Below are 144,179 nucleotides of genomic sequence, written 5' to 3'. Positions count from 1 at the left end.
ATTTCCATTGATCCACTTTGCCCATGTATAGTGCATGTCCTTGCCATTTGGCGCAGAGCTTTACTGCATTGTTGTTCAGCAAGTAAAACATGCATTGATCTACCATACAGCTTGGCCTCAAGCAGTGCAAATCATGGGTTTCATGAAAGAAATGAAAACTAATTATTGTTGATTGATTCTTTATTATTCACTCCTGTGTTTCACTGATATCAGAGCTAAGGACATCCAGCAAAGCCCTCCAGTCTAATTTGAATACAAATCTGCCATGTGAAAGCCAGAAGCTGTATTTTGATACACATGCAGTGGTCCGGGTCCTTGAAGAAAATGGTTTGTTTTTGTTTTACTTTATCACCTTTTGTATTATAATCTTTGTTTATTTTTACTTAGTAAATGATCTCTTTCCTTTGACAGGCTTCACGTCTCAGCAAGCTGAGGTGATTGTTAAGATCTTGGTGAGGACGACCAAGTCAAACATGGATGTCATTTACGGTGACATGGTAACCAAAATGCAACAGGTGAGTGAGTGTGCATTTATTTCAAAGCTTCTAAAGCTCTCTTATACATGCGAGGAAAATACTGTGGTGGTCTTATGCCAAAGACATTAAGTACTGGGAGGACAACTCAAAAACAATAAAAATGCTCAGTTTGTGTTTATGTGCTGCAACTCTCAGTGCGATAAAATGTGGATCATATGGAGTTCATGTGGATCATTTCTGGAGTTTTTAATATTATTATTATTATCACTGTTTCCATTGGGTTTGTTACTCAAGAGCCAAGGCACTTCTTTTTTCTTTTTTTCCACAGGCACGTTTTAATTTTTTAGTTTAATTTAACCTTTATTTCACCAGGTTAGTCCCATTGAGAGCGAGATCTCTTTTGCAAGGGATCTTGTACTTTGTGAGTACAGAGATTGGATGGCGGTGAGAAGGGACTCCTTCTCCATTCTCCCACAGTATCTCCCGGTGTACCCGATTATATGCCTTCTCCAAGTCCACAAAACACATGAAAATTCAGTAAGGTATATCTTATATATTATATTCCAATTCTAAGGTGGAACTATTCTAGTATATAAAGGTATATCTAAATATCTAAAAAGGAAGAGTAAAATAGGAGAGTAGAAAAGAGTAGAGTAGAGCCACTTAGGTGCCTGGTCTTGAGAACCAGCGATGGTAGACTGGATGGGCATACTCCCAGATCCTTGTGAGAGTAAAGAGCTGGTCAGTTATTCCACCGCCACGACAGAACCCGCATTGATCGTTATCAATCTGAGGTTCGACTATTGGCCGAACTCTCCTTTCCAGCACCCTGGAGTAGACTTTACCAGGGAGACTGAATAGTGTGATGCCCCTGTAATTGGCACACACTTTCTGGTCCCATTTTTTGAATATGGGGATCGCCACCCCAGTTTGTTACTCATGAGGCACTGTCCCAGTCCTCCACGCAAACCTCCACACAGTGTTGAAGAGACATCTCATCCAAGACAATCCCTCTATACCCAGAACCTTCAGCATTTCTGGACGGATCTCATCAACCCCCTGGGCCTTGCCACTGCGGAGCCGTTTTGACTACCTTAGTGACTTCTACCAGGAAAATTGATGATGAACCCCCATCAGCTTCCAACTCTGCCCCTACTATAGAGGGCGCTCTGGTCTGTTGCAAGAGTTCCTCAAGGTGTTCCTTCCAGGGTGTGATTACCTCGTCACTTGAGGTCAACAGAGTCCCTTTCTTTACTGTAGACAGCTTAGATGGTTCCCTATTTTTCTCTCCTGAGTTGCCTCACAGTCTGCCAGAAACACCTTGGTGCCAACCGAAAGTCCTCCATGGTTATTCCAAACTCCTTCCACACCCACTGCTTTGCCTCCCTCACAGCAGAGGCTGCTGCCCTTCCAGCGTGTCGGTGCCTTGCAACTGCCCCTGGAGTCCTCAGAGATAACAACCTGGAAGGACTTTTTCTGTCACCCTGGTGTTTGAGGGTTGCCACCCCTTGAGGCACCTAAGACCTTCAGGCCACAGCTCCCCACTGTGGCTTCAGCAGTGGAAGCTTTGAACATTGCCCATTCTGGTTCAATGCCCCCAACCTCCACAGGGATGCCAGAAACACTCCACTGGAGGTGTGAGTTGAAGATCTGTCAGAGAGTGGACTCCACCAAATGTTCCCAGTTCACCTGCACTATCTATTTGGGCTTGCTAAGTCTGTCCAAAGTCCTCCCCCACCCTCTGATCCAAATCACCACCAGATGGTGATCAGTTGACAGCTCTGCCCTCTCTTCACCTAAGTGTCCAGAACATGCGGCATCAGATCAGATGATACAATCACAAAATCGATCATTGACCTTTGGCCTAGGGTGCTCTGTTACCAGTGTTGCCACACCCCCTTTCCATCTAGATTCACCCCTGCTTTGGCGTTTGAGCAGGAAGAATCACTGTTTATTTATGTAGAAAACACGACCAAATTGACAGGTAAGAAAGTTCTATGAGCATTTCTTATGTCATGTCATCCTCAGAAAGAGAGTTTAGGCGCATTTGAGTCATAAAAGAGTGTTGTTCACGCATCGCGAATCAGCTGTTTTTAGCGAGAAGACACTCAGGGGGCTCATAGTTTTAAATAAAGGGGGGAAAAACGTAAAAATGTCTTTGTAAAGGTCAGTGCAGATATGCTGTCATCAACGTGCTTTGAGAGATGGCGACCGTTTTTCAACTCAGAACTGCTGCTGAAAACCGTGGAGGAAAAGCTCGCAGCTCGCTGACAGCGGGCAGTTTAGTCGAACCCTGTCCTGCTCATGAGCCAGTTTAATGCTGCGATCGACCCGCAGTGCAAAAATGATAGTAACGGACAGTGACTTGGAGAAGTAACTTTAATCTGATTACTGATTTGGAAAGATAAATGCGTTGGATTACTCGTTACTGAAAAAAGTGGTCAGATTATAGGCACACTGTCTGGTACCATGTGCACTGATGAGCATCCATATGTTTGAACACAGTGTTTATTATGGACAGTCCATGACTAGCACAGAAGTCCAACAACAAACGACTGCTCAGGTGTAGATCAGGGAGGCCCTTCCTCCCAATTATGCTCTCCAGGTGTCTCTGTCATTGCCCACATGTGCGATGAAGTCCCCCAGCAGAACAATGGAGTCCCCACTAGAGCCCTATACAGGACTCCATTCAGGGAGTCCAAGAAGGCTGAATACTCTGAACTGCTGTTTGCTGCATATGCACAAACAGTCAGAGCCCCCCCACCCGCCACACAAAGGCGCAGGGAGGCAACCTTCTCATCTATCAAGGTAAACTCCAATGTAGCGGTGCTCAGCCAGGGCCCTGTGAGTATGGCTGGTGTCTCCCTTAGAGATAGGGTGAGAAGCTCAGTTTGAAAGGAGCCAGCTGAGGTGATTTGGTTATCTGGTAAGGATACTCCCTGAGCGCCTCCCTAAGGAGGTGTTCCAGGCACGTCCACCTGGGAGGAGACCCCGGGGAAGACCCAGGACTAGGTAGAGAGATTATATCTCCACACTGGCCTGGGAACGCCTCAGGATCCCCCAGTCAGAGGTGGTCAATGGAAAGGGAAGTCTGGGGTCCCCTGCTGGAGCTGTTGCCCCTGCGACCTGATCCCGGATAAGTGGTTTAAGATGAGAGTGAGTGATGAGGAGCTCATTCTCAATAGCACAGCTATCCAGGTTGGAGTGATGCCACTTTGGATGTTATACAATCCACATCTATATTTTCCCCAAATAGAAAACAGAGAACTGACAACAGGCTCAACAGAAACAAAGTCAGTAAAGTGCCTGTCAAATTCTGACAAGATGCTCTGCACTTGATCATCATAATGTGCACTCTCACAGGCTTTGCCCCGAAGAAATCTGTTCAGTCTTCTTTTTTAAGTTATCTTGTCCATATGTATGTGCACGCACACCAGTGAAAACAATACCCTGCTTGCTACTTTGACGGGCAGACTAGTGATCAAGCCTCTGAGTGCTCTACTCACCATTGATAATTTTGTTTTCCACTTGATATGCATTTGCAGTGATTCACATCTTGGTTGTCTGGTTTGACAGGAGATCTGGTTGCAGACTGTGACTTCTCAAATATCAGCTCTAAAGAAGGACATGATTATCCTTGAGAAAAGTGAATTCTGTAATCTACTGGCAGAGAATGAGGTAAATGTTCATTTCAGTGTAGCGTTTGAAAGAGTAGCCTCTGCATTCACGCTCATTCTAGTTCCAGTGATATCTGTTGTCCCTTAATTCACACCCATAGATACAGAATGCTGTTAGCTCTTGTTGCATTTGGATAGACACTCAAAATTGGAAAAGTATAAAATAAATAAATAAATCATGACTTGCAGCAATCATGGGAAATTCCAGCGAGTGAAATCTGTGTTCTTTCTTTCATCTTTTGCCCATGTTTTGTGAGATGGGTGGGGATGTATGGTTGTGGTTGTCATTTATTGTTCTCACATTTTCAAAATGTTTATCTCTCCCCCCCCCCCCCCCCCCCCCCCCTGCCTCCAGAAACTCAAGATCCAGTTAGTGCAACTTGGGGTACAGCTAGCTGTAAGTGATTATTCTCACTGATTCAAATCATTTACACGTTGCAATCACATATACGACCATTCTGTGATGGTCACAAAAGGACCATAAGGAATATAGATATATTAAAGGATTAATAACCGAGTGAGAGGTCTGTAGAGGAAAATATTAGACTGAGGTGTTGACAGTAGGGACCTAGCCTTAGTGAAGTCTGATATCCCCGTACAGACTGAGGAAGCGAGGTTAATAATTTATTTTATGGCTATTATATACAAATATAGACTTTTGATGAGGTGTACCCGTGATTATGCAGACCTGGTCACCGAAATCAAAACTCTATAACTGTTTTATTATATGGTAAACAAGAAAATTGGCAGTTTGTCAAACATACTAAAACTGAAAAATCAATTTCAAGTTTCAACTCTTTATTATTACTGTCATACTGCACCAACATGACCAAAATACTTCATAAGCACAATCTCTAAAACCCCTTTCACACCGGGGCTGCTTTGAGCTTCCTGTGGTGTCATAACGACGCAGGAATGTCTGCGTCAGGTGCGCGCTGCAGACAGACTGTGCACTTTGATTTATCTTCTAGTTTACACGCTCTGAGTTCTGTTATAGTTTATCTTTCCTACTTTGACAGCGAGATGCGCGTGCGCACGAACGAACCGTCTGTGAGTAAATGCGGAGATGTCTGGAGTTATACTTGATGTGGACATGTCCTGTCTCTGGCAATCAGTCTGAGCAGGACTTTTATGGACTGTATTTAAACACATTTGTGAGAGAAGACTGAGGAGCTGCTGCAGCCAGCAGCGTTTTTATTTTTTTCTGTGCTCTTAGTTTTTACTGCATTGCGTACACAGCGTCATCATGACGACGCACAACGCAACTCGAAGCGGGCCCGTGGGAAAGGGGCTTAATAAGGAATAGTCTTTGTGAAATAATGCACAGGCATCATATAGAATCTTGTCAACAAACTGATAGCCAAAGTAGGCGTTATATCGCGTTATCTGATTGGTCGTTATCGATAGAAGGCGTCGCTTGATTGGCTAGCGCTACGCTGCACGCGAGGTGTACTCAGCTCCACCAGCAGTCAACTCGGCTCCACCAGCGGTCAACTCAGCATGTGGTACAGCTCAGAAAGTGGCAAATGGGCCAATCAGAAGTTGGCAAAATCACATACCATATAATAATATCTATAAACATGCAAACTTGCAGTATCGCTTGAATATGCTGCTGACGGTGTTGGGCTCGTTCGCTTTTTTCACCTTCACTAGCTTAACAGATGGTCCGGTCGTTAGCTGGTAAGCTTTCAATCTGTGTGTTTTTTCTGATGCTGTTTAGATATTTATGGAGTATGTTCATGTCCAACTTTGTTTTTCTAATCGTGTTTTTAGCTTCCTGGTTTGTAACAGAAATATGCGTTGCAGATTGATTGTCATGGTAATTGGTCCGATATGGGAAAATATCCCACTGGTAATCAGCCAGTCAGAGCAGCCTTATAATAAATACAATTATATAATGGCTGAGTGTATCCTTGTCATTTGATTGGAGCTTTGTGTGTCACGTGACATGGATTACTTGTCCCATTTGTGTTGCGTTGCATTTAGCATGCAAATTTGATTCCATTTACCATTTACCATCCAAATTTGTTTCCATACATTTTGTGCAATTGCATGCAGTGACTACTGCCCACTAGTGGGGGCGGCGTTTAGCGAAACATGGTGGAGTTTGTTTTGCTGACAGACAACAGTTTGAAGGAGCTAATTGACGGTGCTAATTCTTCTAACACACACAAAAAAAAATCCACTATGCCATAAGCTGTGTGGGGTTGTGAAGACCTCTTAGGATGAAAATCTGGACAAATTTCTGATGCGATTTTTCGCTGGAGTGAGGAAAGCAGATCTGTACACAAAGTCAGTGCACGGCATCATGGACTAGATTGTCGGAATTGTTTTTTGCAAGTACAGAACAATTTTGGACTCCTATTTAAAGTTCGTGTTTGACTGTTGACGTCAAAGCACCAGTGATGCACACCAAACTGTAAATCCCTGTTCTGTTGTTTATAAATTAATAACATTTTAAATGTCAGGGATCTATTTTTGCCATTATTTAAAACAAATAATGATTTTTTTTTTCATTCTTTCAATGGAATGAATATTTCATGAGGTGAAAGATGGAACGTATCATTCAACAAGGTGAAGCCGAGTCACACCAAGTTCACAGCGAGATATTAAAGATATTGTCATTGCCACCATTTTTAGCTGTGATATCTCAAGAATCACTTGACCAATTTCATTCATATTTAGCATAAGGATGTACTCGGATAATCCCTCAACACCAGTCAATTATGGTGATCTTGGGGTAAATTTCAAGGTCACAATGAGATGTTCAAGATGTTGTCATTGTCACTCTTGTTAGCATGATATCTCAAGAACCAGTTGCTCAGTTTCATTCTTACTCAGCATAAGGGTGTACTTGGGTGATCCCTGTCACCAGTCAGTTACTGTGACCTTGGGGTCAGTTTCAAGGTCACAGTGAGACATTCAAGATATTGTCATTGCCACCCTTGTTGGCGTGATATGTCAAGTACCACTTGACCATTTTCATTCTGACTGAGCATAAGGGTGTACTTGGGTGATCCTGTGACACCAGTCGATTACGGTGACTTTGGTCAATTTGTTTTGTGGGGACCAGGGGAATATGTCATGTCCTGATGACTCTTTTGTTTTCCCAAGTTGTCATTTTCTTTTGCTCATTTGCAGGATGTGATGAATAAAGTGCGTGCAGACACAATTTTGGACATGAGTGTGGAGAAAAGCCGTGTCAAAGAATTGGTAAGTGCTCCAAATTTCTTACTTTAATTTTTTTTAAATTGGCACTTACTGTTCTCTTGCTGTTGTATCAACACCATGAGGCAGGGGTGAGCAATGAGGGCCAAGACCAGAGCCATTCCTAACCTCTCTGGGGCCCAATGCAAAATTCTCTCTCTACCTTTCATTATTGTCTTCTCAAATGACCCTCTCTGGTATCACTCGGTGGTTTGTATGTGCGTGTAAAGATGGTATTCATCGTTTTGCTGAAGTCTCCTTTGTACTGCAAGCAAAACAATGGCTGAAACTGAAACAACTATTTTTACTTCCTTCCCTTATCTGCTTTGTGTAATTGTGTTTTATATTCTGTGCTGTATTAACTTAGCTTTTAATCTTTGGTTTAAATAGTAAAAGCCTACTCAGGGACAGGTATTAACCTTGGCTAGAAACCTGCATGCATGGTGTCTGTTTTATATTTTATATGAAATAATTTTTAATGCATTTGTCCCTGTTCAGTAAATGTCTAAATAAATAAGTATATTTGCTGTTATGCTGAAGTGGAATTCCTTACTTGTAAATCGCTTTGGATAAAAGTCGGCTAAATTCATGTCATGTAATGAAACATTTGCTATCTTTCACAGCTTTTAGGAATGGTGATCGTGCCAGTTTTGTAGACTAATATGTAAATGTGGTTGTTTGAGGTGAGGTAATAGCTATGAGTAAGCTCTCACTCTACTTGTTTTTTTTTTGTTTGTTTTTTCTCTCTCTCAGAGTGATGGAGTTGATAAATGATCATTGTGTGTCTCTCACATGAAAAATGTGTTTGTGTATTTTCAGAAAACAGAACATGAGAAGAAGCTTCTGAAAACAAGAGCTGAGATTATGGAAATGGTTTGTGCCATATCTTCTTGTATATACTGTACACACAGAATTTTTAGTGTAAAATTAAGAGCGTTAGTAGTAAGAATTGCTTTTACTGGTGAAGGAAATGTGTATTCTTTCCTGGAATGCGTTAGATTTTTCATAACTGTGCTTTGGCCAGTATATAATCTTTAATGTCTAATTATATTTTTGTTCTTTTAATTTTCCACTAAAGGCTGCAGAACAAGGTCGTCATTTGACGCGTGCCAACATGAAAATTGACACTGAAGTGGCGGGTTTGAAAACCATGTTAGAGTCACTTAAACTCGATACGATAAAATATCTTGCAGGTAGGAAATGTCACTGTTTCATTTTCAAAGAGTGTGACTAAAAATTGTGTTGAAACATTGTTTCTGAGCTTGAGAGGTCAAAAGGTCTAACTTTGGAGATAAATCTAGAAGTTCCCTTTGAAGAAGCTGGTTTTCTTGTTAGACTTTAAGAGGTTTCACTGATTTCTTCAGTTAAAAAAAAAACGGTTTAGCAACAAGTAAAACAATTGTACAGGGAGGAAATGTTTTGAAGACAGACTAATAAGAAGTCATGTTTCTATAGAGTAGCCATTACCAGTCATGATAATGCAGCCGCCCACTTTGAAATCTATGTTTTCTGCAGCCCACCCAAACCTTTAATCTCACTTTTTATCATCTCACAAGATTAAGCATTTTAATTCTAATATTTAATTCATAATCAGAATAATTGATTTTATTTTATGAACATGGGCATATGACTGAACTGTTTTAGCTCCCACCAATGATCAAATGTTCTGTCAGCTATGATTCCCCACTAATAAATACATGTTCTGATAATGTAACTGGTCACTTAATATGGTGTCACACATTAAACTAGAACAGATAAATGAAGAATACGATGTAATTTAAATCAAATGGCTTGGCTATACAATTCCAATGAAGTTGGGACGTGGTGTAAAATGTAAATAAAAACAGAATACAATGATTTGCAAATCTTCTTCAACCTATATTCAATTGAATACACCACAAAGACAAGATATTTAATGTTCAAACTGATAAACTTTATTGTTTTTGTGCAAATATTTGCTCATTTTGAAATGGATGCCTGCAACACATTTCAAAAAAGCTGGGACAGTGGTATGTTTACCAATGTGTTACATCACCTTTCTTTATAACAACACTCAGTAAGCGTTTGGGAACTGAGGACACTAATTGTTGAAGCTTTGTAGATGGAATTCTTTCCCATTCTTGCTTGATGTACGACTTCAGTTGATCAACAGTCCGGAGTCTCCGTTGATGTATTTTGCGCTTCATAATGCATCACACATTTTCAATGGGCGACAGGTCTGGACTGCAAGCAGGCCAGTCTAGTACCCGCACTCTTTTGCTACAAAGCCACGCTGTTGTAACATGTGCAGAATGTGGCTTGGCATTGTATTGCTGAAATAAGCAGGGACATCCCTGAAAAAGATGTTGCTTGGATGGCAGCATGTGTTGCTCCAAAACCTGGATGTACCTTTCAGCATTGATGGCGCTATCACAGATGTGCAAGTTGCCCATGCCATGGGCACTAATACACCCCCATACCCACAGATCACAGATGCTCATCAGACCACAGCACACTTTTCCACTTTGCGTCTGTCCATTTCAAATGAGCTCAGGCCCAGAGAAGGCGGCAGCATTTCTGGATGTTGTTGATGTATGGCTTTCGCTTTGCATGGTAGAGTTTTAACTTGCACTTGTAGATGTAGTGACGAACTGTGTTAACTGACAATGGTTTTCTGAAGTGTTCCTGACCCACGCGGTAAGATCCTTTACACATTGATGTCGGTTTTTAATGCAGTGGTGCCTGAGGGATCGAAGGTCATGGGCATTCAATGTTGGTTTTCAGCCTTGTCGCTTATGTGTAGAAAGTTCTCCAGATTCTCTGAATCTTCTGATTATATTTTGGACTGTAGATGATGGAATCCCTAAATTCCTTTCAATTGAACATTGAGAAACACTGTTCTTAAACTGTTGGGCTATTTTTTTCATGCAGTTGTTCACAAAGTGGTGATCCTTGCCCCATCTTTGCCTGTGAACAGCTGAGCCTTTTGGGGATGCTCCTTTTATACCCAATCATGACACTCACTGTTTCCAGTTTGGTGTTCTTTGAGCATTCATCAACTTCCCCAGTCTTTTGTTGCCCCATCCCAACTTTTTTGAAATGTGTTGCAGGCATCCATTTCAAAATGAGCAAATATTTGCACAAAACAACAAAGTCTATCAGTTTGAACATTAAATATCTTGTCTTTGTGGTGTATTTAGTTGAATATAGGTTGAAGAGGATTTGCAATTTGAACATTAAATATCTTGTCTTTGTGGTGTATTTAGTTGAATATAGGTTGAAGAGGATTTGCAAATCATTGTATTCTGTTTGATTTACATTTTACGCAATGTCCCAACTTCATTGGAATTGGGGTTGTATTTCAGATTACATTAAAAAAATAAAATATTTTAAGCTTTATTTCAAATTGAAAACCAAAGACATTTTTTAACTTTGTTTTTAAGGTCCTCTCGTGGCCTACCTGCAGTATCTTCATGGCCTACCACGGGGCCACAGCCCACACTTTGGAAATTGCACGACTACTATATACAGTGCATCCAGAAAATATTCACAGCGCTTCACTTTTTTTTTCCCCTCAAAACTCTACTCACAATATCCCATAATGGCAAAATGTAAAATTTTTTTTTTTTTTTTTTTTTTTTTTGAAAATTTACTAAAAACTAGACACATTCGTCACGAAATGCCCCATGCCCAGTACTATTTTCCATGTAAAGTGCAGTAATATGTACATGTGTGGGGTAGGTATTGGGTTGAACCCTCATGTTTGATGTAAACTGGGATACACAGTGGAAAATTGGAGATTGACATTATATTTATTTGGAAGATGTGGCCAACAGTGACCATAAAAAGTTGGTAGCCTTCAAACAAATGCAACTATTGGTAATTTTTTAAAAGTAGGTCAAGGTCGAGTACTTCGAACCCAATGCGAAGTACTCCTCCAAGGCATGTACCCACCAAATCTGAAGTTTTTGCAAGCAATAGGTGCCGAGGTACATTGCGGCGAACAAATTTCAGGCGAAGGATTTGACAGTTGTGACCATTGGTGACCTTGAAAAGGAGGTCAAGGCCACCGAACTTCGAACCCATGTGAAGCACTCCTCCAAGGCAAATACCCACCAAATATGAAGTTTCTGTGAGCAAAAGGTGCCGAGCTATGTTGCGGCAAAGGATATGACAGTTGTGACCATTGGTGACCTTCAAAAGTAGGTCAAGGTCACTGGCCTTCGAACCCATGCGAAGTACTCCTCCAAGGCATGTATTCACCAAATTTGAAGTTTCTGCGAGCAATAGGTGCGAAGCTACGTGAAACTTCATATGTAAAGAGCGTCACAACTGTCCAACTCAATACGATAAAATATCTTGCAGGTAGGAAATGTCACTGTTTCATTTTCAAAGAGTATGACCAAAGATTGTGTTGAAACATTGTTTCTGAGCTTGAGAGGTCAAAAGGTCTTTGACCTTGACCTACTTTTCAAGGTCACCAGTGGTCACAACTGTCAAATCCTTCACCTGAAATTTGTTTGCTGCAATGTACCTCGGCACCAATTGCTCGCAGAAACGTCATATTTGGTGGGTACATGCCTTGGAAGAGTACTTCGCATGGGTTTGAAGGGTGGTGACCTTGACCTACTTTTCAAGGTCACCAGTGGTCACAACTGTGAAATCATTCACCTGAAATTTACTCGCTGCCATGTACCTTGGCACCTATTGCTCACAGAAACTTCATATTTGGTGGGTACATGCCTTGGAGGAGTACAGTAGTGTTCTGAATAATAGTAGTGCTATGTGACTAAAAAGATTAATCCAGGTTTTGAGTATATTTCTTATTGTTACATAGAAACAAGGTACCAGTAGATTCTCACAAATCCAACAAGACCAAGCATTCACGATATTCACACTCTTAAGGCTATGAAATTGGGCTATTAGTAAAAAAGTAGAAAAGGGGGCATTCACAATAATAGTAGCATCTGCTGTTGACGTTACAAACTCAAAACTGTTATGTTCAAACTGCTTTTTTAGCAATCCTGTGAATCACTAAACTAGTATTTAGTTGTATAACCACAATCTGAGATCAAGAGTGCTCTGGAGGAGGTTTTCATCCATGATATCCCTGTACATTGCTGCATTCATCTTTCCCTCTGTTGGGGTTTTTCTGCCAGTCTGAACTCCACCTGGTAGGTTTACGTGGTGAACAAACTCAATAACTGACAGAAGACGGACTTTGAATAAACAGGTGTTATATTAAGAGATGCTTACACTGAGAAAAGAGTCAAATAAGGCAGCGCTGGGGTCTTCCATGAGCAAACGTAACATGCACCATTAGCAACAGAAGAGCCCTCATCTTAGGGCTGAGCTGTTCTTATTCCTGCATCCGACCACCCCCAGGTGGGTGGTCTTGCCCTGCCGTTGTATATCAGTGTGATTGACTGCAAACTGGTGCATCGGCGTGGTAAGCGGGTGATGTGATCGCGTTGTTTGTTCAAGCAGCATGTGTCATATCAAAACTTTGTGACAAACTTGTTTGTGTCAGCGTGATAAGCAATAATGGAACATTCCATCAGGCCATGTTTGTCCCAGACAGATATGAAGCACTTGTTTTTATCAGACTGCACACAAAGCAGTTAGGTTAAGTGATCTAAGGACATTTGGGTGTGCATCATGGAACATTCAGACACCTCAATCCTGACTAGTCTCCCAGTTCATGCTGCTGAAAAACATCTCCACAGCATGATGGTGCCACCACCATGCTTCACTGTAGGGATGGTGTCTGGTTTCCTCCAAACATGAGACATGTCATTCACACCAAAGAGTTCAATCTTTGTCTCATCAGATCAGAGAATTTTGTTTCTCATGGTCTGAGAATCCTCCAGGTGCCTTTTGGAAAACTTCAGGTGGGCTGCCATGCAGCTTTTACTAAGGAGTGGCTTCTGTCTGGCCACTCTAGCATACAGGCCCAATTGATGGATTGTTGGAGAGATGGTTGTCCTTCTGGAAGGTTCTTCACTCTCCACAGAGGAATGCTGGAGCTCTGACACAGTGACCATCGGGTTGTTGGTCACCTCCCTGTGTAAGGCCCATCCGAACTTCTTCCATTTACAGATGATGGAGGCCACTGTGCTCATTGGGATCTTCAAAGCAGCAGAAATTTTTCTGTACCCTTCCCCACATTTGTGCCTCGGGAGATCTACAGACAATTCCTTTGTCTTCATGCTTTGTTTGTGGCAGCACAGTGGCTTAGTGGTTAGCACTGTTGCCTCAAAGCAAGAAGGTATGGGATTGATTCCCACCTGTGGCATTTCTTTGTGGAGTTTGCATGTTCTCCCCATGTTTGCAGGGCTTCTCTCAGGGTGCTCCGGCTTCCTCCCACATCCAAAGACATGCAGGTTAGGTAGATTGGAAACTTTAAAAAAAAATTGTCCAGGTCTCCCTTGTTAAAGAGATCTCGAGCTCAATGGGACTAACCTGGTTAAATGAAGGTTAAGCTCAATTGTGCTCTGACATACACTATCAACTGTGGTACCTTGTATGTGTCTTTTCAAATCATGTCCAATCAACTGAATTTACCCCAGGTGGACTCCAAAGCTGGCGAAACATCTCAAGGATGATTAGTGGAAACTGGATGCACCTGAGCTCAATTCTGAGCTTCATGGCAAAGGCTGTGAATACTTATGTACATGTGGTTTCTTATTTTTTTTATTTTTAATAAATTTGTAAAAATCTCATAAAAATGCATTTTACCTTGTCATTATGGGGTATTGTGTGTAGAATTTTAAGGAAAAAAATGAACTTCATCCATTTCGGAATAAGGCTGTAACATAAAAAAAATATGGAAAAGGTGCAGCACTGTGAATACTTTCTGGATGCACTGCAGGAAACGTTTAGACAATGGACTATTATGTTTTGTGCTTGGAGTTGGAGCTACTTTATATTATGTTATATGTTATGTTATATATTATGTTATGTTCATAATTACACAAGCAAGTATAGCAACAAGGGCTGTAACTCACAATTATTTTGATTCAAAATGAATTGATTAACTTTTTTTTTTCCTCAATTAGTTTTTAGGGCCATAAAGTGTCAGCAAATCAATGTTTTACAGAGGCCCATGATGATGCCTTCAAATGTTTTGTTTTGTCCACCACAGAGAATCTGACATGTTTATATTGCATAAATGGAATCCACACAGTCCAACAGTGTGATTTGGCTGGCGTACATACATTTCTGTAAACAAATGTACAAAAGTTATCTTTTGACTACAGTTCCATCTGATTATGTTTTTTAAAAATTTACAGGCATTTGATGTGCTGTGTTGAAATATGAATGTTAATGCTCTGATGATGAAGAACCAAAAGGCTTTTATGATCAATTTTAAGAGAGGTGTTACAAAATTTTATTTTTTGACAATATTATTTTGACAGCGCCAAAGAAAGGAGTAAATAATAATCAGTATGATTTTTCTGAACCAGACTGATTGTGTTAATTATCGCTCCCCTCCTTTTAGGCTCAATTTTCACTTGCCTCACGGTGGTCTTGGGTTTCTATCGGATTTGGATGTGACGACAAGTTTGAACCTTTGATCTACACTCGGAATGTAAAAAATATATCAGATCACTGGTAAGAACATGGCTTATCAGTGTGCTGCTCTTCATAACTTGATATAAATGTTCTAAAACAATTGGTGCTTGTGTGTGAGAAAGAGAGAGAGACATTTTCTGTTTGAAAAAGGCAAGCTCGTCAAAGTTGCAAATACTCTTAATGTCATTTTCTTTATTTAAAAGAAACATTATGCCATTTTTAGTGATATGACTCGTCCAGGTCAGTCATTGTTACCTCCGCCAACTGAGTTGGAAATGGTTGTTTTATGGCCCCTGTTTGTCTATTTGTGAACAGCCTGGAACCCACAATTTTTCATAGATCATTAGGAAGTTTTTACTGTAGATTTATATCCTGATAGGCAAAAAGTGATTAAAATTTCAAGGTCAAAGTGCAAAATCAGAGCAAATCTTGGAAAAATCCCTATCTTTTAACATTGAACATATTTTAAAAAATTCATAACTGCCAAAAAAATATTAGATTTCTTTTATAGTTGAGAGCATTGGTGGTGGGCATCAGTGGTGGGCACAGTTCCGATAATCTGATAACCGATAATTATCGAAGATAAAGTTTTCATTATCGGATTATCTTTTCAGGTAACTTTGAAAACCATTATCGGACTAATTATCTTCCGATAAATTTTTGTCTGATAACTTTTAGACTGTTAACGTGGTAAACAAAAGTGAAGAGATGTGTAGTTCTCTGCAGACAGAGGAGAGCTGCTTCTAGAAGAAACTGCTCTATCCTCTGCAGGCAAAGGAGAATTGGAGAACTTTTTTTTTTCTTTTTTTTTACCCCATACTGATATGCGGCCAATATCACCCACATCATCCAGAGGCATACATTTTTAACTTATGGTTCAAATTTTAACCAAACTTATTTCAGACAAGTTATTTAAATTAACGTCACTTCTGAAGTTTTATAAAGTGAAAATATCAGATATATGTTTTAGTTTTAAAGTAATGTGCTAATTTTTAAGGTTTTCGTGTGGGGCATGCTGTGTCCAGGTGCATTATGGGTGATAGGGTAATCTCAGTACGTTCACGACAGGAGAAATGCATTTCAGACACTCTGATCAGGACAACAGCATTAAACTCTAGTGCCTAAAACTCACGTGAATGTATTCTCTGGGTTTATAGACGTTGTTATTGTGTTTGCTTTTATTAAATTCCATGCATCTTAAACGTAGCAAGTAGCAACACAGATTATCTGGAATTTTGTGTTTGCAAGTTTTCAAGGTCTCTACTGCCATCTACTGGCCAGTAGTGTTCATGGCAGTATTCAAACTGAAGCTGGGCTGATATTTTCAATCACTGTACTCATTGTACGCTCAAAAACCACACGTCAGACTCGTGTTTCCAGAAGCAAAACGTAAACAGTAGCTTTTTTCAAACTTAATGTACAAAATCTCTCGATGGGAGACATCAAAGTTAAAAAAAAAAACAAAACATTGCAAGACAGGTCTGCGGTGTTTGCACAGGCACAGTGCAAGAGGTTGGATGCGCTTCTGCAGCGTGATACCCTCACAATGGCCGACCAGAATATCAGACAGGTTTGATTTTCATTCGACCATACGATTGCCAATCAGGAAGTGGTTGTGACATGTTAAATGCAGCTCATTACTAAATGTATACTAAATGAGGCAGGGCGCACAATTAACCTGAAACTCTGTGCGATCCAAAAAAATTCTCGCACGAATGAAAAATCACCTGAAAAAGGGCCAAAACTCACACTGGCACCAGTAGATCATTCGCCCTATTGACGTTTCAAATCCCGCAAAACCTTGGAGAGGTCGCTGCGCTGTGAGATCTCAGTAACATTGAGAATATATTGATATGCTCTGATTGGGCTGCACTTTAACCGCTGCTCATGGACAACACCATTAACACCGCAACATAAAACAATTTTTATATTGTGCCTGAAACTCTCATGAATATATTCTCTGGGTTTATAGAAGTTGTTATTGCGTTTGTTTTATGTAAACATGGGAGAATCACAGGCTGTCTCTCCATTATTTTCAGTGGGAGCTGCTGTGAGCTATGCTCACTTCCTGATCATGTCGTTCTGGGGGGAAAGTGAAGTTTGCTCTTTAACGTCTTGATTAATGTTCTTTACAACACTGTTTGTCCTCTTTCTTCCAGACTAATATACAGTGAGGAAAATAAGTATTTGAACACCCTGCGTTTTGCAAGTTCTCCCACTTAGAAATCATGGAGGGGTCTGAAATTTTCATCTTAGGTGCATGTCCACTGTGAGAGACATAATCTAAAAAAAAAATCCGGAAATCACAATGTATGATTTTTTAATAATTTATTTGTATGTTACTGCTGCAAGTAAGTATTTAAGTATTTAAACCCCTACCAACCAGCAAGAATTCTGGCTCACACAGACCTGTTAATTTTTCTATAAGAAGCCCTCTTATTCTGCACTCTTTGCCTGTATTAATTGCACCTGTTTGAACTTGTTACATGTATAAAAGACACTTGTTCACACAATCAATCACACTCCAACCTGTCCACCATAGCCAAGACCAAAGAGCTGTCTAAGGACACCAGGGACAAAACTGTAGACCTGCACAAGGCTGGGATGGGCTACAGGACAACAGGCAAGCAGTTTGGTAGAAGACAACTGTTATGATTATTTATTAGAAAGTGGAAGAAACACAAGATGACTGTCAATCTCCCTCGGTCTGGGATTCCATGCAAGATCTCACTTTGTGGGGTAAGGATGATTCTGAGAAAGGTCAGAACTACACAGGAGGACCTGGTCAATGACCTGAAGAGAGCTGGGACCACAGTCACAAAGATTACATTAGTAACACATGATGCTGTCATGGTTTAAAATCCTGCAGAGCAGCAAGGTCCCCCTGCTCAAGCCAGCACATGTCCATGCCCATTTGAAGTTCACCAGTGACCATCTGGATGATCCAGAGGAGGCATGGGAGAAGGTCATGTGGTCAGATGAGATCAGAATAGAGCTTTTTGGAATCAGCTCCACTTACCATGTTTAGAGGATGAGAACAACCCCAAGAAAGCCATCCCAACCATGAAGCATGGGGGTGGAAACATCATACTCTGGAGCTGCTCTTCTGCAAAGGAGACAGGACGACTGCACCGTATTGAAGGGAGGATGGAAGGGGTCATGTGTTGCGAGATTTTGGCAAACAACCTCCTTCCCTCAGTAAGAGCATTGAAGATGGGTCATGGCTGGGTCTTCCAGCATGACAATGACCCCAAACACACAGCCAGGGCACCTAAGGAGGGGCTCCGTAAAAAGCATTTCAAGGTCCTGGAGTGGCCTGGCCAGTCTCCAGACCTGAACTCAATAGGAAATCTTTGGAGAGAGCTGAAACTCCAAACCTGAAAGATTTGGAGAAGATCTGTATGGAGGAGTGGACTAGAATCCCTGCTGCAGTGTGTGAAAACCTGGTCAAGAACTACAGGAAACGTTTGACCACTGTAATTGCAAACAAAGGCTACTGTACCAAATATTAACATTGATTTTCACAGGTGTTCAAATACTTATTTGCAGCAGTAAGATACAAATAAATTATTAAAAAAATAATACATTGTGATTTCCTGATTTTTTTTTTTTTTTTTTTTTTTAGATTATGTCTCTCACAGTGGACCTGCACCTAAGATGAAAATTTGAGACCCCTCCATGATTTCTAAGTGGGAGAACTTGTAAACTCGCAGGGTGTTCAAATACTTATTTTCCTCACTGTATATAAGATGTTTGAAATTCTGTTTGTGCTTATTAAATTCCACGCCGATTAAACGTAGCAGACACAGATTATTTGTTATAATTGTTTTAGCAAGTTTTCAGGGTATCATGCATGCAGTTTCTTATTAACTTGATGAAAAGCATAAAAAATACATTTTTGTAGTATAATAATTTGCAATTGTCATCATGTGCGCTCAAGGGATTACGGGATACATCAATAGGGCTAATGGCAGTGTTCTATTTATTTTGACACCGGTTATAACAGATGGTTATCTAATTACAACTTGGCTTTTTTTTTTTTTTTTTTTTTTTGGAAAAATGCCTTTTTTTTTTTTACACAAAAAAATGGCATATTTTACAAAAGGACATTTATCTGTAAACACCAGCACACGACACACCTCACATTAACGTGTTGGTTTACATAGAATGAATCATCCAATCAGTGTAAGCAGAGGCACATTTTACCCAGAATGCCATCTGTCTGTGTTTGTTACAAAACTTCAGAATTAGTGCATTATTCAACATTAAAAGATATATATGTTAACTTTGCACAGATGACAGAATTGACATTAATGGAGTTATTCTATCAGTATTCATTTTATTTATAAACCAAACCATAACTCAGCACTGTTTTATTTTCCAAGACCTCGGCCTGACGGCAGTGCTGTGATTGAGTAGAGAGTTGAGTTTTGCGGCTCCTCTCAGTTGCTTCTGTGCTGGAATCCATGTAGTAAACAGAAGCTTCCAGCAGGGGGAAGGACGCTCAAAGACAGACGTGCTGACTCATTGTTTGGGTCTGTTGTTGCTTTTGATGCTTCCAAAAGCGATCATTGTGTTAAAATTCAAAATCAGCTTGTTAGTAGTTGTAAGTGTACCGGAGACCATACTGGCATTTATCGGTTATCTGTAACTTCCGATACATTTTTGGGTGGTTTATTGTTTTAACTTTATCAAAGATAACTTTTCAGTTATCTGATTATCTGTTATCAAAGTTAATTTTTTGGTTATCTGTGCCCACCAGTGGATGGCATCCTTTATCAACTGACAAAGTTTGATCCAGTGTCGTCAACTGAAATCCCTCCTAAAAATTGGTCCGTCCTGCCGATTATCACCTCATTTCTGCTTAAACCTGCACTCCAGTCATCTGCCTCAGAGACAGATATCTGAAGCTTTCGTACAACAATCGTTTCCACATAAATTCAGCGTTATTTCATAATAAAGAATGGAGGAAGCGATCAGAGCGCCCCAGCTCAGACGAGTTGCTACTGTTGCGTACACTGCTCCTCCATCATTTCAAAGCCTCAGTAGCGACTCACCGATTATCGCCTCGTTTCTGCTTAAAACTGACTTTAGAATGATATAAGAGGTTTTACTTTGTCATTTGATGGTTAATAATCACATTATTCCCTTTGATCACGATGGGTGTCGAGCTACTGTGGTCCCAAATAACACATGCACAGTGAAGGCAGAGCAGACCAGTTTTTAAGAGGGGACTGTTCGGTCTGCAACACCAAAAACATTGAAAACCCCATTTAATGTATATTTTACATTATATCTTAATCAGACACAGTGTTACCAACTTGGCGACTTTCTCGCTAAATCTGGCAACTTTCCAAACCCTCTTGACGACTTATTTTCTTAAAAGTGACTAGCGACAAATCTGGCTACTTTTCCTGGCGTCACTGGTGACATTTCTGGTGTTTGGCGACTCAAAGCACATACTGATCTAGTCTCTATTCTCACCGAGCAGCAGCGGGTCGGCCCCTCCACTTAGTCCGCTGCTGCTGCTTGCAAAGCCACAGAGCCCAAAGCACTGAGCGGAAGGATATCTAGAATCCTCCGCATTCAAACATGCACGCACAATGCCTCCGCAGCTGTTCACTCGGACTCGTTCTGCCAACTTACCTCGTTTGCTGTGCTGTGACTAATTAGTTTCCAGACTTTGAGGATCCCTGGTCTCGAGAAGTTATGTTATTTTGAGAAGTGATAGCCAATTTTAATGGCAAAATAAACAAACAAACCAGCAATCAAGTTTATTTGTAGTTCTATTATGAAGGTGTTTTTGCTCACTTTTTTGTCTATCCAATGTTTTTTTTTGTTTTTTTTCAACAAAAACTATTTCAACAAATACATTAACAGCAAATGAACAAAGGAGGACAAGGCCACAATAACATTCACAGTGTTATCATTTCAAATAGAACGAGACAGAAAAAAAATGTACAATAACAAAAGTAGAGATTCTTTAACATTAATTCTCTTCAAAAACTTCCTTATAGAGTGGCAGTTTTATGACATACTGCTTATGTATTGTTCAAATTCAGCCAGAAGTCTGTGTAAATTCCTTTTCAATACTCTGCATTTATGAATATGGAATTTACCAAGCAACATTAAAAGGTTGATAATGTATTCAGTGATCTTTCCCACACATCGATTTCTATTACCCACAACATTTTTTTCCTACATCTGTTATGATGTCATAATATGCAAATTAGTCGATGACATCATTTAGTGACTTCTGGTGACTTTTAGGACAGCCAATAGCTACTTTTCTTACTGAGGAGTTGGCAACGCTAATCAAACGTGCCCCAATCACTCATATTTGAAAGTGGGGTGCAGACTGGCGCTCACTATCGCCTGACAAAGTTTGATCGCTATCTGGATTTTGTGGACATTTGAATTTAATATTGAAAAGCCCATTTGGTGTACATTTTGTATTATATCAAAATCAAAAGTGCCTCAATCACTCTCATTTGTGACAGTGAGGTGCAAACTGACACTCTCAATGAATAGACTAAACCCCCCGTTACACATAGCAAGAATGTGCAGGAACCAGGCCGAAGCGGCAGACACTGCCATAATCAGACGCAGTTGGGTGGGAAAGAGGCGTGGTCAGCAGGGTCAGAACGCAGCCAGACTACCTCATCCACACCTGCACGACGTCCATAAAAGGCGCTGAAGACTGCCCGATGTCCAAACGTCTGGATGGCAAACACAGAACTGGAGTAGGAGTGAGCGCTGTGTTCCTCAGTATGCACAGTCCCTGTCGGTACTGGACACCGGAGTACAGCCAATGTATGGACCAGACTCACGTGATCTGAAAGTTTGCAATGGTCACACCATTCGTCAGAAGCAGGCTTTTCAGCAAACTTTAATTTCTTTTTTTCTCACTTCAGCAGAAAAACACAACTCTGTGCACCATGATGTCTGTTGGATTATCACATGGGATTTATTTTTGCCGTGGTTATTTGCAGCACACAGCAGCCGGGTGAAAGGCTTTTCACCACAGGCTGTGGTTTCTGGATCCTGTGGGCTCTGCACTGTGATATGATCCTGGTTCTGTGCGGGAGGTGATTTTCATGTTTAATAATGTTGTCATGGCCTGGCAATACAGTTCCATGTCACACCTCCTTCAGAGTTTAGATGGTAATCAAGTAATAATATGTATACGAGGGCTGTCAATAAAGTAATGGTCCTTTTTATTTTTTTCAAAAACTATATGGATTTCATTCATATGTTTTTACGTCAGACATGCTTGAACCCTCGTGCGCATGCGTGAGTTTTTCCACGCCTGTCGGTGACGTCATTCGCCTGTGAGCACTCCTTGTGGGAGGAGTCATCCAGCCCCTCGTCGGAATTCCTTTGTCTGAGAAGTTGCTGAGAGACTGGCGCGTTGTTTGATCAAAATTTTTTCTAAACCTGTGAGACACATCGAAGTGGACACGGTTCGAAAAATTAAGCTGGTTTTCAGTGAAAATTTTAACGGCTGATGAGAAATTTTGAGGTGATTCTGTCACTTTAAGGACTTTTCACGGTGCGAGACATCACGCAGCGCTCTCAGGCGGCTTCATCAGCCTGTTCAAGCTGAAAACCTCCACATTTCAGGCTCTGTTGATCCAGGACATCGTGAGAGAACAGAGAAGTTTCAGAAGAATTCGGTTTCAGCATTTTATCCGGATATTCCACTGTTAAAGGAGATTTTTTTAATGAAAGACGTGCGGACGGATCCGCACGTCGGGACGCAGCCAACGCGGTACGGCGGCACAGGAAAAACACTTCCGTGTTGATAACCATTTGTAAAATCCAGGCGGCTTTTGATGGCTTTCAGTGGAGTGAGTATATGAGAAATTGTTTAACAGGCAGGACATGTTCCAACTTGTCCTTAAGGCTTTCAACAGAGGTGTTTTTCCTGTGGCGGAGCGTCGTGGCGGCTGCATCCCGACGCGCGGACCCGTCCGCACGTCTTTCATTAAAAAAATCTCCTTTAACAGTGGAATATCCGGATAAAATGCTGAAACCGACTTCTTCTGAAACTTCTGTTCTCTCACGACGTCCTGGATCAATAGAGCCTGAAATGTGGAGGTTTTCAGCTTGAACAGGCTGATGACGCCGCCTGAGAGCGCTGCGCGACGTCTCGCACCGTGAAAAGTCCTTAAAGCGACAGTCTCACCTCAAAATCTCTCATCAGCCGTTAAAATTTTCACTGAAAACCAGCTTAATTTTTCGAACAGTGTCCACTTCGATGTGTCTCACAGGTTTAGAAAAAATTTTGATCAAACAACGCGCCAGTCTCTCAGCAACTTCTCAGACAAAGGAATTCCGACGAGGGGCTGGACGACTCCTCCCACAAGGAGTGCTCACAGGCGAATGACGTCACCGACAGGCGTGGAAAAACTCATGCATGCGCACGAGGGTTCAAGCATGTCTGACGTAAAAACATATGAATGAAATCCATATAGTTTTTGAAAAAATAAAAGGACCGTTACTTTATTGACAGCCCTCGTATTACAGCGGTGAGATCTGTTCAGCTCTGATGCATGTGATGATACATTACTGCCCATGAAACCACGGAGAGGCGCAGCGGCACATGCTACTTTCGGTTTGGTTGCGCAGTGTTCACACCGACTGCATATGATGAATGCATGCCGCATTTCCTTTGCCCTCCCTGGCTGGGGTCCAGTGGAGGTGGACATACATGGCACAACATGCCAGCAGGCTTTGCTGTGACTGATCAATCTCAGAGCTCAATCAACAGCGATCAGATCATTTCAGATGCTGTTATAATGCTGTCAGAATATGTAGACTGCGATCAGATGACACAAAAACTGGACATAAACCGTCGTCAGATGTGCGTCCCATCTCGATGTTGCCAAGACTGTTTTGAACATGTGCAGCACACTCGGGACAGCCGAGTGAATGGAACCAAATATGTAGACTGCTCAGAGACTGCTGTACATTGGTCTTCAGACCGCACCTCAATACTTCCTGATTCTGGCCAGATGTGTCAATCTGACGCCATTCGGCATCAGTCGCTGTATTTGTGACAGGGGTATAAGTTTGATCCACAACTGGTCTGTATTGCGGATTTAGCGGATATTTAATTCTTAATAACATTGAAAAGCACTTTTGATCTGTATTTTGTATTATATTTTAGCTTATTAAAAACCACTTTGACCTTGTAAATATTTTCCAAGGTAAAAAATTTGTGGAATTGGAAACTAGAGTTGGCGGAGCTATACGCTCTACAAGCGCAGTGCTCTAGTTGCTATTTATAATTATCTTAGAGCTTTCTCCATGTCATTTTTTTCATGAACATCACTGTTAAAACATGTTTTCGAGACCAATTCTGAACCAGTACTGAAGTGACTTGAAGCTACAGTGTGTAGCATTTACGAGTGTTTCTTTGCAGAATTAGAATGTAGCATTCATAACTATCTGTTCATCTATATTATAATAGCCAAGTGACCTCTGTATGCATCCGTGTGTATATCTTAGATTATGCAGAAACCAGGGAGAGCCGACATTTGTTGTTTGGCATGCTTATGTATTTTGAGTCAAGGATGAACGCTGCGAAAATAGAAAGTTGACAGGACACACATTTTTGGAGAAATTAGAAATTTTAGCTAACCAGCAAACAATGGACGTTGTATTGCAATGCACCATGGGAGTTTGGGGTTTTAAATATTACTGTGGTTCATGTTAATTTAACAGTATTATTAGTGTTATGATTTATTCTGTTTTGCTAGTTCAGTTGGTTTAGTTAAGTCTCATGTTGCTGTTATCATGAGTGACTTAAGTTTCATGTTGCTATTACCACTACCATCTCTTTCTGCCCGTGTAAAAATAGAAGCAGCTGCTTGCAGCAGAATGCGGAAAAGAAAAAAAACTCTCCATGCGTGCGTGTAACTTCGATCACAGAGAAACTGAGGAGAGCTGACATTGCCATTTGGTATGCTTATGTATTTTGGGTCAAGGATGAACACCGCCAAAACGGAACGTTGATGGGACTAATACAGTAGTGTTCAGAATAATAGTAGTGCTATGTGACTAAAAAGATTAATCCAGGTTTTGAGTATATTTCTTATTGTTACATGGGAAACAAGGTACCAGTAGATTCAGTAGATTCTCACAAATCCAACAAGACCAAGCATTCATGATATACACACTCTTAAGGCTATGAAATTGGGCTATTAGTAAAAAAAAAAAAAAGTAGAAAAGGGAGTGTTCACAATAATAGTAGTGTGACATTAAGTCAGTGAGTTCGTCAATTTTGTGGAACAAACAGGTGTGAATCAGGTGTCCCCTATTTAAGGATGAAGCCAGCACCTGTTGAACATGATTTTCTCTTTGAAAGCCTGAGGAAAATGGGACGTTCAAGACATTGTTCAAAAGAACAGCGTAGTTTGATTAAAAAGTTGATTGGAGAGGGGGAAACTTATACGCAGGTGCAAAAAATTATAGGCTGTTCATCTACAATGATCTCCAATGCTTTAAAATGGACTAAAATACCAGAGATGCGTGGAAGAAAATGGAAAACAACCATCTAAATGGATAGAAGAATAGCCAGAATGGCAAAGGCTCACCCATTGATCAGCTCCAGGATGATCAAAGACAGTCTGGAGTTACCTGTAAGTGCTGTGACAGTTAGAAGACACCTGTGTGAAGCTAATTTATTTGCAACAATCCCCCGCAAAGTCCCTCTGTTAAATAAAAGACATGTGCAGAAGACGTTACAATTTGCCAAAGAACACATATGGAGGAATATTTTGTGGACTGATGAGAGTAAAATTGTTCTTTTTGGGTCCAAGGGCCGCAGACAGTTTGTGAGACAACCCCCAAACTCTGAATTCAAGCCACAGTTCACAGTGAAGACAGTGAAGCATGGTGGTGCAAGCATCATGATATGGGCATGTTTCTCCTACTATGGTGTTGGGACTATATATCGCATACCAGGTATCATGGATCAGTTTGGATATGTCAAAATACTTGAAGAGGTCATGTTGCCTTATGCTGAAGAGGACATGCCCTTGAAATGGGTGTTTCAACAAGACAGTGACCCCAAGCACACTAGTAAACGAGCAAAATCTTGGTTCCAAACCAACAAAATTAATGCCTCGCAGATGTGAAGAAATCATGAAAAACTGTGGTTATACAACTAAATACTAGTTTAGTGATTCACAGGATTGCTAAAAAAGCAGTTTGAACATAATAGTTTTGACTTTGTAGCATCAACAGCAGATGCTACTATTATTGTGAACACCCCCTTTTCTACTTTTTTTTACTAATAGCCCAATTTCATAACCTTAAGAGTGTGCATATCATGAATGCTTGGTCTTGTTGGATTTGTGAGAATCTACTGGTACTTTGTTTCCCATGTAACAATAAGAAATATACTCAAAACCTGGATTAATCTTTTTAGTCATATAGCACTACTATTATTCTGAACACTACTGTATTTTTGGAGAAGCTACAGATATTGGCTAACAACACGGAACAATGCATGTTGCTAACTACATTTTGGACTCACACGGCATTCCAGCAGGGGGCAGTAAATCTTTATATTAAAAGCTTGAGTGCATGCGTGTATGATTTTATTTAGTAAGTACAGTGTAAGTACATAATATAATTGTAAATATGTTAAAAATACATGGACAAATGACAAAATAGAAGTAATAATAATAATAGTGTATATATGATAACAAGTACCTAAACAATTTATAAATACATTAAAACAGCAAATTAACATTAAACAAATTACATAATTAACAGGAAATAAAAGGGTTGAGTTCTTCTCCTAACTGCTGCGTTCTAATGTTCTAAAAACATTCTGGACTCACACGCCATTCCAACTGATTATACAAGCTTTGCTTAATTTATTACCACCTTTGGAAAAAAATGGCAGGTACCAATTTTAGAAATGTGCTAGTTAGTCTATAAATTATCTGCAACAAAGAATGTGTTTTCATAACCTCAGAATGAGTCCTTCATATCTACATGGCCGCCTCTCATGGAGGCCACCATGTTAATATAGTAACCCAAAGGGCCAATACATTTTTTTACCATTCCCAAAGCTAATGAAAATGCAAATTGTTAAGAACAAAGAAGAGGCATCAGTGGTTGCTCGCCTATGTACTCTCTACTCAGAAGACAGTGCATAGGTGAGTGCAGTAGACTCTACTGTAACAAATATGACAACCTTCATTTTAGCAAAATGGAGAATCATTCATATTGTTTTCACAAAAGAAGACAAGCATGAATCCCCATTGCAAAAGAATCATAAACATGAAGGGAAACTAAGTAGTGACTTGACTCCATATTGTAATTTGCAGCCTTACCACTAGATGACACCAAATCCTACACACTGTAACTTTAGCTAGTACAATTAGAAAAGAAGTTCAAATGTGCATGTAATATATGTTTATATATAGCATCTTTTATTGGCAGACTAACTAGCAGGAACGTGACTGTTGTACTGAAGCACTTAACATTTGTAATTGAGCTTTGTCCTAATTTGATGATGATTCTCAGATGATATATTATTTAACATATATGTTCATAATGAATTTTAAATGAAGTTACAAATGTTGTATTAAATGTGGTATTGTCATTGTGAGTGTTGTTTTTATTCCATGTATGGACTATATCTACTAGTGGTGCTAACCAGTCATCATATTTTATCATTTTTAGTCTCCTGTTATCTTGTTTTTGCTATGCATTGAGCGTACTGATGGAGAGGTACAGAGATGGCCAGATGGTGTGTTTGTGAACTTTTTCATGCCTGTCGATTGCATCATTTTCTGTTAAGCAGCCTTTGTGTGAGGACATGTGTAGCGTGCTCGGCGGATTTTCATTTCAACGAAAAAAATGGAACGACTGGAGCAGCGCCGCATCAAATTTTGCCAGAAACTGGGCGACAGCCAGGTGGAAACCATTCGGATGATTCAGATGGCTTTCGGTGACTTTTCAGTCATGTGACTATCCAAGAAATTGTGGAAGAGGTGGGCATGTCACAGCATGTCCTGTGAGACTTCAACACGGAGGCGCTTTTGCACCGCCATCAGAAGCAGCATGAATTTCACCGCCACTCTTTTCACGGCCAAATCTTCTGTCACAGTGGAATGTACCAAAAAAGTGCTGATGTCCACCTCTTCCGCAATTTCTCGGCTAGTCACACGATGGTCCCGCATCACCACAGCATTCACTTTGGAATGATCTGGTCATTTCGGCAAGTTGATGGCCAACCGGAGCGTGGCTCGCTCTCTACCGTTGTGTGGATGTCTTTAAACCGGTTGTACCACTCCTTAATCTGTGTGATGCCCATAGCATCGTCACCGAAAGCCGTCTGAATCTTCCGAATGGTTTCCACCTGGCTGTCGCCCAGTTTCTGGCAAAATTTGATGCGGCGCTGCTCCAGTCGTTCCGTCTTTTTCCTTGAAATGAAAATCCGCCGAGAGACTACACCCGTCCTCACACAAAGGCTACTTACCAATAAATGACGCAATCGACAGGCGTGAAAAAATTCACGCATGCGCACAAGTTCACGGTTCAAGGTTTGCTCATGCAAGCACACGTGATTCAAATCCATCAGCTTTTTACAAAAAATAAAAAGGTCCGATACTTTTCTAACAGACCTCGTAAATATTAAATCAATATTATAAGTTATACTAATATTTTTAGGAGATATGTAAATGGGACAATACTGTAAGGCTGATATAGGTTTGATTTATCGTATGTTGATCAACTTATGCCCAATGTAAAATATAGTAATTTGTCAATACTGGTTCAAAATTCCACCAAGTATCCTCATCAGATAAAAAATTTTATGAATATAATATGATGGTGGTGAATCCCAGGTGACATGATGTATGGTATCTGTGATCTCTGTGGAAACTCTATAAAGTGTCTTTTATGAATGTGATGTTTTTTGCTATGAGATTACTATGTGTTATTTATGGTCTGTGTTTATGATTTGGACCCTGTACCTGACAAATAAAAGTGAAGTGAAAAACCTTGTTTGCATTTTCTGGTGTTATGGACACTAACAGAAACAACACACTAACAACTTTTTATACCCGTTTAAAACGAAATTGTAGCTGGTTTTGAACTGACTGCGGGTGTAAAATATTGCTACTTTTATTTTGAAATTCTCAGAACGTACAATGACGACAGCATTTTGTTGTGGAGCTTTTAGAAACGTTGAAACAAATGAACCTATTGGTTCGTTAAATTTACAACAATTTATGAAAGGAAAGAATTTGAACTTTTGAGTTTAAAGATTTATTTTTAAATGTAACACTGGCCCAAAACCCTCTAGAATCCAACACACGCATATCGCAGAGACTGTGCATCAGTTTTTCTTTAAATGACAAAGATAAAATGAGTAATAACTGAAAAAAGCAAATACTTAATCGAAAAGAAACGATAGGTTGCCCTCTAGCGTTACAAAATGAGAACTAATTCAAATGAGGCTTAAGGTTTAGGCATCACGTGACTCAGCCAACTTGACGGAATACAGGATTACTACACAAGGTATGAGTCGACGGCTGTTTTTTGTTTTTTTTGTAATTTGGTTGGGGATGCTAGCCTCCTGACCAACACTGCAGTCCAGTTGGTGGCGGTAATGCTCCATAGAAGCTGGTTGCCCACCGCCATTAAACACGAAGAAGAAGAAGCCAACTTGACGCGTCTCGAACACATTCGAAGTTTCAGTTGTCGGGTTTCAACGCTTGCTAGCTTGAGTTGACTGTTTACCATTAATATATATATATATAATAACGGCGAATATTAAACATCTGGAAACGAACTAGCAGCTACTCTAGAGAACAGAACCACGTAAGTGATGATAATTGTGTATGATGATGATGTAACTTAGCAAAGGCTAATGTTTAAGTGTTTCGAATCAATCGACCCGTTTCTTCTTGATGACTGGTCTCTGAATGCGTGGCTGATGAAAGCATTAAACGTAACATTTCGTTTTCGACGTAAATACCGAATTGGAAAAAGTGTTACTGACGCGAGTGATGCTGTAAAAAAATACCTCCCACGTGTTGGTAGCTATAGCAGTTGAAGTGACCAAACACTTGTGTAATGTCATGCGCCGTAGTACAGACGGTTGCCCAGTTCCGGATCACCTTTTTTAAAGTCCGGCTATACGGAGCCATAATGCAGTTGAATGTCCTTTAATTGTGTATTGTTGTATTGGGTATTTGGGTGTTATTTAGCTGAAAAAGTCTGGGTGGAGTAGCGCTTCTACTTGGTGTGAAGCCACATTATGTGTGGCGCAAACATTCGCCAGAAATGGATCACTTTGCCCGGTTCCGGATCACGACACTGTCACTTTGGGGTCATTCCTGGCATCTGGCTGGACCCCTTCTAATACAGAATGATACACACTGTGCCCGAGAATGTGTTTTAAACACAAAATGATAGAAATTATACTTATTAAATGAGAATTTACTTAGTTTCGAAAGGCGCTGTTATACGTTTTTACGAGCAAAAAAATGAAGTGTGGAGGTGAGATTTCTCCCAAATTAAAAAGTAAAAGCCCCCACATTCATGCCCATTCGTGATTTTGAGATGATCCTCAAAGTCCACATGACTCACAGCTACAGACAGGAGGCTGCTGCTTCATTGATCTGCATCCGGCAAATTTTCGCTTCGGAGATAAATGCGCGCAGCAATTAAACAGCAAGACATAACACACTGACGTTTTCTACCCAAGTAAGTATTTTCCCTCTCTAGAACCAAAAACACCGAATGGCTAACTCACCTTTGCAACGTTTTAGAGATCGTTACTTTAAAACTTGCAGGAATGAGTGAGTCAGAAAAGGCGCGCACACCGCAGACACCGGGATGTTTTGATTCCTCTGCTGATCACAAGGACGGCTGGATCCGGTCGAGCATGTGGTCGTTTGTAGACAAAACATCAACCTTTCCATTGATACCAAGTATTAGCTTATTCGTGCTGATTACGAGAAACGGCAGCGCAAAAACTACAGCAGTGATCCGGAACTGGGCAAATGACTGTACTACAACCCCTGGCAAAAATTATGGAATCACCGGCCTCGGAGGATGTTCATTCAGTTGTTTAGTTTCGTAGAAAAAAAGCAGATCACAGATATGACACAAAACTAAAGTCATTTCAAATGGCAACTTTCTGGCTTTAAGAAACACTATAAGAAATCAGGAAAAAAAATTGTGGCAGTCAGTAACGGTTACTTTTTTAGACCAAGCAGAGGGAAAAATATGGAATCACTCAATTCTGAGGAAAAAATTATGGAATCATGAAAAACAAAAGAATGCTCCAACACAGTACTTTGTTGCACCACCTCTGGCTTTTATAACAGCTTGCAGTCTCTGAGGCATGGACTTAATGAGTGACAAACAGTACTCTTCATCAATCTGGCTCCAACTTTCTGTGATTGCTGTTGCCAGATCAGCTTTGCAGGTTGGAGCCTTGTCATGGACCATTTTCTTCAACTTCCACCAAAGATTTTCAATTAGATTAAGATCAAGACTATTTGCAGGCCATGACATTGACCCTATGTGTCTTTTTGCAAGGAATGTTTTCACAATTTTTGCTCTATGGCAAGATGCATTATCATCTTGAAAAATGATTTCATCATCCCCAAACATCCTTTCAATTGATGGGATAAGAAAAGTGTCCAAAATATCAACGTAAACTTGTGCATTTATTGATGATGTAATAACAGCCATCTCCCCAGTGCCTTTAGCTGACATGCAGCCCCATATCATCAATGACTGTGGAAATTTACATGTTCTCTTCAGGCAGTCATCTTTATAAATCTCATTGGAACGGCACCAAACAAAAGTTCCAGCATCATCACCTTGCCCAATGCAGATTCGAGATTCATCACTGAATATAACTTTCATCCAGTCATCCACAGTCCACGGTTGCTTTTCCTTAGCCCATTGTAACCTTGTTTTTTTCTGTTTAGGTGTTAATGATGGCTTTCGTTTAGCTTCTCTGTATGTAAATCCCATTTCCTTTAGATGGTTTCTTACAGTTCGGTCACAGACGTTGACTCCAGTTTCCTCCCATTCATTCCTCATTTGTTTTGTTGTGCATTTTCGATTTTTGAGACATATTGCTTTAAGATTTTTGTCTTGGTGCTTTGATGTCTTCCTTGGTCTACCAGTATGTTTGCCTTTAACAACCTTCCCATGTTGTTTGTATTTGGTCCAGAGTTTAGACACAGCTGACTGTGAACAACCAACATCTTTTGCAACATTGCGTGATGATTTACCCTCTTTTAAGAGTTTGATAATCCTCTCCTTTGTTTCAATTGACATCTCTCATTTTGGAGCCATGATTCATGTCAGTCCACTTGGTGCAACAGCTCTCCAAGGTGTGATCACTCCTTTTTAGATGCAGACTAACGATCAGATCTGATTTGATGCAGGTGTTAGTTTGGGGGATGAAAATTTACAGGGTGATTCCATAATTTATTCCTCAGAATTGAGTGAGTCCATATTTTTTTTTTCCCCCTGCTTGATCTAAAAAAGTAACCGTTACTGACTGCCACAATTTTTTTTTCTTGATTTCTTATAGTGTTTCTTAAAGCCAGAAAGTTGCCATTTGAAATGACTTTAGTTTTGTGTCATGTCTGTGATCTGCTTTTTTTCTACAAAATAAAACAACTGAATGAACATCCTCCAAGGCCAGTGATTCCATTATTATTGCCAGGGGTTGTATAATTGTAGTTTCAGAAGTTTTTGTGTTGATTGTGTTTGAGGTTTGGCTTATGGAGGTTTTATTGTAGTTTATAAAAGAATAAATGTCCATCACAACGCCACAATCTCTAAGAATCAAAGGAGATATGAAATTGGAGTTGTAGACTTCACCGCTGCGGCATTACAATGATTTCATAATTCATTTATTTGGGAAGGGGAATCAAGATATGGTCCAGCCGCTTATTATAGTACTTTATGAAACTACAAAGGATACACACTGCAATGAAGGTGTTCTTGTGTCACGTATGGAGATTGCTCCCGTACCACATTTGTATATTTTCTATCTGTGCGTGCGGTGAAAAACGTTTGTTCTGTACCGAGTTTACCCTTTCTGTGTGCGGACCAAAATCTGGTTCACAGGCAGGATGTTATTTTTCACCATAAATGAGTCAGTTTCGAGTTTAAGCACCACAGGGGCTGCTGGGTAAGTTCAGAGGTCAAGTCATGCAAACCATGCATTCCCAGGTTCACAAAAACGAAGCAAACATATGAAAAATAAATAAAAAAAATAAAATACTGTCATCATCTTTATCAAAATGATAGACTTAAATGATACATATGTGTTTATTAAAGGTATTCATGAAAATAATGTGTTTCATGTCGCCGACATTAATGACCATGTCATTTAGGTCCTGTAGACTTTTTTTCAGTAAAATGGTTCTGGAGAGCATAAGCATAGCGAAAACCCTGCATCTTCAGCGATTGTAACTTTATTGCAAAATAAGTTAAATAAATTGGATTCAGAGAAATAAATTGTCAGGAAACCAAAACGAATGCATGAAAACTAAATAAATAAAGACTAAAATCTCAAACACAGTCATCATCTTTAACAAAAGCAGTAAATCACAGAATTAAGTCACAGTTTAGGGCCCCTTCACACATAACGCGACGTTGGGTGAAAGACACAGAAACCGTAAGAAAATACGTGAACCAAAAACGAAATGGGGAACCACAAAACATTCCACCTGCTGTCGGGAGGGACATGCGGTCGTACAGGCGTGCACGATACTGCGACGACGGTATCGTGCACGCTCGTGTTCGCGTGCAAGAATACAGTGCAAGCACGTGGAAAGTCGCGCACACAGTAGCGGAGAAAAATATTTTTTAAAAACACCACAATTTGTAATACTTAATACCTGTGATAAAGCGCGGACTTAGACTCCGCCTAGTCATACATCAGGAAGTAATGAAATGACATGGATTAATGTTCACCCTTTTATTTTTGACATGAATTACCTGATGCGCTCCCCTCATGAAGACATCAGCCTGGCTCCCGTCTCATGAGGAATTGGCTCCCGTGTCATGAATACATCAGCCAGCATTGCATGTTCAGCGCGCAGTGTTCCGCTGGTGACTGCGTTGCAAATGTGATATGTGTTTTAGTTATTACAATGTGGGAAAATCCTGCAGTGACACGTGCCTCGTGGTGATTTCCTCCATGGCACAATATTCACCAGCGTTGCAGTGCAGGTGTTCCCCAGCTGTGACTTGTGAGCACAGATATCTGAACAGCTGCATGTCGCAGGGACACGCCCACCTTTGTCTGCGGACCTCGTCAGGTCACAGAAAAAAGGCTCACTCTCTGTTGCTTTGTTCTGTGATTTTAATTTAATGTATGTATTATTATTTTCTGTCCATTATCTCTCTGATGTATGTGTCTGTAATGTAACACCTTGCATGCACAGTCAGGTCCACAGCAAAGTAATCAGACAGTGACATGAGCCTGTCCAGCTGGCTGTGCCGCGCGGTCAGACACTGGCCGGTCCTCATGAGGACGTGAGCGCCTGCACACACATGCATTGCGTGTTCATCAGCTGAGGTGCAGTGCACAGCGGTCAGCGCAGTGTGCTGGACAGCGACCAGTACATCAAAATACTTGAAGACGTCATGTTGTCTTATGCCAAAGAGAAAATCCCCTTGAAACAGGTGTTTCAACAAGATGACGACTCCAAACACACCAGCAAGTGAGCAGCATCTTGGTTCCAGACCAACAAGATTAACATTACACAGTGTCCAGCCCAATCCCCGGACCATAATCCATTATAAAACTTGGGAGGTGACATCAAAAATACTGTTTCTGAGGCAAAGCCAAGGCAGGCAGAGGAACTGTGGAATGTAGTCCACTCGTCCAGGACTGGAATTTCTGCTCACAGATGCCAGAAGTTGGTTGACTCCATGCAATACAGAAATGAAGCAGTTCTCAGAAACGGTGGTTATACAACTAAATATTAGTTCAGTGAATCAGTGAAAGTTCAATCTTGAAGCATTTTTCAGTTCATACAATAAATGTTTCAGTTTGTAAAACGTGCAGACTGTTATTCTTTTGAACAGCCTAATATTCCATTTTCTTCACTTTCTATGAAGTAATAACAAATTTGGTAAAATTTTCTTCATGTTTTGATTTGAAATAGAATGTGCAGCATTCCCAATGCATTTGTGTGTATGGAAATAAAAGCTATTATAAGGATTTTGAGCTTTACTGACTTTTTTAAACACATGGCTGTTACTTTTAACACAACTGTAGCCTCATAATCATGTGACCTATATTGGCCAATGAGAGAGATGCTATGTACATATAGATTTTCACAAAACAAATACAGCTACGTACAGATTGCCACTGCCTTTTCTGAACCACCTTGGTCCTATTGAGGACTTGGAGAAAGCATATTACTGGGTGCTGAGATCGGAGAAGTTGTATTAGTCCATGGACCGGAACCTCAAAATTTGGAATTTTTTACCATATATTTTCTGAAAGCTTAGGTCCTGTACCTTACTTTGATGTGTGATGGCAAGCTTACATGTTCAGCTTTTATGTTGAAATCACATGATAAAAATAAGTCATCACAAAGCTAAGCCAGAGTACTAAGGTTGACTGATTGACTGTGTGATGTTGTCGTGTTCATATGGACCAAAATCTATAAATAGACTGTGGCTCAGAAAGCACAGACTTCTATGAGGGACAGAGTCCATTTTGCGTCCCTTGTGCGACCAGAAAATCGAGGAGGATGTCACAGGACCCTGAAGGAATGCACAGCACATGCCAAGGTTGTACAAAGCACACTCAGTGGAAGCCCACAGGACGCCAAAGTTGACATGAAGTATGAAGCATGTTCCCAACAAGTATAGAAGGGGCAGCGAGGCTGGAGGATGCTGAAGGAATGCACAGATGACACCATGTTTGGCCAACAGATACTGAATGAACAGGGCTGTGTGCTGTGATTTTTATGAATAACGTTCATTTTGTGAAGCGCAAAATGACTTTCATGTCAGCTGATGTCCGCCAAGTTCGTCAGAAAGTTTTGTGCATGTTCAAGACTGAGCGGTGAGCAGGTGGAGAGCTTTGCCTTCTACTTTTGTTGTGGCTGTCCAGTGGTTTATTGTGGGCTTCTGAAAGCTGTATTGTCAATAATGCACAAGTGGACATGCAGCACAGCTCCATGTCTTGAAGAAAAGACATTATATATATATGTGTGTGTGTGTGTATATCTCAGGCCCATAATGGAAATGAGTGCGAGTTGCTTTATTGTGTTATCTGTTTATGTTATTGTGTCTATTTTATACAATGGAATTTTAATAATGAATAAATTGATCAAAAAATAAAACTCAGCGAGGAGGTACAGCAGAGTTGTTTGATGTCCTGGCATATGAACAGTGACGAAATATAACGTCATGCTTTTCGACCACAGCAAACATGACTCAAATCTGAGATACACAGTATGTCTATAAACTGGGAAAATCCTTCGCTTCAGTGCAGACCTCTGTGGAAATGTGACATAATCTGTAGAACCCCAGCACCACAGGAAATGACAATGCACAAAGGACACTGATGTACATCCACAGAAAGGTGTTTTTGCGGCTTTCCTGAATTATGGCAAATTTTTAGGACACACTACGGGTTCCCAAAGGATGCTGTTATGTGTAACTGTGTAACCTTAATAATGTAACGGTTCAGTTCTGTGTCAAGCTAAAACCCAAGCTTTTCCTGTTGTCCAATTATTTATTTTTTTTCTCTCTCTCTCTTTCTTTGGGTTTGTGACCTGCAAGTTAACTCATCTTTTACTTTTGCAGGCATTGTTCATCGTGTGCATGAGCACCACCATGGCTCATGCATTTAGCAGCAGCTCAGAGGCGGTTATTCAACGCGTGGTCCAAGTTCCAATGAAGACAAACTCTCCTTTAGAAGAACTGGAAAAATTATATCACATAGATGCCACCTGTGACTTCGTCACTCAGCATCAGTTTGAAAAGGCACAGAAATAACATTCACTCTGTCATGTCAACAGCTGAAGTCTTTTTGGTGATTAGCAAGTAAAATTCTGTAGCTAGTTGTTAAAATGTCAATGATAAACTGTTGAATAATTAGAGGGCGCTCCACCAAAGCCCTAAAGTGTTTCTGTTCTGTTTATCCCTTTTAACTGCATTGAAGTGCGTGTGGGAAGAGTTTCTTGAAAGTACAGGTAGCACAGAACTCTATAAAAGTCATTATTAAAATGTTAATAATCCTGGCTTCAATCATGCCTGAAAATGAGTTTCCCACTTCCTTGACTCGAGGCCTCTCTTTCTGCGTAACTGCGCTGACATCTGTCTTTTTGATATATCCTGCTTATAAATAAGCAAACACTGAATGTAAATTACAGCATAATGTCCTTATGACTAAGTGATGACCAGGATACACTTTGATTTGTTACCCATGTCTTTTTTTTTTTAATCCACAGGTTGCTCTGCAGTTTCCTGACGAATTGTTGGTGGATTCTATTGCAATAGCAGCAGAGCTCGAGAGCAAAACCAAAGCCAAAGTGTTTATATTGGGGGACACGTCATATGGCAGGTAATACACCCGGGGGGCGGCGAGAAATCCTGTGTGAATTTGGAGATTTTAGTTGGTTTAATATGACACTATTACAGTATTTATTCATATGTTTTGGGGTCTTCATCCAAAATAGTCTAAATTCTGTGAAGTGAAAATGTATTTATGTATGGCAGGTAAAGCAATTTTAATCTGAGAATATGTTATAATGTTTTATTCAGTAAGTTACTTTTTCATGTTTTGAAAAGGGGAATAGATTTTGGAGCCCCTTGATATTATTGTTCATCTCTGTTTCAGTAAGTGAGGAATCAGTTATAAACTTTAGCACATCTGATGTTTAACAAATTATTCATACAATAGCAAAATGTCAGGAATTTAGAAATTCAACAAACTATTTAAATAATTGCTCAAGTTCTTGCTTCTAAAATTAAAAATTTTATGAATTTAAGATGGTTTAATTATATTACTATTGTCTGATATTTTTTATTTTCATATAAATGATTCAGCAGTTGATTGTTTAAAAACTAAACATCAGTTACAACTCTAAACTACATTATAATGTGCTTTGGTGTCACATTAACTTGTGAAGTATAAAAAACTCAAATTGCAAGGTGCATAGTGTGGAAAAATGTGAGTTACTCAGAAATGGAAAAGCTAAAGTAAAGTGATGTGTTCATTATTTGTGTAATCCTACCATAGTCTAGCAAAGCTTGATCCTTTTTTTTTTTTTTTTTTTATCGCTTTTACTAATGAAAGGGTATGTAACATACAAAAAAAAAAAAAAAATCACACAAGCATATTAAAGAATACCCAAAGACTAGGATCACTCTGTTTCATCATCTCCATGCCACTATCTGCAGAGGCACTATCCCTCAAGACATGTTGGGGAAGACTAGTGTTCCAGTCGTCTTCCCCCAGCATGTCTTGGTCAACCAAGGATCTGGATCTTTGTAGGGTTTATTACAATTTTTATGGGTTTGGTTTGGGGGGGGGCTGAGGTTCACCCTGTATTAAAATATGATGGGAGAGGAAGGAGTGACAATGTAAAAGTGACCAATCACAACCCTTGCAGTCTCTGTCATTTATGTTGTGAGTAGAATTTTGAGGGGAAAAATTTAATTTATTCCATTTTGGGTTAAGGCTGTAACATAACATAAATGTAGAAAAAGTGAAGCTCCGTGAATACTTTGTGGATGTACTGTAGATGTCAGGTTTTGACATTTGATGCCCTGTATTGAAAACTCTCACTTTGAAATTCGATGGCAGCTGTTTATCGAGAGTTTTTAATATGCTACTGTCAGATGTTGGTAAGTAAAAATAATAATCCTATTAGTGCCCTGTCAGATCACTTCCTGAAAACAGTTATGCCACTTATGTTAATATGTGCGAGGGAAAGCCACAGTCAAAGCACTGCAGATGCACTAAAATGATTGTTCTCCAAATTAACGGATATTTATCACAATTTTTTGTCTGTGTTATTAAAAATATCTGACCTGGTGGGCTGCCAGGCCAATAATATTGTGAAAACACAGATGTTTGTTAAAGATCAGAATGCATGTTGCGTTTTATTAAAGCATAAGTTAAAGTGAGAGCGTGAGGTACAAGCTTTGTCTGCTTATTACGTTTTGGTTAACGTGTGTGTGTCTGTGTGTGTCTGTGTGTATGTATGTATATATATATATATATATGTATGTATATGTGTGTGTATATATATATATATATATATATATATATATATATATATATATATATATGTATATGTGTATATATATATATACTTTTTCATGGCAGCTGCTGTGTAGATGAGGTAGCTGCAGAACATGTCGGAGCTGACTGCATCGTGCACTACGGCAACGCTTGCCTCAGCCCATCCAAAAGGTTGCCTGTGATGTACGTTTTTGAGAGAAGAGCAGTGGACCTGGAGAAATGTTGCACCTCCTTCAGAACACTCTACCCTGACACACAACGTCACATCGTCATCCTCTGCAATGTCAACTACGTCCATGCTATTAGTAAGTTAGCTCATAAAGCCTCTTGTCTGAAATGGGATTAGGCCGGTATAGACTCCATTAATGCTTCGGCTGCTGTACTTGTTGGCAAAACAGATATGAGATCAGACTTGCCTGAGGTGTATAACCAAGAAATATGCCTCCTCAATAGTGTTGTATTTATGCAAAAATACCTTAAATAGTTTACCTTCAGGAGAAGTGTTTGGTTGGCTAATTATTCTACTTGCTGAAGTTGTCTCCCAGTTCTCCTGTTAAATTGTTCATTATTTCACTCATCTTTCTTGGTCTGATGGAAACCTGTGCTACAGAATGTCTTTCTTTTGGCCATGGTGATCGGTACGACCAAATGCTGAACATGAAACCACCATGTACCCTTTGAGCTAGGAGGTTGAAGATTGAGATTGATTTGCTAATCATCATTAGTTGCTCCCGGTGTGTAGTGAGTGCCTTGCATGAGCACCCTGACATCGGTGTGTGTGAATGGGTGAATGTGAAGCATAATTCTAAAGTGCTTTGAGCGTTTGATGCAGATGGAAAAGCACTATATGCAGTCCATTAACATTTTCCATCATGGACCAAAGCCAACCAGAGTAAATCTCACCAACCTAAATGGCTGATAAACAATAACACATTATTTCATGATGTCAAGTGCACGGGGTCTATACATTTATGAGGAAATGCTAGTTCAACCTTCCTGATTTACTGATGAATCAACTTAAAAATCATTATTTGTACAAGCTCAGTGACTATAGTTAGATAAAATAGCTTGTTTTCTACCAGATGTGTTGTGTTTGTGATGCCACACTACTATGGCTCACATGCATACTGGTGCATCTCAATTAGAATATCGTTGAAAAAGTTCAATATTTTATGTCAGCTGTTTCAGAAAGTGAAAATTTTATGGATTGTAGACTCATCGAATATAAACGAAAATGTTTTACGCATTTATTTTTGATAATTACGGCCTACAGCTTCAAAAAATAGAAGAAAAACTCTCAAAATATCTCAAAATATGAGACTATTTCATTTCAGTTTTGAGTAAGTCACTATATCAGAAGTGTTAATACTATGAATATCTGTCTGGTTCAGTACCACAATGTGAAAGACTGCTGACTTGACACTTGTCCATAAGACAATCATTGATGCCATTCACAAGGAGCATAATCCACAGAAGGTCATTGCTGAAGGTGCTGTTTGTTTGTCAAAGCATATTCATGGAAAGTTAACTGGAAGGGAAAAGTGCGGTCAGAAAAGATGCACAGGCAACAGGGATGACAATGCATCTTTTTCGACCTGTGATGTATGTCTTTGACAGAAGACCAGTAGACCTGGAGAAATGGTCCACCTCCTTCGGAACACTCTACCTTGACACACACCGTCAGGGTAGAGTGGACTCATCCTAGACCCGTCTGTGTCTGGTAGCTGTTGATGCACTGACTCCAGCCTCAGTCCATCAACAGCTACTAGGCACAGACAGGTCTAGGAAATGAGGTGCCATTTGGAATGAACGGCACCTCACACGGGCACCAATTTAATGTAGTGAAAGTATTGCTAAACTCCCAAATTGAATTAGATTGGCCTAGTCCTCATTTAAAGGGACACCAAAATAATTAACAATTGTAGGGTTTAATAATTATTATTTAATTAGGATAAATCTAATCCTTGGGGGCACCACCTATTTAAAGCATAGGTACTTTAATTTAAACATTCATTAATTTATCAGTCTCAATTTAATTAATCAGTCTCAGGTCTGAAAGTCTGAATTCTACGATACGATTGACCAAAGGTTTCCTTCTGAACACCAAATGAACCACATCAGAAATACTTACAATTTATTTACAATTGCACAAGAAATGAACAGTTTACTGGCATTTTTGTGGACAGTGATTAAATAAGTTCATTTATGGACACAATTTGCTTAACTCATGAGACGTGAAAGAAAGAGAGATGAAGCTTAAAGACTTTTAGTAAATAAATCTGATTAGATTTTAGTGATGAAATTTGAAGCCACTTAATTTTAAGAAAATTATTAAACATATGAATATGTTTAAAAAGAAGCCACTTTGCATCCATTGACAACAAAATCCTTTTTCTGGAACCTTTAACTGGGTCACTTAGCTGATCCGTTGAAGAGATGGTTGTCCGTCCGTCAGTGTGTTGATGCCCTTTGCAACGTGAGCTCACTTGGGTCAGGGATTAACTCAGTGGTCTCCCCGGGTGATCCCAAAGGCTTGTGTCGGCTGGTTTTACCAACAGGATGACTGCTTGCAGTCAGGTTGTAAGCTTGCTTGGACCCCAGAGGTGGAAGGCGTTTGTTGAAAATGGGTTCTGGTAGCTTTTAAAATGTTTGTTGGAGCCAGATTAAAAGTCTTAGTGAATTTAGGAAAAAAGTTCAAACTTTAAAAGCGTTGGAAAATTACAGAAAAGGACAGTCGCTTTTCTGTCAATTCGCTATTATTTTGAAGAGTTCAGATTGGAAGTTCTCTTAAAACTTTGAAAGAGTTGACGCAACTTAAGGTGTCAGGTTAAAATTCTCAAAACTGAAACAAGAATAAAGCAATGAATGAATGCCATGTGGTAGCTTTAGCTTAGCTTAGCATGGGGCCTTGTTGACCCAAAAATAATTAAGCGTTTCAAAGAAAGGAAGAGAGTTGCAGAGCGCTCCAAGAGAGTTACAAGACAGAGAAGAAACTCTGTTCTAACTTTTAAAGGGGGACTGACGTCACTAAACTCCACCCATTTAGGGTGTGTAATCTCACAGAAACTTCATGTGTTCAGAAGGGCAGACAAAAATGATTCAACTGTTTAAACACATGAACTGTTTTGGTATACTATTTGTTCTAACACATTTTGGGATGAATATAATGTTATTAAAGGCTTAAACACCTCCTACACACACCACTTGGTTAAAGAATATTCCACTATTAAAACATGAATGAGTCAGAAACATCACATTTGCCACACATCAGTTACAAGGAACGCATGTCAATTAAATGGAATACATGCAAAGCATTTGCTTGAATCAGCAACACAGACAACACTAGAAGTTTTATATATGAATAAGAGAATACTGATGCAATTCTTTTTATTTTAAGCAAAGGTCTTTTCCTTTACTTAGACCTGAAGATAAAAGCTGGTTGTCCAGACTCAAAGTTTATGGCCATGCCTTATCATGGAAGGGGTCTTCCTGCAGTCTTGAGGGGTTCTGGCCTTGGCGTGAGGCCATTAAGGTGGGTTCTTCGGGCCTGGGAAATTTCATATTCTGACGTGAAGCCATTATAATGTCATGTAATTCATAGTGACCGAAATTTAACTGATAAAAAGGCAAGGGCTCCCTTTGAAGAACTTTGAGTTACAGTTCTGTTTTTGCTGTGAAGCACAGTGTTGAGGCCCAAAGGGGGGTCTCCAAGAGCTTATCCACAGATCTCCAGATGGCACAGGAATTTCTCAGCTGGGAGTGAAAACACAGTCTCTGTCCTCAGTTCCAAACCTCAGGTTTTTGTTGAGACAGCATTAATGTATTTATTTAATTTGGGCGAATCGAGGCCATGCGCTACAGTGAACATACTTTTCCAGAGGTTTGACATTCCTGTATTTATTTTTATCTTATGAAATACTCTAATATTTTGAGATACAGTTAATCTATTTATTGAAGCAACAGGCTGTAATGATCAGCGTTAAAGAAAAAAATTCTTGAAACTTTTTAATTTATGTGTAATGAGTCTAGAATACATAAAATTTTCACTTTCTGAAAAAAAAACTGACAAAAAGTTTTACCTTTTCATAACATTCTTTTTTCTTTTCTTTTGGTTTTTGTTTTTTTTTGTTGTTTTTTTTTTTTTGATGCACCTGTCCATATATTTACACTGGCAACATTTACACAGCAGCACTACTACAGCCAGGCCAAACCTTCCACTCCCACTTCATCTTCAGTGGAGAAACTGCTTTTAGAAGCAACTTTATCTGGTGCTAATCAGCTTGGGTTTTTTTTTTTTTAACAGGCGCATGCTGCTGAGTTTACTCACAGTCTGCTGATAACTCCATGAAAGTACGTGAAGTTGAACATGTTATGTGATATAATTTTTAAAATATAAATAAATAAATATAGACTTATCATGTAAACTGGCACATTTTCATTTTTAAGATTATTTTTATAATTCAGATCCCATGGGTCATTGTGGTCTTTGTGAGTTTCATTGATACACATTTGGTAAAGTGCAGACCAGGACATTGACTTAGTATAAACAAAAAGCAGTTCATGTGAAACAATTGAGGAGTCAAGCATATTGTTTTTTAGATAAATTGGACACTGGATTTTATATACAAAGTTATTGAAAATGGATAGACACACTCAAAAGCTTGTATGGCCACCCCTAGCATTCACAAATTCATTAAAACAAAAATAGAGAAACCTGGTGAAGTTGTTTTTATTTATGTCACATGACATGTTAAGTCAGACCACCTTCAATATTTTGTACATTTTAAGTTTTGTTTTTTGTTTGTTTTTTTTGTGTGCAAATGACAGGATCTCATCTCATAAAAACTTCGCTCTGCAGATTTGAAATTATTGTACACAGTGGTGCTGTTCAGTGGCCATCTTGTGGCATTTTACACTAATTCAGATAAAATCTCAACTGTCATTAGTTGAGTATTGTGACACACCTACAATACAGTTTTTCCTCTGCAAAACTCTTACAATGAGCTGCACACACAATAATAAGAGGATTTACCACAATGATGTGAATGCAGCTGTATTACTCCATTAAGTCATATTGACCAAATATGATCTCTGTTAATATAATAATAAAGATAATATATTAATATAATAATAAATAATATAAAGAGATGAAATATTGCCACTTCAGATCTCAGTTTGACAGAGGTTTGTTAATGAAACTTACTTTTTTGATCTCCTCAGATGACCTGCTGGCACTTCTGTCTCCAGAGTATCCAAACCTTGTGGCCTCAGAAATTGTAGTGGAAGGAGAGCAGTGTTACAGTCATGGAGAGACGATAAAACAGCACACCCCCACCTGTTCGTCAGACCAAGACCTCAGCCAGGTTCTCTGCCTGTTTGGAAGACGATGCGCCTTGAAAAGTGGTTTAAGTATTACTCATTACAGCATCTTTTACATTGGCCAAGAGGGAGCAACACTGACAAACTTCATGATGACATGGAATCGCTGCTCCTTTTGTTCTTTTGACCCCATAACCATGGTCGGAAGGACAGAGTCTGCAAGTATCAACCGGGCACTGATGAAACGAAATTATGCTATAGAACGAGCCAAAGACGCCGATGTGGTGGGCATCCTGGTCGGCACACTGGGCGTAGCTGACTACCTCGCCATTATCCAGCAGTTGAAAGAGACCATCAGCAGAGCTGGAAAGAAGAGCTACCTGTTTGCCATGGGGAAACTGAATGTGGCCAAACTCGCCAACTTTCTTGAACTTGACATTTTTGTGTTAATTGCATGTCCTGAGAACTCCCTGTTGGACTCTAGTGAGTTCTACAGACCTATAGTAACGCCGTTTGAAATGGAGATTGCCTGCAACAAGAACAGGGAGTGGTCAGGGGACTACATCACAGACTTCCGTCATCTCCTGCCAGGTTAGACTGGACTGAAATTATTATTATTTTTTTTTTTTAATTAAAACATATATGCTGTTGGTCATTGTATAGCGTAAGCATTCCCTAATTTTCTAAATAGATGAAGAAAGGCCAAATGTTTTGTACATCTGTAAACCAAATATGATTTCCAGGTGGGCAAAGTCATGTTCCTTGGGCTGAGCTGGAGGACTTTGAAGAGACAGACGTGTCATTAATCACAGGAGCTCTGAGAAGCCATCACTTGGTGAACAGTGATGCTGAAGAGTCTTCACATAGTTCCTCACTGGTCCTTAGAAACCAGACGCTCACTGTGGCCACCGCCAACTCAGCCGGTACGTAAGAGTCAGTGTTAAAGTTCTGCTTTAGATAAGACATGGACGGGTTACCTCAGCTGGTAAAGTCAGTGATTAGCATCTTTTCAAGTCCAACATCCTGAAGAAATGGTGGAATCACCACATGGAGAGGATGTTCAACCAGCTTTCTTAATTTGAAGCAAACAAATTGCAGATATGACATGAAACAAATTTTGTTCAACAGCTGAACATTCTGTCTTCATGAAACATACCTCAAACAAAAATTGCCCCTTGTGGGATTAATAAAGTTGTTGATTGATTGACAAGAAAATAAGAGAAAGAATCACAATACCTGTACTCTTCAGGCTTTAATGACAGCCTGACTTCCTCAAGGTCTGCACTTCAGAAATGAAAAGCAATATTCTGCACAAATCTTGTTCCAACTTTCTCACATAGCTGGTTGTAGGATGGGGCTGTGTCATGGGTCAATTTCCTTAATTTTGGCCATTAAGATCCAGACTGTACTGGTGATGTTAGTTGATATTAATTTCCTGTGGAAAAGCTTTAACAGCTGTTGATCTTTGACAAGATGCATCATACTGTACACTTCTGCATTGATTGCTGAGGTAATAATTTTAATCTGTTCCTTTACCTGACATGTAACCTCACATCATAAATGAAGAAATTTGCCTGTTAACTTTATGCAGTCATCTTACTATGCATCATTAGAACAGCGCCAGACTAAAATTCCAGCATCATCTCCCTGGTCAGTGCAGATTCATAATTGTTCACTGAAAATCAATTTGATCCAATCGTCCACACTCCATGATTGTTTCTCTATAGCACGCTGTAACCATAGGCTGTGGGCTGGAACCTTCTTTTCTTCTGTAAGGTGTTTGTGCTGGTTTTGTTTGGTCTTGCTGCATGCAATTTGTTCTTTTTGTTTTTCTCTTCTACAGTTCTGTCAACAATATGGAATCCTGTTTCTCTCTGTTCTGTTTCGTCCTATTTGTTTTGTTGTGCATTGTCTGTTTTCACACCATATTGCATTGATTTTTCTGTCCTGACATTTTTTCGTCTTTCTTGGTCAACCCTTATATTTTCTGTTTATTATCATCCCACACTGTTTATACTTACATCATAGTTTTGATACAGCTGATTTTGCAATATTGTTTGCTCTGCTGTGTTGGATGTCTGTTGGTTCCATGCTTCCTTTCAATTAGTTAAGTGCAACAGCTTCTTAAGGTCTGTAAAACTTTGTTGTTTGTTTGACTGCAGACTAATTTAAATTTTTAGATCTGCAACAGGATTTGTTTTGGAAATGCAAGCTGATTTTATTTATTATTTTAGGATTGAGTGATTCAATTTTTTTTTGGGGGGGGGGGGTGTTGTCGTCATCCATTTATTGCGATATCTCAAAAACGTTTCTGATTTGGCATGGACGTAATATGGGTCATTGACTTTGTTCCTGTCTCAAAATCATATTTGTAGATTTGTTTTATATACAGCTCCTCCAAGTTGAGAGGGTCTATGTAGTTGGACAGACTTAAGTCTGGGAGCATACGCTGGTGTCACGCTTTGCTGCATCCACGACACCACACAATCCCCTTGGGTACTGGATGGCAACCACCCAGGCACACAGGGTCCATCACCACCTCTCAAAAGTAAACATCTTTCTGCCAGAGCCAGATGAAGCGTGGGCATCTTCTTGGCCTTCTCCACCCTCTGGGGTCATGCACAGAGAAACACACCACATGGACAAAATGTCCAAACTGACACTCCCTCACAGTGGAAGTGAAACTCCTCATCTTCAGGCTTGGTCATACGGCACTTAACAAAGGGCAATGAAGCCCAAATGAAACAAGAAATCTAGACTTTCATTGACTTTCGTTGGCATCATTTAACCTTCGCGCAGCTTCGTTCTTGCAGCTGGTGCTTTGTCAGGATTTTTAAACTGTCGCAAAATTTGAACGAATGCCGCTGAAAATCTCAATTCGTCTGTATTTTGTTTTGCTGTCATTCTTGACGGTTTCTTATCATTTGGGCAATTCCAGCAAAAAGGTAACATGACAGGTGAAATTTCAAAATGTAAATATCACATCAAATACCACTTTGTTATGTCCTTTGGGTACCCAAGTATGAGAAACACGAGGATCTACCAGTTCAGCCGACCTTAGGTTTTTGGCTGCACATCTCATTTTTGCCCCAACAAAACAATAAGTTTCAAGTCCAAAACAGTTTTTATTCCTCATTGTATTACACAAGTCCTGAGCTTAATGCAGAATTTATAACTATTTTCTGTTAGTATACTTCTTAGAGTATTGAGAACAACATATTAATTTCAAAAGTAAGCCTTGTGTTTTTTAGCCTGGGCGACGAAAATGAGGTAGTCCTTCTAGGTAACGTGAGTAACAAAAAATGAACTTTTCCCTAGTTTGACAGTGCTGGTAGATATGACAGCCATATTCCTACATTCATCTCTTCCACCCTGAATTACTATATTCATGAAACAAAATCAGAAAAATCCCTCATAGCCTTTGGGCAGACGTGCTTCAAAATCTGTAACGTGAGTAACGTGTAGTGTAACGTAACACTCTCTTCATCACTGAACCACTAAGTTACTCAGTCAGCCAACTAGTTATTGTTTTAACATATGGGTGGCAGCCAATAAGCTATTGTTTTAACTTTGAGACATAGGTGGCAGGTTGTTTTCCCACAATGCAATAGGTGATACATGTCATTTCCTGTATGGTGGGAGAAATTGAATCTGTGTCATGTCGTAACAAATTTCAATCCAGCGACATCAAACAAACAGGTAGGTAGGTTTTATTAAAAATGCATGTTTAAAGAAATGAAGTTCAAATGAATTGTCAGCATCTGATTATAATTTCACTGCTGTGCAGGAAATCAGGTTGGGGGCTCTGTCGGGGAGGTGGGGTTGTGGTGTGTTCAGGGCATGATCAGTGCAGTACTGTTGGTATGTTTTGATAAATCCTGATTTAAGGTAATGGGAATATGAATGGAAAGATAGATCCAGCTCCAGGAATACTACGCCATTTACTACAGCAAAGCATTTTACATCGGAAAGGCATTGGAGAAACGAGAATGGGGTACACTTCAAGTTCCTCCAGACAATTGGTGCATCTCAGTTTTGGTGGCCCAAAAAAAGTCACGATCTGACAGAGAACAAGAAACGATATTGGAGATGGAAAGGATTTTTCATGGTCCTGTCCATCTCACGGGACATGATCCCTTTTCGATTGATGAAGACGTTATGAAAGAGATACGAAGGGAGTATCAGGAACTCAGAAAGATACTTTATTGTACAGGACTATATACAATTATAGATTTTTGATGGCCAAGGCCTTGGTGAGCCCCATCCTGACCAGGTCCGCATAATCACGGGTACACCGAAATTAAAAGTCTATAACTGTTTTATTATATGGTAAACAAGAAAATTGGGAGTTTGTCAAACAACTAAAACTGAAAAATCAATCTCAAGTTTCAGCTCTTTATTATTACTGTCATACTGCACCAACAGGTCCAAAATACTTCATGAGCACAATCTCTAAAACCCCTTTCACACCGGGGCTGCCTCGAGCTTCCTGTGGTGTCATGACGGCGCAGGAATGTCAGAGTCACGTGCGCGCAGCAGGGGGCAGAGAGAAAGTGAGGACGCAGCCTGCAGGTTCTCTTCACAGAGGAATCAGAGTGCAGTTTGGCTGCAGACAGAATGTACACTCTGATTTATCTTCTAGTTTATATTTGTGCTGAGCTGCAGGTCTGCACTCTGAGTTCTGTTATAGTTTATCTTTCCTACTTTGACTGCGAGATGTGCGTGTGAGATGCGCGTGCAAACGAACCGTCTGTGAGTAAATGTGGAGATGTTTGGAGTTATACTTGATGTGGACATGTACTGTCTCTGGCAATCAGTCTGTGAGCGGGACTTTTATGGACTGTATTTAAACACATTTGTGAAAGAAGACCGAGAAGCTGCTGCAGCTAGCAGCGTTTTTTTTCTGTGGCCTTAGTTTTTACTGCCTTGTGTATACGGCGTCATCATGATGACACAACTCGAAGTGGGCCAAAGTAGACGTTGTATCGCGTTATCTGATTGGTCGTTATCGATAGAAGGCGTAGCTCGACTTGCTAGCACTACGCTGCATGCGAGGTGTACTTGGCTCTACCAGCGGTCAACTCGGCATGTGGTACAGCTCAGAAAGTGGCGAATGGGCCAATCAGAAGTTGGCAAAATCACATAGCATATAATAATTGACATTGTATTTCCATGGTTGATGGACAAGACTGATCAATGATCGTGGGGGGGGGCTAGTCAACAGTTTCCACACAGTTACTAATTGCTTACTCGGCAGTCTTCACTTCACTGCAGTGTTCTTGGTGAACATGTAACGTGAGTAACACGACTTTTATTCTTTTAATGTCTATAAAGACAAATGTTAGTTCATCTGTTCCAATTTGTTTGTTCTTTTGAAGAGGTTATTAATAAAGGTTTAAACTATAATAGCTCATTTTGCTCTGTCCTCTGTAGTTTAACAAGAAGGTGAAAGCAAACTTAAGTTTAAAAAAGCCATGTGATTTTTGCGTAATGTGAGTAACGGTGACAAAATGTGCCCAGCAAGGACAATGAAGAAACATTTTTCTCATGTTGTGCTATGTGGATGTAGAGACTGGTGTTTAGTATTCACCATGAAAAAATACAAATGTTCAGTCCAGTCATAAAAGAAGGAGACACCTTTATTCAAGCATCTGTTGTTTCAAATGTAATGTGAGTAACACTGGAATTGCTCATTTGCTTAGTTTTTGTAACGTTAGCGTTTAGTTCGACTTCGTTTGACCAGCTGAATGTTTTCAGTGCAGAAGCTGGTTTGTGAGCACTGCTGCTGCCACTGCATTCATGTACTGTTGGAAATTACAGGGCAAACTCAGCCTGTTTGCTTGGATTTTATTTATGTGGGGGGGGGGTGTCAGCTTCACTAGGCTCAGGCACCTTATATAGGCCAGAATTCATCTTTTGTGTGGATACAGTGAATTATTTTACCAAAAATAAAAAAGCAATGCTCCTGCCACAAGCAACTGCTGAATTTGAAACAACAAAAAAGTTGTGTAATTTCCGACAGTACTTGAACGCACGAGCAGCAGCAATAATCACCTCCTGCATGCACTTATTATTTTTTATTAAATATAACAATATGAGTGTAGGAATGACAATCCAGCCCTTATGTACATGTCGCAACAGGTAGATGATTCAGAAGATTATATAAGAGCTGTTCTGGAAGGCAGAATTCACGTTGTGTGATCAGCTGCAGCTGGTTGAAATAACCACACATAGGAAGTCAATGCGTGGCATTCACATGGACTGGTCAGTTTACTGCTCTGATATATTTAATCATCTTTACACTTATTTTTATTCTGCCTTTTGGCAGTTTTCTGTTATAAATCAATATATATGGCTTAGTAATGTAATAATAATAGTGATACAGCAGCCTTTTTTGTTTTGTAAAAATGAGGCATCTTATGAATGTTTAGTGTGTCAATTTTTTTTTGGAGCAAGACGGAGCACACAGCGCGTCGTCAGTCTGAACCAGACAATGAGGATTCTGATGATGAAGGAGATGATCCCTCTGTTCTGGACGAGCAAGCAGAACAGGTGGATCCACCGACGTGCACACAGATCTCCACAGTCTGTTGGATCACGCGCTTCTGTTTACAGCTTCCCCAGGAGGCAGGCGTTACAGAGCTCCGTCCTGGCGCAGAGTCCTGGAACGCAGAGTAGGATACAGACACACACTGCCCCAGCAGTGGCTTCAGGCGCATTTCGTTTAAAGCGTGGAGATCAACATTAGCTTCGGTTTTGTTTTGTTCCTCTTCCGTTCCTTTTGCACTCTTGATTCGTAGGCTGTTCGATGATGCGAAAAGTCAAAAGCTCATTCATCCACCTTTTCTCGACGATTTGTGACTTTTTTACTTTGTTCCCTTAATTCAGGAATCGTCGTATGCCGTGTGACCGGGCCATTAGTCTCCTGAAGTGTATGAGGATTATTGTTCATACAATTCATCATTTTTACAGTCATTTTTTTTTATATAAGTCAGGGGATGATACATGAACACTTACAGGTCACAGAATACGTCTTTGAAAGAAAACTGACTGTAAATGTGATTTGTATTAACGCAAACTCTTATATATAGTTTGTTCAAATACTTATGGACTCTGAAAATGGACTGTGTAAAAATGACTGTAATTGCTAAGTAGTTAATTTGACATTTTTGTTCAACCCTGTGAATTGAAGATGAAAGTCTAAACTACAACCACATTTTGTTTCATTTCAACCCCATTGTGGTGTACAATTTTCTCCCTGTCCAAGTACTTCGACATGACTGTTTGTCATTTGTTTGTTTGCTACAAATTGTCCTCTGATGATGCTGTTATTTTTTTTTTTGTTTTGTTTTGTTTTTGTTGTTTTGGGGTTAAGTGTTAGCAGATGACAGTAATTCATCAAAATCACCTGCTCAGATGACCAGTCATTGTTTATTAGTGCATGTTTGCAAAAAAATACTTTCTGCACATTCCTTTGAGCATTGAACATTTTGTAAATAGCCAGGGCAGTACCTAAAGATGCATAAAAGTGCAGCTCTCAGACTGAAAATCTGAAAGAAGTTTTCTGTTTGACTTTTCAGCATCTTTTTTGGTGAATCGGAGTTGGCAAGGCTTGGAGCCGAAGCTGGGAGAGACTCCTGTGGTGAAGGCCGTAGAGGGCAAGCGAGGTATAGCCATTGCTTATGAAGAGGAAGGAATTCCATCATGAAAATTGACCTATAACCTCTAAGACTGACTATTTAATTATAACTGCAGTCACAGGTGTTAAACCTACCACATATTTCTCATAATTAGTGAGAGCGGTAACTATTAAAGATATTTCAGAAATCTTGCTCATCTTTCTCTCTCTCTCTCTCTTTTGTGCGTCACTAGAATAAATGACATTTGGCAAACCCACACTAGGCGTTGCATGTAGGTTGGCATTAGCACAAAGTTTAAAAAAAAAATTTGGGAATTCCCTTACACCTGCAGCTTGATGTAGCCCAACCACTGTCCCTGAATTGGACCAGATAATACTGGCCTCTCTCTCCTAGTCTGTGATTGGTTGGCAGCGGAGACACTGATGTCAGCCCGTGTGTCAGCCTCATGTTGATGTGGCGAGAGCACTGCTCTCCTATTGGTCGTTTAGGAGAGGGAATTCCAGTGCTACTCTCCTATTGGTCGTTTAGGACTGGGAAATCTCACTCCAGAATGGAGGCCAGTATCCGGCCCAATTCATAGCCGGGCTGGTTGTCGGGCTACAGCTTGATGCACCACCCCCCCCCCACCCCCCCCTTCATATCTATATATCAGGTCAGCTCACGGATTTCTGTCCCACTGTTCAGTAAATGAGGTCATTTAAGCAAGAGTTAATTACACTATCATCAGTCTGCACATTTTTGTCTGCAGATTGAGTTTCTGCAACCTCAACCAATGTTACCCCCCCCCCCCCCCCCTTGATGTTTTCACTTTCGGGGACTCTGGAGATTGTAGCTTTAATAAGAAGTGTGAGATTTGACACCTGTACGCTGTTCCACTTGTGGTTTGTCACAGAGGAAGTATAGTTAGCTCCCAGGGGCGCAACAAACTTATTCACAGCATTAAAAATGGGGGTAAATGGTAACTGGACTGCATTTATATAGCGCTTTTCCATCTGCATCAGACGCTCAAAGCACTTTACAATAATGCCTCACATTCACCCTGATCAGGGTGCTGCCATACAAGGTGCTCGCTACACACCAGGAGCAACTAGGGGATTAAGGACTTTGCCTAAGGGCCCGTTATACTTTATTTGAAATCCAGTTGAGCTGGAAAAGTCCAGTTACAGTCAGATTAAACAGAACCATACTGAGTACATGTGAGTTTTTCCATGTGCATGTATCAGTGAATGTCGCATTTCTCAAGCCACAAAGCTTACAGTGTTTTAAATTTTCACTGGGATAAATTCAAAAATGTGTTGCCGTGTGTAGCGCTGCTTTCATGTTAATTCTGCTGTCTTCATATTTTCCAGTCTGCATGAAATACATCTAGATTGGTGTTAAATTATTTTGCACATCACACTATGAATGTGTCACTGTAACATTTATGTTTTAGTTACTGGCCATTGACAGGAAGTTCTTCCACAAACGATGCAGGAAATATCCCAGTATGTCCATTGCATTGTCCTTCCAGCCAGTCCTGGTTAACTACAGAAACAAAAAACGATCATGTATTTAACAGAATATTTCTTAACGGTGATTTTTACCATTGTGTTGTTAAAAGTACATCTTACCTCGAGACAGAAGTACGATGGTGTCCCCTTCACTAAAATTCAGATCTTCAGGATTTGGTGACTCATAAGAATGAAGCGCCACAAAATGAATATTGTCGTGTGGCTCCACATCGGTTTGCTGAATAAGCACAAAGTACAATTAACTTTGTGGTCAGATGTTTACATACACCCACGGACACAAGTGTCATCATGACAAAAATAATTTAGTGTTTGTTTTGTTTTTTTAAATCAACACAGAAATATGCATGAAGTCATTTTGATCATTTATTCAGTGACAAGGCAAGAATGTCCCTTGGAGTGATCCCTAAATAACTGCAGATTCAGTAATCATGAGTTAACATGACTGCCCATAAGTACAAGTTATTGGGAGGTGTAGCCACTTTGACAAGGTCTGGAAGAAGACCCAAACTGTCACCCTCAGCTAAGAAGAACTTGGTCCAGATGGTCAGAAACAACAGGCCCGAAGTGGTGGGCCAAGAAAAATCTCAGATAAGCTGAAGTGAAGGATGGTGAGAACAGTCATAGTCAACCCATAGACCTGCTCCAAAGACCTACATCATGATCTTGCTGCAGATAGTGTCTCTGTGCATCATTCAACTATACAGCGCACTTTGCACAAGGAGATGCTGTAATGCAGAGGAAGCCTTTTCTGCGTACAAGCCACAAACAGAGTCGCTTGAGGTATGCTAAAGCACATTTGGATATAAGCCAGCTTCATTTTGGTATAGGTGCTGTGGACTGATGAAACTAAAATTGAGTTATTTGGACATAACAAGGGGCGGTATGCATGGCTGAAAAAGAACACAGCATTCCAAGAAAAACACTTGCTACCTACAGTAAAATTTGGGGGTGGTCCCATCATGCTGTGTGGCTGTGTGGCCAGTGCAGGTACTGGGAATCTTGTTAAAGTTGAGGGTCACGTGGATTAAAGTCAATATCAGCAGATTCTTGAGAACAATGTTCATGAATCAGTGACGAAGTTGCGCCAGGGATGGATCTTTCAACAAGACAACGAGCGTAAACACTGCTCAGTCTACTAAGGCATTCATGCAGAGGAACAAGTACAATGTTTTGAATGGCCATCTCAGTCCCCAGACCTGAATATTATTGAAAATCTGTGGTGTGATTTTAAGCAGGCTGTCCATTAGGGCTGAAACGATTACTCAAATAATTTGATTACAAAAAATGATCGAGGCAAATATCTCTTGCCTCGAAGCCTTGTTTAAACATTGTAGTACATATGCCAGGCCTGTGTGTGGCACTGTAATGTCCCCAGAAAAACAACAGAAGACTAGAGCATGCACTCAGGGTGTGTAACAGCTAATAATTTAGCCCTTAAAACTACCACTTTCCAATGCGACACAGAGTAAAATAAAGCCTTTAAAGAGAAAGAGGGTCCACACTGATCATCTGAAATAGACTTACTGCGCATTTAAAGTGAAGCAGTGTGTTTGTCGATTACTAAAAAACACATGGTCTGCTCGACGTGGTGAGTGACTATTGACCCGACGGCCGGGTACCCACAGTCGAAGCTGACTGCTGTTCAGACTCGCACTAAGTGTTTTGATTTTTTTGGGCAACACACAATGATTCACAAACACGGTAACTTAAAAAAAAAAACAGTAACTGCGAGGCTTAAAAAAACAACTCAAAATGGTTACATTTTACAAGTTGGGGAAAAAGAACAGAAAGCCACATCCCATCGCCATTTCAGCAAAATGTCAAAGACTTTGGCACAGGGACATTGTGCCATTGCTTAGGGAGAGCTCTGGACTATTGATGTTGTTTAAAAACGCAAAGTACCTTTTATCCGATTACGCAATTAATCGCCAGAATAATCGATAGAATACTCGATTACAAAAATAATCAATAGCTGCAGCCCTACTGTCCATGCTCAGAAACCAACAAACCTGAGATGTTATGTAAAGAAGTGTGTGTTGTCAGTTCAGCTGCTCCCGTTATGGTTCAAGGTCACCACAGCGGATACAGTCAGATCCGCATAGGTATTTGGCACAAGTTTTACGCCGGATGCTCTTCCTGACGCAACTCCAGTTTTACTTGGAGAAACGCACACAGCCACTGGTGTTCCAAAGAGGTCTCCCATCCAAGTACTAACCAGATGCTGCACTGCTTAGCTTCTGAGATCCGACGGGATCAGGCTGACACAGAGCAGACTGGCTACATGTTTTGTAAAGAAGAATGGTCCAAAATCCAGACTCTCATTGGAAGCTATAGGAAGTGTTTAGAGGCTGTTATTTCTGGAAAAGGAGGATCTACTAAATATTGATGTATTTTTTCTGTTGGGGTGCCCAAATTCATGCACTTGCCTAATTTTGTTTAAATATTTTTTGCACACTTTCTGTAAATACTAGAAACTTAATTTCACTTCTCAAATATCACTGTGTTTGTCTGCTATATGATATATTTAAATGAAATTTCTGATCCAGACAACCAATGATTTATAAAGGAAAATCATGAAAATTATCAAGGGTGCCCAAACTTTTATATACAACTGTACATCTTTCATTCCCAGATCCGACTGACTGCACATAGACTCTCGTCTCTTGGCCATTTCAACACATTTGTGATAAAGGTCTACCTCAAGGCTTGGTCCACATGTATGTGTGCTTAATCTGCTCTACAAAATGATCTGTAGCTACTGCATGAGCTGGACAGCTACAAGAGGACAAATGAAGCTATTGCTAAAGCTGCAGTAAAGTCATTCTCTCAACTGTGTATTGTGACATTGTCAGTCATTTTTGTTTTAATCTGTTTTCATTCAAAAAAGCACTTATTAAGTTCTGAATAAATAGTACAACCCCAATTCCAATAAAGTTGGGACGTTGTGTAAAATGTAAATAAAAACAGAATACAATGATTTGCAAATCCTCTTCGACCTATATTCAATTGAATACACCACAAAGACAAGATATTTAATGTTCAAACTTCGCCCTATTGACGTATCCCATAATCCCTTGCGCGCCAGAGAGTCGCTGCAGTCAAACATAGAGAATCCACATGATGACAATTGTAAATGAATATTATTCTACAAAAAATTTAATTTTTTTTATGCTTATCATCACGTTAATAAGAGACTGCTGCATGATGCCCTGCAAACTTGCTAAAACAATAACAAATAATCCGTGTCTGCTACGTTTAATCTGCGTGGAATTTAATAAACGCAAACCGAATTTCAAACATAGTATATTCACGAGAGTTTTAGGCACAATATAAAGATAGTTTTATGTTGCGATGTTAATGCTGTTGTCCGTGTGCAGCAGTTAAAGTGCAGCCTGATCAGAGCGTCTCAATGCAGTTCTCAATGTTACTGAGGTCTCGCAGCGCGGCGACCTCTTCAAAGTTTTGTGGAATTTGAAATGTCAATAGGGCGAATAAGCGTTTGGGAACTGAGGGCACTAATTGTTGAAGCTTTGTAGGTGGAATTCTTTCCCATTCTTCCTTGATGTATGACATCAGTTGTTCAACAGTCCGGGGTCTCCGTTGTCGTATTTTGCTCTTCATAAGTGCCACACATGTTCAATGGGCGACAGGTCTGGACTGCAGGCAGGACAGTCTAGTACCCACACTCTTTTACTACGAAGCCATGCTATTGTAACACGTGCAGAATGTGGCTTGGCATTGTCTTGCTGAAATAAGCAGGGACATCCCTGAAAAACACGTTTTTGTTTTTTTTTTCTTCTAATATTTATTTCATTCATTTAAAAGAATTGCTTGGATGGCAGCATGTGTTGCTCCAAAACCTGGATGTACCTTTCAGCACTGATGGTGCCATCACAGATGTGTAAGTTGCCCATGCCATGAGCACTAACACACCCCCATACCATCACAGATGCTGGCTTTTGAACTTTGTGCTGGTAACAATTTGGATGGTCTTTTTCCTGTTTTGTCCAGAGGACATGACGCCCATGATTTCCAAAAACAATCTGAAATGTGGACTCATCAGACCACAGCACACTTTTCCACTTTGCATCTGCCCATTTCAAATGAGCCTGGGCCCAGAGAAGGCGCTGTGTTTCTGGATGTTGTTGATGTATGGCTTTCGCTTTGCATGGAGTTTTAACTTGCACTTGTAGATGTAGCGACGAACTGTGTTAACTGACAATGGTTTTCTGAAGTGTTCCTGAACCCACACGGTAAGATCCTTTACACACAGGTTTTTAATGCAGTGCCGCCTGAGGGATAGAAGGTCACAGGCATTCAATGTTGGTTTTCAGCCTTGCCACTTACGTGCAGAAACTTCACCAGATTCTCTGAATCTTCTGATTATATTATGGACTGTAGATGATGGAATCCCTAAATTCCTTGCAATTGAATGTTGAGAAACATTGTTCTTAAACTGTTGGACTATTTTTTTCATGCAGGTGTTCACAAAGTGGTGATCCTCGCCCCATCTTTGCTTGTGAACAGCTGAGCCTGTTGGGGATGCTCCTTTTATACCCAATCATGACACTCACAGTTGGTGTCCTCAGTTCCTAAATGCTTATTGAGTGTTGTTAGAAGGAAAGGTGATGTAACACAGTGGAAAAACATACCACTGTCCCAGCTTTTTTGAAACATGTTGCAGCCAAATGAAAATGAGCAAACATTTACACAAAAACAACAAAGTTTATCAGGTTGAACATTAAATATCTTGTCTTTGTGGTGTATTCAATTGAATATAGGTTGAAGAGGATTTGCAAATCATTGTATTCTGTTTTTATTTACATTTCACACAACGTCCCAACTTCATTGGAACTGGGGTTGTACTTCTACAATATTCTTATGTTTATGTTAAAACAAGTGTTATTTATCATATCCAGATTTTACAAAAAATGACAAAACTTTGATGCTGTTGAGCTACCAGTCATTATTATAATACATTCAATTTTTGTCAGTTTTTTTCTTTTCACATTATGAACAAATCGGGGGGGCAATAAAATTGGAAACTTGATTGAGTGGCACCCTACTGCACAGCAAGAACCTTAGGTTTATTAGAGGCCATACTACTTTGTTTCTGGGAAATACGGCTGCCCCAGCAATATGCACATTGCTCACACAATATGCCGATTGCCATATTTAGTGCATGCTGTATGCACAGTGCATTCACAGGGCTCTTTCACTTTTTCCACATTTTGTTATATTACAGCCTTATTCCAAAATGGATAATGGATTTTTTTTTATTTATGCAAATTTGTTAAAAAATAAAAAAAAGGTAAGAAAATCACATGTACGTAAGTATTCACAGCCTTTGCCATGAAGCTCAAAATTGTTTCCTCCCTTAAAGTATTCACTACAGCTATTTCAATCCTTTTTGTAAAATCTACTATCTACCCTTCTACATTCCTGTCCTTGATACCATACCTACCTATTACTTCATTATCACCTCCCTTCATCAACATGCCCATTGAAGTCTGCTATAATCACTACTCTTTCATGCTTGGACACACTCTCCATCACCTCATCTAACCCACTCCAGAAATCTTTCCTTCATCTCACAACCCACCTGTGAGCCATATGCACTGATGACATTCATCATCACCCCTTCACTTTCCAACTTCACACTCATCAACTCTGTGGGACACCCGCTTAACCTCCAGCACTCTTCCTTTAAAATTACCCCAACACCATTTCTCCTTCCATCCAGAACATGATACAACAATTTCAACCCACCTCCAATGCTCCTGCTCTTATTTCCCTTGTACTTGGTCTCTTGTATGCATAATATGTCTACATTTCTCCTCTTTTTTTCACCCAGCAGTAGCTCAATTTCTGCTCGCCCCCTGTTTGGCAACAGCACAGGTGGCAGTTGTTGTTAACTCAGGACTTGACCGATTTGGGATGGTAATTCATTTTGTGACCTGCATGAATAATGTAGCTTTTTTAGACCGGATGCCCTTCTGACACAACCCTACTTATTTATCCAGGCATGGGATAGGCACTCAGAATGTACTGGCTGAACACCCCGTGTGGCTGAGACTATACTATCATGTCCCCATACCATAAAATTCCCACCACTTTTAAGAGGGATAACCCCAAACTACATTCAAATCTTGGTGTATCAAAAAGTGTGAACATTAAGATTGTTCCTCTCCACTTCCATTGTACTATACATCCTGTCTTTCCTGCTTAAAGCACTTGCATTTAGCAATAGTTATGTGGGTGATTCTTTAACTACGGGCACTATTGGCCTTGTAAATGTAATTTCCACCACACCATTACCTTACAATATAAAGCACCTTGGGGCAACTGTTTGTTGTGATTTGGCGCTATATACATGTGCTCTGATGTCACTGTTTATCTCCATAGAAACTACCCAAACAATCTTTCATACAAACTGTTTAGGGACATTACAGTGTTGTGGTGGAAATTACGACAATAGTGTGGGACAACTACATTTTGTTTAAAGAAAATCACAACAGTTGTATGACATTGAATACCCCAATTATGTTTTGATTATTTTACTGATATTTTATTCAGAGATTTTAAAACATTAGAAAAAACGTTTCTTTACCATTCATTTTTATCATTGAAGATCAAAAGTCTGGGTGTGGGACAAGCACAAAATATTTGCATATAATGATGCTGAAAAAAAGTGAAAGTCATCATAGACTACTAGAACAAATTTCTCAACACACTTTCATTGTAAAGATAACTATAAAAGTGTGAAATTTCCCCTTTTTTCTGTTTTTCATACAATATGACACGCTTTAATTAAGCTTCACATTGGCTTGGGGCTGCAGTGAACTTCATGACTTTGTGAAAAAGTCTGGAACAGCAGTCAAGTGCATGGTCAAAGGCAAAGTCTCCATCAAACTAGCAGTTATTTAAATATTCTTCTGCGTCTCCTTGTGTGTTTACATTGCTGGAAGTAGCAAGATGGAATAGTATACAAATAGTGAGTGTGAGTGCAATGTGCCAAGTTGAATGGAACATTTTATCTTTTACCGAATGAAATATTCTTACCATTGCACGAATGAAAAAAGCATTCATTTGTTTTATATAACAGCTAAAACAGGCCCTTGTCATTTGACATTTTGGTGTGTGTCACTGGTCCGTTGAGATCAAGAGGTTCCAAAACATCTCTCACAGTCTTAAAATGACAATGTAGTCCATACCTGATGCCGTGCATTGACTTCTTTGTGTACAGACTGCTGTCTGCTTTCCTCACTTCAGTGAAAAATCTCAACAGAAATTTGTCAAGTTCTTCATCTGACAGCACTTATACTTCAGCTAGAGATGTCCAGTGAATACTGCAAATACCTCCAGATTATTTTTTGTGTGTGTGTTAGAAGAATGAGCACCGTCAATAAGCTTGTTCAAATTGTCATCTGTCACCAAAACAAACCCCGTGATGCAGCAAAGACACGCACATCCAAAACACATAAGAAGGCGTGCTGGATCAAGAAAAACTGCACTAAAAATAGAAATAGAATGATCCGCACCACCGCAGTGCTCCCATACAAAAAAGCTTTGTTAAAAATGTCACGTCTTGTTAAATAAAGCTTTTTTGTATGCGAGCACTGTAGTGGTGCGGATCATTCTATTTCTATTTTTGGTCCCAAAACAAACCCCGCCATGTTTGTTTTTAAACTAAGTGCCGTCATCATAATAAAGGTTGCAAGAGTGCGAGTGTGAGCACGCGGCCCATCAATGCTTGATTGCTGCATGCATGCAAATGCAATACATCTTGTTTTGGTTGGGACGTGCAATGGTGCAAAACATGGAACCAAAATTGCACAGTAAATGGAACAAAATTGCTAATGGGACAAATGATCAACATCATCTGACATATAAACCATCAATCAAACGACAAGGATCTATTTAGGTGTTATATAATGCAGACTGGGGAACAGGTTATGTTTCCAGTCAAACTAACTTTAAACATCAAGAATAATAAATAAATTGATATGGTTCCAAACGGAGTCTGATTACTATTACTGATTACTATTTCAAGGGAACTAATTAATCAAAATGCGGGCAATAATTGTGTCTCATGCTCATGAGTTACCGTATTTTCCGGACTATAAGTCGCACTTTTTTACATGTTTTGGCCGGGGGTGCGACCTATACTCCGGTGCGACTTATAAATGAAAAATATACCGGTAGGATCTCAATTAATTTACTGTAACAAAACAATTTTACGTGACAGAGTCGATCTATGTTTTAAAATGGCCACCAGAAAAGGAAATGCAATGCATCATGGACACTGTAGTATGGCGGCCGTCCTATAAGTCACGCTGGTCGCGATAACCAATCAGAGAACAGAACGTTGGACGCGTATTCCTCACCTCACCCACAGTGTGTGAAGCTGATGAATACGGTGCTTGCTGTTATTCCGGCATGGCGAACAAAACAGCTTCAACCCTTGGATATCAGTGTGAGCAGAGTGTTTAAGTTGACGCTGAGAGCTGCGTGGGAGCACCGGGTGAGCGACGGCGGAGGATTAGTGTGTGCACTTGGAAGGAGCTGGCGTCGAAGATTGTGAATAGCGTTTGAAGCAGACGAACATGGTGTTTATTCCGGGACGGCTAACAAAACAGCTTCAACCCTTGGATATCAGTGTGAGCAGAGTTGACGCTGAGAGCTGCATGGGAGCACTGAGCGACGGCGGAGGATTAGCGTCTGCACTTGGAAGGAGCTGGATCGACAACGCTGGGTGGTCATGAGCTGCGCAGGTAGGTGCTGCATGGTTCGGCTCGCAATGTGGTCCGCAAAATACAAACATATCTGTAGGTAAAATGCAGCTCACGAGAGGGCACTCAAGGCTTGTGTGACTGTTCCTGCAACTTCTGACTACCATAGAAAAATAAAAATTTCAACGTTACTGATAACTTAACAAGACAACGGAGAAGGCCCGAAAAAATGCCACCAAAAAGAAAATCATACTCTGCAGATTGTAAGTTACGACTGGTGAAATATGCATCTGAAAACGGTAGCCGTCACAATATTATCATCTGAACTTTTCATGTTAAGTTAACATACCTGTATGTCCATGGGACTTATAGTCCAGTGCAACTTATTTATGGTTTATTTTTCTTTATAATGATAAAGTGGCTGGTGCGACTTATACTCCAGTGCGACTTATTTATGGTTTATTTTTCTTTATAATGGATAAAGTGGCTGGTGCGACTTATACTCCGGTGCGACTTATAGTACGGAAAATACGGTAATTAAAATATGTCCCCAAATTGTATCTCCTATGCAAATATTCTTATGTCATTATATTAAATGGGAACTCTGACATTTTGAGTGAATGATAATTTTGACATTAACACAAAAATAAGTCCATACTCCTCTGACTTACCTCCTTACACCACAGAGTGATGCGGCCACCTTTGGCTTGACTCCACACATTGTTCATTTCTGTGTCTGTGTCAATTACGCTGTGCCCGTTTACCTGGGGTGTCAAACTAGATCAGGGAAAAAGATTGAATGTTGAGTTTCAGGGTTGACATGTTAAAACACATGGATTCATGTTTTTGTGTGTAAGATAAGATTTTATTGATCTCACAGTGGAGAAATTCACGTTACGTCAGCTCTTAATAAACACACAAGATGAGTACGAGTAGAAGAAAATGTGCATCAAACAGCATGTGCAAGATAAGCAATAACAATAATACTTGTAACAATACAATAAAATAAGTAAATGAGGTAGAAATTATATATATATATATACGAGGTCTATTAGAAAAGTATCCGACCTTATTATTTTTTTCAAAAACCATATGGATTTGAATCACGTGTGATTACATCAGACATGCTTGAACCCTCGTGGGCATGCGAGAGTTTTTTCACGCCTGTCGGTTACGTCATTCGCCTGTGGGCAGTCTTTGAGTGAGGAGTCGTCCACCCGCTCGTCGATTTTTTTCATTGTTTAGGAATGGCTCAGAGACTGTTGCTTTGTTTGATAAAATTTTTTTCAAAACTGTAAGGCACAACTGAGTGGACACCATTCAATAAATTCAGCTGGTTTTCGGTAAAAATTTTAACGGCTGATGAGAGATTTTGGTCTGGTAGTGTCGCTTTAAGGACGGTCCACGGCGCCTGACGGCGATCTGCGCTTCGAGGCGGCAGCGCCTCGCCGTTTCAAGTTGAAAACGTCCACATTTCAGGCTCTGTTGACGCAGTAAGTCATCAGAGAACAGAGAACTTTCAGAAGAAGTCGGCATGAGGAGTTTATTCGGACATTCCATTGTTAACGGTCATTTTGTAATGAAAGAACGTGCGGGCAGAGTCGCATGTCGGGCTGGACCCGACCGCGGGGGGTCGCGGCAGGAAAAACACCTCCGTTGGAAATCTTAACGGGCAAGTTGGAACATGCCCAAGCTGTTAAACAATTTCTCAGTTACTCACTTGTTGAAAGCCATTAAAAGCCGCCTGAATTCTACAAATGGTTTTCAACACGGAGGTGTTTTTCCTGTCGCGGCGCACACAGATTTGCCGAGTCGTCACGGAAACGACTCAGCGAATTTGCGCGTACGTCTTTCATTAAAAAAATGTCCTTAACAGTGGAATGTCCGCATAAATTCCTCATGCCGGCCTCTTCTGAATCTTCTCTGTTCTCTCACGATGTCCTGGGTGAATTAAGCCTTAAATTAGGATGTTTTCAGCTCGAAACAGGCCGACGACAGCGCCTGGAAGCGCTGCAGGACGTCCCGCTCCGTGGGAAGTCCTTACACCGACAGAAACACCCCATAATCTCTCATCAGCCGTTAAACTTTTCACAGAAAACCATCTTAATTTCTCGAATAGTGTCCACTCGGATATTCCTCACAGGTCCAGAAAAAATTTTGATAAAGCAACGCGCGCCGTCTCGAGCAGCGTGTGAAACAAAGGAATTCAGCCGAGAGGGCGGGACCACATCTCACTCAAGGCCTGCCCACAGGGAAATGACGTCACCGACACGCGTGAAAAAACTCACGCATGCGCACAAGGGTTCAAGCATGATTGGTGTAATCGCATGTCATTCAAATCCATATAGTTAAAAAAAAAAAAAGGGTCGGTTTATTATCTAAGAGACCTCGTATATACACACACACAGTATATAAACATGATGTGTGTGTGTGTGTGTGTGTGTGCGTCATACCTCAGTGAGATGGAAGTCGGTGGGAGTTTCAGTTTCTTACTGATCGTGTCCATCAGTGTAACGTACGGAGATCCAAGTGTTATAGAAAATGCAAAGTTGTATGTGAAACGAACTTTGACAACACATAAATTATCAGTGCACAGCACGTCCTGGAAAAACAAAGCAGAAACCTGAAACCATGAATAATGTCCATCCCAACTTACGTTTCTGCTTCATATTTGATTTTATTTTTTTGTTTTGTTTTGTTTCGAAATATATATTTTTCATATTCTTTACAACATTGGCTAAGTGACAGATATCACTCACTCGCTCACTCATCAACCACTTTTCTGGGTTTGGGTCGCGGGGGCAGTGGCTCCAGCAGGGGACCCCAGACTTATTGACATTTTAATTCAAATGAATTTTCGATTTGAACGAAAGGATAGCTGTGTGGCCACAGCAAATCTCAAAGTGGAAAATGTACTGAATATCACAGAGAGGTCAAATGGTGGATTTTCCCTTTAATCTGAATGTCAGCATATTTTTATAAAAGTCGACTCAACCTACCTTATGTGTGGTGTCTTCCCTGCTGTTGTCTCTCATAGTTGCACCTTACAAAGTGAGGAAACAGTTTTTGTTACTGTTCGCATATGAATTAACATGTATTGGAACTTTAGTGTTACAGCATTTGCATTGCTACTTGGGTAGAGTTGGATAACTGAAATGATGTTTAGTATACAAAGTAGCTACAGGTTCTGGAGACACATCCCAAAAAGCAGTGGCTATCGTGTCTGTTTTTCCAGGTTCTGATCAAATTACCTTTTCATACCTGACAGAAAAATATAATATATAAACTGACCCTACCCTAACCTTAACTTAATAGATTGAAAACCTGCACCAACATGTACCACATGATGCCATTGTCACCAGGCCAAACTGAAGTCAAACAATGACAACTTCCAGTTAGCAAGATTTCCAGCGCGGGAAAAACAGATCAGGACAGGAAGATCGCCACTGTAATCCCAGAACATGAATTCTACAGCTATGATATGAGCAAGGTTGGGTAGGATTACTTTGAAAGAATACATGTGGATTACATGTATGTATGTATATATACTCAACAAAAATATAAACGCAACACTTTTGGTTTTGCTCCCATTTTGTATGAGATGAACTCAAAGAGCTAAAACTTTTTCCACATACACAATATCACCATTTCCCTCAAATATTGTTCACAAACCAGTCTAAATCTGTGATAGTGAGCACTTCTCCTTTGCTGAGATAATCCATCCCACCTCACAGGTGTGCCATACCAAGATGCTGATTAGACACCATGATTAGTGCACAGGTGTGCCTTAGACTGCCCACAATAAAAGGCCACTCTGAAAGGTGCAGTTTTATCACACAGCACAATGCCACAGATGTCGCAAGATTTGAGGGAGCGTGCAATTGGCATGCTGACAGCAGAAATGTCAACCAGAGCTGTTGCTCGTGTATTGAATGTTCATTTCTCTACCATAAGCCGTCTCCAAAGGCGTTTCAGAGAATTTGGCAGTACATCCAACCAGCCTCACAACTGCAGACCACGTGTAACCACACCAGCCCAGGACCTCCACATCCAGCATGTTCACCTCCAAGATCGTCTGAGACCAGCCACTCGGACAGCTGCTGAAACAATCGGTTTGCATAACCAAAGAATTTCTGCACAAACTGTCAGAAACCGTCTCAGGGAAGCTCATCTGCATGCTCGTCGTCCTCATCGGGGTCTCGACCTGACTCCAGTTCGTCGTCGCAACTTCGCACAGCAATTGAAGAGGAGTGGACCAACATTCCACAGGCCACAATTGACAACTTGATCAACTCTATGCGAAGGAGAAGTGTTGCACTGCATGAGGCAAATGGTGGTCACACCAGATACTGACTGGTATCCCCCCTGCAATAAAACAAAACTGCACCTTTCAGAGTGGCCTTTTATTGTGGACAGTCTAAGGCACACCTGTGCACTAATCATGGTGTCTAATCAGCATCTTGGTATGGCACACCTGTGAGGTGGGATGGATTATCTCAGCAAAGGAGAAGTGCTCACTATCACAGATTTAGACTGGTTTGTGACCAATATTTGAGGGAAATGGTGATATTGTGTATGTGGAAAAAGTTTTAGATCTTTGAGTTCATCTCACACAAAATGGGAGCAAAACCAAAAGTGTTGCGTTTATATTTTTGTTGAGTGTACATTTGGATTACTTGTAATCTGATTACTTTTGGATTACATTTCAAAGTAATCCTACCCAACCTTGGATATGAGAAGTACAGAGCTACAACAAACGTTTGTTTTCACAGGGTGATGAACTTGTGTCCCTTAGTGTTAAGGTTTGGATTAGGGTTAGGGATGCCAAAGTGGATGCCACGGAAGTTGTCACGTGCAGCCAGTGTGAATTCGGGTTTTGGGATACATCTCACATACATGGAGCCATGTTGAGGACCAGAGGCCGCAACAAATAGATGTTTATTTCAGAGATGTGGGGATGCCTGCCCGGACCCAGCGCCACGAGGGGCCGTTTGGGGGCGACGCTCCCTCATGTCATCAACCTCGCCCCCTCGGATGTGAGAGTTATCAAAAATAAAAAAGAAAGAAAAAGAAATACTGGAAAATATAGCACCCCGCAGTTTCGCGGATTTTTTTAGTCCAATTTTGCAGTCTTTTTTTTTTTTTTTTTACAGCGCATTATGCTCTGCGTCCTCATCAAGCAGGCTGGTGTTCTGTCGAGATGACGGGACACCTGTTGCGGCACCGCGAAGGGAGAGTACGCGCATTGTGTTCTGCGTGTCTGTTTATAATCTCGCCCAGAAGAAAAAAGAGCGCCAACAGCTACCCATAACTATGTTCTTCACTCGGAAAAAGACACCTGCAGCGAGGCCTTCAGTGGAGCGGCGCCACGACGAAGAGGCGCGATCAGAGGAACTGTGAAATACTGGTCAGTCACTATTAATAATTTCTTATGTCTCCAACCTCATAGGTTGATCGTTAAAATTAAATTTGTTAGTTCTAAAAGCCATCATAATTATTTATAGGAAAACGTTCTATTTTTATTTCTCAAACAAATGTTTGGGCCTGAAAACAGGTTGGTCTTATTTTTCTACTAAGGTTTTAACTTTGAGAGTGTTTACACACGAGAGAAAAGTGAGAAAATATTAATGCCTGTTTGAGAAAAGTGTATAAAGTGTGTGGTGAGGGGTTTTACAGCCTTAACACATCTATAATTATTGTAAAAAATAACGCTGTCTACTTCGCGGATTTTGCCTATTGCAGGCTATTTTTATAACGTAACTCCCGCGATAAACGAGGGACCACTGTATATGAAAGGTTTATCTTTGACCCGTTGTGTGATTGTCATACCCAACTGCGCTGTGTTTGAGCTTGTGATGGAGGGCTGTATGTGGGGTTAATCTACTGTCTCGTGTCGTTTGTCAGATCAGTTGTTGGTTTGGTTTTGTGGTATGCAGGAGATCACTTGACCGAGGGTCTATACGTTCAAATAATAATTAAAAAAATAGTCATCACTCTTTACTCTTACTCAGTCAGTCTCTTACAATGGTGTAGCCTAAATACACAAGCTTTCTAGGAGCGCACCCAATTCATTATGCACGGGGGGGTGACCCCACCCCCTGTGATAAACTCATCGCCCCCTTAATATTTTTTTTCTGGCACCGGGCCTGTGCCTGCCTAGGTGGTTTCTGTCCATATACGAGGTCTGTTAGAAAAGTATCGGACCTTTTTATTTTTTTCAAAAACTATATGGATTTGATTCATATGTTTTTACGTCAGCCAAGCTTGAACCTTCGTGCGCATGCGTGAGTTTTTCAACGCCTGTTGGTTGCGTCATTCGCCTGTGGGCAGGCTTTGAGTGAGCACTGCTCCACCTGTCTCATCCTTGTTTCATTGCGAGGAAATGGCAGAATGATTTGGGCTTTTTTTCCATCAGAATTTTTTCAGAAACTGTTAGAGACAGGCAGCTGGAAACCATTCAAAAAATTTATCTGGCTTTCGGTGAAAATTTTACGGGCTTCACAGAGAATGAGTGTTACTACAGCTTTAAGGATGGCCCACAATGGCGCACGGCGCGCTGTGCTCTGAGCAGTTTCTGAAAAAATTCTGATGGAGCAAAGCACAAATCATTCCGCCATTTCCCTGACAATTACAATCCGACGAGGGGGTGGACGAGTGCTCACTCAAAGCCTGCCCACAGGCGAATGACGCAACCGACAGGCGTGAAAAAACTTACGCATGTGCACGAAGGTTCAAGCTTGGCTGACGTAAAAACATATGAATCAAATCCATATATTTTTTGCATAAAATAAAAAGGTCTGTTACTTTTCTAACAGACCTCGTGTGTATATATATATATATATAGAGAGAGAGAGAGCGAGAGAGAGAAATAGAGAGAGAGAGATAGATATATATACAGATATATGAAGAGAGAAAGAGATGTATACATTATACAAATAGTGGATGGTAAGGAGTCCAACATAGAGAAATATTGCATGAAGAAAAGTTATATTGGACGAGGCGTAGGCGTTATGTTCTCCACCCCCCTCCCAAATTAAGCAAACAACAAAGAGTCAAGTAAATTAGATCAATTTATTTTGTTGTGAACAGCATATGATTGATTCTGATGCGATGAATGCTTCTAAAACATCAGTAGCGTGCTTGTCTACCTTCTTAGTGTTTTTGGCATCCTTGGAGTTAAATATTTCCACCAGTTCCTCCTCTGTGAACTCAGCAAACCTCAGTGACAGATGATTTTCTGCTGTTTGTTGACATGTTTGTTGCCATTTTTTCAACCAGCATCTGTCAGCAAGCTCCTGACCTTCGTATGCTGCGCACTGATTGGCTAGCTGTTGGCAGTAAGCTCTAACGCTATTGGTCAGTGGAACGGATCCATATAACTTTTGGTCCTAGCCTTTTTGAGTCTTTTGGATCCAACATAACTTTCTGGTGCCAAACATGCCAAAATACAGGTAAATGATGGACAGAAAGGCTAATCTGTGATTGGCTATTTTATTCTGCATGGAGAACATATAGATATATAATTAATAATAATAATAAAGTAAGTCCCTTCGGCTGCTCCCTTGTTTGTACTTGGGGTTGGCACAGCAAATCCAAGGTGGATCTGCATGTTGAATTGGCACAAGTTTTACGCCGGATGCCCTTCCTGACGCAACTCCACATTACATAGAGAAATGTGGCAGGGGTGGGATTTGAACCAGGAGCCTTCCTGTTATGTGGCCCGCTGAAGAGGAGGTACTGCTGGCCCACCACCACCAGAGGGCGCCTTGCTTGGAGTGCGGGCTCCAAGCACGAGAGGGCGCCAGACCCAGAAGAAGTGACAGCTGTCATTCATCCTCTGCACCAGCTGTCACTCGTTCATCATCATCATCACCATAAAGGCCGGACTGCAACTCCACCTCCTCGCCGAGAAATCGACTACTGAAGAGGTAATTTCTCTGCTGACTCATACATTGTGTAATAATCTGAACTTCTGTTGCAGCCGTTTTCCTGGTGTTTTCCTTATCTGTGGGATTGGCGTTTGGTGTGACAGCGACGGCTTCGCCTCACACCCCAAACCAGATAAGTGGTTAATCAGGAGCTGCACGAGTGTGTGATTGGGGGTGGAGGTGCTCCCTCCTAACTGTGTGCAGACTGTGGATTACTGAGTGTGGCGGACTCACACTCATTCATCTTGTCTCTGCTTTCTGCCAGCAGTACCAGGGTCGACAGCCGAAGACAGAGGCCACCTGGGGACTCGGGACTTGGCGGCTCCGGTGTTCTTCAGGCCGTTGGTGGTGGAAGCCGTGTGGGACACGGCTTCTCTCTCGTCGGGGTCTTCTATCTTTGAGCCTGCCCACACGTCACCTGGTGTTAATTGACTTTGCAAATCTTGTGTATTTAGTTGTGTATTATCACAACATTAAACATTGTTACTTTTTGGCTTATTCATTGTCCGTTCATTTGCGCCCCCTGTTGTGGGTCCGTGCTACGACACCTTCCCAACACTTCCGCCCCGAAACCAAGTGCACTAACCACTTGGCCACCCCCCCTGCAATTAATAATAATAATAACAATAATAATAATTATTATTATTATTATTACTATTAATATTATTATTATTTTTATTATACGGTCCTTAAAGTATTCACAGCACTACACTTTTTCCATTTTTTTTTACCGCCTTATTCCAAAATGGATGAATGTTTTTCCTCAAAATTCTACACACAATACCCCATAATAACAATGTGAAAAAGTTGTTTTTTTAGAGTTTTGCAAATTATTAAAAATACAAAAAACAAACAAACTAAGAGAATCACATGTGCATAAGTATTTACAGCCTTTGCCATGACACTCAAGATTAGCTCAGGTGCCTTCTGTCAGGCTTTGTGGATGCGTGGCACAGAACGAGGTTGGACACAATATGCAGACTCTCAGGCAAGGCATGGAAGTAAAAAAAGACTTAATTTTTTATACTGGCTGGTGCACAGGTAAGCAGTCTGTGGGGCAAAGGTAACAAGGCAGGTGCAAGGCAAAGACATGGCCCAAAAACAAGCAGGGTTTGGTAGTACATGCAAACAAAGTAACCAGGGCTGAGGCAAAAGACAAGGTCTGAAAAACAGAGCAGGGTCGAAACACGGCTTGGCAAAACAGGACTGTGACAAAGAGCTGGTAAGTGAAGCGGGTTCAACAAACTGGCAAGGAAGCGGCAAACTGAAGCAGCCTAAATAGAGAAGGTGTTGATTAGGTAATGAAACACGTGCGGGAGAAGGATCTGGAACGGAGCGTGGCAGAACAATGACGATGAAGGCAGAGCAGGTGAAAGAGAGGGAAGTAAGGAAAACACAAGGCAGACAGAACCAGAGTGAAGCGATGAAAGACACAAGAGCAATGGCAAGAGAGTGAAGTGACAAAACAACCAAAATGGGACGAGCGTGAACGAGTACAAAGATAAATCAAAAACCAAAGGCAGAATAAAATGCTAATATGAAAAGAATTGCACTAAGAAACAAATATAAGAACTGAAAAGGGAACAACCACAAAAAAATAAATGCTAAAAACAAATGTGACCGAAGGACCTTTTTGGCCAGGACGGCGGTGGGATTGAGCCCCGGACAGCTCGCACTAAAGACCATTCCTCTACCAGGTCAGCCAAAGGGGAATTCCCTGTTAGCCAAGCTAGCGGGAACATCTTTTCAATCAGGACCCCCTGCTACACAAACAAGAATGGTACTCACAAGTGGCAAAAGTAAAATAAACAGATAACTCAACATATGATAATGTAGCAGGAGGAGTATTCCCTGTCTCTCCCCTGATTGTCATTTGGTTCATCCAGTCCTCGTTAGGGACGCACTTCAAAAGGAGTGGTGCCTTATGGGTGGGCCCTTCCTGGTTCGGCATGGTATTGAGCGGGCACTCTTAGCCGCTCCACTTCCACCACTTGGTTTCTTTTGCCTCACTCCCGGTGCAGGTATGTAGCAGTGCTGTGCTGTGTATCAACTTTATTGTTTTGGTGTTTGTCGTTAATGATTTTATTCTGCAGCACGTCATCGTGCAGCGAGTTGCCAGCCTCCTTCTGTGCGCTATCTGGGTGTGCGCCTCGTCTTCTGCAGCTCAGGTACGTTGCTGTAATCACACTGCCTGCAAGACGGCTAAATGAGGCTATAGCTTATTATTATATCTGTAAATTTACAGCAGGCAGGAAATCTGTGGTTATCGTGTTGTGGGGGGAAACGTGATCCGTAGGTCGTTACGGCGGCATCAGCAGCTGTGGCGCTCCTCCCTCCCTTCCTGTGATTAAGCGGCTCCTTCATTGGTATGTAGCTCAACGTGTTAGCAATGCATATATTCTGGCTTTTTTTGTAGTAATTTAATAATTTGTGATGTCATGGCAGATCTCTGGTGTGGACAGCGGCTCTGGACCGGCTGCATGAGACCGCTGCTGCTTTGCCTTACTTGGTTTTAGCGTGTTGTCTGCACGTGTTAATGTTAGCATACCCCCCTGGTGGTTAACTTAGACACCCGCAACATATCCAGACCTCTTTGCGCAGTAGCGCTTGTGGGGGTTTGGATTAGAGTCTAGTAATTTTTGTTTTTTTATTTTATCCTTTTTCTTTTAACTGTATATTGTGTTTCTTTTAATATTGGCTGATGTGCTTTTTTTTTGCGTCTAGTCTGTGGTTAATTTTAAATCTTTTTTTTTTAACTATGTCTCATTGGGGGGATTGTTTTGATCTCTTTTATTTGTTTTTCAGTTGTGGGGCAACGGTGGTGGTGTAGGGGCCCAGGGTGTTGGATCCCTCGATTTTGGTGTGTTGTGCTTCACCCACCCCGCAGGATTGGACCTTCACAGTGTGATTGTGGTGTGTGTGTCACGTGTGACTGGGGTGCTTATTTCTTTCTTTAGGGACCATCACTGCTGGTTTCTCCTTTTCACCAGTACGCCCTTGCTGCTGACCCTCCATGCTTTGTGTTTGTTAATTAATTTTTAACCACAACACAAGTTGGCCATTTTAAACATTTGAAAATAAAAACTGTGAGTTATTGTAACTTGGGACCACGCCTCTGCTTGTTTTTCTTACCCTAGTTTGAGAATCTCTCTCTTTTTTTGTTGGTGACCTGTAGGGGTCGCCACATTCTGGCGTCACGAACAGGATTCTCATAGGGTGGGGGCAGAGACCTGTGTTCCTTAACTTGTGTCTGTTTTTGTTTTGAGGCAAAGCAGCAGTGGGCTTGCAATTGGTAAGGTATCATCATTTTTTTTTTCTTTTTTTTGGGTGAGTTGTAGCCATGGAGGAACAGTTACAGGAATTAAGAGAGTTAGTCACTCAGTTGAAGGCAGACAATGAGGGGTTACAACAGGAGCGGGCCGAAGTTGGGTTGGGACCTAGCACTTCGGTGTCTGCTGGACCTCCTGAGGCCCCCCTTCCTGAGAGGTTAGTTTTGGTACCTCGGGACCGGAAATGCCCTATGTTTAGGGGAAGATCAGGGAAGGGGACTGAGCGAATGGATTGAGGAGGTAGAGGCTTGTATGAGAGCGCATCACCTGTCCACATCTGATAGGGCATTCTTTTGTTTGATCATCTTGAGGGGGAGGCACATGAAGAGATTAAATTTCGGTCGAGGCAATAGAGCGGGAAAATCCAGATGAAATCATTGCAGTGTTGCCAGGAGTTGTATGGTTGTTGTGATTCCTATGTTGCTCTGCAGGAAGCGTTCTTCTCCCGACGACAACAAGAGGTGAAACATTGCAGGAGTTTCGTTAGCATTAATGTGTTTAATGGTGGCTGTTAAACAGCGTGCCCCGGGCGACATGCCTAATGCTGACACCCTGCTACGCGATCAATTTGTAGAGCATGTTAGTGATGGCTCCCTTCGTCGGTAGTTGAAACAATATGTGTGCGGGCAGCCGACTGCTACATTGCTTGAGGTCCAGGGTGAGGCAATTCGGTGGGAACGGGAGGGTCTGTCTGGGGGTTCTTGGGGTCATAGTTCTTTTGTCCATTCACTGCTTGGCTTTCAGTATTGTATCACGGTAGCCCCACAGTTAATCCATCCGATGGGTCTGAGCTGACTGAGATGAGGGAGATGGCTCAGACTCCAGCAGGAGCAGCTTAATCAGCTCACTCAGAGTATCTCCAGTTACGCAAGCTCTCGCCAGCGTAGTCGCTCCCCATCGTGGCCCTCTTATTTGTGACCGATGTCAGCAATCCAGTCACTTTGCTAGGGAGTGTAATGGGGTTCGTGTGGCCTCAGGCACTCAGTTTTGTCCTTTCTGCAACGGATGACCAGACGGCCGACCCATTCTAGTTCCTGCCAGATTGCAGAGCCACAGTTCGGAGGATGTAGCCACAGGCTCAAAGTTTGCCGTTGGCAATTCTGAAGTTGCAAAATTGGTGTCATCTTGTCCCCATTTAGCTGTGAGCATGGGTGGAGTCAGTGTCCCTTGTTTAGTGGATACTGGCTCTATGGTCTCTACAATTACAGAGAGTTTCTTCCTTCAACATTTTAAGCCATGGGGCGAGGAGAGACTTCGGTCTTGCCAATGGCTTCAACTTAGAGCAGCCAATGGCCTGGCTATCCCCTATATTGGCTATTTGGAGCTTCCGGTTGAGTTTTGTGGCAAGCTGATGCCGCAATGTGGGGTCCTTGTGGTCCGGGATTCTCCTGGTGGTGGGTTTGCGCCAGCTCCCGGTGTTTTGGGGATGAACGTCATACGCAAGTGCTACCAGGAGCTGTTTGGCCAACATGGTCCCGCATTGTTCGATTTGCCATCTGTGTTTGAGGCCCCCGAAGCGGTTGTGCGGGCACTACATTCGTGTCATCAGGCTAGTGTGTCAACCTGTTGGTCTGCCTCTGGTGAGGTCAAGGTGTGTGGTGGGAGGATGTGGCGAATTCCTGGTGGGGTGATGTGGATTGTTGCAGCAACCTGTTCTGAACATTACTCAGGCACTGCCGCACTGTTTGAGCCTTTGGAATCTGGTCTCCCTGCTGGACTACTTGCCTCGCCAGCTTTGGTTCGGGTTGTCGGGGGGACAGCCTACATTCCTATAGTGAATGTAGGTACCACCGAGGCACTGCTTTATCCTCGTACTGTAGTTGGCAGCCTAACTGAGGTAGACGTTGAGTCTCCCTGCTGGGGTCACAGAAGTACCATCTAATGTGGCCACAGTCTTATCTCAGTCAGCTTCCACTTCTGTTTCTGAGCAGATCGCCTCCCTTCCCTTGGCTTCTTTGTCTGTTGAAGACCAGTGTATGGTCAGGGCTCTCCTCACAAAGTATGCGTCTGTATTCGCCGCTCATGATGGTGACCTTGGCTGTACCAATTTGATCACCCATGACATCCCTTTGTTGGATGATGCTCCTGTTCGGCAGCATTACAGGCGCATTCCTCCATCTGAATATGAGGTGGTAAAAGCCACATAACTCAACGCTGGAGGCTCAGGTGATTCGGGAGAGTAGCAGTCCGTAGGCCTCTCCCATTGTCCTTGTTAAAAGAAGGATGGCAGCCTCCGTATGGTGTGTGGACTACAGACAGTTAAATAGTAAAACCAGGAAGGATGCTTTCCCTCTGCCTCGTATTGAGGAGTCTTAGATGCTCTGACTGGGGCTCGCTGGTTTTCAGACTTTGGACCCATCGCTAGCGGGTATAATCAGGGTTCCAGTTGCAGAGGGAGATCGAGCCAAAATGGCGTTTTGTACACCTTTTGGCTTGTTTGAGTGGAATCGCATGCCCTTCGGGCTCTGTAATGCTCCGAGCACCTTTCAGAGATTGATGCATGAGGCTTTTTGGTGATCAGCAATGCCAGTCATTGCTGCTCTACCTGGATGATATTGTGGTCTTCTCTTCGACTGTTGATCAACATCTGCAAAGGTTGGAGGGTGGTGGCTCGAGCGGTTACAGCGAGAGGGCCTTAAAGCAAAGCTTTCCAAATGCCTCCTTCTTTCAGAGGGAAGTGTGTTATTTGGGACATGTGATTTCTGACAAGGGTGTTGCTACAGACCCTCATAAGGGTCGAAGTGGTGGCTAATTGGCAGCCTCCCACCACAATTTCTGAACTGCGGTCATTTCTGGGTTTTGCCAGCTATTACCGCCGGTTTGTGGAAGGCTTTTGCGTCTAGTCTGTGGTTAATTTTAAATCTTTTTTTTTTAATTATGTCTCATTGGGGGGATTGTTTTGATCTCTTTTATCTGTTTTTCAGTTGTGGGGCAACGGTGGTGGTGTAGGGGCCCAGGGTGTTGGATCCCTCGATTTTGGTGTGTTGTGCTTCACCCACCCCACAGGATTGGACCTTCACAGTGTGATTGTGGTGTGTGTGTGTCACGTGTGACTGGGGTGCTTATTTCTTTCTTTAGGGACCATCACTGCTGGTGTCTCCTTTTCACCGGTGAGCCCTTGCTGCTGACCCTCCATGCTTTGTGTTTGTTAATTAATTTTTAACCACAACACAAGTTGGCCATTTTAAACATTTGAAAATAAAAACTGTGAGTTATTGTAACTTGGGACCACGCCTCTGCTTGTTTTTCTTACCCTAGTTTGAGAATCTCTCTTTTTTTTTGTTGGTGATCTGTAGGGGTCGCCACAATAAAAACAAAACAAACAAGCAATTCAGCTAATGATTACACAATGGAAACACACACAGGCTGGACAAAAACTAGAACGGAACTGACAATGGCTAAAGTATAAAAGGTAATAAAGATAACGAAATGGCAAAACAAAACTATAGGCCAACCATAGAAGTAGAGGGATGGAATGGCACTTCCTGATGTCAGGGGCTGAGGTTGTGCCGCGCATGCGCGAGGGGAGTTTGGGTTCTTCACTTCCAGTCGTTTGCTCTGCAGCCAGCACTTTGTTCACGGGTATTATAAACTCCAATATTCTGTTGGGAATCAGCGATATCAAACACCACAAAATAAGGTGAAAGGTTTTGATCAGTTAATCTGCATAATGTACAGAGCCTTACATTTTGTAGCTGCCCCGATTATCGCTCACAAAGTCACGCTGCTCTCAAAATAAAAATGCTTTGTCGGTGCTGAACTGTTATTGCTGTGAAGGTTTGTGAAGAACCGGTTAGGTTGAAAGATCAAGATATAACCCACGTATCCCACACGTCGGAACTATTCAGCTAAAATATATCTTATATAAAATGTAGATCTTGAAGACGATTAGCAACAAGGCAAGTTTTAAAAGACAGTTAAAGTTAAGTTTATTCAGTCAGCTAAGGGAAGAGGAACACGCCACATTTTTATTTTTTAATGTGATTTCTGGGCCAAAAGACGAGCTTATCATCTTGTCCATTATTTTCTTGTCCAAAACATGGTGCTAAATTTGTTGTTTACACTTTTACAGGGATACGGTTGCTATTTATTCTAATTTATTGAGATCTTATTGTTCTCTGTTCAATTTGTACTTATTTTATTTTATTGGTATCCCAGCGTAAATTTTAAATATATAAACTACACATTCACTGCTACTTACATTAATTGATGAGATTATAATGTCTTCTTCTTATAATGCAATCTTTACATGTTTAATTGAGCTCAAGTTTTAGCCTCACATGGACCACAATGGAAATAAGTGATTTATTGTGTCATCTGTGTATCATTGATATATTCACCTTTCTGTGTTTATATTGATTTTAGAAAATGAACTCAATCAATTCTGTAAATACTGTTGATTTTAGTTTTACTGTAAATAGTATTTTGTCTGAACAGGCCTGTCCACATTGCTAAACTGAGAACTGCTCGATTCAACATCCAAGAGTCAGCTGGTGGTCTCCTGTCACCTGTGTCATCCTGTTAGCCGCTGTCTGGTAGAATGCCACCTGTGAGGCCTCGCGGTTGATCCCAGATATCCTGGACCATGGAAATATAGACTGGAATGGACGTGCGCGCCTCAATCTATTAGAGTCACTCAGGACAGGAAGGCGCCATTACTAAGGGTGGAGATGTGCAGATCATCAATAACAAACTGACTGCTTTTTTTGCACTAGCGTCACTATTTCTTAACAGATTTTAATAAATGTAGGCTTGTTTAAAAGCCCTTTGAACGCTCTTTCCAATGAACCTATGCATGTGTGGGTGAAAAAAAACTTTTATGTAAAATGCAGAAATTTGGGGAAATTATGACAAACTGTGCTGCTTTTCTCACTCTATTGTCGCTATTTGTTTTTTCTGTCATCATAATTCTCTATGGATTTTTATAAATGAAGGCTTGTAAGTTGTATTCAAGCTGATTAAAAGCTCGGATAAAAAGATCCTTATGTATTAAAATATAAATCTGAAGTATGCCTTGCCATTGTGGTCATTTACCTTGCTGCTTTTTCCACTGTAATATTACTGCTAGTTTTTTAATAGCATTTTATTACAAGTAGATATAAAGCCATTCACCATCCCTGGTTCTCAAGACCAGGCACCTAATTGGCTCTACTCTACTCTTTTCTAATCTCCTATTTTACTCTTCCTTTTAGATATACCTTTATATACTAGCATAGTTCCACCTTACAATTGGATTATAATATACAAGATATACCTTCTGAATTTTTATATCAAACAACTGCAAGTATATATATATATATATTATACAAATAATGGGTGGTAAGGAGTCCAACATAGAGAAATATTGTTTGAAGAAAAGTTATATTGGATGAGGCAATATAACTTTTCTGAATCCAATATTTCTGTATGTTGGACAACTTGCCATCCATCGATTGTTATGTTCTCCAACCCCCTCCCAAATTAAGGCAACAACAAAGAGTCAAGTAAATTAGATCAATTTATTTTGTTCTCAGCAAACCTCACTGGCAGATGATTTTCTGCTGTTGTTGACATGTTTGTTGCCATTTTTTTTCAACCAGCGTCTGTCAGCTAGTTCCTGACCTTCGTATGCCGCGCTCTGATTGACTAGCTGTTGGCAGTAAGCTCTAACGCTATTGGTCAGTGGGAGCTGATCCAATATAACTTTTGGTCCTATCCTTTTTGGATCCCTTTGGATCCAACATAACTTTCTGGCGCCAAGCATGCCAAAATACAGGTAAATGATGGACAGAAAGGCTAATCTGTGATTGGCTATTGCAATCTGAGTGGAGAACACACACACATCTATATAGTCTCAGTATATCGATATTAAATTGCGACATAACGACTTTAAAATAGACATTTGTTTTACATAATTACATTAAGGCTATTGTACAGTTCATTTTAGTATTCGAGAATTTGTTTTTGTAGTTGGTGCAGTTGATGGTGAAGCACTGGCTGCCTTTTTTTCCCTCATTTCGCTTCTGTTTAACAGGTGCCTTAACTGGCTCAAGGCGCTCTGTCCACCCTTAGTAATGGCCGCCGTGCGGCATGTCGCTAGTCACGTGACGTCCATTCCAGGTCTCTATTTCCATGTCCTGGACTTCATGATGCAAGAACTAGCAATGTGCACAGTTCCAAAACTACCAGCCTTTCATGTCAATTTAAATCGTATAATATCATACAAACCCGCTGGGCTTGCTGGTGATTTTTCCACAGTTTTGGCAGCTTGATAGAAACTGACGGCAGGTGTCAGGTCCTTCATTATGCCTCTCAAATTTTCTTTGATTTGTGTGGACTGAAATAAAAGATGCATATTTCATCGTATTGACTGTGTGATGCCTCAGCGATATCAAAATAATTTATGACTGAAAATAGAATGTGAATTGTTCTTAGTAATGAGTTTTGTTGTTCAGCAAAAGAATGTGGTTCTTCTGGAACAATATCAGGATCTTCAAGACTTATGCCAGCCAATATTTCCTTGAAATCCTGAGGCCGGCAACCTTCTGATATCGCACACATCTCTGCATGTTGCTGTTGGACTGACAAGAATCCCCCCAAATATACACACACACACACACATATATATATAACATTTGTTCAGGCCGTAATTTTTTTTTTCCCCAAAACAGAGTTTATTTATGTTTGAGAGGTCACGCTCACATTTTTGAGAGATGCAGATGCAGATATGACTGAAGAAAATATTTTATATTTAGTGTTAACTTTGTGGAACAGCCTCCCTCATCATGTGGTAAACGCTCCAAGTGTTATTACTTCAAAAGAATACTGTGATTATTTTATGGTGTTTGATTTTTATTGATTGACAATTTTATTATGGTGTTTGATGACTTTTACTGTGCTATTTATGAGTTTTATATGGTTATATTTATGAGTTTTACTATGATGCTTTTTAAATGACGAATGTGTACTTTTATTATATTTTTATACGTTTTATGAATAACTAATGATCATTGACCGTGATTTTCTGCCTCAGTTGCTGACAGTCTGCATGCTCTTATCAATAATATTAGCCAGTTTTGTCCTGAATATGATTTAAAATCAACAAGAACTTCATTCAAGCTACACTTTGAACATACTTCAAGGGGATAACTTGCTGAAGCCACAGCAGAAAACACAAGAAATCACGCAGAAGGTGTCCTTTACAAGCGCATCTGGTGTTATTGCTGGCAGACGACCAGAAGTAAATTACCCCAACTCTCGTGGCCGAGTGGCTGAAATATCAGGGTCGCAAACAGAACTCAATGGAACAAGATCTTGAGTTGGCATTCCACTCTCTCTCTATGGTCAAACAGAGAATAAATGACGAACAGAAACAAAAGCCGAGACTACAGAATAAGATAAATGACTGAACAGAAAATACATGATAAACCAAAAACAAAACCAGAGACAAAAGAATAATACACAGAAACGGGATGATCAGAACCAAACTAGGATGAGAATTAACAAGTGACAAAAATCAAATTTTAAAATACTATTACATCACGACCAGGGCAGACAGTGGATAAGGGAAAGGGGACAAATGATGACAGGAACCTGGGCAGGCCCGAAACCTGACACCTCCTGTTTCCACTGATCATTCTTGAGATGTTTCTACAGTTTAAGTGGAGTCCACCAAATTCAGTTAATTGGACATGATTTAGAAAGACACACACCTGTCTACATACAGTGAGGCAAATAAGTATTTTAGCCACTGTCTATTTTGCAAGTTTTCCCACCTTCAAAGAATGGAGAGGTCATGTCATTTTTATCATAGGTACACTTCAATTGTGAAAGACAGAATCTAAAAAAAAAATCTGAAAATCTTTGTGGTAAGCGGATATAGAGAATGAACGAATTAATATATTCACACTGTGAAATGTAACAGGTGTAAATGTAAAAATAGATAAAATATAGTGTATCAAGATAAAAAGTGTGCAGATAAAATTATCTTGAATGTGACTTAAAGATACAAACAGTTGTGTAAAATGATTCATTTCATTTTCATTTCATTTCATTTATTTATACAGTGCCAAATCACAACAAAGTTGTCTCGAGGCACTTCACACAAATAAAAAATAAAAATCAGGCATCACAAAGACAACAAACACAGCACAACCCATCAGCACTAAGCAACAAGAAAAATTAAGGTGATTGCCGACCACCAGCCCCAAGCCTCAGCTAAAGACCCAAAATCTAAATAAAGTTAAGGCCACAGCATGCTCCGTTTCCTAATAAACTACTAAAAGATTAAAAAGCATAGTAAATTACCAATAGAAAAATTACCAAAATACCGCTTATTTAGGCTTTCAAAGTGTCCTTAGCTTGACACTTTTAATTTGTGTCCATAAAGTAATGCTGTTAATTGCACTATACACATTTCTTACTGTTCAAACTTTGCTGTAAGAGATCAAATCTGTAACCCTGACTTGCAACTGCTCCGTTTAACACTGAGACCAAGTTACCTTCCCAGTGAGTTCACCAATATATTTGTGTGTGCTGTTTACATCCCACCCGATGGGAACGCTACCAGACCAGCTAATCAAATTGCTGACTGTGTTCACCGCCACTTGCAGAACAATCCTGAGGCTCCTATGCTAGTTTTAGGGGACTCCAACCACTGCAAACTGAATAAGGGCCCCTTCACACATAAAACGAAAGATGCAGAAACCAGAAGAAAATCTGCAAACCAAACACAAAATGGGTAACCAAGAACCATCGTGGGTGTGCACGAACACAGTGCGAGCAGCTGGAACATGTTGCACCACATCGCGTCGCTTATGTGGATAAAATAAAATAAAAACCAGCTTTATAATTAGTGAATATTACTGGGTTGATATAAATAATAAATAAAACGGGACGCAATACAGAACCCTGTGGTTAAATAACCCTGGTTAAATAAAAAGTAAATGTCACTCATGGGATTCGAACCTGCAATTTACAAAAGCTATGATTAACAGACAGAAACTTTACCACAAAATGCCTAAAATCAACAAGGAGATAAACGTATTTAAAAAAAAAAAAAAAAGAGAAAAAAGCGCCGTAATAACTGACAAAACGGTGTTTGTTACGGGTGTGTTCTGCCGGACACATGTCGGGCCGGACACTCGTGGCATTCAGATCACCTGCTGCGTGATCTGACAGTCCATTTCACAGGGAGCAGCCTGCCGACGTATGCTGTGTGCAGCCACTGCAGCCCGGATGTGTGCGCTCAGATGAGGTTGTCTGACCCCCATCCCATGTAATCATGTCTGTAAATGCATATCAGCATGTCATGCAAGTGTGCTCTCCCCCTGCATGCCACATGTGTGTGTGTGTGTGGGGGGGGGGGGGGGCACAACAACCACGCGTGCCACATGTGTGTTGCTTGGCAACTCCACAGTCATAGGGGCACTTAGACAAATTTCACTGCCAGCTCGAAAGTGATCGTCTGTTCACTATTTTCGTTCTGAAAGCGTGTACGGCACTACATTTTCTAAGTGCCCAGTGAGCGGTGTTCGATGTTCGTGTGTGTAATCTGGAATTTAGCCGACACCTGCTGCGAGAGGGATCAAATGGGCTCTCACAGGGCACTTTCTGTCTTTTGGCTGCTGGTGTGCGCGAATAGTTGTAGCGACACGTGTAACAGGCATTGGAGGCAGCTCAGATTTTTCACGACTGGCATGCAATTCCGCCTTCATGCGCTAGTCGGTTTCAATCATCTTATGTGTGAAGGGGCCCTAAGACCCTGCCTGGATTCCATCAATATGTGAAGTGCAACACGAGCAAAGCTAACATCCTGGATAAGTGTTATGGAACATTAAGGAGGCTTACACTCCTATTAGCAACTCTGACCATAATGTGATTCATCTGTTACCCATATATCAGTCAGGTTTCAACTAATAAACTGGAAATCCAGACTGTAAAGTTGTGGTCAAGGGAAAAAACTGAGGAACTGAAAGGGTGTTTCCTGTCTACAGCTTGGGATATTTTCCTCAATGATACTAATATTAATTGTGCTGCTGAATCCATAACTGCCTATATTTCCTTTTGTGTTGACTTCATTGTACCTCATAAAACAGTTAAAAGGTATCCAAATACTAAACCGTACATTACAAGAGCTATTAAGGATTGCATTAGGAGGCAGAAGAATGCTTTCAAATTTGGTGACACTGGTGGTGTCAGAGCAGCCCGAAAGGAACGGAACCATCAGATTAGACTAGCCAGTCTTCAATACAAAGAGCGGGTGGAAGAAGACCTCTCTATGTCCAACTCCAGGAAACTGTGGGGCTCTATCAAAGCCATGACCAATATGCAGGCAAAAAGGAAGCCTCTGTCTGTCATCAATGAGACTAAGAGGGCAAATAAGCTGAATAACTTTTATTACAATTTGGCTTATGACAGATGCACTTTGAAATGACATGGAGCCATTTTTAGGCAGTTACCAGTTTGCTTATAAAAGGAAACACATTGCAAGTGATGCTATAACAACCCTGCATGCTGCATGTCACGCTACAGCACCTTGAAAAGCCCGCTACATCTGCTAGGATGCTGTTCAATTCTGTTGAATTGTGTGTCTCGTCGCATAAAATGACAGTTCCGCATCCCAACAATATTGCGCATGTTATAATGCGCAGTTGCGCAGAGGGCTGGCCTGTCAACAGGAATAACATCTCGTCAGAACACTGGTCAGGGCATGGAGTAATACATCTATATGTGAAACAGTCAAATATTTTGCGACTGTTACCCCGATATTATACGCTCTGAAATCTCACACGATTAAACCAATCAGATTTGCAGAAAACATGTAATTGGATTAGAATTAACCAGGTGACCTCTTACAAATACCTTGGTGTTCACATTGACAGTAACTTAAGATGGCAGACACAGGTTACCTCCATCTGTAGCAGAATTCATCAACGTCTTCACCTCCTGCGCAAACTCCATTTATTTTACAGAGCAACAATTGAGTTCATTCTTCGCTACGGTATCACCGGCTGGTCTGGGAACCTTACAGTCACACTGAAGGCACAGAACCATTCCCTCATTAAAACCGCGGGTAAGATCATGGGCCACACTCCTCCCAGTTTTCAAGAACTCTCTGACCAAACAAACATCTTAACGGACAGCTCACATGTTCTGCACTCAGAGTACAGTATAACTTTGCTAAACTCAGGGAGGAGGTATCACGTTCCTCTGTGCAAATATAACCGGTACAAACATTCATTTGTTCTGTTGTCCATTAAGCTTATCAATGAACAAGCTTAAAACTGCACTTTTTTCAGTCATAGGCTAATTTTTTCACATCTTGTTGGCTGAATGGTTAAGCTGTAAAACAGCTGTGTTGTTTTAGTAACTTATAGCTGGTTGGTTGTAGTGATTTTCATGTTCATTTTTCACTGTTTTAAAAGTTATTTTATTGTTGGTTGTATTTATCTTTTGTGGTTTTTATTGTTTTAAATGTTGATCTTGTTTTATTGTTTGTGCAGTAAAACCCCCTTCATGCACCCTAAGGGAGACAATTAATAAACAACTTTGAACAGTGCTCAGATGTTTCTTTTTCCAGATGTAGGACTGCACTTCCCACATACAACTGGCAAACAAAAACAAGCACTTTTGACCTTGACATCCTGCAAAAGTGTTCCATGGGCGCTTTGTAAGTTACTGATTCACTAGCGTTCCAGGCACTGATGTCACTGTTTTGTCCAAACACTGAACATGATATATTACCAAAACTTTTTCCCCGTTTAGTTTAACTCAAGAAGAAATTATGTACTTCCAAATTTCAACTACTGTCCCGTCCTTTAATGACAAAATGACATGTAAATAATTTGGCAATTTGAGGGTAAGGAAAATGAAAATTGTTAACACATTCATGAAAATTATGATGAATGAGATTACTAAATAATGTCTATTTATTATATGACACGTTTTATTGCTCAAATGTGTCTTTTATGTTCCATTGATTGATATGACTGTTGACAAAAGAGCAACATTTTTGTCACAGTGTCTCAATACTCCTTGATTTTAAACCCAAAAAAGAAAAAATCTGTTTCAGCAACTCTAAGGGTTAATATGATTGATCGTCAGATTTGATCTGTCTCGTCTTCAAGATCGGACTTTGACTAAAGTTTGCACACAGTCTCAATGAAGGACTTGCAATCATGGACACAACAAATGACTTGAATGGAATGTGAGAGTTCTTCCATGACAAGACCATAAAAGCTGTCAGGAATTGCAGCGTAGTCACCGGGGTTCATAAGAGGAGACAATGCATCTCAAAAGGTGTTTTAGGAATCCTTGTTGGCATTTCCAAGATGTATGGGGAACTGAGAAAGCAGGCTTTGATGGCACTGAGGATAGGCAAGGTGTCATATCCATGAGCAGATGACTATATTTGTGGTTTCATGACCTTCTGCCTGCTTACAGAGGAATCAAGACACTGCACTCCTCTAAACCCGGGATTTTCAAAGTGTGGGAGAGTGAGCCCCCCCTCAGAGAACAAATGAATAGCTGCACCCCCACCACACACGTACACACAATTTCAACATCTTTGTGTGTTTCTTTTTATTCTTTTGCACACTTTAAAACACATTTTAAATATATTTATGTGTTTTTAAGGAACTGACTATGCATTTACACATTTTACAGCCTTTGTAAACATTTTAAACATAGTTTTAAAGAACTTTCTATTCTTTCACACATTTTACACCCTTTTCAAACATTTTAAATGTGTTTTTAAAAAAAACTTTCTTCTATTTTTACCTTTTGTCATATTTTAAACATCATTTTTTTAACATTTAAACATATCTGTGTTTTTAAACGTCTTTGACATAGCTAACACATTTTAACATAAATAATATTAATTCAACTTTTATACATATTTAGTCTCTCATCTAGTCTCAGCTCTTGTTTAGTGCAAGCAATGAGTCTGGGTCTTTGTCAGGCGGCTGATGTGGGGATGCACTGCCACAGTTATGGCAAGTGATGGCACCATGGAAATATAGACTGGAATGGACGTGCGCGCCTCAATCTATTAATGTCGCTCAGGACAGGAAGGCGCCATTACTAAGGGTGGAGATGTGCAGATCATCAATAACAAACTGACCGCTTTTTTTGCACTAGCGTCGCTATTTCTTAACGGATTTTAATAAATGCAGGCTTGTTTTAAAGCCCTTTGAAAGCTCTTCCCAATGAACCTATGCATGTGTGGGTGAAAAAAAACTTTTTAGGTAAAATGCAGAAATTTGGAGAAATTATGACAAACTGTGCTGCTTTTCTCACTCTATTGTCGCTATTTGTTAACAGATTTTAATAAAAGTACACTTGTTTTAAAGCCCTTTAATTACTCTTTCTAATGAACCCATACATGCCTGGGTAGAAAAAAAATGTGTTATGTAAAGTGTGGAAATATGGGGGAAAATATGCCATTCTGTTCATTTACTGTGATGTTTTTTCCTGTCATCATAATTCACAGTTCATAATAATTTTTATAAATGAGGCCTTGTAAGTGGTATTCAAGCTGATTAAAAGCTCTAATGAACCCATACATGCCTGGATAAACAATTCTTATATATTAAAATGTAAATCTGAAGTATGCCTTGCCATTGTGCTCATTTACCTTGCTGCTTTTTCCACAGTAATATTATTGCTATTCTTTTAATGACAACAACATATATATGATTTTTACTAACATTTTATTACAAGTAGATAAAAAGCCATTCAGAATTTATGACTTTTGACCCTTAGTCAGGGTCAAAAGTACCTCCTCCATCCCCTCCAACCACACTGGTAAAATTTAAATGCCACCGTGACCAGCATGTACTGTACATATCATATTAAACAACACTTCAAGTATATATACATAAATATATTTAAACATTTTTGTTTCCGTATTTGTATGTATGTGAACGCAGCTTAATGAAAATAACTTATGGCATTGAGTTATAGTCTCAGTATATTGATATTAAATTGCAACATAACGACTTTAAAATAGACATTTGTTTTACATAATTACATTAAGGCTCTTGTACAGTTCATTTTAGTATTCGAAAATTTGTTTTTGTAGTTGGTGCAGTTGATGGTGAAGCACTGGCTGCCTTTTTTCCCTCATTTCGTTTCTGTTTAACTGGCTCAAGGCGCTCTGTCCACCCTTAGTAATGGCTGCCGTGCGGCACGCCGCAAGTCACGTGACGTCCATTCCAGTCTCTATTTCCATGGATGGCACAGTCCTGGTGGATGACTCTGCTCTACTAACCCATTGGAATACTACTTTGAACAGTTGCATAAAGCTGATCATCTTTCCATGATGTACAACTATGGTTCTGGTGGTTAATTTTACAGTCAGATATTCATCATCAAATGTCAGTGAGATCACAAAGGTGGTGGAAGAGGTGAAAGCTAATGCTACAGGAATCAGATTACATGCCGTCTAAGGAGCAACTTCAAGTTGAACCCCCACCCCCAAAGGCACTTGTTTTAAGTGCTTTTAACTGAGCGTTACACAGAAGATCACTTGTCACCAACTGTGTTCCTGGAGGTGACCTGCCTTGCAGGTTTCTCAACTTCACAAGCAACAATCTCTAATTAAGCCAGGTGTGCTCAGCCAATCAATACTTAGGAAACGCAAGACTTGACTAATCACCTGTGGCTGCAGAAGGTACAGATGGAAAATGTGCAGGGTAGATGATCCCTGCTGTACATTATCAAGACAGGATCCTTAGAATGTAACCAGTGACCTAAGGTGTCTCGGATCACGGACATATGCATGCACACGCTGTCGAGAAGCTTTTCTTTGTTCAGTTATGGTTTTTCCTTCTCCCTCCATGTTATGATATTTTCTCCCTCACAGTTAATCATGTTCTCTGGTTTAGGTTTTTCCCCCACAGAGCACTCCAGTAGTTTTTCTATGTTTATTTCCCTCAATGCACGGAGCAAGGTACAGGTGTCTCTCTAGTTTTATTTTTGGTCTGATGTGCTCTCGCCACTCATTTTCTTCACATGTGGGTCTTTTTCTTCCACACCTTTTGTGTTTTTTTAATATCATTCTCTCAGAGATTGTAGTTTTAGTATTAGTTCATTTGGGATTCTGGTCTTTGTTGTAAGTCACTGTCATGTAGTTTCGTCGCGTACCCCCAGATTGTCATCCTCTGTCCTCCCGTTTCTCAGCTTTTCTAATGTAACGACTAGCATCTTTTAAAAGGTGTTTTATTTCATGTGTCCCCTGCCAGACTGTCCTTCCATCTCAAGTTCTCACTCGTGTGTTTCTCAGTGAGTACTTCTAGTGATCAGCTATTCACATGTTTGCAGGGTAGGTTGTTGTGTGGGCCGCTGAAGAGGAGGTACTGCTGGCCCACCACCACAAGATGGCGCCCTGCTTGAAGTGCGGGCTTCAAGCACGAGAGGGCGTTGGAGCAACCGGGAGTGACAACTGTCACTCATCATCCGTACCAGCTGTCACTCATCCACCACTCAACACCATCACCATAAAGGCCGGACTGCAACTCCACCTCCCCGCCGAGAAATCAGCTACCAAGCAAGGTAACCTTCTCTGCGATTTATATTGAGATTAAAATATTGTTCTGTGTGCAGCCGTGTTCCTGCAGGCTCTGTCGGAGGCTGGATTGGCGGACAGTGAGAGGGCGACGTTCTTCGCCTCTCACTCCATCCAGGAAAGAGACCAACAGGAGCTGCACAGGTGACATTGTTTCTGGAGGTGGAGGTTCTCCCTCCTGGAGGAACTACTCAGGGGACGATTACTGGGTGTGTCTTCACACACCCACCATTAACTGTTTCTGTTTCTACCAGCAGTACCTGGTCTGACAGCTGGAGACAGTGGCCACCTGGGACTCGGGACTTGGCGGCTCCGGTGTTCTTCAGGTCCGCTGGCGGTGGAAGCTGTGTGGGATCCGGCTCTTCTTTGGACAGACGTCATCTATCCTCGAGCCTGCCCACACGTCACCTTGTATACGATTGACTGTACTCCTCTATTTTGTTTTTGTCTGTATTCCGTTGTGCAATTCACAACATTAAATTGTTACTTTTTGGCTCATCCATTGTCCGCTCATTAACACCCCCTGTTGTGGGTCCGTGTCACTACACCTTCCCAACAGTAGGTGATCTCTCAGAGATCCACTAAGGTAACTGTTTTGAGTGAAAGCCTGCAGACTGGCACGTCGATGATTTTTAAAAACAAGGTGTTCATTCTTGTGCAAAGGAGTACTGAAACTTTTCTGGCTGTTTTAGGTGACTCAACCACTTGCAGTCCAATTGAGTCTGAAATCTGACAGGAAGTGCCAAAATATGTATATTTTGAATGTCACAAAGGAACAGAACATGGGCATAAGGTTTCTATTTGTGCATTTAAGCCTTGAATGTATGAATTTAATTTTGCAACTGTACCTGGGTTCCTCTGAGGTCTGATTGGTGGTTCTTGCCTTGGGGGCTCCGATATTCCCTATAAAAGTTGATGCACAATTATGATGCTCAAAATACAAATTATTTTATATCTGTGTATTTGTACACAGGAAGTACATATGGAAATTGTGTTTATAATGAAATGATCTGGTCATTGCATTAATATTAATAATGCATCTTAACAGCTGCTGTTTTCTGTGTCAGAGTAATGTGATTAGTTATAATGGCTTCACAATACAGTGTATCTGGAAAGGATTCACAGCGCTTCATTTTTTTCCACATTTTGTTATGTTGCAGCCAAAATTAATGACTTTTTTTTCATCGAAATTCTACACACAATACCCCATATTGACAATGTCAAAAAGGTTTTTTGAGATTTTTGCAAATTTATTAAAAATTAAAAAAATAGGAAATCACACAAAATTGAGGTCAGGTGCATTCTGTTTCCACTGATGATCCTTGAGATGTTTCTACAGCTAAATTGGAGTCCACCTGGGGTAAATTCAGTTGATTGTACCTGATTCAGAAAGGCACACAAAACAACAAGCTTATTTAGGGTCTTCTCCTTTCTCTGCCCCAGACCAAGACAGTGTCTCTACTTCTGAAGTTGGACCCCAGGCACCGGACTGTGGCTGCCCACTGCTCCTAGTGGTTGGATTGTGTCTGACTGTAATTAGGATGGGTTAAATGCAGAGGACAAATGTCGTTGTATGTATATACATAATATGTACAATGACAATAAAGGCTCTATTCTATTCTATTTTTCTTGTTTGTAACTTCAGCGAGGGCAGTCGCATCTCCTCTCTCTCCTCTCTGTGTTTTTCTATCTCTGCTCCAACCTTTAAAAGTCCCAAATTCACCAGACTGTGTATTCTTCATGCTATATTTGGAATAACCATGGAATTGGTCAACTGGTCTCTCAACGCTATTGACACCACTTTTCAACAAAGAAATCAGGGCTGGGGGACCCTGCGTGCCCAGATGGAACCTATCCTGCGGGCTATGTTCTCAATGCCTGGGAGAAGTGGCGCATTGCGTGCTTGGCACCACTTTCCGTGGAAGATGTCGAAGATTTATTCTTATTTGCTTTTATGGTAGGAGGGCTGGGGCTGATTGGGTTATGTGCTGCCCTGACCTACCGGAAAATTGGCAAGACGGCTGCTACCAGAACCACAACCCCACATCTGTCCATCATGATTAATGAAGTGGGCAAGGCGGTACAATCTCAGACTGTGTTAACGTCTGAACTCAAACGCAAGTTGGAAAACATCCCGGAGCAAATATCTGCCTTGCAAAGGAAGATGTTGGAGACCAGGGAATTTTCATGAATTGGATTCCAACGGTCACAGGAGCCGCAAATGAAATTTCTGTGTCTCTCTGCCTAACTCAAAACACAGCAGCCTTATCAGCGACCAAAGGTCAAAACGCCCCTCTTGTTTTTCCTCCAGAAGGATTTCAATGGCCTTGGTGAAGCATTCGGTTCCCCTCTTATCTGCCCTCCCTTACAGTCTGCTGTTGTCAAGGCAACTCCAGACTTAATGTACACACGGACAGAGACTGATATGAACTCATTTGCACACATGGCGCATGCCTCTCCCCACCTTCCCACCCCCCTTCTGTTTCTGTTCCTACCCCCCCACCCCCACCCCACCCTGGCCTACATTCTGCCACTACCAGGAGGCCATGTGGCACAAGCTGTGGCGCCCCCACCCCCCAAGCCCGGATTGGCTGTGCGGCGGAGATGCTGCTGCAGCCCCAACACACTCGTTGCTTCAATTCGGATGACGGATTGTTTCAAAGCTTAGCGCACATAAACAAATCAAATGTATATGTGCGGTTGTTTTAATTCTGATGTGTGCCATTATTATGTTCAACTAGTAATAATTGTGGATTAATTGCTGTATTTTGTTTGAGGTAATTGAGTGTGAAGATGAATAGCCCTTTTAGGGATCAATAAAGTTGTTTGAATCTTTGAATCTTGAATCTTATTCTATTCTATTCTGCACACCTGTCTACATATAAGGTCCCACAGTTGACAGTGTATGTCTGAGCACAAACCAAGCATGAAGTCAAAGGAATTGTCCGTAGACCTCTGAGACAGGATTGTCTTCTTCTTTGTCTTTCGGCTGTTCCCGTTAGGGGTCGCCACAGCAGTTCAATCGTTTCCATCTCACCCTGTCCTCTGTATCTTCCTCTGTCACACCAACCATCTGCATGTCCTCTCTCAGCACATCCATGAACCTCCTCTTTGGTCTCCCTCTTCTCCTCCTGCCTGGTGGCTCCATCCTCAGCATCCTTCTCCCTATATATCCTGGGTCCCTCCTCTGCACATGTCCAAACCATCTCAATCTCACCTCTCTGACTTTGTCTCCAAACCGTCCCACCTGAGCTGTCCCTCTGATATGTTCATTCCTAATCTTGTCCATTCTTGTCACTCCCAAAGAGAATCTCAACATCTTCAGCTCTGCCACCTCCAGCTCTGCCTCCTGTCTTTTTGTTAGTGCCACTGTCTCTAAACCATACAACAAAGCTGGTCTCACTACTGTTTTGTAAACTTTCCCCTTCACTCTTGCTGATATTCTTCGGTCACAAATCACTCCTGCCACCTTTCTCCACCCACTCCACCCTGCCTGCACTCTCTTCTTCACCTCTCTACCACACTCTCCATTACTTTGAACAGTTGACCCCAAATATTTAAACTCATCTACTTTCACCACTTCTACTCCTTGTAACTGCACTATTCCACTGGGCTCCCTCTCATTCACACACATGTACTCAGTCTTGCTTCTACTGACTTTCATCCCCCTTCTCTCCAAAGCATATCTCTACTTCTCCAGACTAGACTCAACTTGCTCTCTACTCTCACTACAGATCACAATGTCATCTGCAAACATCATAGTCCATGGGGACTCCTGTCTGATCTCATCTTTCAACCTGTCCATCACCACTGCAAACAAGAAATGACTCAGAGCTGACCCTTGGTGTAATCCCACCTCCACCTTGAATGAGTCTGTCATTCCGACTGCGCATCTCACCGCTGTCACACTATTCTTGTACATGTCCTGCACTACCCTAATATACTTCTCTGCCACTCCAGACTTCCTCATACAATACCACAACTCTTCTCTTGGCACCCTATCATAAGCTTTTTCTAAGTCCACAAACACACAATGTAACTCTTTCTGTCCTTCTCTGTACTTTTCCAACAGTATTCTCAGAGCAAACATTGCATCTGTAGTGCTCTTTCTCGGCATGAAACCATATTGCTGCTCACAGAAACCTGTTTTCTAAGCCTAGCTTCTACTACTCTTTCCCATAACTTCATGCTGTGGCTGATCAGCTTTATGCCTCTGTAGTTACTGCAGCTCTGCACATCACCCTTGTTCTTGAAAACAGGAACCAGCACACTTCGTCTCCACTCCTCAGGCATCCTCTCACTTTCCAAGATTTTATTAAACAATCTGGTTAGAAACTCTACTGCCATCTCTCCTAGACATTTCCATGCCTCCATTGGAATGTCATCTGGACCAACTGCCTTTCCACTCTTCATCCTCTTCATAGCAGGCCTCACTTCTTCCTTGCTAATCTCTTTTACTTCCTGATTTACTCTCACCACATCATCCAGCCTTTTCTCTCGCTCATTTTCTTTATTCATCAACTCTTCAAATATTCCCTCCACCTTCTCAGCACACACTCCTCACTTGTCAGCACATTACCATGTGCATCTTTTACCACCCTAACCTGCTGCACATCCTTTCCAGCTCTGTCCCTTTGTCTGGCCAATCGGTACAAGTCCTTTTCTCCTTCCTTACTATTCAACTTCTTGTACAGCTCACAATATGCCTTTTCCTTTGCTTTTGCCACTTCTCTTTTCGCCTTACGCCGCATCTCCTTGTACTCCTGTCTACTTTCTTCATCTCTCCGACTATCCCAAAACGTTTTCGCCAAACTCTTTCTCCTTATGCTTTCCTGGACCTCTTCATTCCACCACCAAGTCTCCTTGTCTTCCTTCCACTGTCCAGATGTCATACCCAGTACTGCCCTAGCTGTCTCCCTCACCACATCTGCAGTACTTTTCCAGTTGTCCAAAACTGCTTCCCCTCTAACTAGTGCTTCTCTCACCTGCTCGCTAAATTTTGCACAACAGTCTTCCTCCTTCAGCTTCCACCATCTGATCCTTTGTTGAGCTCTCACTCTCTTCTTCTTCTTTACCTCTAAAGTCATCCTACAAACAACCATCCTATGCTGTCTAGTGACACTCTCTCCTGCTACCACCTTACAGTCTGTGATTTCTTTTAGCTTGCATCTCCTCTAAAGAATGTAGTCCACCTGTGTGCACCTTCCTCCACTCTTATATGTTACCCTGTGCTCCTCCCTTTTCTTAAAGTAGGTATTCACCACAGCCATTTCCATCCTTTTTGCAAAATCAACTACCATCTGCCCTTCCCCATTCCTATCCTTGATACCATGTCTACCCATTACTTCCTCATCACCTCTGTTACCTTCACCAACATGCCCATTGAAGTCTGCTCCTATCACCACTCTTTCATGCTTGGGTACACTCTCCACCACCTCATCTAACACACTCCAGAAATCTTCTTTCTCCTTCATCTCACAACCTACCTGTGGGGCATATGCACTGATGATATTCATCATCACCCCTTCAATTTCCAACTTCACACTCATCACCCTGTCAGACACTTGCTTAACCTCCAACACACTTTTAACATACTCTTCCTTTAAAATGACCCCAACACCATTTCTCTTCCTGTCCTCACCATGGTACAACAACTTGTACCCACCGCCGATGCTCCTGCTCTTACTTCCCTTCCACTTGGTCTCTTGCACACACAATATGTCTACCTTTCTCCTCTCCATCATATCAGCCAGCTCTCTCCCTTTACCAGTCATACTACCAACATTCAAAGTCCCCAATCTCATTTCCACCCTTCTAGTTTTCTTCTTCTCCCGCTGTTCGTGGCAACGTTTTCCTCCTCTTCTTCGTCGTGTTTGCCCAGCAGTAGCCCAATTTCCACCGGCACCCTATTGGGCAATAGCACCGGTGGCGGACGTTGTTAACCCGGGCCGCGACCGATCCAGTATGGGAATTCGATTCTGAGTCTGCATAGTTGGGTTGGCTTGTTTTACGCCGGATGCCCTTCCTGATGCAACCCTCCTCATTTATCCGGGCTTGGGACCGGCACTCAGAATGTAGTGGCTGCACACCCCATGTGGCTGAGTTAAGAGACAGGATTGTCTCAAGGTACAAAACTGGAGAAAAGTAGAGAAACATTTCTGCTGCTTTGAAGGTCCCAATGAGCACAGTGGCCCCCATCATCTGTAAATGGAAGAAGTTTGAATCCACCAGGACTCCCATCTAAACTGAGCGAACGAGAGAGAAGGGCCTTAGTCAGGAAGGTAACCAAGAACCCGATGATCACTCTGTCAGAGTTCCAGCATTCCTCTGTTGAGAGAGGAGACCTTCCAGAAGGACAACCATCTTTGCTGCAATCCACCAATCAGACCTGTATGGTAGAGGGGCTAGACGGAAGCCACTAATTAGTAAAAGGCACATGGCAACCTACATGGAGTTTGCCAAAAGGCACCTGAAGGACTCTCAGACCATGAGAAACAAAACTCTCTGGTCTGATCAAACAAAGATAGAACTCTTTGGCATGAATGCCAGGCATCATGTTTGGAGGAAACCAGGCACCATCCCTACAATGAAACATGGTGGTGGCAGCATCATGCTGTGGGAATGTTTTTCAGTGGCAGAAACTGTGAGACAAGTCAGGATTGATGGAAAGATGAATGCAGCAATGTACAGAGACATCCTGGGTGAAAACCTGCTCCAGAGTGCTCTTGACGTCAGACTGGGGTGACGGTTCATCTTTCAGCAGGACAATGACCCTAAGCATACAGCCAAGATATCAAAGGACTGGCTTCCAGAACAACTCTGAGAATGTCCTTGAGTGGCCCAGCCAGAGCCCATACCTGAATCTAATTCAACATCTCTGGAGAGATCTGAAAAGGACTGTGCACTGACTCTTGCCATCCAACCTGATGAAGCTTGAGAGGTGGTGCAAAGAGGAATGGGAAAAACTCCCCAAAGATAGGTGCACCAAGCATGTGGCATCATATTTGAGAAGACTTGAGGCTGTAATTGCTGCCAAAGGTGTCAGGTTTGGCCCCGACCCAGGCTTCGCATCTGGGTTTGTCCCCTGTTTAGGTCCAGGTTCCTTCTGATTATTCTACTGTTTTATTTTTCATATGATTATACTTTTGTCACTTAAGTATAGTTTGGTTCTGTTTATCTCTTTTCTGTGTGTAATACTTTGGTTATTGGTTTTACTCTATCATTTATTTTTTTACGTAGTCATAGTTGCATTATCTGTTATACTTCTGCCATTGTGAGTTCCACCCTAATTTAGTAATAATCTTTAATTTTCTTGGTGTCCTCTTTATAGGTTTGTCATTTTATTTCCTAGCTTGCCTCTTTGTTCTGTTCAGGTTAATTATTGTTGGTTTTTGGGTCTTGTCTTTCTTTGTTATTTTATGTTATTCACCGTTGGGTTTTTTGTCACTAATTTCTCCTGCTTCAGTCTGCTTTATTTTTTCTCACTGCACTCTCTTTCACCTGCTTTCACTCACCTTGGTGTCTTGCTGTCATGCCCCCTTCCAGAACTTTCCCTGGACCTGTTTCACATGCACACCTTGATTCCCCTGCCTTGTATTTAAGCCCTCACTGTCCCTCTGTTCTCTCTGCCAGTTTCTTTAATTTCATTCGCATCCCAGCCTTTTGCCTCAGTCATGTTTGCCTCACCATGTTTTGACCTTGCTTATTTTTTCTGATCTCCACCATGCCATGTACTTGAACTCTGCTTGTCTGTAGGACCACGCTTCTGCCTCATGATTGTCTGTTACCTCCGCACCACTGACTGGCAAACTGTGCACCAAATCCTTGCCTGTGATAAAGCCTTTTTGATTACCTCAGTTCCTCACCCTGCGAATCTGCATTTTGTGTCCACCTCCAGTTCAGTGCCATGCCATCTTGCACCATGACAAAAGGTTTATCAACAAAGTATTGAGCAAAGGGTGTGAATACTTATGTGCATGTAATTTCTTGTTTTTGTTGTGTTTTTTTTTTAATAAATCTGCAAAAATTTCCAAAACATTTTTTAAATGTTGTCATTATGGGGTGCTGTGAGTACAACTTTGAAGGAAAAAAAATTAATTTACTCCATTTTACAAAATGTAGAAAAAGTGAAGCGCTGTGAATACTTTGTGGATGCACCGTACATTAATACAGTAGTGTAACATGAAAATGAAATGATTTGTAAAAAAAATCATAATTACCCAATTCTTTTTGGAGGCTAATGAGATTTCCAAACGTTCCAGGTAATTGTAAGGGACAAGACCTCGCTGTAAAAAATATTGACTACTTCAGTTAATTGTTAAGTGTAAATTTCAAGACAATAATAATAGTTGAGAAGCAAATCTTATACAAAGAAAGCCAAAAGCAGATTTATTTATTTCTTTTAATGTGCACAGTAGCAGATTATCTTCATAGAGGTGCTTACTCTTTCATTGAAGATCACCGAGGCCCAGTTGTCAGCACCTTTCTGCAGTACAAACACAATGTTTCCAGGAACTACAGCCAACTCGTCACTGGTCTCAGGAACAAACTCAAACAGGACAGTGTGGGGTTCTCCTTCCAAAGCCCTGTGAAGAAGGGGGAGGCACAAACATTTTCCACACTCTTTGCATATACAATGCAAAAATTCAGATTTTTCTGCAATTAGATTCTGTTAGGATTTTTAAAAACCCCAATAACTTTTTGGGTCACATCACATTAAACACTGAGATTAAGTTTTATCCAAGAATTTCAAAGAGATTTGTCATGTATGAGCAAAATGGGACTCTGGACACCTCACTGTCATAGACACACAGACACACATGCAGAGACATATTGAGTGATGAAGCTGTGTCTGTCGCCTGTGATTCATGAGTTATAAACTTCAGATAGATGTCCACCTATCTATTTGCAAACAGACTGATCTTATGCTATGACCTACAGGGTTTGACCCCTGAACCTGGAAACTTAATGGGTTCATCTTTGGGTGTGACTGAACTAATCTACAAAATTTGTTATATTTTGTTAAATGGCACAAGGTGTACAGGTGAAATCAACAAGATAACCAACTGTTGGTGGGTGCAACCATCATTTTATAGCCAGTTTTCTTTAGTCAAGTCAATGGATGGATACATCTCAAAATTGATTTCCATCAATCATTAATAAATACAAACACTGTGGAATGCTAACTCTGTCTCCAGTAGGCAGAGAGAATAGTGAGGGAAGCTACCAAGACACCAATGACACCTCTGAAAGAGCTGTAGGTTTCTGTGGCTGTGATGAGTGAAAGTGTGGATAGTGTAACTTTATTCTGTTTCATCACCAAATACACACCTCCATGGTAGAATAGAACAAATCGTTATCTGTGCCTCTCCACCATGGAGCTGTGTAACTGGTAGTGCAGTTATACAGGCAAACATTGCACTGTGCACAGTTCATCACACACATAAGAAAACACAGGTCTACCTACCTTTTACACAATGGTCTGGACAGAGGATCTGTCAGACTATGAACTCTTCTGTGCCATGCATAGCTTTTGCACAGGTTATTACACGGTCATGAGTATTATTGACAAAAGTCAACAATTACGCCAAGTGCAAGTTACTAATGAGAATTTTGATCTTACCCTGCATTATGATGTCACAAGGGGAACAGGAACCAGGTTTACTCTTTTTAAATCATAATGACAACACAAACTACCCAAATTACCCTGATCAAAACTTTACATACTCCTTTTCTTAATACTGTGTATTGCCCCTTTTAACATCAATGACAGCTTGGAGTCTTTTGTGGTAGTTTGTGGACGAGGCTCTCTGATGGTAAAGCTGCCACTGAATAAGTCTTGGACTTTATTTACATCAATTACAAAGAAATACAAACAATATGGCACTCTGTGGAAAATCTGCATATTCAGTGGCAGCTTTACCATGAGAGAGCTTCATCCGCAACTACCAATTTGTACATATTTTTCATATAAACATTTATATTATATTGTGTAACCATATCTGGTTCAACAGAGAGAGAGAGAGAGAGAGAGAGTGAGAGAGAGAGAGAGACGTGATGTTCCTAGTCCACTCTCCTTCAGCATTCTCATAGGGATTTCTATCGCTAATAACTTTCAACTTGTCAAGATATGACATGCTGAAGCAATCCCTTTTAGATATTCTCGATACTTTAAGATTTTTCCACCGTGTCGCTTTGTGTCCTCTTCCAGGACTTCGAATTCATGCTCAACTGAGCAGTTCTCGCTTTGTGTCTCGCTTCACTAATAACAACAAAGGCTTGCCTGTCAAGATGGCCGACCGCAGGGGTTTGTGGTTAATTCAGGACCTGATGGAAAATGTTTATTTTGGCAAAATTGCAGTATGAACTGTGTCAGATTATTTTATTAGTAGAGGTACTACTGCCTCTGAGTCCCCAGTCTCTGCTTCCTCTTCAGAAGACGTGACGATGGGATTGAGGAGATCGTCGAAGTATTCCTTTCACCGCCCGACAACATCCCCAGTCAGGGTCAACAGCTCCCCACCTGCACCGTAAACAGTGCTGGTGGAGAACTGCTTCCGCCTCCCGAGGCGTCGGACGGTTTGCCAGAATCTCTTTGAGGCCAACCGATAGTCCTCCTCCATGGCCTCCCCGAACTCCTCCCAGACCCGAGTTTTTGCCTCTGCAACCACACGGGCTGCGGCACGCTTGGCCTGCCGGTACCTGTCAGCTGCCTCCGGGGTCCCACCTACCAACAAAGATAAGTAGGACTCCTTCTTCAGCATGACGGCATCCCTCACCAAGGTGGTTAGAAAGCTCCTCGGTGGCAAGGCTCCTGGGGTGGATGAAATCCATCCTGAGTACCTTAAGTCTCTGGATATTGTGGGACTGTCTTGGCTGACACGCCTCTGCAACATCGCGTGGCGATCGGGGACAGTGCCTCTGGATTGGCAGACCGGGGTGGTGGTCCCTCTGTTTAAGAAGGGGGACCGGAGGGTGTGTTCCAACTATAGGGGGATCACACTCCTCAGCCTCCCCGGTAAGATCTATTCCAGAGTACTGGAAAGGAGAATTCGACCAATGGTCGAACCTCGGATTCAGGAGGAGCAGTGTGGTTTTCATCCTGGTCGCGGCACACTGGACCAGCTCTACACGCTCCATCGGGTGCTCGAGGGTTCATGGGAGTTCGCCCAACCAGTCCACATGTGTTTTGTGGATCTGGAGAAGGCGTTCGACCGTGTCCCTCGGGGCACCCTGTGCAGGGTGCTCCGGGAGTACGGGGTCCGGGGTCCTTTGTTAAGGGCTATCCGGTCCCTGTACGACCGCAGCAGGAGCTTGGTTCGCATTGCCGGTAGTAAGTCAAACCTGTTTCCAGTGCATGTTGGCCTCCGCCAGGGCTGCCCTTTGTCACCGGTTCTGTTCATTATTTTTATGGACAGAATTTCTAGGCGCAGCCAGGGTGTAGAGGGGGTCTGGTTTGGGAACCACAGAATCTCATCTCTGCCGTTTGCGGATGATGTGGTTCTGTTGGCTTCATCAAATCAGGACCTTCAGCATGCACTGGGGCGGTTTGCAGCCGAGTGTGAAGCGTCCAGGATGAAAATCAGCACCTCCAAATCCGAGGCCATGGTTCTCGACCAGAGAAAGGTGCTTTGCTCTCTTCAGGTCGGTGGAGTGTACTTGCCTCAAGTGGAGGAGTTTAAGTATCTCGGGGTCTTGTTCACAAGTGAGGGACAGATGGAGCGTGAGATCGATAGACCGATTGGTGCAGCATCTGCAGTGATGCGGTCGCTGTATCGGACCATCGTGGTGAAGAGAGAGCTGAGTAGGGGGGGCAAAGTTTTCAATTTACCGATCGATCTACGTTGCGATCCTCACCTATGGTCATGAGATTTGGCTCATGACCGAAAGAACGAGATCGCGAGTACAAGCGGCCGAGATGAGTTTCCTCCGCAGGGTGGCTGGGTGCTCCCTTAGAGATAGGGTGAGGAGCTTGGCCACTCGGGAGGAGCTCGGAGTCGAGCCGCTGCTCCTCCTTGTCGAAAGGAGTCAGTTGAGGTGACTCGGACATCTTTTCTGGATGCCCCCTGGACGACTCGCTGGAGAGGTGTTCCGGGCACGTTCCATTGGGAGGAGGCCCCGGGGAAGACCCAGGACACGCTGGAGGGACTACATCTCTCAGCTGGCTTGGGAACGCCTTGGGGTTCTCCCGGAGGAGCTGGGGGAGGTGTGTGTGGATCGGGAGGTCTGGGCGGCTTTGCTTGAGCTGCTGCCCCCGTGACCTGACTCCGGATAAAGCGGAAGAAAATAGATGGATGGATGGATGGAAGTACTACTGGTTGTCGCTGTCATATTTAGCTAAAATAAGGCTACACTTGTGGAGGTAATCAAAATGGGGGAGAAAAAATTTACACAAAGAATGAAATTTGCTGTACCTCAAAACTTCAGGTTCTTTAGGACATGCTGGACCATCTTGAACCTATCAGACAGAAACAAAAGGACAACATTTTTGCACAATTGTGGTTGAGGCCGTGTGTCAAATGTTATTCTCCCTGTCATTCTGCAGCACAGAAGTAGTTATTAATGAACACAATATAATACAAAAATGGTCCAGTGTAATATCAAACTAAATACAGTTTGACGGAGGGGAAAAAAGTCTTTGTGCTTCATGTGTTGCTGAACATGATATATATTTTTTACCTGTGGCTGCAATGGAGCAAAGCCAGAAAATTCATCTTGAGGAACCACAGAAGCAACGACCTGAAAATATTAATAAGGATCTGTAGTTATTCAGTAATCTGAAAAAAAAGCAGCATATTAAATTGGCTCCATTAAAACAACTTCCATTTTACTGTTCTCTAAAAACACCTTCATAAAGACACGTGTTAAAAAAAATAAATAAAATAAAATACACAGGGTTTAATGTTCTGCAATCACACTAATTAATAATGTAGCTGATAAGTCATGAGATTAAAAATATAGGGTGTCTCACAAAATGTACCCAAAAGTACTCTGAAATATGAATACCAGAATATGGTTTTACTGGGAATTAATGGTGTTTTTCTCATTTCAGAAACCCTAAAATTTGTACTGCAAGACATTAAAGTCCAGGAAAATGCTGCAGTTGACCCTAATTCAGAGAACAAAAATCACTGAGTTCTGTGTAACGCATCCTAATGGCTGACTTGCATCTATTTCCACACAAAATTCAGTCTCAGAGCGAATTAACTCCCCAGCAAATAGCAAGGAGACTTGAATTTGGTAGGTGGTTTTCCGGAAAACTGGAGACATGATTTGTTTCATAGGAAACTTCAGACAAGGAGGTTACATTGATCATGTGGTGTAAAAGATGAAGGGTTAAAACATCAAAAAGGAAAGACTGAACTAAAAACTGTGCATCGGCGGGAAAAATTACACGTTTCGGCCACATGGTCATGCAGAAAATGTCTGATAATATTGATTGTTTTTTCTGTGCTGTCAAAATACTTTGGGGTGCATTTTTTGAGACACCCGATATATTACCTTTGCTTTGCCCAGGTAGTCCTTCTTCTCCAGCTCAGCAACATAGTGCTTATTTGGTATAAACAGCACATTTGATGGAAACACAACTGGTTTGAAAAGTTTTTGTTTCTGTTGGTGAGATTTCATCACTTAGAATCGCACAATTAATGCTGTACAAAAACTACAAAAAGGATGGGCGCACACACACACACACACACACACACACACACACGCACACACACACACACACACACACACACAATGGCACAGCAACTGCACAACATACATTTTTATTTATAAAATGAACACAAAAGATGAATGTATGTACTAATTTATTGTACTGAAAATAATGACATTTCCTGTCAAACATAAAACCCTTTCCTGGCAGTGACACCATCACGTTGTCGTGCCTGAAATTGAACCCAACGCTGTTGGCTTCAACAGTCAAACCACTTACCCACTGATCCATCTACTCCACAAAATACACTCAGCTCCAACTCTGGACAAAAAAGTTGACCAAATAAAATGGTGCTAACTGACCAGAGTGGATTGCAGAGCTTTGTCGATGATGCTGAGTTTGGCTTCAGTCTTATAGTCGAGAGCCTTCACGAGGTGTTCTTGAGCCTTCAGCCAGTGGCCCAGCTGAGCCTCACTCAGAGCCATGTTGTGGAGAACCTGTGACAGCACACACCGTTCATGAGAGAAGCTTTAATTCATTATTAATGCTCATGCTGACAGAACTGAGTGTAACCACAAAATTAGGTGCAATTTTTTTTTTCTTGCTTTCTTTGATCAGAATTAATATGCAGTTGTGCTCAAACATTTATATACCCTGGCAGAATGTTTGCCTTTTTTTGGCCATTTTTAAGAGAATATGAATGACAACACAAAAACTTTTTTCCACTCATGGTTAGTGGTTGGGTGAATCCATTTATTGTTAAACAACTGTGTTTCCTCTTTTTAAATCAGTTTAGTTTACATACCCCTGTTCTTAATACTGTGTATTGCCCCCTTTAACATCACTGACAGCTTGGAGTCTTTTGTGGTAGTTGTGGATGAGGCTCTCTGGTGGTGAAGCTGCCACTGAATATGTCTTGGACTTTATTTACATCAATTACAAAGAAATACAAACAATAAGGCACACTATGGTAAATCTGCATGGAGTAGACAGTTCTCAAAAACTGAGTGACTGTGCAGAAAGTAGAAGAGAGAGGAAATAGTAGTAGTAGTTATAATTTGAAAGGAATAGAAGTCTTTAAAAAACCAAGATTCAGAACCAAAGTAAAGGAATGGAGTATTGCAGTGAATGGTGTAAAATTATCGAACAACCTCAACAAAGAAATCAAAGAATCAAGGTCACTCAAATTATTTAAAAAACGTATTAAATTAGATGTATTAAGTAAGTATGAAACTATGAAATAAGTCAGTGGGCTATGACAAAGCCTAGGGTGTGATCTATTAGTGATGTCTAGAATGTTTTAAGTTTAAAATGTAACCTGTTATGGATGTAATCTTTTAAATAATGGTTAAACTTATGAAATAAGTCAGTGGTATGTGACAAGACAAAAATGTAATCTGTTTAATAATGTTGAATAATGATACTTAAAATTGAAAGACTGGATTGTAAAAAGGGGCAGAAAATATAAGACTTGTTCTTCTCTCTGCTCCTTTTCATTCAAAGTCTTGTAAATTTCATTTCTGCTTTTCTGTCTTTTTCTTTTAAATGAAAGAAAGAAATAAAGAAGAAGAAGAAGAAGAAAGCCACCAAGACACCCAGACAACCCAGAAGAAGTTATAGGCTTACGTGGCTGTGATTGGAGAAATTATGCACAGTGCAAGCTTTGCATTTTGTATCACCAGTTATCCATCTTCATGATGAAATGGTACAGAGGAGGATTTTCTTAAAAAGAAGACCTGAAAGTTTAGCTACAAATTGCCAGAAGGTACATCTGAGATGCAAGCCTGGATTCAGTGGCGGACACAGTTCCAGTAATTCGATAACAGATAATTATCGAAGATAATGTTTTCATTATCGGATTATCTTTTTAGATAACTTTAAAAACCATTATCAGACTAATTATCTTCCGATAAATTTTTGTCCAATAACTTTTAGACCGATAACGTTGCTAACAAAGCTGAACAACGGCAAACGTTTTTACAATTTAAAACCAATTAAACATCTACCTGTTAAAATTTTTCTAACAGATGTATAGTTCTACCCTCTGCAAACAGAAGAGAGCTGCTCTATCCTCTGCAGGCGAAAGAGAAGTGGTGACAAAAACAAAAACAAAAAAACATTTCCTTTAACACCATACTGATACGCTGACAATATCACCAAAGTCATCCAGAGGCATACATTTTTAACTTATGGTTCAAATTTTAACCAAAATAATTTCGGGCAAGTTATTTAAAATTACTGTCATGTCTGAAGTTTTATAAAGTTAAAATATCAGATATATGTTTTAGTTTTAAAGTAATGTGATACTTTTTTAAGGTTTTAGTGAGTACATGCTGTGCCCAGCAGTGCATTATGGGTAGGATAGAGTAATCTTAGTACATTCACGACAGGACAAATGCATTTCAGACACTCTGTTCAGGGTCCACGGACAACAGCATTAAACTTGTCAAGAAAGATGACTTTAAGCTTGCTTTCAGCTTGTTTTCATCTTGGAATATAATACGTGCCATTGGATTAATACACATGTTGTTGGAATAAACTGAACAGTGTTTGGTACTTTCCTGGAGTGACTGAGGTCATACCGGACTTTTCCATTGCAGATGGAGAGGCCCACGGGATGAACTCAGTGGTGAAGACGATGGAATATGTCTAAGATGATTTTAAAATGACAAAGTATGATCAAATGAACTATTAATGTAATAACAGTAAGAGTTGATTAGAAAATATATGTGACAAATAAGTAAAATGAATGATTATATGAGTTGTTTTTCTGGCAGTTAGAAAGAGGAACTGAGGAAAAGTTGTTTTTGTGCAGAGGCAGAGACAGAAAAGGAAGTTAATGATGTTGCAAGCAAGGCCAGAAGAGCTGATAATAAAAACAACTGTTCAGAACAATAAGATGTAATAAGATATGAAATGAATAATAATGAATGAAATGTTGTATATGATCATATGAATTGCTTTTATGTGAAAAAGAGTTGAAATGAAATGATTGAATATGATTAAATGTGATTGATGTAACATGATTTAGAAAAGATGTGTTTCTCGGAAAAGATGTGTTCAGAAAAACAGGAAACTTGCGCAATAGATTTACTGACAATCGGGACATCAGTTATCGTCAGTCAGGAAATGTTCTCCAGATGGCTTCCAGTAAAAGAAGGGGGTAAGGGAGGAGGTTTGGACTCATCATCATCCCCATGGTAACCAAGATCACCTCATCAACAACAAGATTTTTCGTATAAAAACTGTACAACAACATTCTTCCAACATTATTCTTCCAGGGAGAGGTGCTGTTGTCACTTCTCCGCTGCTACGAGGAGATCACAAGACTTGACCATCTTGTGAGCTGCAACTGGAATCGAGGAGCGAGAGGATTGGAGACATAAGAGATTATTTGAGAGAGTTTTCAACTCCCACTCAGGCCGTCCAGTCATGGAGTAGCAGAGCATTGGAGAATAATCACTGGCCTTAAGTCTGAGTGGGGAAGTTTCAACGTTTTCTCTCTCATGGAACATCACATCTTTCCAGAATGGATTAGATCAACTTTTGGTTGATTGAAGAAGGAATAAACTCTTATGTGGATTTATTTCCTGAAGGATATAAACTCTTATGTGGATTATTTCCTGAAGGATTACAACATCACAAGGATCGTGGTCAGCTAACAACTAAAAGCTGATGAAGAGGAGACCAAGTTCATCGAACTGGGGATTTTAACATCAAAAAACCTCCTTCCCTCACTCCTAGGAAATTTGTTGAGAAGTTAATCCAGTCCAGTCAGAGTAAGATCAGATAGCATTATTGAATCAAAAACAAAAATCTCTGCCAATTATTATTCTGATTATATTTGAATTACTGTTGTGAAATTATCATCATATAACCGATTTTGATTATGTTGTCAGCACTTGCAAAACCTGCAATAAATTTCCAAGCATGCAGTTAAAGTGTTAAGGCTCGGACATTGGATTTATTGATTCTTCTTAAGGTGTAAAAGTTAAAGTTTTTTGGGTGTATAACATCAAAAGGTGCTCTAAAAGGTTAGTGTGGTTTTTAACAAAATTAACGCATCCTGGGGACTCGCTGTACGAGTCACTAAATTTAAAATCTAGCAACATTCCAAGAGCCCTGATCCATAAGAGGAGAGCTGCCGTTAACGGGCGTGGCCGGCTCGTATCCTGGTTCCAGAAGGAGGCTATTCGACCGGGGTGCGAGATCAGCGTCAGCGGGGTGGACGTCCGGATGGAGGCAGTGAGCGGCTAGACGAATCTCCTCTCCACCAGCTTAAACAGCCTTTGTGCAGCCCCGCCGGGTAATACCTGCGGAAGACACGAAGGTCGGACCCCAGAGACGGAGAGCTGGTCTATATATGAAGCGGGATCTGACACGTGGCGCCCGAACAGGGACCTGACGAAGTGTAGTCGGGTCCGAGGAAGAATCCTGGCCAAAGGAGAGTCTTTTGCCATTGGATAGGTGGGAAGCTCCTGAGTGGATCGCCAAGGGAGACGGTGTTGTGGAGAGTGTCGGCTGATGGCCTGTATAGGTCCAGTAACGGCTTGAAACACATCTGTTTTCCAGAGAGGTGAAAATTTGAAGGCGACCACCAGAAGGACGACGTAAAGACAACAGGAGTAAGCATCCCAGGGAGCTGGGATCAAGGACGAGAAGCAGACGTGTCACTGCTGGATCGTCTGAACTGGGACGAGAAGTAGACGTGTCACTACTGGATCGTCTAAACTGGGACGAGAAGCAGACGGAGATAGCCTGCTGGATCGTCACGAAACGACGAGGAAGGGAAGCAGACGAGGGAGCCTGCTGGATCGGATCGTCAAAAAGAGAGCAGGTATGAGAGTATACCGTGCAAAATGGTGATCTACAAGAGAGAGTAGGATCATCAACCCGTGAGGTTCCTGAGGGGAGAAGCGGGAAAAGGAGCAGCTGATTTGGAGTTAACTTCTGGAATTAGCGCTGAATAGCCAAGCAGTTTGTCACTCATCCCTGACTCAAGGCGCCAAGAGAGGCTTTGAGAGGCAGACGACTCGAGACGACAAGGACCATAGCTGAAGTCCAAGGAGACGCCAGTGGTGGAATCGACAATCTCAGCAACCAAGAGAATAAAGAAAGGATAATCATTACGAAACAGTAAGGTTAGTGTAAAAACAAGCAGTAAAAATATGGCTGAAAAAGAGTCAGGACCTGTAGCAACCCCTGGATCCGAACCAGACGGGGGAAAAGAAGTGAATATTCAACCACACAGAGTAGTATTGTATGGACAAGGATATGATTTTTGGGCAGAAACAGTTCAAAATTATGTCAGAGATCAAAGTGTAGAAACTGATGAAGAAAGTTTCAAGGAAGCTATGGCAGACACGGTACACAGATTAGGGGTATATTATCCAGGTCAGCTTAAAGAGGGGCAGATCCTGGCCGTATTGGCAAGCCCACCAGTCCCAAAAGACAAGGCGGGGACCAGAGATTGGCTTGAGTGGTGGTGCAAAATTCTTGAAGAAGGGTGGCAAAGAGGACAAATCACCACTTTAATAAGTCCTGAGAAAAGTTATGACCCCGTAGTAAAAATGACAGCTGGGTTGTTGGGAGTAGAGACGGTCCTGGTTGATGTTAAGGCAAAAGCAGCGTCCGTATATGCCGAATGTAAGTCCATGGCAGAACGACTAAAAGGGGTAGGAAGAATGCTTAAGGAACAATATCCTATGATGGATGATAAGGATGGAAGTCAGATCCTCAACACTGGAGACGAGAGCAAAACAGATTCCCAGGCCAACTCTGAACCAAGTGATGAGGAAAACAAGCCAGAAGAAAGTGAAGATGAATTAACAACCCAGGGAGGTCCTAATTTTGGAATAAATGGTCAAGAAGATAAAAGCCCGGACCAGCTCCTCACAAGCTTCGACCCAGAGTGGCAAAAATTGCCCTTAGGAAGTGTGAGAGGAACAACCTCAACAGTTAAAAAACATACAGAACGCCTGATTGAACAGGAAAAAAGACGAAGAAGCCTTCAGGGAGTCTCTGGACAGATATTCCGTCGGTCGCCGGAATGTGGGCCCAGAAGCTTGAGACAGTTTAAATCTGAAGAATGTGTTCCCGGACCGAGTTACCATAGTAAAGAGGAAGGGCCCTCGCAGGAAATCTTTAGAAAAGCCAAAGCAAAAACCCACCATGGATACAGTGAATCTGACTACATGGAAGACTTGAACCCTATGCCCAAAGGAACCAAAAAGATGGTGACCCAAGATGGAGGACAGGCATATCATTATTTTGGCAGTCCTTGGGATATAGATGGAGATAGTCTCATTGTCTTCACAAATCCCAAATTGAAAAGACATAAAGAGGAGAAATCTGGAGGGAAAATCGATGGTGATAACAAGTGCACCACGAATGAATTATCATGCACTCATACATGTGCCCTTTGAAAGCTACCCAGGGAGGGAAAATTCAATCGAATACACGGTAAAAATGTTGAAAACTCTGGGAATAGCTACTGATATGGCCAAAGAACACCAGCATCGGCGAGTGGTGATATGTGTGGACGGATTACGATCTGGACAAATGACATGGGAAGAGGCAGAAAAGGTTGCCATGGCAGCCGTGAACCTACACATGCGTACCCCAGGAGTATGGGGATCAATGAGAGAGATTGTGGTGGTCACTAGCAATGAGCATGAGCAAGATCGAGTGAGAAGGGCACTTGAAGCGGTGAATTTAGGACCAAATAGAGCAGGTCCAAAAAAGGGTGCAGTTGGAGCAAGTGGAGTGTCAACTAGTCCCCCGTTAGTGATGCAGCCCATTCCCATGGCGACAAGTGAGAAAAGATCAGCACATGCTGTGGGAGTGCAGCAATTAAGGATTAAAACCCCACGACCAACATTCAAACAAGTTGCAAGTGGGCTCCAGACTATCATACACCCGACAGGCTCCCAATCACTGATGAAAGAGCCTTTCCAGGCTCCTCCACCAGATAATGGAGAAGAGGATCCTATATTCATTCCTTTACCAGTCGGAATTACTGAAGCAACGGGGACACCCCGAAAGCCAGAACAGAACGGGGACCCACAACCACAAGACCTATGTCCTCCCCATGAATCTGATATGGATGAGGACCAGGAAAGAGAGTCTGAAGAGGAGATCAATCCACAAGACTCAGAAGAGGATGAACCGCTATCTGTGGTAGGAGAAAGAGAAGTCTCGCACCCAGAACTACGAACTGGACGTTACAGAGGACAAAAGAAAGAAGTTGGGGTGTATAATGTGCGTGTAGCCTCTGAGAGAATTGCAAGAGATGTCAGAGTCAACCCAGTGGAGACCCGAGATAAGCGACAAACCTATGCTCCAGAAGTTGGACAAACTGGGTATGACATCCCAGAAGAGTGGATAGAGCGACAAGATGAAAAGAAAACTCTTGAGGTAACAGCTACTGTTGGAGAGTGGGCTAATATACTAATGTGGCCTTTCTATCCTACACTCACTGCCTGTAAAGAGTTAACAAATAACTTCAGAGTCGCCTATTTAGGCGTTGCCCATGATGTGATGTTGAGAAAACTAAAAACAGCAGCTTTACGCTGGTCACGGCAAGTGTTGAGAGAAATCAATGAAGAAAATCTGGATGATGAGGAAGAAACAATTCCACCATCGTTGGGATTACAACCGAGCCTCCCAAATCAGAACTTTCCTGCTGGATCTAGAGGGCAAAGACTGCCAGCAATTCAAGCTGAAATTCAAGCAGACGGCAGGGAATTCCGTGAATTCAAGAAATTAAAGATGCTGGTGAGAGAGAAAGAACCAAATGAAGACCTAAAGGACTATTTGAAAGAAGTGTGGCCCCTTATTGACAGAGCTTCGAACAGTGCAGAGGGTAAATCTATGTGGCTAGCCCAAGTTACCAGTCAACCCATCAGTCGGGGTGAACCAGCACGAAACCATTATGCCAGGTTAGTGTTGGAAGATCCTAACGATGAAGATTCCCATATTGCTCGAGCTAAAGCTGGATTAGACAAAGGTCAAACATTGGTTCAAGTTTGGCATGGGCTGAAACAGACGATTTTGCCACAACGCTATGTTAGGGCTCTGAGAGAGGTCACTAAAGGAAGAAGAGGGGAGATAACTTTTGTAAAAATGCCTATAGACGGCACTACAGTCCCACAAATGGATGCGGTGGTAAAGAGCTGGGATCTGGAGCAGCAGTTCTATGAAGAAAAGAGGAAGAAGGAGAGCACCCCGAAATCAGGACAAAAACCGGGGGGAGTGGAGAAAAGAAATTCAGTGTCCAAACCATCACCTCCTCAGTCACATCAAACACCACAGAGGAATAATCAAAGACCTCCAGCCGGACAATGGAGCTCTCGGCCGAGAGGTCCACCACCTCCACCACCACAATTGCGACCTACACCTGCACCTCGTGGTGGTGGCTATCTCCCTAAAGAGGAGTACGACAAATTAACTCCGGAACAAAGGAAAGCCCTCCAGGAAGTCCGCCAAGCTACAGCGGCGGCTGGAGGGCAACAGAAGTAATGGCTTTGGAGGAGCGGGTCACGCTAGACCATGCCTACTGGGAAGGGGACGATATCTACACTGATGTGGATGGAGAACCGTACCTGGTGGACACGGGAGCGGAGGTGTCCATGACCCGCAGAAACCTCGTTACCATAGGATACCTATTAATCCAGTATGCAAATGGGGCAACGGAGAGAACACCATTTGGAATATGGAAGGGGATAGTTTGGTTAAAAGGCCCCTTTAATTTGATATCAGTCAGAGATTTGAAAGAATTGCATCGGCCCAAAAGACTTCGAACTCTAATAAGACGACGAGTGAAAAAATTACAAGCAAGAGTTGTACGAATGGGTATAACTCCAACTGGAAAGAGTCCGGTAAGCTGGTACAAAGAAGTGGATGTACCGGCTGTCACAGAAGAAAAAATTGAAGAAAGTGATTTCTCTGAAGTAGGGAAAGAAAAATTGAGGGAAATTATTTCCGAAGCTGAAGTGGCACGATTTAAAAATGATTGTGGAGATTTGGGGACTAAACACATTCATGTCATCGAAGGAGGAGTACATCCACCAGTGCGACAATATCCCTTGAACCCTGGAGCGGTTGAGGAAATGGATAAAATAGTAAAAGAATTGGAAGCTCTGGGGATCATTCGAGTGGAATTAAACCTGATCACTAACAGCCCCATCCAAGCAGTTAAGAAGCCAGAGTCGGCAGGAGGAGGCTGGAGACCAGTAATCAATTTCAAGGCTCTCAATCGACGAGCAATAGCCAATAGAGCGAGTTTGATAAATCCCCAAGAAGCACTAAAAACTCTCCAAATTAAGAAATACAAATCATGCATTGATCTGGCAAATGGATTATTTTCCCTGCGATTAGCAAAACAGTCACAAGGGAAAACCGCATTCACACATAAGGGGAAAAGCTATGTGTGGCAACGACTACCGCAGGGATACAGAAATTCACCAAATGTGTTCCAAGCAGCAGTAATGGAAATATTGAAAGATCTGGGAGTAACAGTCTATATCGATGATGTGTTTATCGCAGATGATGATGAAAATGAACACCTAATGCGGCTGCAAAAGGTGATACAGAAGCTCACAGAAGCTGGATTAAAACTCAACCTGAAGAAATGTCAATTTGGACAATTCAAGGTTAACTATTTGGGATTCCAGGTATCATCAGACTTGGGACTCTCAGAAGGATACCGAGAAAAATTGAGTCAGATTAAACCACCTCAATCTGAGAATGACCTACAGAAAATATTGGGACTGTGTAACTATGTGAGAGATCACGTTCCACATTATCAGAAATACGCAAAGCCCCTTTATGCTCGTCTCAAGAAGAAACCTGATGGACAAGAGCAAAAGCAATGGATTTGGACAGCTACAGATCAGGATTGCTTGGAAAAGCTAAAGAAAGCCATTCAAGACGCAGTTAGGCTGGAGCCGCGTAGTCTGACTACTCGTCTGCTAGCCGAAATAAGCTGTGAAGAAGAGGATTCGGTGGTAAAAGTAAGCAATGAAGGAGGGGGTATGGTAACATTGTGGAGCTATACTCTGTCTTCTATTGAGAGAAAATATCCACCGGAAGAAAAAGAACTAGCAGTCCTGGCTAGATATTGGAGTGCATTGAAAGAACTTGCACAAGGACAGGGGATAAAAGTCATTACTCAAAGCCAAGTCCACCGGTTCCTAAGAAAAGGAACAATTGAGAGTACTAAAGCCACAAATGCCAGATGGGGAAGGTGGGAGGACATCCTGCTAGACCCTGAGCTGGAAATTGGGCCAAACCAGTCGGCGACAAAAAAGTTACCGAAGGAAACGCAACTCCCTGTGGAACCATACGACTGGACTATGTACACTGATGGATCAAAGAAAGGTACAGACAATGTAGCTCATTGGGGCTATATTCTGAAGTATCAAGATAAGGAGAAATATCGTCAAAAAGGTCAAACGCCAGGGAGTGCTCAAGCGGGAGAAGTTACAGCAATACTGGAAGGACTCTTGGAGTTAAACAAGAGGAAAGTAAAAAAAGGCTACAGACAGTCATTACTGCGCACAAGCCCTGAAAGAGGACTTATCCATTTGGGAAGAAAATGGATTCGAGGGAGCTAAGGGGAAGCCTGTAGCTCATATGGATTTATGGAAGAAAATAGCCGAGTTGAGGCTAACAATGGACTTAGATGTGGTACATCAGAAAGCCCATGTAAAGGAAGGAGCACATTGGAGCGGGAACGAAGAAGTGGACCGCTATGTGCAGCTGAGAAAAGTCGTCGTTGTCGGGATCGAGAAGTGGGAACAGACACCCAAGGGAAGGGTAGTTCCAAAAGAGTCCGTGAAAGAAGTGGTGCTGGCCGTACATGAAGCGCTTGGCCATGCAGGCACCATTCCCACACGGAAGGAGCTGGAGAAGCTGCAACTTTGGATTCCGAGAAACCAAGTCTACCGAGTTCTCAAAGACTGTGACGTATGTGGTCGATACAATGCAGGACGACGAGGACAAAGGGTGGATGGTTTCACCATAAAGAGTACTGTTCCATGGGGATCAGTATGCATGGATGTTGCCGGGCCCATGGGGGTGACCGGTAAGAAAGGAGAAAAGTATCTGTTGGTGCTTGTGGACTCTATGTCAGGCTATGTGACTGTTAAGCCTGTGAGAAAAGCCAACGGCAGCAGTGTGAGCAGCATGTTGGATCAAGTGTGTTCAAATCTGGGGATACCTAAGGAGCTGAGAATGGACAATGGAACACATTTTCGTAACGCTCAGGTCGACCAGTGGTGCCAGAAAAATGGAGTAATGAGAATTTACTCGCCCCCATACACTCCACAAGCAAATGGAGTTGTAGAAAGGGCTATTGGACTGGTGAAAAACTGGATTGGAAAAAATGCTAACACGAAGGAATGGAGTACTAAGGCCCTGGAAATTGGACAGGCCCTGAATGACCGCCAACGTGCCGGCAGGCCCACCCCTTCGCAAGAACTGAACCAACGCCCATTTTCGACACCGGAAGTGGGGAGGAGTCAGATTGAAAGGGACAGAGAACCAGAACCAAAGATCCCATTCAAGGTTGGACAGAAGGTGTGGGTGAGAGCACGAGATCACCCAACCAACACTGCTGTTAAACCTAAGTATGAGACCACAGATACAGTAGTGAAGATACTGGATAGTAACACAGTAGAATTGAAGAGGAAAGGAATCCAAGGAGTGGAGCAGCTGAAGCCAACTCCTAACTAGACAAAACCAGGAGCTAAATATGGCCACAAACACCCAAGAACTTCCACCCTTCGTCAGAATGGCCACTGTCAATGGGGTGGTTGCCTTAAGAAGAACAAGAGAAGGCCTCTGGGCAGGCAGAGCCCTGAGGATTCTATCTCATGCAAAGAAAGGATTTTTATCTAATAAAAAGGAGTTATTACAATGGAAAAAAGTTGAGAATCACTGTGTGATTTGTCGTGGAGACGTACAGCTGACGGTCCAATGGTCAGGACCTGGACTTAGAAAACCCCCAATTCCAAATGGGGCAAAATATGAATTCAAGCAATTACTTCACAAGCTGGTGAAGGTTTTGGATGCACTGGTGTGTGGGTTATGCCGACTAACCCACTTGCCAAGAATGGTCTTTTACACCCAGTGGGACTTACGTGGAGACCATGTGGATATGCAGGTGTGTTCATGCTATTGGAATGGACAAAACATGGAATATTGCCTGGTGTGTAAAGCAAGAACTCATATGGGAAGACTACTGCATGTGGTAAAAGCAGAAGGATGGCAAGTGAGAAGGTTTTTAGACTCTCTGAGGACCTGTCACACCAATGAAACCTGCTGGGCTAATCCTGCAGCAACAACTGCGCCTGATCAAGCTGAGGGGAATCAAGGCGGCGGTGACGTGAGTCCAACGGCCCCAAGTGTCTATCTGATGTTGGACACAACTGGAGCAGGAGGAAGTGACCAAGCTGCAGGAGGTAGTGAACGAAAGCCGTCTTTGTTGCATGAAGCTATACAGCAAAATTGGTCCCAGGGTCCAGAGTACGGACAAGCTTATGACCCTCCAATAGATGCAGTACAAATTCCACTTGTGTTCAGAGTATACAGAGATCCGGAGTGACCCGGATATACAGACATGATGGAAGGACTGACAGATGATCAACAGCAAAAAGCCCAAGAAGAAGGATGGATTGGCCCTTGGGAATTGACAACTTGGGCAAAATTGATAGAGGAAGTTCTAAAAAACCCAGAAATTCTACTGGAAGATGCAGAAGAGGTGCCACAAGAAAAAGGGGGGAGAGAAACCCTCATGTTTTATTTTACCACTGGATTAGACGCCTGGGGAAATAAAGCAGCAAAACCAAAGAAGAAGTCAGCCGAGTATCACGTGACACCCGAAGAATGGGTGAGGAAAAGGAGGATACAATCTAGAGGGGGAGTGGCTAGCAGAGTGGACACTCCTAGTAGGCCGGACCAAACAGTTAGGGTGCGGCTCACAGTGCTGATGGTGCTGGTTCCCTATGTGGGGGTTTATTCTGTCGGAGCACACGTTGAACTCCTGGAGGAACAGCAGCAGTCAGACCAAACGACTCAAGGTGAGGAAAAATCAAGAAAGTCTCGGAATCGCTGGATGTTTCCCTCCATCTTCCGCGGGACAAGGAAGAAGTAAGAAGAAGCGGCTGATTGCAAAATGTCGCAAGGACCAAGTGTAAATAGAGTACCCGTTATTAATAATCGAGGAAGATTTGGACCCTACATACAACATATCCTCGGTGCTGAAAAATTATACCTACATTGGCCAGAAAAAGATTTTGAAGAAGAAAACTGGAAACTAGCATCTAAAGGATATTTTGTCTCACACTATGAATATAAAAGAGATGCCGTATTCACAGACACAACAGGACAGAAAATACTTTCTAACCGAGTGCTGAGCGATCAAAGTCTGCGATATTGGTATATATACGGACGCCGAAAGATGTCCCACTCGATTCCAAGTTGTCCAGATACATACCCATGGATATTTAATGTGGTTTACCTACAAATCAACGGCCTAAGATTCACAGTGAGATGGGGGATTAATTACGTGGAGCCACTCCAAGGAGTCTACGTTGAAATATACCTTAACCAGTACTTGATCTGGACGACAAGCCCCAGCATGAAACGTCAATTGGACAGACGACAGCAAGACCCCAGATATCCCGTATTAGATAACCAGACATTAAATTTGAGAATTGTTGAAAAAACTCTGGACTGTGAGGGCTTCATGCCCCCAACTGTACCACCAATTTTTGAAAACCAACACTTCATCTTCCTCTACAAAAGAGGGATCTGGAACTGTAATCAGGCAATGAAGATTCAGCTTCAAATTGAGCCTATGGATCAAGAGGACAAGCCTACAGTTCCCCTTTATGTGGCCCTAACCCAATCCAGATATTCTGGATATAACTTTTGGCAGTCTTGGCAAGATTTATGGAGCTATGTGCCCCCAACTCGAACACGGAGAGTCCCTGAGGGACCCCTCCCTAAACCTGACAGTGATTGTTACAATGTGGAAATGGGCGTGGAGAGGAATGGATTCTGAACTTGAACACCCATCTCCCATCTACACTCATATTATTAAGAGACAACGACTGGCTCCTATGGTGGTGTATCTTGGCAAGAAAAGAAGGAGACCGAAGGCAGAGTAACGATTCACTCCGAATCATGCTGCGGACTTTCAAATTGGATGAAAATAATGTAAATAGTCTACGCTCCGGGCCGAAAGGACTTACACCATATTTGGAATTACCTTACAAGAAAATATGTTTAAGCTGGCCGCAAAAGGATTACAAAGAAAAAGGATGGTTGCTGGGAACAGGAGGATACTTTGTAGATAATGACTCATATACAAGAACTGCTGATCTTAAAGCGCCTGGAATATATACTCCTCTAGAACCTATCGTGGAAAAAGTTGGACAACACTGGAATTGCCCCGGGGTCGATGGAAGTTTTACCCAATTCCCCGGTGTCCAAACATATACCCCTGTATCTTGAACGTGGTATATATACAGAAAAGGGGCTACAGATTTAAAATAAGATGGGGACCTAATTATGTCAATCCATTACAAGGAATGTATGTGGATATTTGGCTCGGATCTTTCCAGATTTGGACCAGTAGTCCCTACATGTTTAAAAGACTTCAGAAAAAAGAAGCACAATCAGCTTTTTATTTGATTGAGAACCAAACTTTGCCAATATGTACGACAGTACAGTACGCTGACATCGAAAAAGGTGGAAGTATTCCGCCTATTAGAAGTGGATGGCGAACCAGAGCACTAGTGGGGCTTTGGCAACCCCCAAAGGCTGTACTGATACGACTTGGCATAAAGTCGGGAAGAGGATTATTTCGAAGATCAACTCCTCTGTACTCTGTGATAGCGCAGTATCTCTACAATGGAGCGGCATATTGGAATGCCTATGAAGACATCTTGCACCTACGTAGAGAATTGAATCCTGCATCTTCACAATGTTTCTTCACACCCCAGGGACCACCGCCTGAAATGAAGGAAGTGACAGTTGTCACTTGGCAATGGGCGTGGCGAGGACTGGATATTAGACTCCTGTGGCCATCTCCCTTGTTAAACACTCTTCTTCAGCAACGAGCATCAAGTGTCCCTGGTGAGAGCACGAGACAAACAACAACACCTAAGATCATCTATCTCCGAGATGGGAGAACCACAGGAAGACAACGTGATCACCACGCAACCCCGAAGGATCAACGACAGACCAAGAGAAAGAGAATCTGGCATAGAAATGCCACTACTGCAACAACCTCGAGGGCAGGAGCCGCTGCCACCAGTACCAAGTGAATTCTACTACGAAAATGTTGGAATAAGGCAGCAGCAACAGCAGCAACAAAGCTGGCCGTGGAAGAAAAAGTGCCTCCAATGTTGGAGTTGGATGGCCCGACTTACAGCATTATTAGTCGGCATTGCTGTACTTCTAGCTATCCTGTACCATTATGGTAGTATGCCCTGGACCTTAACCCATATCAGGGTCCAGTATGCAACAACTAAAACTTTTCAACAGACATGTTGGGGAGTTGAATCAAGAAACACCTACATGATATGGGACCAGAATTCTACAGAAAAATGGGCAAAGATGAAGAACCTAACTCAGCACATGCAGAAGAACAAGTGGCTGCAATACTTGAACAACAGTGGAGAATTTCCAACCGTCACTACCAATTACAACCTGACCACCGGAGCAGAAATCCTTCAAGACCTACAAGTGAGGGATAAAGAGATCATCGTGGCAACCATCTTACGGTTAAAACAAAAAGAGCGAAGAGAAGTAGGCTGCACTTGGATAAGACCTGAACCTGGTGAGCCAGCCTGGTATTGCTCATGGGGATGCAGAGTACTACTGGGCTATCGAGCAGGATATTGGGAGAAAGAAGCTGTTTTTCCAGCATTACCAAGACATGATGTTTGCAGAATGATAATGCCTACCTGGAAACATTGGGGAAATTATAACCTCACCTGTGACAACACCCGCAGCAGAGTGCCGAAAGTGGATACTACATCTACAATAATCCCTCCGTTGAACAACTTTACCGACATAGAAGCAGGAATATCATACTCCAAACCTACCGTCATCTCACCAGAAGGATCGGTGGGATCCACAAAGATATCACCAACCCAGAGAGGAACTAAATTACTCCCTGCATCGCCAACACAAGATACACAGCGAGTATTAGAACCAAAAGTTAAAATTAATGATAATGAAGTTAGAAAGAGATGGAAGGAGCTTAATGATTATTGTGTAAAAGAAAAAATAGCAAAATTAAATAGATGTTATTGGAATCGACCTATTGGATGTAAATCTCAAAATTACATGGTGCTTACACCAGTTACTGATTTGATAGACAGGATTGTTTGGAGACAAATACAAGAGGCAAAACATGATGATTGGCTTAACGACACCTTTCCGTGGGTCTGGAGCGTTTCGCTGAGACACTTCGAGGGGAATTTTCCAAAAGGATACATGTGGACTGGGCATAGTTTGAAAGGTCCATATAAAGCAAATTTTTATGTGCAAAAACTACCAAAACCTGATGAGCTAAGGTTAGTACCTCAGGATGATTTTGACAAAATTGATCAATGCGTGGCGCATAAAATTTATGTAAGCTTACATGAGACAGAATACCATAGTAGTTTGGCTGCAAGTTCTGGTAAATCCCCCCGATGTTCCATAGACCAAATTAAGATAGACAATTGGCTAAGATGGGTATATAACTGTACGAAGTTATTACAGATTCCAACCATTAAGGGGACCCTTCAAGCATGGAAGGAAGGACTTAAGCGTAGTGAGGACCTTACCTGGTGGGGAATGGAGAAATTTGAAATTGAAGATTGGGTGTTCCCCTGTTTAGATCAAAGTGATAATTATTGGGTTAGATATCAATACATCGCCACGGTCTACTCCAGAGATAGAGATACTTGGTCTGGTTTACTCTGGAGACCAGATCCTTATGTTACGCCACGGCCATGGAAAATGATTTGTAATGAGCTTAACACTACATGCACAATAAGTCTTGCCCGTCAAAATTGTAGAAATGTTCCTGGCTGGGAGGGATAATGTGATGCTTACTATGACGGCGAGTATGACACTTATGGCCATCAAACAGTTTGGGAGAAGAACCATGCGGGCGAATGGATAAGAGCTTTTCCACCCAACGTTGGCTGTGCCAAGGCTGTCCTGGGACATGGAATGTTGAAAAGGAGGCAAATCCTAGGTCACATAGTGCCATTTGTTGGAGATCCTGTGATAATGCTTGAAGAAGGATATGCTTTCAAGAAAGGTCTGTGTGAAGGGCAAGAAATTGTTGGTTACGAATGGTTGGGGCCCAATCTGATTTACAATAATGGTACATGTGAATCGCCTGCAGAACATTGGCTTAGCTGTGGAGAAGGAAGAAGTCGGTATGAATGTTCTTGGTGGGAAAGAACGCAAATAGTCGCTGGAGAAGCCATCACCACTTTCGCTGCAGAGACTGGAGAAGTTATCAAAGAAGGTCTCGAAGTAGTGACTGGTTGGATTGGACATTTATTTGGATATCTTTGGCCCTATCTGTTAACCATAATAGGATTAATTATTGCTGCAGTAATTGGATATGTTTTGCTAAAAGGAAGTTTCGCAGCCGCCCTGCGCTTGTGTGGGAGGAGCACACAACGCAGTGAAACGGAGCCCCTCCTCCGTTAGGGGAGGAGCTATGGAACCTATAAAGCTCGACGCCGAGACACGCCCTGTTCATTCTGCCGTGGGGGAGCAAAGGAGGAAGAAGCATCTACATAACAGCACACCAACTTAAGGAGATAAGTAAAGAAAATAAGAGAGCACAATGTCCAACAATACTGGCGGCATAACTGACACCATCTTCAAAGTGAGTAGAGTGGAATTTATTGCACTACTGTTAATTTGGCTGCTATACTGCTGTGTCGGCCGTCGGGACTTACGACAACCACTACGAATAGTAACGCTACTACATGGATGTGTCAGATTGGCGATCATCAATCTGCACTACGGTCAAAGTGACTTAGGGTTGTCCTTATTCATCACTCATGTCCTCGGTCGCTTTAATCTCCAATTTGACTGTTGGGGAATATGGCAGTACACATCGATTACAATTTGGATGGTGATAGATATGACAGCAATCTTTTACGCCCCGGCAGTAATAGCTGACATTGTGTGCGAAGCTGTGATGGTCCTGACCCTATTGGCGTACATAGCTACGTTAACTGGAGCCGTACAACGCAAGAAACCTTGGCTCTACAAACTTGGACTAATCATAATTTGGGCCTTAGGATGGGGAATGTTATCATCCTTATACTGGCTGTCCATGGTTAGTCAACTACTCCTGCTGTTATGGTTTACGACCTATGATGCTTGCTTCCCGCTTACAGCTTCTTCAGCTACTACGGGAATGGTAACGTCATCACCATCCCAATCTCCTACGGTGATCATGAGGCAGCTCTGGCGTGCATCTGAATAATCCCGACAAACTCTTTTGCTTGCTTGCAATATAATTATTAAAAGACTAATGTTTCCTCTTACACTGTAGGGGGATATAAGATGTATTAATTGTCAAGCCACCCTGGAACAAGTGATCTACCTCTGGGAGGTAACACCGACTCTGTGGTGCCCGACGTGTTACAGCAACAGCTTCGCTGTCCAAGTGGCGCGAGGAATAATGGGACGGAAGGATACATCTTTTGTGCCCCAGGTACCAACAGCAACATACCTGAAAATTGAGGCTGAGGCAACCGTGATTTGGCATTCCCTTGTGGTTGATCAAATACGAGCTGACACTATAGTGTCTTCAGAAGGATATACGTATTGCCCCGTGTTTTCCAAAATGTGGATGTACCCTACGGGAATAAGATTTTCCACATCTCATCTTGCCGATGGCCGGATTCACCACCACCAGTTCCACGTTCATCTCCACAGCACACTGTGGAGGTTGGAGTGCAGACCGAGGATATAAACTGGTGTTTGGAGGCCCTTACGCAGGTGTTCCTGGAGGACCACCTTCAACAGCCCGAGCCTGAGGATATTCACGCTGCAGCTTCACCTCAATCGAAGGATGCATCACCACCACGACCGAATACACCAGTCACCCCGTGTTATACACCTGTAACCCCCGCTTCACCATGTGCACCATCGTTCCATGACGGATTATCATCTCAGGAATATGAGGCAACACCATCTACATTGGATTTACCATCACAAGCATCGTAGATGGAGGAGCAGCCTTCTGACGGCGACAGCAATCTACAGATGGGCGAGGAGGAGTACGTGGTGCTGGACGAGTGTCGTTCAACTCCAGCGCCTCCTGTTCTGTCTCCGATGGTGGATGAGAAAGAAGTGCTCACCCTTCACCCTATCGATGACGACGGGGATGTTTTTATGGAAGTATAAAGAGATCGGCAGAGCTTCAAGTCATGGAGGGGGTGTCAAGAAAGATGACTTTAAGCTTGCTTTCAGCTTGTTTTCATCTTGGAATATAATACGTGCCATTGGATTAATACACACGTTGTTGGAATAAACTGAACAGTGTTTGGTACTTTCCTGGAGTGACTGAGGTCATACCGGACTTTTCCATTGCAGATGGAGAGGCCCACGGGATGAACTCAGTGGTGAAGACGATGGAATATGTCTAAGATGATTTTAAAATGACAAAGTATGATCAAATGAACTATTAATGTAATAACAGTAAGAGTTGATTAGAAAATATATGTGACAAATAAGTAAAATGAATGATTATATGAGTTGTTTTTCTGGCAGTTAGAAAGAGGAACTGAGGAAAAGTTGTTTTTGTGCAGAGGCAGAGACAGAAAAGGAAGTTAATTATGTTGCAAGCAAGGCCAGAAGAGCTGATAATAAAAACAACTGTTCAGAACAATAAGATGTAATAAGATATGAAATGAATAATAATGAATGAAATGTTGTATATGATCATATGAATTGCTTTTATGTGAAAAAGAGTTGAAATGAAATGATTGAATATGATTAAATGTGATTGATGTAACATGATTTAGAAAAGATGTGTTTCTCGGAAAAGATGTGTTCAGAAAAACAGGAAACTTGCGCAATAGATTTATTGACAATCGGGACATCAGTTATCGTCAGTCAGGAAATGTTCTCCAGATGGCTTCCAGTAAAAGAAGGGGGTAAGGGAGGAGGTTTGGACTCATCATCATCCCCATGGTAACCAAGATCACCTCATCAACAACAAGATTTTTCGTATAAAAACTGTACAACAGGAAACGGGGTTATTCTTCCAGGGAGAGGTGCTGTTGTCACTTCTCCGCTGCTACGAGGAGATCACAAGACTTGACCATCTTGTGAGCTGCAATTGGAATCGAGGAGCGAGAGGATTGGAGACATAAGAGATTATTTGAGAGAGTTTTCAACTCCCACTCAGGCCGTCCAGTCATGGAGTAGCAGAGCATTGGAGAATAATCACTGGCCTTAAGTCTGAGTGGGGAAGTTTCAACGTTTTCTCTCTCATGGAACATCACATCTTTCCAGAATGGATTAGATCAACTTTTGGTTGATTGAAGAAGGAATAAACTCTTATGTGGATTTATTTCCTGAAGGATATAAACTCTTATGTGGATTATTTCCTGAAGGATTACAACATCACAAGGATCGTGGTCAGCTAACAACTAAAAGCTGATGAAGAGGAGACCAAGTTCATCGAACTGGGGATTTTAACATCAAAAAACCTCCTTCCCTCACTCCTAGGAAATTTGTTGAGAAGTTAATCCAGTCCAGTCAGAGTAAGATCAGATAGCATTATTGAATCAAAAACAAAAATCTCTGCCAATTATTATTCTGATTATATTTGAATTACTGTTGTGAAATTATCATCATATAACCGATTTTGATTATGTTGTCAGCACTTGCAAAACCTGCAATAAATTTCCAAGCATGCAGTTAAAGTGTTAAGGCTCGGACATTGGATTTATTGATTCTTCTTAAGGTGTAAAAGTTAAAGTTTTTTGGGTGTATAACATCAAAAAGTGCTCTAAAAGGTTAGTCTGGTTTTTAACGAAATTAACGCATCCTGGGGACTCGCTGTACGAGTCACTAAATTTAAAATCTAGCAACATTCCAAGAGCCCTGATCCATAAGAGGAGAGCTGCTGTTAACGGGCGTGGCCAGCTCGTATCCTGGTTCCAGAAGGAGGCTATTCGACCGGGGTGCGAGATCAGCGTCAGCGGGGTGGACGTCCGGATGGAGGCAGTGAGCGGCTAGACGAATCTCCTCGCCACCAGCTTAAACAGCCTTTGTGCAGCCCCGCCGGGTAATACCCGCGGAAGACACGAAGGTCGGACCCCAGAGACGGAGAGCTGGTCTATATATGAAGCGGGATCTGACAAACTCTAGTGCCTAAAACTCTCGTGAATATATTCTCTGGGTTTATAGACATTGTTATTGTATTTGCGTTTGTTAAATTCCATGCATCTTAAATGTAGCAGACACGGATTATCTGGAATTTTGTTTTGGCAAGTTTTCAAGGCCTCTACTGCCATCTACTGGCCAGTAGGGTTCATGGCAGGTCATGACAGTATTCGTCCTGAAGCTGGGCAGACACTGTATGATATTTAATCACTGTACTCAGTTTCAGTTCAAACTGTACCACAGAACCGCATGGTATAAAAGTTCAGAGTGCACGATTTATGTTCTCACACACATTGTATGTTCAAAAACCAAACGTCGAACTCGTGTTTCCAGAAGAAAAACGTAAGCTTTTTTTTTTCAAACTTAATTTAGAAAAACTCTCGATGGGAGACATCAAAGTTTAAAAACAAAACAAAGCAACAACAACAAAAAAAAAAACATTACAAGACAGCTCTGCTGTGTTTGCACATGCACAGTGCGAGCGGTTGGACGCTTGTTGCTCTTCAGCAGCAGGATACCCTCACGACGGCCGGCCAGAATAATATCAAACAGGTTTGATTTTCATCTGACCATACGATCGGCGATCAGGAGGTGGTCGTGAGATGTTAAACGCAGCTTGTTACTCCATCTACACTACACAATGCAGGGCGTGCGATTAACCTGAATCATCTGAAAAAGGGCCAAAACTCGCACAGTGTAAAGCCAACATTTATGTGTCAAGACAATACTGAGTGCACATTTTACAATATAATAAAATGTATATTTTAATTTTATACAAATGACAGAATTGACATTAATGGAGTTATTCTATCAGTATTCACACCAAACCATAAGTCAGCATGACTTTATTTTCCAAGACCTCTGACTGACCGGAGCATTGTGCTTGGTAGAGAGCTGGTTTTGTGGCTGCGCTCAGGGTGCTTCTGTGCTGGAGGCTGTGTAGTAAACAAGAGCTTCCAGCAGGGGGCAGGCTGTTCAAAGACAGACGTGTGGGCTCATTGTTTGGGTCTGTTGTTGTTTTTAATGCTACTAGAAGCGATTGTGGTGTTAAAACTCAAATTCAGTTTAATAGTAGTTATAAATGTACCAAAGACAATACTGGAAGTTATCGGTTATCTGTAACTTCCGATACATTTTTGGATGGTTTATTGTTTTATCTTTATCAAAGATAACTTTTCAGTTATCTGGTTATCTGTTATCGAAGTTAATTTTTTGGTTATCTGTGCCCACCACTGCCTGGATTTGATCTGTTTTGGTGAAAAAAAAATCTTTCTCTGCGAGGTGGGCTTCATAGATAATTGGCAAAGCTTCTGGGGAAAACCTGGTCTTGTTAGGAGAGACGGCATCCATCCCACTTTGGATGGAGCAGCTCTCATTTCTAGAAATCTGGCCAATTTTCTTAAATCCTCCAAACCGTGACTACCCAGGGTTGGGACCAGGAAGCAGAGTTGTAGTCTTACACACCTCTCTGCAGCTTCTCTCCCCCTGCCATCCCCTCATTACCCCATCCCCGTAGAGACGGTGCCTGCTCCCAGACTACCAATAACCAGCAAAAATCTATTTAAGCATAAAAAATCAAAAAGAAAAAATAATATAGCACCTTCAACTGCACCACAGACTAAAACAGTTAAATGTGGTCTATTAAACATTAGATCTCTCTCTTCTAAGTCCCTGTTAGTAAATGATATAATAATTGATCAACATATTGATTTATTCTGCCTTACAGAAACCTGGTTACAGCAGGATGAATATGTTAGTTTAAATGAGTCAACACCCCCGAGTCACACTAACTGTCAGAATGCTCGTAGCACGGGCCGAGGCGGAGGATTAGCAGCAATCTTCCATTCCAGCTTATTAATTAATCAAAAACCCAGACAGAGCTTTAATTCATTTGAAAGCTTGACTCTTAGTCTTGTCCATTCAAATTGGAAGTCCCAAAAACCAGTTTTATTTGTTATTATCTATCGTCCACCTGGTCGTTACTGTGAGTTTCTCTGTGAATTTTCAGACCTTTTGTCTGACTTAGTGCTTAGCTCAGATAAGATAATTATAGTGGGCGATTTTAACATCCATACAGATGCTGAGAATGACAGCCTCAACACTGCATTTAATCTATTATTAGACTCAACTGGCTTTGCTCAAAATGTAAATGAGTCCACCCACCACTTTAATCATATCTTAGATCTTGTTCTGACTTATGGTATGGAAATTGAAGACTTAACAGTATTCCCTGAAAACTCCCTTCTGTCTGATCATTTCTTAATAACATTTACATTTACTCTGATGGACTACCCAGCAGTGGGGAATAAGTTTCATTACACTAGAAGTCTTTCAGAAAGCACTGTAACTAGGTTTAAGGATATGATTCCTTCTTTATGTTCTCTAATGCCATATACCAACACAGTGCAGAGTAGCTACCTAAACTCTGTAAGTGAGATAGAGTATCTCGTCAATAGTTTTACATCCTCATTGAAGACAACTTTGGATGCTGTAGCTCCTCTGAAAAAGAGAGCTTTAAATCAGAAGTGCCTGACTCCGTGGTATAACTCACAAACTCGCAGCTTAAAGCAGATAACCCCTAAGTTGGAGAGGAAATGGCGTCTCACTAATTTAGAAGATCTTCACTTAGCCTGGAAAAAGAGTCTGTTGCTCTATAAAAAAGCCCTCCGTAAAGCTAGGACATCTTACTACTCATCACTAATTGAAGAAAATAAGAACAACCCCAGGTTTCTTTTCAGCACTGTAGCCAGGCTGACAAAGAGTCAGAGCTCTATTGAGCCGAGTATTCCTTTAACTTTAACTAGTAATGACTTCATGACTTTCTTTGCTAATAAAATTTTAACTATTAGAGAAAAAATTACTCATAACCATCCAAAAGACATATCATTCTCTTTGTCTGCTTTCAGTGATGCCGGTATTTGGTTAGACTCTTTCTCTCCGATTGTTCTGTCTGAGTTATTTTCATTAGTTACTTCCTCCAAACCATCAACATGTCTATTAGACCCCATTCCTACCAGGCTGCTCAAGGAAGCCCTACCATTAATTAATGCTTCGGTCTTAAATATGATCAATCTATCTTTATTAGTTGGCTATGTACCACAGGCTTTTAAGGTGGCAGTAATTAAACCATTACTTAAAAAGCCATCACTTGACCCAGCTATCTTAGCTAATTATAGGCCAATCTCCAACCTTCCTTTTCTCTCAAAAATTCTTGAAAGGGTAGTTGTAAAACAGCTAACTGATCATCTGCAGAGGAATGGTCTATTTGAAGAGTTTCAGTCAGGGTTTAGAATTCATCATAGTACAGAAACATCATTAGTGAAGGTTACAAATGATCTTCTTAAGGCCTCAGACAGTGGACTCATCTCTGTGCTTGTTCTGTTAGACCTCAGTGCTGCTTTTGATACTGTTGACCATAAAATTTTATTACAGAGATTAGAGCATGCCATAGGTATTAAAGGCACTGCGCTGCAGTGGTTTGAATCATATTTATCTAATAGATTACAATTTGTTCATGTAAATGGGGAATCTTCTTCACAGACTAAGGTTAGTTATGGAGTTCCACAAGGTTCTGTGCTAGGACCAATTTTATTCACTTTATACATGCTTCCCTTAGGCAGTATTATTAGACGGTATTGCTTAAATTTTCATTGTTACGCAGATGATACCCAGCTTTATCTATCCATGAAGCCAGAGGACACACACCAATTAGCTAAACTGCAGGATTGTCTTACAGACATAAAGACATGGATGACTTCTAATTTCCTGCTTTTAATGTTGTGTGGGCCGCTGAAGAGGAGGTACTGCTGGCCCACCACCACCAGAGGGCACCCTGCCTGGAGTGCGGGCTCCAGGCACCAGAGGGCGCTGCCATCTCACAGGAGCAGCTGGGGTGACAGCTGTCACCTACGACAGCTGTTACCAATCATCTGATCCGCAGCGGTATATCTGCAAGACGTCATCTCCACTTCTCTGCCGAGATATCGCTCTACCAAGGAGGTAACGATCTCAGCTGACTGTGTTGATTCTCTGACAGGAATATCTATTGCTTGTGTGTGTTGGACAGCAGATATTCTGTTTCTTTTTTCGACGAGAGGTGGAGGTGGCATTCCCACCATACGTGTTGCTGGGTGCACACGCACCCACATCTAACTGTTTTTGTTCCTTGCCAGCAGTACCAGATCCGACAAGCGGAGGCAGTGGCCACCTGGGTGTTCGGGACTTGGCGGCTCCAGTATTCCCGGGGTTCGGTGGCGGAGGAAATCGTGTGGTTCCGGTTCTGCTTTGGACGGACGTCTCTTATCTTCGAGCCTGCCCACACGTCACCCTTGTAATTGACTGACTGTTAAATTTCACATTCGCCGTGTTGGTTGTGCTTTTTCACAACAGTAAAGTGTTGTTATTTGACTTCCTTCATTGTCCGTTCATTTGCGCCTCTGTTGTGTAATTTCCTGCTTTTAAACTCAGATAAAACTGAAGTTATTGTACTTGGCCCCACAAATCTTAGAAACATGGTGTCTAACCAGATCCTTACTCTGGATGGCATTACCCTGACCTCTAGTAATACTGTGAGAAATCTTGGAGTCATTTTTGATCAGGATATGTCATTCAAAGCGCATATTAAACAAATATGTAGGACTGCTTTTTTGCATTTACGCAATATCTCTAAAATCAGAAAGGTCTTGTCTCAGAGTGATGCTGAAAAACTAATTCATGCATTTATTTCCTCTAGGCTGGACTATTGTAATTCATTATTATCAGGTTGTCCTAAAAGTTCCCTAAAGAGCCTTCAGTTAATTCAAAATGCTGCAGCTAGAGTACTGACGGGGACTAGAAGGAGAGAGCATATCTCACCCATATTGGCCTCTCTTCACTGGCTTCCTGTTAATTCTAGAATAGAATTTAAAATTCTTCTTCTTACTTATAAGGTTTTGAATAATCAGGTCCCATCTTATCTTAGGGACCTCGTAGTACCATATCACCCCAATAGAGCGCTTCGCTCTCAGACTGCAGGCTTACTTGTAGTTCCTAGGGTTTGTAAGACTAGAATGGGAGGCAGAGCCTTCAGCTTTCAGGCTCCTCTCCTGTGGAACCAGCTCCCAATTCAGATCAGGGAGACAGACATCCTCTCTACTTTTAAGATTAGGCTTAAAACTTTCCTTTTTGCTAAAGCTTATAGTTAGGGCTGGATCAGGTGACCCTGAACCATCCCTTAGTGATGCTGCTATAGACGTAGACTGCTGGGGGGTTCCCATGATGCACTGTTTCTTTCTCTTTTTGCTCTGTATGCACCACTCTGCATTTAATCATCAGTGATCGATCTCTGCTCCCCTCCACAGCATGTCTTTTTCCTGGTTCTCTCCCTCAGCCCCAACCAGTCCCAGCAGAAGACTGCCCCTCCCTGAGCCTGGTTCTGCTGGAGGTTTCTTCCTGTTAAAAGGGAGTTTTTCCTTCCCACTGTAGCCAAGTGCTTGCTCGCAGGGGGTCGTTTTGACCGTTGGGGTTTTACATAATTATTGTATGGCCTTGCCTTACAATATAAAGCGCCTTGGGGCAACTGTTTGTTGTGATTTGGCGCTATATAAAAAAAATTGATTGATTGATTGATTGTGGGTCCGTGTACCTACACTTTCACAACATTTAAACTCAGATGAAACTGAAGTTATTGTACTTGGCCCCACAATTCTTAGAAACATGGTGTCTAACCAGATCCTTACTCTGGATGGCATTACCCTGACCTCTAGTAATACTGTGAGAAATCTTGGAGTCATTTTTGATCAGGATATGTCATTCAATGCGCATATTAAACAAATATGTAGGACTGCTTTTTTGCATTTGCGCAATATCTCTAAAATTAGAAAGGTCTTGTCTCAGAGTGATGCTGAAAAACTAATTCATGCATTTATTTCCTCTAGGCTGGACTATTGTAATTCATTATTATCAGGTTGTCCTAAAAGTTCCCTGAAAAGTCTTCAGTTAATTCAAAATGCTGCAGCTAGAGTACTAACGGGGACTAGAAGGAGAGAGCATATCTCTGTTATGTGTCGGACGCAGCTCGGAGAACCGACCAGCGTTTGAAGGACCCAGTATGAAATAAGCAGAGCACGGTACAAAGGCTAACTGAATTTAATACATAACAGTGATACAAAAATAACATAAAGTGCGGTCTGGCGTGGTGCGCTCCCAGCAGCGCTAACTGTCCGGAGCCAGAAGCTGTTCGGACCCAAGGACCCCGCCGACACCCCCCAGGTGGCCGCAACAAACTGAGTCTGTGAAAGAAGGAACCATTTATGTGAGTCCACACTCTACACACAGAGAGAACACTTAAAGGTGTACAAACAGCAAACACTTCCTGGCTTGATTACTAATCAGCTTCCCAACCTGCAGGCATGGAACATCCAGTTCACAAAACTCCACTGCAGTGGAAGCCGATACATGACTAACATACAGCTCAATATAATAAAGGTGTGAGGGACACCACATTTACTGACTGTATAAATGTTAGTCACAAAATCTAACGTACCTCAGGAAGTGTGCTGACGAGCGTGAGACCTCACCCCCTCCTCTTTCACAGACCGTGCATCAAACCCTGGATGTTCTCTGCATCCACTGATGATGAGATGGCTCCCGAGACGACAATCTCACCCGTCTGGTCACAAGGTCGAGTCTCTGGCAAATACACACTGTATACTCCAGTCTTAAATGCCACCATGTTCCAATCCATATAGATGCACCTCAGCTGTGAGTCCTGACGAGCTGCAGGTGATCAGGGTGAGGTCCTGATAACCTCAGCAACACAGCCACTCAGTCCCAAATGCAAGCCACCTGGAAGGAAAAACAAAAGACAGAAACAAAAAGGCAGCCAGGCCCCCCAGCCATACAACAATCTCACCCATATTGGCCTCTCTTCATTGGCTTCCTGTTAATTCTAGAATAGAATTTAAAATTCTTCTTCTTACTTATAAGGTTTTGAATAATCAGGATCAGGTGACCCTGAACCATCCCTTAGTTATGCTGCTATAGACTTAGACTGCTGGGGGGTTCCCATGATGTACTGAGTGTTTCTTTCTCTTTTTGCTCTGTATGCACCACTCTGCATTTAATCATTAGTGATTGATCTCTGCTCCCCTCCACAGCATGTCTTTTTCCTGGTTCTCTCCCTCAGCCCCAACCAGTCCCAGCAGAAGACTGCCCCTCCCTGAGCCTGGTTCTGCTGGAGGTTTCTTCCTGTTAAAAGGGAGTTTTTCCTTCCCACTGTCGCCAAGTGCTTGCTCACAGGGGGTCGTTTTGACCGTTGGGGTTTTTATGTAATTATTGTATGGCCTTGCCTTACAATATAAAGCGCCTTGGGGCAACTGTTTGTTGTGATTTGGCGCTATATAAATAAAATTGATTGATTGATTGATTGCTCTACTCCACTATGAAGCTAAGAGTAGTGATTCTCTTGTCATTTTGATTTAAAAAGAAGAAACACAGTGGTTTGACAATAAATGGCTTCACCCAACCACTAACCATGAGTGAAAAAAAAGTTTTTGTATTGTCATTCATATTCTCTTAAAAATGGCCAAAAAGCAAAAATTCTGCCAGGGTATGTAAACTTTTGAGCATAACTGTAGATTCCCACTCTTCACATTACCTCATCTGATGATGGAATGAGGGGGGACGCAATTTCTACAAATATAGTTTTGTCAATAACAACTGTAAAAAAGTTTTTTTTTTCGAACAATAGCACTGGGTCAACTTTTGTTCAAATGGAAGGTTTTTGTTTCATTTGCATCAGAAAATATTACAAATAATTTGTCTGTGATATTTCCATGAGTCGAGCCGCTGCTCCTCCACGTCGAAAGGAGTCAGTTGAGGTGGCTCGGGCATGTTTTCCGGATGTCCCCAGGACGCCTCGCTGGAGAGGTGTTCCGGGCACGTCCCACTAGGAGGAGGCCCCGGGGAAGACCCAGGACACGCTGGAGGGACTACATCTCTCGGCTGGCTTGGGAACGCCTTGGGGTTCCCCCGGAGGAGCTGGGGGAGGTGTGTGTGGATCGGGAGGTCTGGGTGTTTTTGCTTGAGCTGCTGCCCCCACGACCCGACTCCGGATAAAGCGGAAGAAAATGGATGGATGGATGGATGGATTTCCATGAACCTTGATTTGAACAATATGTTTTGCTTTCATGTACAGTGCATGTAACATGCTAAAATGTCACATCTATATTTCCTTTTTTTTTTTTTAAACTGAGACATTAAACAAATCATTAGTCATTTGTTAATTATAGGGCCATATCTTCCACCCTGTGCAAAGCAGCACACAGTGCAAATGTCACTGTGTACAACTGACACAACTGCGGTTTTTCACACCCACTGCCATGTCATGAAACTCATGAATATATATATATATATATATATATATATATATATATATATATATATATATATATATATATATATATATATATATATATATATTTTTTTTTTTTTTTTTTGATATTTCAATGGTGCAATATTCAGCTGCATCTCACATCAGTGGGTTGAATACACATGAAAATTCAGTAAGGTATGTCTTCTATAATATATTCCAATTCTAAGGTAGAACTCTACTAGTGTATACTAAGGTATATCTAAATGTACATGTACATTTACATCTACATCTGCCCTTTTCATGTTTCAAATCGCACAAAACCTCGGAGAGGTCGCTGCGCTGCGAGATCTCAGTAACACTAAGAACTGCATTGAGACGCTCTGATCACGCTGGACTTTAACCGCTGCACACAGACAACACCATTAACATCGCAACATAAAACTATTTTTATATTGTGCCTAAACCTCTCATGAATATATTCTCTGGGTTTATAGATGTTGTTATTGCATTTGTTTTATGTAAACATGCGATAATCACAGGCTGTCTCTCCGTTATTTTCAGTGGGAGCTGCTGTGAGCTTCGCTCGCTTCCTGATCATGTCGTTCTGGGGGAAAGTTTGCTCTTTAACGTCTTGATTATTGTTCTTTACAACAGTGTTTGTCCTCTTTGTTCCAGACTAATATATAATATGTCTGAAATTTGATTTGCGTTTATTAAATTCCATGCAGATTAAATGTAACAGACACGGATTATTTGTTATAATTGTTTTAGCAAGTTTTCAGGGTATCATGCAGCAGTCTCTTATTAACGTGATGAAAAGCATTAAAAAATACATTTTTGTAGTATAATATTAATTTACAATTGTCATCATGTGGATTCTCTATGTTGTTTTGACTGCAGCGACTCTCTGGCACACAGGGGATTATGGGATACATGAAAACCCTGGATGTACACTCTGAGCATTATGAGAACAAACTACCACAAAATGTATCCAGTTGTTTGATTTATTTTGTATTTTGTATGACAAAACTGAACAGACAACAAAAATGAATTCCTCCTGCTCATGGACCACCAGCAAGAGGACATGTCGACATCCAGTCTAACTCCTCACAGACCGATCGCCAGCGAGAGGACATAGCCACCGTCCACTCCTCATGAACGGATCGCGCACATGATCGTCGGTTGGAGCTTCTTTTACCTCCTCAAGATTGTGGCACGTTCCAGGCAGTCTGTAAAAAGTGTCATGGAGCCATGCCTCTCCCCCCTGCGCACAATTTTTTTTTCCCTGCACGCAAATTATGCAACCATTCCTGCGTACTAGATACGCAGTACAATGCAGCTGTACGCAGGCCTGGTGTGAAATGGGCTTTAGTTTCATCATGTACTATTATGTGCAGTTGCGTACCACTGTCCACTCTGAACGTGTCTTGAAGCTTATCTAAAACATGCGCGAGTATTGCAGCTTTTAAATGCAACGCTGCACTTCAGATGTGATTTTAGGTGTTCTAAACCACAAATGCACATCAACCTACCACTGCAGTGCCGAACCACACTCCATTTTTAGATGGGCACACCCATGTGCACACAGATGAATGCTTGTGTTATTGTGATTTAGAGGGTGTAGGCTCAGTGTAAAAATGACTTGTGCATCAGGTGAAAAACTGCTTTTATACAACTCCTATCAAAAATTATGGAATCACCGGCCTCGGAGGATGTTCATTCAGTTGTTTAATTTTGTAGAAAAAAAGCAGATCACAGACATGACACAAAACTAAAGTCATTTCAAATGGCAACTTTCTGGCTTTAAGAAACACTATAAGAAATCAGGAAAAAAAATTGTGGCAGTCAGTAACGGTTACTTTTTTAGACCAAGCAGAGGGAAAAAAATATGGAATCACTCAATTCTGAGGAAAAAATTATGGAATCATGAAAAACAAAACACTCCAACACATCACTAATATTTTGTTGCACCACCTCTGGCTTTTATAACAGCTTGCAGTCTCTGAGGCATGGACTTAATGAGTGACAAACAGTACTCTTCATCAATCTGGCTCCAACTTTCTCTGATTGCTGTTGCCAGATCAGCTTTGCAGGTTGGAGCCTTGTCATGGACCATTTTCTTCAACTTCCACCAAAGATTTTCAATTGGATTAAGATCTGGACTATTTGCAGGCCATGACATTGACCCTATGTGTCTTTTTGCAAGGAATTTTTTCACAGTTTTAGCTCTATGGCAAGATGATTCCATAATTTTTTCCTCAGAATTGAGTGATTCCATATTTTTTTCCCTCTGCTTGATCTAAAAAAGTAACCGTTACTGACTGCCACAATTTTTTTTTCCTGATTTCTTATCGTGTTTCTTAAAGCCAGAAAGTTGCCATTTGAAATGACTTTAGTTTTGTGTCATGTCTGTGATCTGCTTGTTTTCTACAAAATTAAACTGAATGAACATCCTCCGAGGCCGGTGATTCTATAATTTTTGCCAGGGGTTGTATACTGCTTTCACATCTAATGCAGATGCTCAAAGCGCTTCACAATGATGGCTCACATTCACTTATTCACACATACACACTGATGTTAGGGTGCTGTTACACAAGGCACTCAAGTGCACACTGGGAGCAACTTGGGAATTAAGGTCTGTGCCTAAGGGACCTTAATGATTTTCCAGTCCAACAGGGATTTTACCCGAGAATCCTTTGGTCACTAGCCAACCACTTTAACCATTACACTCTCCCTCCCCACGCTGCCTCTTAGGACTGGGAGAAAGATGGGGGGCAATGTGGCTTATTTAGGGTCTGTTTCTCTGCCCCTGACCAAGGCAATGTCTCTACATCTGGAGTTGGTTCCTGAGTGCCGGGCTGTGGCTGCCCACTTCTCCTAGTGGTTGGATTGTGTCTAACTGTAATTAGGATGGGTTAAATGCAGAAGACAGACTCCAGACAGACAATAAAAGCTGTTCTTTTCTCTTTTTCGAAACTTGAAAAATAACTTCAGCTCTTACCTCACATGCATATAACTTGTATCTGAGACCCAGTGCTTTGTAATCTATGAGCTGGTTCCCTCTTAAAGCTTTGAATGCATGATGGAAATCAGATGAAGCCTCCTCATACCTTTGAACAAAGACGGTCAAGCTCATTACTTTTGTATTTGACGCAGTCGTGATCACAAATCTGATCACCGCGATGACTCATGAATAATATAAGCAATGTTTTATAAGGACAATCAGTGCTTCTTGCCTCTCCTTCCTGTAAAAAGTGATTCCTCTTTGAAAGAAGGCAACAGCCAAATGTTCATCCTTGCGTATACTGTCATCGAATGCCTGCAAGACACACAGAGAATGTGGTAACTTCCTCCTTTGCTTCTCTTTTCTCAGTGACTTGCGCTTTCAGATGTTAAAATAACAGCATTTTATTCATACCTCCACAACGCATAGCACTGCTAAATAAATATTGCCATGTTTTGTGTGTGTGTGTGTGTGTGTGTGTGTGTGTGTGTGTGTGTGTGTGTGTGTGTGTGTGTGTGTGTGTGTGTGTGTGTAGTAATGTACACAACATACCTTTTCAGCAGCCTCCAGATCTTGCTTAAGAAGAAGCAGGCAACCAATATCAAAATAGATTTTGGAGTTTGGCTCTTGAATAGACAAAAAAATCTGGAGTGCGTTTGAGAAATCCTGTTTGTCAGCATAACTTATGGCTTCATCCCACTGACGCAGAGTATCCATGTACGACATGGTCGCTTGTCAGGTCTCCACTGAGCTACAAATTAAGGAAGCTGTTCCGATCTGTACTGAGATGATGAGGAAGTGTGAGGAAAGTGTCACTGTTAGTAATATTTACATCAGTGGCTCAACCCAGTTTTAAAGCTCCAATTTTTTTATTATTTCATGAAATTCTTTGGCATCCATTCTTTGCAAAGGCTTTTAGGCATTCATAAATAAATACTGTAAAGTGAGGAAAATGTGAAAACAAGGTCACACATGCACATACACACACATATTTTATCAAAAGAGGTTTATCTGAAAGATTACAGGTGAAGAATAGAATGGAATAGTCTTTACTGTTATTGTACGGGTGGGTGGAGGGGGCATACAATGAAAATGGGGTGTTCCCGCAGACCTACTGTACACCACAAAAAAACAAGTCATCGTATACACCCCCTCAAAAAATTATTTGAATATGATATGTACTGTATAGCCCGTCGCAGATGCGTGCAAACACTGTGGTATCATCTGCATATGTTATAATGCAGTTGGTTGGATGGGTTGGAGAACAGGCAAAGGTGTGCAGGGCGTACAGCAGAGGGGTTAGAATGCAGCCTTGAGGGAAACCAGTGCTGAGTGTGAGTGTGGAGGAGTGGTGGGGGACGAGTCTCACAGACTGTGGGCAGCTTGTCAGAAAGTTTTTAATCCAGTTACAGGTGGGGAGGGAGATGTGTAATTTCAGCAGTTTGGTGATGGCACTGTGAATATGATGGTGTTAAACGCTGAGCTGTAGTCCACAAAGAGCATCCTCACATAGCTCTTCTTCTCCAGGTGGCTCAGCGCTGTGTGGAGAGTGAGGGTGATGGCGTCCTACGTAGACCGGTTTGCTCTGTAAGCAAACTGGTGGGGGTCGAGGGAGGGAGGAAGGCAGTCTCTGATGTGCTGGGAGACTGATTGCTCCAGGCACTTTGTGATTATAGACATCAGGGTGATGGGTCTGCTTCTCCAGTGTTTTACCCTTCCCCACCACCCCCCAAAAAACCTTACAGCGATCACATTTTTTGTCTTACCTTAGCTAACCGTGGAGTGATCGCGAAGATTACACCTGAGCAATTACATTGCTGTCTTTGCCAGGACACGTGTTTGCAAGGATGATTGTGCACAGGGTGCAGTCCCAGTTATGAATTTGCCTACTCAGTGACCAGAGCAGTCTGTCTTCCCAACCAAGAAGTCAACCTTCAACTGCATCCTAGCTCTGCCAGTATTAAATGAATGCAAGCCTGAATATCAGCAGTGCTTCAGTGCAGCCTATGTTAACTTTCACAAAGCTTTTGATTCACTTGACCAGGCTGCTTTTGGTATCCCCAAGAAGTTGCTGAACTTCATAGCCAGCCTACACACAGGCACTATGAGCAATGGGCAGAGCGGGGAAGAATCTCTGACTTCTTCACAGTAAATTCTGGCTTTCATCAGTGATTCTGGTTCTGATTCTGTTCACCAGTTGTATGTATTTTGTTAGTGAAAAAAGTTGACTGACCTTGACTTTGTGGGATCAATAGATGCGTACAGCAGTTGATAGGCTGAGTGGAGAGTTGGACTGTCTTGGTTTGCGATTGTTCTGGATTAAGTCTAAAAGATCCATGCTTTCAATGGCTACCCACACTGCCATCATGATAAGGGATTCATTCTTTTTCTACACATGCTTACTCCAGTCAAGGGTGTGGAGGGATGGGGCAGGGGGGTTGCCTATTCCCACAGCCATAGGGTGTGACACAGGGTACACCATTAACATGACGCCAGTGTATCAACAGGGCCACATATAGACAAACACACCCATGGCCAATTTAAAGTGTCCAATTCACCTAACCTTTGAATGTGAGAGAAAGCCGGAGCACCTGGAGGGAACTCACACGAACACAGGGAGAACATGCAAACTGGTTGTGGAAAGTGATCTCACCACCTTCTTGCTGTGAGGCAACTAGGGTTGGGTATTGATAACTAGTACTTTTCAAGAATCGTTAAGAAATGATTTGATCCACCTATTTCAATAGCCTTTTTGCTCAACGATTCCCTTATCGGTCCTTCAGACCGGCTGTGGTTTTTGAGGGTGTTTATCGGGAAACTGATCATTTCTCTATGTTGATTGCAGACTCTGCAGCGGGTCTGTAATGAACCACTTCTGCAGTGGCTCTGCTAGAAGCTTGAAGCAATGAAGCAGTGCTCTGCCCAACCCGCTGCTCTGTTGGTTCTCTGCTTCACTGCTTTTCAGAAGTGGCAAGTCCGCTTTTTAACCCCTCTCAAAGCCATTAAAATACATCCATCGTGAGTCACTTTTGTGCGGATTAAAGTCACTAACTGGGACTCATGTCTTGTTGCGGGCAAGAAACGAGAATCATCTTCTATTCCGTTTGCACAGCTCCAAAACAATGCCTCGCTCTCTGCCAAGTCAAGTTAGAAAGACAGATTCCGGTCGAAATTAATAATGTCAAAGCGAATCACTGTTTTAAATCAAATGACACCTCTTTCCAAATGTTATAATACCGACAATAAACCAAAACATTTTTTTCTCCCAAAATGAGACGTCGTCCATGTTTTATGAATTACATCCTGATATGCAGTGCAGCCGGTGTCTCAGCTCAGAGACATATGGAGTTAAATTTGTGTCATTAATATCTGAAAGTAAATGCTTTTGACAAAAACTACAGATTTTGTTTATTTCTATTTATGTACAGAGATCAAGGATCTATCATGTAGAGATTTTATTTATGTCCAGAGATCAAAGCTCCAGTGACCAATTTCATATTTATTTACTTTAAATTAAATGTTGTTGACATAGAAAACCTGTAAAGCCTGCTTTTAGTAAACAGAAAATTCACAAAAAGTATTGATAAGGGAATCGATAAGTAATCGGATCGATAAGCAGAATCGATAATGGCATAGATATCGATAAAATCTTATTTATACCCATCCCTAGAGGCAACAGTGCTTATGTTCTGACTGTGTTGAATGTTTGTTCTGCAAAGTAAAGGTCAAACAATGTCGACATCCACTGAATTCTATGACCTGATATATGTTACCCCGTAACATGACAACTAAGCATGACACATGGTGCAAACTATTCCTTTTTAAAACCCTACTAACTTCACCAATAATTTGCATCACTTTTTACCAAAATTAGAGCAACTTTAACTTTCGACTCCTGTACAAACTGAAATTGACCTTTGTCACTATTCTTGCTGTTTTTACATATAGTCAAAGATAATCCAAACTATACCTTTTTGGAATCTTTGTGATCAGACAAATAATGGAGTACAGTTTTCAATATGATTGGAGTATCTTTTAATTTTGATCCCTGTGTAATTTTTCAATTGACTCCTACCTGGCTGCCTATTGAAAATTCAAGTGGCCAATCAGTTTTTTTCAAAAGAATAATGTCTTTTATTTATTTTTAACCTTTATTTAACCAGGTTAGTCCCATTGAGATTGAGATTTCTTTTACAAGGGAGATCTGGACAATTTAAAGTTTCCAATTCACCTAACCTGCATGTCTTTAGATGTGAGAGGAAGCTGGACCACCTGGAGGAAAAACACACAAACATAGGGAGAATATATGAATTTATTGAAGGGGTATTTGTGCCAGTTTTGGTACTTGTTTACAGAAATCAAATCAAATCAAATCAAATCAAATCAATTTTATTTATATAGCGCCAAATCACAACAAACAGTTGCCCCAAGGCGCTTTACACTGTAAGGCAAAGCCATACAATAATTACGGAAAAACCCCAACGGTCAAAACGACCCCCTGTGAACAAGCACTTGGCGACAGTGGGAAGGAAAAAACTCCCTTTTAACAGGAAGAAACCTCCAGCAGAACCAGGCTCAGGAAGGGGCAGTCTTCTGCTGGGACTGGTTGGGGCTGAGGGAGAGAACCAGGAAAAAGACATGCTGTGGAGGGGAGCAGAGATCGATCACTAATGATTAAATGCAGAGTGGTGCATACAGAGAAAAAAGAGAAAGAAACACTCAGTGCATCATGGGAACCCCCCAGCAGTCTAAGTCTATAGCAGCATAACTAAGAGATGGTTCAGGGTCACCCGATCCAGCCCTAACTATAAGCTTTAGCAAAAAGGAAAGTTTTAAGCCTAATCTTAAAAGTAGAGAGGGTGTCTGTCTCCCTGATCCGAATTGGGAGCTGGTTCCAGAGGAGAGGAGCCTGAAAGCTGAAGGCTCTGCCTCCCAGTCTACTCTTAAAAACCCTAGGAACTACAAGTAAGCCTGCAGTCTGAGAGCGAAGCGCTCTATTGGGGTGATATGGTACTATGAGGTCCATAAGATAAGATGGGACCTGATTATTCAAAACCTTATAAGTAAGAAGAAGAATTTTAAATTCTATTCTAGAATTAACAGGAAGCCAATGAAGAGAAGCCAATATGGGTGAAATATGCTCTCTCCTTCTAGTCCCTGTCAGTGCTCTAGCTGCAGCATTTTGAATTAACTGAAGGCTTTTCAGGGAACTTTTAGGACAACCTGATAATAATGAATTACAATAGTCCAGCCTAGAGGAAATAAATGCATGAATTAGTTTTTCAGCATCACTCTGAGACAAGACCTTTCTAATTTTAGAGATATTGCGTAAATGCAAAAAAGCAGTCCTACATATTTGTTTAATATGCGCATTGAATGACATATCCTGATCAAAAATGACTCCAAGATTTCTCACAGTATTACTAGAGGTCAGGGTAATGCCATCCAGAGTAAGGATCTGGTTAGACACCATGTTTCTAAAATTTGTGGGGCCAAGTACAATAACTTCAGTTTCATCTGAGTTTAAAAGCAGGAAATTAGAAGTCATCCATGTCTTTATGTCTGTAAGACAATCCTGCAGTTTACCTAATTGGTGTGTGTCCTCTGGCTTCATGGATAGATAAAGCTGGGTATCATCTGCGTAACAATGAAAATTTAAGCAATGCTGTCTAATAATACTGCCTAAGGGAAGCATGTATGAAGTGAATAAAATTGGTCCTAGCACAGAACCTTGTGGAACTCCATAATTAACCTTAGTCTGTGAAGAAGATTCCCCATTTACATGAACAAATTGTAATCTATTAGATAAATATGATTCAAACCACTGCAGCGCAGTGCCTTTAATACCTATGGCATGCTCTAATCTCTGTAATAAAATTTTATGGTCAACAGTATCAAAAGCAGCACTGAGGTCTAACAGAACAAGCACAGAGATGAGTCCACTGTCTGAGGCCTTAAGAAGATCATTTGTAACCTTCACTAATGCTGTTTCTGTACTATGATGAATTCTAAACCCTGGACTGAAAACTCTTCAAATAGACCATTCCTCTGCAGATGATCAGTTAGCTGTTTTACAACTACCCTTTCAAGAATTTTGAGAGAAAAGGAAGGTTGGAGATTGGCCTATAATTAGCTAAGATAGCTGGGTCAAGTGATGGCTTTTTAAGTAACGGTTTAATTACTGCCACCTTAAAAGCCTGTGGTACATAGCCAACTAATAAAGATAGATTGATCATATTTAAGACCGAAGCATTAATTAATGGTAGGGCTTCCTTGAGCAGCCTGGTAGGAATGGGGACTAATAGACATGTTGATGGTTTGGAGGAAGTAACTAATGAAAATAACTCAGACAGAACAATCGGAGAGAAAGAGTCTAACCAAATACCGGCATCACTGAAAGCAGCCAAAGAGAATGATATATCTTTGGGATGGTTATGAGTAATTTTTTCTCTAATAGTTAAAATTTTATTAGCAAAGAAAGTCATGAAGTCATTACTAGTTAAAGTTAAAGGAATACTCGGCTCAATAGAGCTCTGACTCTTTGTCAGCCTGGCTACAGTGCTGAAAAGAAACCTGGGGTTGTTCATATTTTCTTCAATTAGTAATGAGTAGTAAGATGTCCTAGCTTTACGGAGGGCTTTTTTATAGAGCAGCAGACTCTTTTTCCAGGCTAAGTGAAGATCTTCTAAATTAGTGAGACGCCATTTCCTCTCCAACTTAGGGGTTATCTGCTTTAAGCTGCGAGTTTGTGAGTTATACCACGGAGTCAGGCACTTCTGATTTAAGGCTCTCTTTTTCAGAGGAGCTACAGCATCCAAAGTTGTCCTCAAAGAGGATATAAAACTATTGACCAGATAATCTATCTCACTAACAGAGTTTAGGTAGCTACTCTGCCCTGTGTTGGTATATGGCATTGGAGAACATAAAGAAGGAATCATATCCTTAAACCTAGATACAGTGCTTTCTGAAAGACTTCTACTGTAATGAAACTTATTCCCCACTGTTGGGTAGTCCATCAGAGTAAATGTAAATGTTATTAAGAAATGATCAGACAGAAGGGGGTTTTCAGGGAATACTGTTAAGTCTTCAATTTCCATACCATAAGTCAGAACAAGATCTAAGGTATGATTAAAGTGGTGGGTGGACTCATTTACATTTTGAGCAAAGCCAATAGAGTCTAACAATAGATTAAATGCAGTGTTGAGGCTGTCATTCTCAGCATCTGTGTGGATGTTAAAATCGCCCACTATAATTATCTTATCTGAGCTAAGCACTAAGTCAGACAAAAGGTCCGAAAATTCACAGAGAAACTCACAGTAACGACCAGGTGGACGATAGATAATAACAAATAAAACTGGTTTTTGGGACTTCCAATTTGGATGGACAAGACTAAGAGTCAAGCTTTCAAATGAATTAAAGCTCTGTCTGGGTTTTTGATTAATTAATAAGCTGGAGTGGAAGATTGCTGCTAATCCTCCGCCTTGGCCCGTGCTACGAGCATTCTGGCAGTTAGTGTGACTCGGGGGTGTTGACTCATTTAAACTAACATATTCATCCTGCTGTAACCAGGTTTCTGTAAGGCAGAATAAATCAATATGTTGATCAATTATTATATCATTTACTAACAGGGACTTAGAAGAGAGAGATCTAATGTTTAATAGACCACATTTAACTGTTTTAGTCTGTGGTGCAGTTGAAGGTGCTATATTATTTTTTCTTTTTGAATTTTTATGCTTAAATAGATTTTTGCTGGTTATTGGTGGTCTGGGAGCAGGTACCGTCTCTACGGGGATGGGGTAATGAGGGGATGGCAGGGGGAGAGAAGCTGCAGAGAGGTGTGTAAGACTACAACTCTGCTTCCTGGTCCCAACCCTGGATAGTCACGGTTTGGAGGATTTAAGAAAATTGGCCAGATTTCTAGAAATGAGAGCTGCTCCATCCAAAGTGGGATGGATGCCGTCTCTCCTAACAAGACCAGGTTTTCCAATTATCTATGAAGCCCACCTCATTTTCTGGACACCACTCAGACAGCCAGCAACTCAGGGAGAACATGTGGCTAAACATGTCACTCCCGGTCCGACTGGGGAGGGGCCCAGAGAAAACTACAGAGTCCGACATTGTTTTTGCAAAGTTACAGACCGATTCAATGTTAATTTTAGTGACCTCCGATTTGCGTAACCGGGTGTCATTACTGCCGACGTGAATTACAATCTTACCAAATTTACGCTTAGCCTTAGCCAGCAGTTTCAAATTTCCTTCAATGTCGCCTGCTCTGGCCCCCGGAAGACAATTGACTATGGTTGCTGGTGTCGCTAACTTCACATTTCTCAAAACAGAGTCGCCAATAACCAGAGTTTGTTCCTCGGCGGGTGTGTCGCCGAGTGGGGAAAAATGGTTAGAAATGTGAACGGGATGGCGGTGTACACTGGGCTTCTGTTTAGAACTACGCTTCCTCCTCACAGTCACCCAGTCGGCCTGCTTTCCCGGCTGCTCGGGATCTGCCGGAGGGGAACTAACGGCGGCT

At 41.5% G+C, this 144,179-nt stretch overlaps 3 protein-coding genes across 3 annotated transcripts in view; 2 read left to right on the top strand and 1 right to left on the bottom strand.

Annotated features, from left to right (window-relative positions):
• mcur1 (mitochondrial calcium uniporter regulator 1) overlaps window positions 1-14,931 on the top strand; it is a 17,529-nt gene extending 2,598 nt beyond the window's left edge. Inside the window, exons 2-9 of the mRNA XM_034165443.1 lie at window positions 214-327; window positions 412-515; window positions 4,053-4,154; window positions 4,509-4,550; window positions 7,295-7,366; window positions 8,180-8,233; window positions 8,439-8,553; window positions 14,841-14,931. Coding sequence (XP_034021334.1) covers window positions 214-327; window positions 412-515; window positions 4,053-4,154; window positions 4,509-4,550; window positions 7,295-7,366; window positions 8,180-8,233; window positions 8,439-8,553; window positions 14,841-14,896 — 659 coding nt within the window. The 3' untranslated portion in view covers window positions 14,897-14,931. The remainder of the gene's footprint in view (window positions 1-213; window positions 328-411; window positions 516-4,052; window positions 4,155-4,508; window positions 4,551-7,294; window positions 7,367-8,179; window positions 8,234-8,438; window positions 8,554-14,840) is intronic.
• A 14,676-nt stretch (window positions 14,932-29,607) lies between these two features.
• dph2 (diphthamide biosynthesis 2) lies at window positions 29,608-52,350 on the top strand. Its single transcript, XM_034165441.1, has 7 exons — window positions 29,608-29,764; window positions 36,755-36,934; window positions 37,402-37,514; window positions 39,285-39,505; window positions 44,421-45,110; window positions 45,263-45,442; window positions 52,100-52,350. Exons 2-7 carry the CDS (start codon window positions 36,773-36,775, stop codon window positions 52,225-52,227), a joined length of 1,494 nt encoding a protein of 497 aa, XP_034021332.1. The 5' UTR covers window positions 29,608-29,764; window positions 36,755-36,772; the 3' UTR covers window positions 52,228-52,350.
• A 1,230-nt stretch (window positions 52,351-53,580) lies between these two features.
• Window positions 53,581-136,430, bottom strand: ncf2 (neutrophil cytosolic factor 2). The gene is made up of 15 exons (XM_034165442.1): window positions 136,208-136,430; window positions 135,888-135,970; window positions 135,653-135,761; window positions 103,226-103,360; window positions 102,707-102,814; window positions 101,885-101,944; window positions 101,620-101,663; window positions 97,650-97,791; window positions 97,426-97,491; window positions 90,055-90,109; window positions 65,402-65,445; window positions 64,856-65,004; window positions 63,074-63,179; window positions 53,770-53,887; window positions 53,581-53,683 (listed from the first exon to the last, which is right to left on the bottom strand). The coding sequence occupies exons 1-15, from the start codon at window positions 136,379-136,381 to the stop codon at window positions 53,592-53,594; spliced, it is 1,485 nt and encodes a 494-aa protein (XP_034021333.1). The 5' UTR covers window positions 136,382-136,430; the 3' UTR covers window positions 53,581-53,591.
• Between the last annotated feature and the right edge of the window lie 7,749 nt (window positions 136,431-144,179).

This window comes from Thalassophryne amazonica, unplaced genomic scaffold (assembly GCF_902500255.1).
Source record: "Thalassophryne amazonica unplaced genomic scaffold, fThaAma1.1, whole genome shotgun sequence".
Lineage (NCBI taxonomy): Eukaryota > Metazoa > Chordata > Actinopteri > Batrachoidiformes > Batrachoididae > Thalassophryne > Thalassophryne amazonica.
Note: the sequence above shows the minus strand (reverse complement) of the source record. Positions and strands in the feature narration are given on the sequence as shown.

Bases quoted from the DNA above. Each gene is read 5' to 3' on its own strand.
- dph2 (XM_034165441.1), top strand. From the start codon at position 36,773: ATGAGCACCACCATGGCTCATGCATTTAGCAGCAGCTCAGAGGCGGTT. The intron at 37,515-39,284 runs GTAATACACCCG...TTTTCATGGCAG, and splicing joins GGGGACACGTCATATGGCAG to CTGCTGTGTAGATGAGGTAG. The intron at 45,443-52,099 runs GTACGTAAGAGT...TTGACTTTTCAG, and splicing joins GGCCACCGCCAACTCAGCCG to CATCTTTTTTGGTGAATCGG.
- ncf2 (XM_034165442.1), bottom strand. From the start codon at position 136,381: ATGTCGTACATGGATACTCTGCGTCAGTGGGATGAAGCCATAAGTTAT. The intron at 90,110-97,425 runs GTAATTATGATT...CAACTTTTATAG, and splicing joins TAGCCTCCAAAAAGAATTGG to GGAATATCGGAGCCCCCAAG. The intron at 65,446-90,054 runs GTACAGTTGCAA...TCACTTTGTAAG, and splicing joins CAGACCTCAGAGGAACCCAG to GTGCAACTATGAGAGACAAC.